Raw genomic sequence first — 144,179 nt, forward strand, 5'->3', positions numbered from 1 at the left:
TCAGTCTAGTGCTCCCGAAGGATGCACACATCAGTCTAGTGCTCCCGAAGGATGCACATATCAGTCTAGTGCTCCCGAAGGATGCACATATCCGTAAGGCACACTACCCCATAGATGAAGCTAACCGTATCCCCTCAGTCCATACTAAACCGTCTACAACAGTCATATCCCAATCATCAATCATTTTACAATTTCCCTAAAGGCTTTACTGGCCAGGTAGTATAGGTGTAAACCATTACACCCTCAGTTGCTATACGCGTCAACTATTCGTATACCATTATGGAAGAGCCCCAAGACTCAAACAGCTAAATAACCAACTGAACTCACTGTCCCTCCCCGTCTAATCCCATGATCAACGTCCATCAATCTAAAATTTCAATCTACAATTAGCGGTTGCAGTTCAGTTACATCAGACAGAAACATAATAACAGTGCTTAACAGTCAACACAAATACACTTATTCAGTATAGTCACTAACGTGTAATCCCCTGTGGATTACTACGTTTCCGGCCTCGACCTGAGGTCCAGTAGTAGGAAAACCCTTACCTGATACTCGGTTATGCCCCTCGATCGAATCCACGCTCAACAGCTCAACCTAAAACGAAAACACGAAGGTTTTAGTTGATGACCCTAGTAGAAGTCGTTTTAGATGGTTCGAAGCACATCCGTTGACTTACCCGAGGAAAGAAGGAAGCTATCTCCAACCAAGCCTGCCGTAGAACCCGAGAGCTTAAACGTCAATTCTTTACTACCTTTAAGGGGTGAGAGATAGGGTCAAAGCTTATTCCAATAATCAACTCGAATCGGATGTGGCAACCTTAGGGAATTCATCAAAACAAATCCTTACCGAAGACTCACCGTGACCCAAAGTGGAGGAAGGAAGGCTTAGGTGGCTCGGCTCGGCTCGGCTTGGCCTCGGCTCACGGCTCGGCTCACTCTCGGCTCGGTTCGGCTTGGCCTCGGCTAAAAGCTCGGCTCAACTCGGCTCGGCTCGGCTTGGCCTCGGCTCAGCTCGGCTCGGCTCGGCTCGGCTTAACTCGGCTTGGTTCTCGGCTCGGCTCGGTTTGGTTCTCGGCTCGGCTCGGCTCGGCTCGGCTTGGTTCTCGGCTCGGCTCGGCTTGCGGTTCAGCTCGCCTGGCTCGTTCGGCTCGGCTCACTCGGCTCGACTCACGCGGCTCACTCGGCTCGGCTCACGCGGCTCACGGCTCGAACTGGGATTGCTGGCGGCTCGCGGCTGGGATAGTTGGCGGCTCGCGGCTGGAATTGGGTCTCGGGTCGGGTACGACACAAAACTACAGGCGTGATGGTTGCGCTTCGCGGATGACTGACGGCGGCACCGCGACGGAAAATAAGGTGCGGCCCGCTCGACTGAGGGTAGAAGCGGCCGGCGGCCACCGGGTACACGAGACGGAGAGAGAGTATTAGAGATGACGGGCTTGCGAACAATCGGATGACCGATTTAAAGGACCTGTCGAAGGCTGGCCGTTCGCGGGCAGAAGACGGAGACGCGCGGACGGTGAAGAACAACCGAGCTGGAGACGAAGGAGCCGACGGTGATGCAGAAATGAAGAAGAAAGAGATGGAGGCGGTGGATGGCGGCGTCGGGTGAAGGAAGGAGGAAGAAGAGAAGATGGATGGGGGGGGGCTGTGCGTTCGCGCGCGCCTCCTTTAGGGTTTTCTTAAAAAAGTTTTTATTATATATATATATATACACACTTTTAATAATTATAAAATAATAATAATAATAATATAAAGTAATAATAATAATATATAAAAATATTAATATTAAATAATAAAATAAATTAACATTAGATAAAGATAATGTTATTGTTTTAAAAAAATTATATTACTATAATATTAAATAATAATAATAATTATAATATTAATATTATAATAAATAAAATAAATATTAATAATAATAATATAATTAATATTATATTATTATTATATCAACTTACACCAACATTTTAGATTTCCGAAAAATTTACATAAACGAGAAAATTTTACCTCGAATTTTCGGGGCGTTACAGTCGGGATAAGTCAATTATCTTTCTAATAATTTCCCTTATGTCGAAGTGACATCAGGATTAGGTACATTTCATGGCGTTGCTTCTACAGCATCGGGAGAAGCCATTTTTCCTAACGTCTGTTATGTGCGTCAAAAAAGATGTATTTTCTTGTAGTGATTATGTTTATGATCACCCAATATTATCAAGCATTAGTGTCAAGTATATGATGTCATGTAACGAGTTTACGAGGATCGAGTACCATGTTTAGGGTGTTATGAGGAAATCGGTATCGAGTATATCGTGCATCGAGTAGTGAGTACATAGTGAGGATTGTGGAGTGTGGAGTGGCTAATTATATATGTTTTTTCATTTTGTTTTAGGTGCAACATGGCTAATCAATTCAAATTTTTTTTTTGTAAAGAATCGGTTTTCTGGCTAAACTATTAATTTGTCTTCCCACATCACATTGGACAATAAGATAGTGAAGGAGAATCTTACACTTACCTAGCTTAATCTCTTCAAAAAGGTGGTATTTGATTGTTTCGTCGATATGTATGTAAAATTCAACTGTCCAATTGTACATTACATCCTACTAAGGAAAGTTAAAAACAATAGAAGAGATGCCATGACTTTCGATTTGAATGGCACGACTGTCACGTGCAACAAGGATGATTTCTTATTGGTGATGAGGTTGTGGTCAGCACCCGCTTTAGAATGGGCTTTAAGGGCTAAATGTGAACTGCAAGACACAATTTTCTTATGTAATACAAAAAGTCTATTACAAAGGGTATTCACATTAATGTCTTTGAAGAGATTTGCATAGTAATGGAGTTTGAAAACGATGTAGACTCTATGAAGATGACAATGGTTTATTCACTGAGTTGGCTATGATCAGTAAGGAAAAAAATCAGAGCGTATGTTGACATGAGGTTGTTCATGGATGTTGAAAACATTGACTTCTTCATGGATACATCACACATTGTATAGGTCTTTGTTAGATTTTTGGATCTACAACTCAAAATTGTTCTTAATAGCCAACAATAGATGGTCTCATCTTTACGTTACTTTTACTAAAGCAAATATGTCCTTTCTAAAAATATGTGTCTAATGGAGATCCAATGGATGGTTGAACAACCAAGTCCCCATGTTTGCAACCACTACTGGAAAATACATTTGCAAGAATAGGTTGAGTTTGACTAGTAGCATTTCCAAGAGTATGGCCTAGATTGTTCTACAAACATGTCACGCCTTGTACCAATTTACTTAACACACCTTGGTTTATACTTAAGCTAATACCAAGCAGCGAAATTAAAATCAATAAACTTCTTTAATTAACACAAACCTAAAAGTTTATATAGTAGTATAGGACAAGATACAAATTCTCAAAACAAGAGTTAAATAAAGAAATGTCAAATGCCTTCCTAGACTTCAACCCTCAACGCGATCACTTAGCTCCTTGACTGATCACTTAGTCCTAGTCGCCTACCCTTTCAAACATGATCCCTTAGCATCCTAAATGATCGCGTACCTTCGATTGCTTTACTTTTTAAATGATTGCTTACCTCTTACAACCTAGGGAGGGAAAACTTTAAAATGTAAGTCAAAGGACATAGAGAGTGATAAGTTTTTAGAATCTTTTAAATATAAAACACTCATATAAATCATTTTCATTTAAACTCAGGCTCAATGTATAAACTTCATAACGCATTTCAAATCTCATAAATATATACACATTAGTTTCACTTATTTCTTTCACCAAGACATGAACCATTCTCGTACATGGACTACTATGATGACCTTTTCATCAACAACATCCTTGAGAATGTCCTAGTTCATTCCTTGTTGCTCAAGCTTCCTGGTGCAATACACATCTTTCATGCATTGTCCCACCTCATTCCACCATGCAGGCCTTCTCTACATGGATGCCTTTACTCATTGTATGCACATAGCAACTAGCTCATTGATAGGAATAAAACTAATGATTTACTCTCAATCAAGCATACAATACAATCAATAAACATGAAACTTTAACTTGAAAACATAACATTAAAGCTTTCTTTCAAATCATTCTTACTATAAACATAAACATACATTATATGACACATGAAACATAAGGCTTAGAAAGCAAAGCTTTTGAAAACTATAATCATTTTAAAAAATCACTCACTATACTAAGTTTCCTTCTTTGATTAGAACTCTTCTTTGGTCTTCTTCTTACTTAACGATCTCTAGCTTTCCTCTTTATAAAATATCAGAATAATCATCCTTTCCTTTTATCTTCTTCCTTATTCATATTAATTCTAAGTTGGATTAGTCATTCTTTAAACTCCTATAAAACATGTCAGTTGAAGAAAAGGAACCCTGGTAAGCAGACATAGTTAACTATCTGATTTGCAAAACATGGCCATAAGACTTCAACAACCAGCAAAGAAAGAGATTATTTCATGAATGCAGATTCTTTAGATGGGATGAGTCGTTCCTATACAAATTGGGGCCAGACAAGATATTAAGAAAATGTGTTCCTGTGTATGAAACAAAAGAGATAATTACCAAGTGTCATAAAACACCCTATAGAGGACAGTTTGACGGACAAAAGACGATTGCAAAGGTATTACAGAGTGGATATTTCTGGCCCACTCTTTTTCAAGATGTAAGGAATTATGTGATCAATTGTGACTTGTGTCAGAGGATGGGAAATATGTCTCATCGTGAAAAAATGCCTCAACAGCCAATCGTGGAGATCGGACACTTTAATGTTTGGAGGGTTGATTTTATGGGACCATTTCCTTAATTTGGTGGCCATATCTACATCTTATTGGCCATTTACTATGTTCCATAGTGGGTTGAAGCCATCTTCTATGTGAAGAACGATGTGATGACAGTAAGCAAATTTTTAAAAAGAACATCTTCTTGCGATTTGGGACACCTATAACCCTTATCTAAGATGAAGGTTCTCACTTTATTAGTCAAATCATTGCCAAGCTAGTCGTGAAGTACAATATCAACCATAAAGTTGCCACTGCATACCATCCTCAAACAAATGGTCAGACGAAGGTCTCCAACAGGGAAATCAAGAAGATTATGAAAAAAATGGTAAATTCATCCCACAAAGATAGGTCGATCACCTAGATTCGACGTTATTGGCTTATCACATCGCATAGAAGACACCAATTGAGATGTCCTCTTACGCATTAGTCTTTGGGAAGGCCTGCCATTTACAACTGGAGTTGGAGCACAAGGCGTTATGGATGTGCAAATAGTTGAACTTCGAAAGTCATGCTGCAAGAGAGGTAAGATTACTTTAGTTGCACGAGCTTTAAGAGTGATGTTCTCAAGCCTATGAGAACACCAAAATTTATAAGAAAAAGATGAAGGCATGACACGATCACCACATCGGTAACGCGAGTTGTACCCTGGACAAAAAGTAATACTCTTTAACTCAGTCTATTTCCAGAAAAACTTTGTTCGCAATGATCTAAACCATTCGTTGTGAAAGAGATATTCCCCCATGGTGTTATGGAGATTGCATTGCTGGATGAGAAAAACGTGGTTAAGGTAAACTGGCAAAGACTCAAGACTTATTATAACGACGAAGATTGCATCAAAGTTTCCATGAATTTAATGTAACAAAGCCTTCATTTGCATTTCCTTTAACGTGTTGATGCGTTTGTACATTCTATCGCGTTAAAAGTTGTAATTCAAACACATTTTTTTTGTGCATCATCTTTATCGCTTTATTCTTCTTTCTTTCTTTTCACTTTATTATTTCTTTTATTTTCTTTATTTATTTATCACTTTCCTTTACCACTTTATTAATGCTTTCTTTATTCCTTTTTAGGTAGAATATAGTTAGAATTTTTGTGTCTGTGAGGAAACAAAGGGAAGTTGTACGCTAGCAAGAAAGTGTGACCTTTTTAAAGGTACGCAACCCACAAGTAGGTGATAAAGACAATTAGTTTTTTGCCCAAAATTTAGTATCGTCTAGGGGTTGTGTATCGCATGGTGGAACTCAAAGCATTGCATTGAATGCAACGGTCATTTTTTCCTTCGAAGGGACGCACCACCCACTCAATACATCAAGCTCAAACTTCTATAAAATAATGCAATGTCCTATTTATGAAACAAAAATGCATAGTCATAAAATCAAATACTTATACAATAAAATACTGTGAATTTAAGCCCTAAAATTTACATATCAATACACTAAAATTTAAGGCTTAAAATGTACATCAAACTTTAAAATATACATCAAGCCATAAAATCAAACAATTGCATTTACACTATATAAATAAAATCATACATTTAACCTAGTCCTGGACGACTTCACTATCTTATTTTTCACAATATTTTACAAAATAACATTATTAAAAATATTATTTATGAATAAACAAAAATGTATGTAAAAAATAGAAAATAATTATACTTTTGAACTCCTAAGCAAGTAATGATCAAATGGTGGGACGGTGATAACCACAAAAAGTAGATGGTGGCTACAGCGACAGAGGAAGAAAGGAGAAACAGCAAAACCAAAGGCAAAATGGTTCTGTCGAAAGAGATGAGAGGGTTTTTTATATGAGGAAGTCGTGTACCTCGTTTCCGACTTCCATTTGAAGTTATGGCCTAGGTACATGACAAGAGATAGATTGAAGTTGTAGACCTGATCCATGACTTTCGTGCATGCCAGACAACATGGCAGCATTGACTGTCAGAGAAGACGGATAGCTCAACGAATTAACCTAGTCATAGATACCCTCCACGACTTTACGTACTACCCTAATTTTTACAATAGTTTCCTCCTACCCTATTTTTTACATTAGTTTTCAAAATAACATTATTATTTTTTTTTGTCATTTATTTTAAAAAAACATTATTCTTGAAACTAGTCTCATAAATTTTCATTTCGTAATTAAATTTAGACTAACTTTTCAAAAAAGTTATAATAAAGTATAGATAAACATGATGCTATCTATGTTTAGTAGTTGTATACGCATCCACGTATTTAATCAAGGTGTTGAAATGCAAACAAAAAGAGACGGAACCTTGCAAATATGCTATTATTTCTTACAAATAATAATAACTAAGAAAACTTTGCAGCATCAATATATATTCGTTCATATAATTTTCAGCACTTAAAGCGTCATGGTTCTTAGCCTTATTGCTAATAGGTTTAGTATTTTGAATGGCCACATCACTAGAAGTTTTCTCATTAGACACATTTTGATCCAATTTAACACAATTTTCCTAATTTGTATTAGAAAACAAATTATCAAGAGCGGCTTCTTTATGATTTAAGATTGAGTTAACTCTTCTTCTTTTCCTTTCTCTTACGTTTCTTAGACAAAAAAATAATCATGTTTTCTCATTCCATCTTGAAAGGCATGTCGAGGATCTCATCATTGGATTTTGAGATGAAATTAAACATTTTTTTATAATTTATATCACCCATCAAATTTGAGAGAAACGTTCCAAAAATTACCTTCACAATAATTTATTTTGTTTTCTTATTTCCTATATTATTTCTAATTTTATTTAACGAAGTTGGCCAAACTTAAATAATCCATAAGTATTATGTTCAAATATACTGTGACTTTGTTTCTTTCTTTTGTGTGTTTGTTTTTAAAATCAAAAGTACAAGTAAATGCGATAGATATAGATTCGTCGAAACATAAATGATAACATTAATATAATAAGGGAAGATACATGTAACGACACTAATAACTCAATATTATAAAATAGAACATAGATGTATCTAAAATTGTATTTTTTGTTATATAAGATTTTTAAATAGTTGAAAGAGGTACAATACACTCAAACCATTTTGTTCCATGGATGTACAAGTTCATCAACATTGGTGAGATTGTTTCTCAAGTAAATTCCATCATCTTTAGCAATCCAGATGCAATTCTTATCAAAACACCTAGAAGTAAGCCAAGGGTGAGTTTTCTCAACCCAAAAAGATTCAAAAGCTACGTAGAAATTTGGCTTCTTTAAATAGCACCAAAACAAGGTTGTTCCAAAAAAGTTGACTTTAAATGTCCATTGAACTTCCTACCCTTTGGTACTCAAAGTGTGGTTTCCCAAATCATCATCCTTGGACTTACAATGCACAAATAGGGTTTGATTTCTAAGCCCATTTACCACATGAATGTGCCATTTTGGGAGTGGCAGTGGAACTGCTGTGGATGGTTGAACCAACACCATAGCCACCAACACAAGTAAGAGAGACATTGCCAGTTGCATATTTTTTTCATACATTATTGTCGTTCCTATTTTCCTTTTCTTTGAGCTAAACTTGTTGAGTGTATTTGTTTGATGTATCTATGATGCACTCCTATGGTTTCTATTTATATAGGAGTTGTTGAAGTGGTGGAGGAATGACCTGATCCATTATGTTTTGATATACTTTTTTTTAGAAAGGAAATATACAATAATAATAATAAATAATATGTATTCGCCCACTATTTGAAGTCTAAATAATTAATGATCTACAATTAACCCATACATTTCTTTTTCTCTTTCACAATACAAGTGAAGGTATTGTTTCAATGATTCTTTTCTTTGAATTTAAACGCTATATAAGAATCACCATCCGTTATTAGTTTCAACTTTGCATTTGAGAGTTTAAACGTTTCATTTTGATAAACATGTCATTCTTTGTATATATTTTTTAATATTAAATTTATTTTCCTCTTCAGGTCTTGGAGTAATTTGCATATTTTTTAGTTATTTCCAAAAAATAAAACAACTTTTACAAGCTATTTTTTTTTAGTCTTTAAGGTTTGATTTTTTAAATTATATATAAAATATAGATAAAAAAAAGAAAGTTGGAGATGAACAATTTGCTCTATTTATTTATTATTATTTTTAGACAAAATGTGAAATGAAAAGAAAAACAAGAACCTTGATTTTGTTGTTTCGAAAATTTCTATAAATTTTTGTTGATAGACTAATTAAATACACCATATTACAAATTAAACATTTTGCTATATTTACGATTTTTTAAAATGTTGTTAAATATACTAATATTTTCAATCTAATTGATATATTTGTAATCGTCTTTGAGAAGGAATGAATTTTGTGGAGGGAGAGATAGCTTTGTCGTAACGTAAGTATTGATTGTGTATATATTTTTTTTTCTATAATTAATGTTTTTCTTAGAATGCAATTAATTAGTTGTTTACGTTAGGTAAGAGGTGAGTTCATTTTATTAAGTACATCGAACTTAATGAAGTTGGGAGGGTAGAAAAGTAATCGAGCATTACAAGTTTGCAATGCTAGTAAAAAAAAAACTATGGGCTTGTTTAGTAGAGAATCAGAAAACAAAAATTTCAAAACAAAGGATTCAATGAAAAGATAGTTATATTTTATGTTTGAATCTTTGTGTTTGGTGGTAGATTCAAAATTTGGGTTCTAATTGAAAAAAAAAACGTTTAAATATGTTCTATTTATAAACCATAAAACTAGTCTTACTTATCCATCAATATTAAGTTGACAATAAGCTATTATTAATTTCTTTAGGAATATAGTTTATAGGGGTGTACATAAGCCGGGTTGAGCCGGATTGGAGGAAAATTATGGACCAATCCAAAGTATCCGGATTGGCAAAAAATGAACCCTATCGATTCAATTCGTAAGGGTCAACCCAACCCAAAAAATTCGGGTTGGGCCGGGTTGGGTTGGCGGGTTGTTTTTTTTTTTTTTCATCTCTCCATAATCTATTTAGACAAATTTTCATATTATTTTTCAATATGCAAGGTGAACAAATTATTATTCAAGGTACAAGGTGACAAAATATATATGTGTGTTATACATTCAAATTTCAAGTATAAAATGTTAATTCAAAATAAGGTTTACTTTTAGGTTTTAGGTGTATATATATATATGTATATATAATCGGGTTGGGCCGGGTCAACCCTACCCCTAACTTGCACAACCCCGACAACCCGGCTCAACCTTTTTTTCTCCAATTTTCTAACTCAACCCAACCCAACATAAAATTTAACCCAACCCAATCCTTACGGTTTGGGTTGGGTAATCCGGGTTGGTCGGGTTACCGGTTTTTTTTGAACACCCCTAATAGTTTATGTTTGAAAATTTGGTTAATTTACAATTTTAGGGCCCGTGTAACAAAATTAAAAAGCCCATGAAGGTGACCATTTTTTTTTAATATTCTAGGTTTGCCCTTTCTTTTCATTGTTTTCCTTCTCTTCCTCTTCTGCGATTCTTTTTCTTTCCATTATCTTTCTTCTCTTCCTCTTTTTTTTTCGAACTGTTATTTGGTTCAAGATCATGTACTAAATATAAAAGATCTATTTTTTTTTGTTTTTTTCAAATTGTTATTTGGTTGTACAATATCGTGCACTAAATAATCATTAAAAAATTGTTTATATTTGGGTAGCCAAATCTAAATGATCGTGCATAAAAAGAATCTTAAAAATATCATTTAAGTCAAATCTAAATGATCGTGTACAAAACAATCTTAAAAAAAATTGTTTAGATTTGGCTACCTAAATCTAAACGATCGTGTACCAAATCCAAATGATCGTATAACCAAATGAAATGATTGTATACAAAGAATCTTTGAAAAAAAATTGTTTATATTTGGCTATCTAAATCTAAACAATCGTGTAACCAAATTAAATGATCGTATACAAAGAACCTAAAGTTTTTTTTAAAAAAAATTTGACTACCCAAATCTAAACAATCAAATCTAAATGATCGTGTAACAAACAATAGTCATTTTGGAATTTATGTCCTAAAACTCGTAGTCATATCTCAAGCATCATATATAGACAAAATGTTATCGAGATATAAGATGCAGAATTCCAAAAAGGGTCTGTTGCCGTACAGATATGAAATTCATTTATCAAAGGAACAATCTTCTAAGACACCTCAAGAGGTTGAGGATATGAGAAATATTCTCTATGCTTCCGTAGTTGGGAGTTTGGTGTATACAATGTCATTTACTAGACCTGACATTTGCTACTCAGTAGCGATGGTTAGTAGGTATCATTCTAATCTCGGACTTCATCACTGCACAACCGTTAGGAATATTCTAAAATATCTTAGAAGAGCAAAATACTACATGCTCATGTATGGTAATAAGGATCTGATTCTTACTGGATATACTGATTCTGATTTACAATCTGATAAAGATGCTAGAAAGCCTACATCAGGATCAGTATTCACTCTAAACGGAGGACCAATAGTGTGAAGAATCCTAAAACAAACTTGCATAACCGACTTCACAATGGAAACTGAATATGTAGCAGCTTGCGGAGCAACAACAGAAGCAATATGACTAAGAAAACTCTAGACAGATTTGGAAATTATTCCAAATATGCATCTGACAATCACTTTATACTGTGACAACAATGGTGTAGTTGCTAATTCACGAGAACCTAGAAGCCATAGACGGGGAAAGCATATCGAACCCAAGTACCATCTTATTAAGGAAATTGTACATCATGGTAATGTTGTAGTGACCCATAAATCTTCTGAGCAAAACATTGTTGATCCTTTTACAAAAGCCCTCACGGCTAAAATGTTTGAGGGTCACCTACAGAGTTTAGGTCTACGATGTTTGTACACTAGGACAGTAAAAGACCTATTGGGCATATGTCCTAGTTTTTTATATATTCATATGTTTATTGTACTTGAATGTATTATTCTCTCTCATGGTTAAATTCAACATTTTTATCCCACTAGGAGTTTGTTGGAATTTATGTCCTAAAACTCGTAGTTTGTAATCATATTCTATTCAATAAAGTTTTTGAGAAATTGAATACTATAATCTTAAATCCAATAAACTAAAGTCTCGAGGCTATTTTTTTTTAGTAAACTTGAATTTTATGTAGAGATATAAACGTGGATCAAATTCGAGTATATAGCCTAAATAATTTATAGTATATGAATAAAGGTTGGGTGCCTTATTTAGAGAAACTATGGATGTGGCCCATTTTATAGTTAGTACAAACGAATTGATCCTGAATCGTTCATGTTAAGACATGAAAGTGAGGGCATCGTCCTATGTAAAGTGTTTACATAAGACTAAACCAAGAAATAGTCACTTTTACATTATAATGTTATTTACTGTTTAAAACTAACTATCTCGATTATTGATTACCTAGGTAACTTAATCTTAATCTTGAGCTAACTATGAACTCCTGTCCATATAAGATTATCCTTATATCTGCATATGTGTGGGTAGCTTATTAGCATTGACTAAATAAACCTTCCATTTTAGGGGTAAGATCGGGTGGATAATTGGGGACATAGGGTGTAAGACGAAATTCACACCTACCTATTTTAAGGTTAGTAGATAGGTTATTAACTTAAGGACTGAATTCAAGTCTTGAACAAGAGGTCCTACCCTCTCATTGGCTCGAGAGGAATTTGGTTTGTAGGTTAGACCTTAAACCAATTGTTCAATAATAGATTAGTGGGACTTAAGGAGCAAGATGTAGTCTTAGTGGTAAAAATGGTATTTTGACCCTGTTGAGCTTACGAACAACATGAGAAGAATTAACTTATTGATCATGGTTATATCAAATGGACACAAATATATCAATAGTGAGGGGAGTGCAACTACAAGACTTTAGTGGAATGACTAGTAAGTTAACAAATGTTTATTAGCTCAATCTAAAAGAGTTTAGCCAGTTAATCTCAGATCATTGGAGTCCATGACCTATAGGTCCATTAGGTTCCCCTGCTAGCTCATTATGGAAAACTTACAACAATATGATGGAATGAGTCGAATTGTTCGAATTAGGCGAGGAGAGAGACAGACAAGTATATGTGATATAGTCGTTGGATTTCAGATTAGAGGTAGAGCTTTATGTTTAAAAGAGATTTAAATATTAAAAATATGAATGCGGATTCATACTCGGAAGCTCGAAAATGATGGAAATAGTTAAAGTTGTAAAAAGTCAAAATGTTGACTTTTTTACTTTGAAAAGTCAAACTTTGACCGGAAATATATTCAAATATGATTTGAATCTTGAGAAAATGAATGTTGATTTATGCTTGGGAGGTTGAAATTAGCCAAGAAGGACAAAATTGTAAAAGGTCAAAATGTTGACTTTTATTTGTTTTGAAAACTCAAAGTTTGACTTTGACCAAATGATAATTTTACCCTTTGACCAAAGTTGGTGGAAAACATTTTGTTGGATAATCCCACTAACTATAGTGGACTAGGTGCTAGCACACTATGAAGACATTTAGCCCGCTAATGGTTAGTGGGTTATGTGTTGTTGGCCCATGAGTTTGCACGCACATGTGACCTTGCATGTGGATTTTATATAAATTGGACTCTTGGGGCCTTATGGAAAGGGTTGACATTTTTTAAAACAAAATTGGAGTGCTGGATTTTTCCATTTGATTTTCTAAAATCAAAACTAAAATCCAACCCCTTTCCATATAATTTCCATCTTCTTTTACTCTCTCAGTTTTCTTCATCCAACAGATCTCACAACCCGGTTTTGAGACCAAAGGATAGTAGGCCAACCCTAATGGTGGTTCAAACATCAATAAGAGCTACGAACGTAAGGTTTCTTAAAAAACCCTAATTTCAAACTTATTTCGGTTTAGGGTTTCTTGTTAATCAATTGCAATTAGGGTAGAATCCCGATCTTTCTTCCGCCATGCATGTTTAATCTCTATTAAGCCAAATCTAAATGATCGTGTACCAAATATATTACGCACGTTGTTAATAGCGTTGTTGACAGTATATTTTTGGTATTTTTCATTGTGGGTCTATAGTCTTTTTTTCGTTTTCGAAATTGTTCTATACAGTGTAAATATTGTTACGCTTTGTTATATTTTTTAAAAGATCCCTTTATATATTTAACGTCCCCAATATTAGGATGATTTTGGAGTTAATTATCTTAGTTTTTTTAATTAGATTTAATTTATTGGGCATTATTTTTGAATTCATTTAATGAGAATTATTTGATTTTGTGGGAATTGAAATTAATTAAGTATTTGTTTAATGAATATTTAATTAATTTAGAGATTTTTGCGTATGGTGTTGTTGAGATTGAATTAAATTAAATAATTATGGATGCTATTTAATTAATTTGTAGAGTGAAAATTTTGTTGGAGATTTGATAATTATTTGTATATGTGGAAATATATATATATATATATATATATATATATATATATATATAATTATTATGGGAAAGGAAAAGATAATTAGATTTGTTGAAATATAATTATTTAAGTAAAAGATAATTTGTATTTTAGAGAAAAGATATTTATTTAAGGAGAAAAAGAAAAATAATTAGATTTTGGAAAAATATTATTTTTTATAAAAGGATAATTATTTTGGGAAAATAATAAAGATTAATTATTGTAGAATATAAATAATTATTTTGGAGAAAGATAAATATTGATTCTGGAGATAAGTTGTTATGATTGGATAAATAAGGAATAAGAATGAATTGGATTTATTTAAAAGGAAAATTGATAATTATATATTGGAATATAATTATTAGGAAAAGGAATGTAACATCCCAAATTTTTCGGAGTTTTTATTAATTATGTTAAATTATTTGGGTTTTATAATAAAGATTGGAGCTAAAATTTAATTGTTGGAGTTTATGAGTGATTTATTAGAGAAGATTTGATTGATTAAAATAATTGAGGATTTAATTTGAGATCATGGAAGGAAAAGTTGGTTTTGGTGGAATTGGATTTAATTGAGTATATTTGTATGGATATATATATTTAATTAATAATTTGAATTTTGGTTGAATATAATATTAATTATCTGGTTTTACATAAATATTAGTATGGAAAAGTAAAGTTAATTATAGACGGAATATAACTATAATTGTTTGGAAAAGATGATAGCCCATGAGGAGAGATATGGTTGATTTGATTGGACAAGAAAAGAAGATATATTTATTTAGAAGAGAGAATAATGATTTAAATAAATATATATGTTTGCTATATATTTTGGTGAGAGAATAAAAATAATAATAAATAAGAATTATTATTATTATTAATAGTTATAAATGCATAAGATTTTGTATATTTAAGTAATTTATTGAAGAAAGATAACATGAATAAAAATATATGTATATTTTGGTATGATATATATCCTAAAAGAAAAAGGAAATAATAATAATAAATATTATTGTTATTATTTGGATTTATAAATAGCATTAGAATGCTTAAATTAAAAAGAAAAGGAAAAAGAAAAAGGTTTTTCATCTTCTTCACTGAGATAACCTTTTGTCGCCGTCGCCTTACCAGTTTTAGTCATAATTGGTCCCTTTCGCAAAGCTTGAAGATTTAAGTGATAAATTTTCTTATCAAGGTGGTTATGTTTGGTAAGTTAAGGTAGTTAGATTAGTAATTTGTTGGCAAAAATTATTAATTTAATTTTGGATCTAATTTAGGTTTGTTTAAAAGTTCAATTGACTAATTTTTTTTTAGATTTAATCTTGGATTTTTCCCAATCAAGGTTGAATTGATTTTAACCTTAAATTTTGGATGAGTTAAATTGGAAAATTTTAGATACTAGTCATTGGTAAATTTCATTAATTAAGTTATTGATTTTCTCTTATTGTTTAGGATCTGCTTTAATTGGAAAATTACTGTCAACAAAGAAATATTTTTAGCTAATCTCCAGGTAAGAGATTCTACTGGACATTCGAACAAAATTTAATAGACTGCATGTATTTACGATTATGCATTGATGGTAATTAAGATGTATAATGCGATGCTATAGATGATGATTTATATTATGTTGATGATGATGACTGATATTATAATTGATGATGATGACTGATATCATGATTGACGATGATGACTGGTATGTTTATGATGGTTATGATATATGATATATTAATCACATGAATAAGAACATTATGATTCATATTTATGTCATGTTATGATGTTTATGATGATGTTACATGCTTTGGATTGTGGTGTGTCTGTCAACTTTGTTTGTTGAGCTTTTTACCCCAACTGTATTGTGATCTTATCTATGGGGTCACTCGTACAACTAGGGGTGTTCCTACGGGATCACTCGCACGATTTAGGGGTGTACCTACGGATCACATGCACGGTTAGGGGACAATTATATTGTGTAAATGGGGTCACTCGCACAACTAGGGGTGTTCCGACATGACCACTCACACGATTAAGGGTGTACCTACATATTACATATATGTTTATGGAGTGTGTACCTGCGATCACTCGCATGACTAAGGGTTTTTCAAGGAGATCATTCACACAATTTAGGGGTGTTCGTACGGTCTCACTCACTCAGGTGTGCTCCATTGGACACACGACATTATGATTATGTTTCTAACAGAAAGTTAATAGATCACCTAGTGGGACTAGTAGTGGGTCCCTTACTGAATATATTTATATACTCACTCTTTCCTATGTTTAATATTTCAGACTAAGGTAGAGAACTTGAGAAGCTGGCGAGCGACATAAAGTGATCCGTGACATGCCATATGGGGATACGTTAGCTTCCGCGTTTATTTATATATTTTTCAGTATTTTAAATTTTAACCATTTTTCTTAAGATTTTGTCCTATTCATTTGTTTTTAGTTCTTTCAAATTGTCAGAACCCTTTGAGTGATAGGGGAAAACGAACGATCAGAAAATTGGGGTTTTGCTTGTGAAGGGGTAAGGAAACAAATTCTCCTGGCTTCGATGACAGTTGAATCGATGAAAATGAAGATAAGGAAAACCAGATGTGAAGAAATGAGACAGAGAAGAAACCAGTTCTTGACATTTCGTTTGATCAAAGAAGAAAAGAAACAGAAGAGACCAGATAGAAGAAATGAGACAAAAGAAATGAAAGAAACATAAAAGAAACTATATCTCACCCTTTTTATTTCGATCAAAGAAGAAAATGAGAAGAGTGAAAATATAAAGAGATAAGGGAGAGGAACAAAAATAGACAAATCGACCAAAATTATGAGAAGAGAGAAAATCAAGGGTTTGGAAATAGGACAAAAGAACATTAGGTGGGCTTCAAAACAATGTAATTAAGGTTATTTGTTAAGGTAATTATAATTTGTGACAATTTTAGGAATAATAATTAAGTATATAGATAACATCTTTAAAAAAATTGCAAATATAGCAAAATCTATTGATGATAGACTTCTAATACTAATAGACTCTTGTGGTTTATTATGCGGTAGACCAATATTTGCAACACACGGTCAACCACTGATAGCTTCTATCATTGATAGGTTTTGACAAATTTTGTTATATTTTTAAATTTTTTACAATATTATTATATACTTAATTATTTTGAATCTAATTGTTATATTTGCAATTATCCCTAACTACTAACCAAAATTGAAAACTACAACTAGAAGTAGGTCGAGAACCCCAAACTTGGATTGAAATATATAGTCCAAACCAAGGCCCAAACAGGCCTTTAATGTTATCATTTTCTATCTGGGATCTGGAAGTCTTTATTTCTTTTTTTTTTTTTTTTTGAACAAAGTGTATATAAAAACTTTAAAAAATGAAATTAAATCTAAATGAATTAGAATATAAATTTAGGGACAAAAAAAAATAAAAAAGCATAAATCAACCATCCAATGATGAACAAAATTGGACATACAAGATTGCAAAAAAAAAAAAAAAAAAAAAAAGACTAAAACAATCGCCTATTTTTCTCTCGATTTTGTTCAACCCAATTATCATTATCCTAGCCGAGACTACATATAAAAACTAAAAAAGTATAAGTGACCCAAATGTGCTTGAAACAAACCTAAATTATGGGTTATTTACCTTAGATTTAGAACAATTCTAATATTATTTTATTAATTAGATTTCGATGTCGTTTATTAGTGATTTCCAAGTCTTTTTTTTTTTTAGGTCAAGATTAATGTCAAAATGAACTAAAAAGGACCTAAATATGTTCAAGGAAGTCAAGACCGAGCCAAACATCAAAAAGTGGAAAAAAAGAGAAGAAATTAGATAACAGTTTATTAAAAAGTAGGGTAGTGTCAAAACGCTGCACGATGTCATTTCTTGAAATGAGCGTTTGTGATTTGAAAACCCTAGGATTTAATAATTAGGAACCCAATTGGTAAATACCTAATATCAAATTCTAAAACCTTCAAATAAATTTGACAACAACCTAAGGAAAGATATTAGATTTAGATTACACTTTGATCAAATACCAAGAGATAAGGAGAGCTAGTTCCTCACTCGAAGTTCGAAAACTTCACAAGCAAGGTGATTAAACTTACCTAAATATTCTTGGTATATATGCAACCCTAAATCATGAGATATAGAAAGGTGGCGACGAGACTTTGTCATCTACCAGAAAATTTCTATTAATAGAAAAGCCCTAAAATTGCAATTGTCAAAAACTAACATGAAGGCAAGGATTGAATAGTCTCCCGATAAAAATTTCTAATGTATTGTGAAAATACTAAATTAATCCGACTTAAATGTTATTAAAACTGATAGAATTGGAAAATATTAAAATTAGCTCACAATTATTAAATAAAATCTAATTAATAATTCGATGTTTGGTCGATTCATATTATCTTCACCTTTTTTTGAATGATTCATCTTCAAATCCAAATCAAAGCCTTGTAAAGCTATCTCGAAGTCGTGAGATGTCAAATATTAATTGGTTCCAACCTCTAGCATCAAATGACTCCAATTATAAATCTTCTGATAAATTGTTGCTGCTCGAATCTCCTCAATTTAGTGCACCTTCCTCTTGAATGTGAGAATTCAAAGCTAAATGTAGTTTATTGGCTCTGGAACATGTGATTAGTCCAAGAGGTAACACAAGGGCGTCTTAATTCATATCAGCTTCTCCATCTTTTGAAGGATTCCTCATCGAATCAAGTTTGCTATCTACATCAAAATGAGTTAAGTAAAAGCATTAAAAGTAGAATTCACACCATATTTACCTTTAAAAACAATCTATTAGGCGTTGCCATTGACTTTTTTAATCACTTGAAAATGACCATTGCCTTTTGGATTTAACTTCGAATCTCGTTGACGTGGAAATCGTTCTTTTCAAAGGTGGATCGGCCAAACCAAATCTCCTTCCTTAAATATCATGTGGGCTTTCGATGTTGGTTCACATTCTCCGCTACCGCCTTTTTCTTCTCAATTATTCTTTAACCTTCTTATGGAACAATTGATTAGTGGTGACCTCGTCAGCTTGAAAATCCATCACCCCATTATAAGGCAAAGGCAAAAAGACAATTGGTGCTAAATGGTTAAAACCATACACAATCTCAAAGGTGAACGGTTAGTGACCCTATGAATAGCCCTGTTGTATGAAAACTCAATAAATGGTAGAAAATCCTCCCAAGTTTTGGTATTTTTATCTATTAGAGCCCTATGTATAGTCACCATCATTCTATTGACCACCTTAGTTTTTCCATCAGTTTGAGGATGATACGTAGTGGATTAGACTAACATAGTACCAAATTTTCCCCAAAGTACTTTTCAAAAACGAATTAAGAATTTCACATCTCTATCACTAACAATGCTTCTAAAAATACCATGCAATTTAACTACCCTCCTTAAAAAATAAGTCGGCTACATGCTTAACATTATTAGTTTTATTACATACAATAAAGTGAGTACTCATTTTTCTAAACCTGTCAACTTCCATAAAAATGCTATCCTTTTCCCTCTTAGATCGAGGTTATCCCAACATAAAATCAATAGAAATATCTAACTAAGATCAACTAGAAGTTGTTAAAAGCAAATACCGTCCATGTGGTTTAGACTTGGACTTAGATGCCCTACATGCAATACATTTCTCACATACCTTATGCACATCATGTTTCATTATAGGCCAGTAAAAATGTTCACTCAACATGTTATATGATTTAGTGATCCAAAAAATGTCAGATTAAGCCTCCCCCATATGCCTCTTCAACTAACAACTCCCAAATATAATCAGTGGGAATGCAAAGCTTATTGTTCCTAATCAGAAGCCCATAAAACAACATATAATTAGGCACAACATATTTTTGCTTGAGATTTTCAACAATAGTTGCAAATTAAGTGTCTTGTGAATACAATTCTTTAATATGTTCAAAACTAAGCATCCGAATGTCAAGGGTGTTTAGCAAGATAGACATACCTCTAGACAGCGCATCTGCAACTACTTTTCTTTACCTTTCTTATATCGTATAACACAAGAAAAAAGTTTCAATGAACTCTAACCATTTTACATGTCTCCAATTCAACTTTTATTGGCTCTTTAGGTGTTGTAAGCTCTAGTGGTCAGTATAGATAACAAACTCCTTTGGCCATAAGTAATGTTGCCAAGTTTGTAGTGTTGTCACAAAGGCTTGGCTCCTTGCCATATCTAGGATAGTTTAAGGCAGCTTCATTTAGCATCTCACTAAAGTACATCAACAATCTTTGATCTTGCATTAAAATTACTCCAATCCTATTCCACTAGGATCACACTCAATTTCAAATATTATCTCAAAATTAAGTAAGGTAAGTAAAGGCTTATTACGTAGCTTATCTTTCAAATCATTGAAAGCACATTCTAGGATTTGTCCCCTCTCAAACTTTACGTTCTTCTTAATAAGCTCATTAAGTGGTGTAGCTATGGAACTAAAATCTCTAATGGATCTCCTATAAAAGCCTGTTAAGCTATGAAAACTTCTATTCTCACTAGAATTTTTAGGTGTAGGCCACTTTCTAATTTCTTTAACCTTTTTAGAATCAACTTCCACTCCATGTTTAGAAACTACAAAACCTAGAAAGTTACATTTTCCATGCAAAAAACAATCCTTTTTTAGATTAACATAAAGCTTTTTCCTTCTAACTGCCTCTAGAACACACTTAACATGCATAACATAATTCTCTTGTGTCTTAAAATATATTAGGATGTTATCATAATAAACCACAACAAACTCTTAAAAATTCACATAGTACATGGTTCATACGCCTCATAAAAGTACTAGATGCATTAGTTAAGCCAAAAGGCATAACCAACCATTTGTACAAATTATTCTTAATTTTGAAAGTTGTTTTCTATTCATCCAGATTTTAAGTCAATTTTATAAACAGGCTACAACCATACAATTCATCTAGCATGTCATTCAACTTAAGAATATGATGTCTATACTTAATTGTAATTTTATTAATAGCTTTACAATCTACAAATATTTCTTTCTTAGGTACAAGTAAGACAAGAACGCTACATGGACTTAAACACTTTCATGTACATACCCATGAGCAAACAACTCTTCAACTTGCTTTCAAATCTCTTTCGCCTATTATGGATTGGTTTGGTATGCTAGTTGATTTTGAATCTAAGCAGCTGGAATAAAGTCAATCTATGCTTGATGCCCCTCAAATGGTGGTAACTCCTTAGCTAACTCCTCAGGAAAAACATCTTTAAATTCCTGCAAGAGAGACACAAACATACTAGGCAAAGAGGATTCAAGGTCATCAGTTAGCAAACAAGTTTCTTTAAATGTAACAATGAGTATAATTCTTTTTTAAAATATAACCCTTCCAACCTCACAAGACTTAAAACTCCAACTTGCTAATTTTCTCTCGTTTTTCTTTCTAAATAGTGAGTTATGATCTTTCTTTTTCTCTCAATCCCTTATTTTCTCTAGAGCTCTCTTTTTCTTTTCTCAGTCCCTCATTTTCTATCAAATTCTCTATTTATTTTTCTTTTTCTTTTCCTTTTTTTTAACCTATTATCTTTTTTTTTTTCCAATTTTTTTCATAAATAAGGACTTCTTTAAAGGAAGAAATGGGTAGAAGTACATTTTCCTACCATTGTGTGTGAAAGTGTAATGGTTAAGAAAACCATGAATCATAGATAACCTTCCTATCAAATTGCCAAGGCTTTCCAAGGAGCATGTCACCTGCAATGCATGTATACCACATCACACAATACTTCATCCTTCATCCTTAAGCAGGTGAAGGTTCCTTTTGCCATAGGGAGATAGAACCTTCACCTGCTTAAACACCTTGAGTTCTCCACAATCATTAAGCCATTGTAGTTTGTAAGAACGTGGATGAGATGTAGTATCCAAGTCTAGTCGTGAGTTTAAACTATAGCTCACCACATTTTTGTAACCTCTACTATCAATCACAACACTACACAGTACTATTTGTACAAGGCAACATGTATAAAAAATATTCTCCCTTTTGATTCTCCAAATCATCATGTACTTAAGGCTCTTCTAATGACTATAGACAACCATGAAGTATCTTATACTTTTTCCTCTCCCTCTTCGTCACTCATTAAACTTTCTATCTTTTCATTATCTCCACTCACATTAGTGACTATCTCTCCTCCTTTAATGATCATTGTTCTTTTGTTAGAATATTCTAATACTTATGTGCCCTAATTCTTGACATTTTCAACACTTAAGGTATCTATTTCTACCTGTTGGTGCCTCCAATTTTGGTTTTGTTTTCTATGAGGACTCTGCTTTATCTTTAGGTTTATCACTTTCTATCTTGGCTTTAATTTTAGAATCTATAGATTTTTTACCATGTTTCCAAGAAGTTGAATGAGAAAAATTTTAGAAGTGCACCTTAATTTACGCCTTTGAAGTTGCTTTTCAACATTTTCTGCAAGATGCACTAATTTCTCCATATCCTTACACTCTTGCATTTTAACATGTTCAACCACATCAATATTTAAACCATAAAGGAATCTTGCAATAGTGTTCTCTTCATCCTAATTCATATCCTTTCTTTCCAACAACATCTCCATCTCTTTGAAATAATCATCCACACTCTTACTCCCTTGGCGTAACACCAGAAGTCGTTGTGCATAATCTCTCAAATAATATTTTGGCATAAACCAACTCTTCATGAACTTTCTTAATTGCAACCATGTCTCCACTAGACCCTCTGGTTGCCTCCTCCTCTTAGAACAACACCTTATACCACCATGTTTGTGCATACCCTTTAAAATGTGTAATATATATAGTTACTTCTTCTCCTCAAAGAGATCATTATCACAAAAGATATGCTCTGCCTCATGTTCCCATTCGAAATAGTCTTCAGGATTAGACGTACTATGAAATTTTAGAAATTCAACTTTTTTTTTTCAAACACTTGATCTCTACTGTTGTTTTCTCTTCTACCTTGTAGTCTCCTATTCTGAAAACCTCCCGTTCCTCTCGAACCATGTTGCTCACCTCTCCTAGATTCATCTATAATACGGTCAAAGTTAGATCTATTTTGATTTGACTCTTCTTCTTGCTTAGGTTCCCTCACAACTCGTCTCCTTACTTCAGGCCTTTCCTTAGCTTGTAACCTTTGTTCTAGTCTATCTATCCTTGCATTATTTATAATCTCCAAGCATTGCATGATTTCCTTAGAGGACTTCTGTAAACCCTAGTCCTCCAAGCATTCATCCTACAAGCTTTTTTTTTTTTTTTTTTTTGATTTCAAGTTGCACAAGAGGAGTTCAAAGCTTGAGATTTATTAGGTTCGAAAGCTAATCCAATTTTTAACAAAATTTATAAAGCATGCTTGACCTAAATCTGAAGATAAGTTGGTGAAAATTGAAGAAAAAGACAAGCAACAAGATTTGTAAGGCAATCTGGAAGGACTCTGTTTTTCTTAGTAGTCCAAAGTGAATGGAATTAGGAGCTCGATTGGAACAAGTTAGAAAGCTTATTCAATTGCCTACACTTCCTATAAAGAACTAAAAATATTTGAGAATTGGTGAAGTTTAAGAACAAAGCTAAAGGGTTTCTACAATATTGTGATTTGAACTTAGCTTCTGTTTCGGTGGAAATTTGGGAAAATCTTTTGAGAATTAGGTCTTCACATCTTCAAGTAAGTTCTGAAGGACTAGAAAATGAAAAGTTTTATATAAAACTCACCTAATTTGGTTAAGAAATAAGTGAGTTATGAGATGCTGAAGTTAATTAGATCTATAAATCTAGAATTTTAGGCTTAAATGGTGAAAGTAATTTGAACATGTTCTTAAAGTTGGAATTTATGTATGATATCTTTTGTGTGTCATAGTATGTACATCATAGAATGACTATGAAACATAGAATTTTAACACCCAGTTATGATTTGTTTTAGTAGGCCAAGAAGAAATAGACTAAGTATACAGACCAAGGATCTAGCTAAGAAGGTGATGATCGACAAAAAATGAGTTTCAAAAATAGTTTTCTAAACCTGTTTTTAGTTTAAATACTTGCGATATTTGAATCTAAAGATATGAACGAAACATAATTTCTATTAATAGTTTCTAAGCACGAATTGAAAGTTTAGATAATTCAACGAGATTTATAAACTAGCATGTGAATGTCGAATTCCTAAAATGTATTTAAAACAATTGATTTAAGCAAAGTGTGATTTGTAGCTAGCATTCAATTGAAGATTTCTAGTTTTTATGAACAAGCTGAGCGTGCTTAATATTTAGGCAAGAAAGAAATAAGGAAGTATGTTTGAATGTTTTCATGTGATTTACTAGAACAAGCTGAGTGACTAGCAAACAATGCATTATCAATTGTGAATTTTGTTCTTTTAGGCAAAATAATATTTACTTTTTCAAACCCTTCAATTAGGTTTGCAGAACCTGATATTGTAATTGACTTTTGTTTCTAACATTGTCAGTTTAGAAAAATAATTTTTACTTGTCAGTATTGTATGCGTAGCTGTACTGTCGACCAAACATATAACTTCGTTGCTCACTTTTAAGTTATTCAGTAGAAGAAAATTATCCATGCTTCTTCATTGAACAAAATAATTATGATAAGAAAAAAATTAAAATATATATAATAAATGAGAGAAAAAAATCATTAATTATTATACTAATTTATCAAATATGCTAATTTTCTCTTAACTTTACCAAATCTAAATTTGTCATAATGAATGGGCCAATTAATATATTATCAATTTGATATCCGAAATATGCTTCCACATTTTTCTCTTTTTCTTATGGAGTTGTTCTTTTATGATAATCATTTCATTTGATTCTTTTGAGATTTGGATGATTATAATGACCAACAATGAAAAATAATTATTTCTTATTTTATTGTGGTTATAACCTTGATTACAACCGTCAAATTCAAAACATTCACTTCAGAGAATGAGATTGTTTTAGTTTGTCAAGATTGATTATTTTCATCCACCACTACTAAAATTTACAACATTCACTTCAAGGAATAGTTGGTTCTATAGTCAACTGATATTTATGATTTTTCAATCAATAACTCGCTATCTCATTTAACCAGAGAAAAAATTAAGATAAGGACCTAACATTCTTCAAAATATTTCTCTCGACATTGCTACTGTAGGAGCACATTCAAAATATATGGGATAATTGATTTTGATGATCATATTCTTGATCAAATGTCAGTGTATCAAACATTCTTGATAAATAATTATTACTATTAATAGAAATTTAATATATATCAAACATGTAAAATAAAGTTTATTTTATTAATTATAACAAGTAGGGAAAAACCGACAATACCGTTAGGACCTACCTTCAACAGAGGAGACGGCTGAAGCTTGTGCTAATCATAACGTGTTGTTAAAACAAGGCACAATCGAAATACGAAAATCGAGAAAAAATAATATTAAAATAATAAAATATAATATATAAATAAATAAATAAGAAGAATAAAGATAATAAAAAAATCTCAAATTTCTCTACTTTCTCTAAGTAATTTGGAAAATCCTCCAATGTATAGTATTTATTTTCAAATCCACCAAAGACCACTTTTTATAGGCAATTTGGTAGGTAGGATGTGGCATTACTTGGTCACTAGGGGTACATGGTTACTACGTGACCTTATTTGGACACTTATGTTTGGGGTGGGGTTTTAGGGGGAAAAGGATTAGGAAATTGGGTCAAACCGTGTTTGGCCCAAGGATTATGATAAAGGGGGATTAGGGTTATCCTAATTCCTAAATAATCATATCTTATCCTATTTTTACTTTCTTACAACCCTATATTACCCTACCCAAATAATCCAATCAAAAATTTATTATTGTTTTTTAAATTACTACAATCATAACTCTTCTCCCAAACACATATTATCATAACACTACTATCATAATTCCTCCTCCAAACGCATACTATCATAATACTACCTTTCATATTTTTTCTCCCAAACACATATTACCATAACACTACCAACAATAATCTTTTTCTCAAACACATATTATCATAACACTAGGATTATTATAATCATTTTCCTCCATAACTCTTTCCTTCCTCCAAAATAATAAGACATATGACATGGACATCTACACCCTTATATTACTTATTTATAATACCTTATTTTGTATATTATTTACCACCGTGACTATTTTGATTGTATATTATTTCATTACCAAAAATAAGTCTCAACCTTTTTAAATAGCTTACCTTATTTTGTGATGTTATATCCCGAATAAAATGCAGTACTTATTATCAATCAATCGTTTCAAGACTAACGATTCATGACTTAGTATATATAAGGATCGGAATTAAATAGTAATTAAAGCATTAATTAACTTATTAATTTATAACTCACCAAAATTTTACTTAAACGGACAGCATTTATACCCATGAATTTTCAAACGGACAGCATTTATATTGCCACATCATTCAAAGAATTTTTATAAATGGTCTTTGCACATTACATCCTTGTTTATAACCCTAAACCAAAGTGCTTTTCCAAGTGCAATATCTCAAGTAAATTGGAGACTATGAGATCTATGAAAAACCACTTTTTGGTATTTTGTTTCTTGTTTGTGTTGTCATTGGCTATAGTTAAGCCAACCAAGGCTATCGGGTTGGAGAGATGGCACATCCATATTGTCAATGGCCTAAGCAATGACCAAAACTTGTTTGTTCATTGTCAATCCAAAGATGATGATTTAGGGAAAAGATATCTTAGCGTTGGAACGGAATTCAATTGGACTTTTAAGATAAACTTTTGGGATACAACGTTGTTTTGGTGTTACTTGCAGAAGCCAAATGCAGAGTCTGTGTCATTTGAGGCATTTTGGGTTGAGAGAAAATCAATTTGGCTGTTTTATAGATGTTTTAAGTCTAATTGTATCTGGACAGCTAAAGATGATGGAATCTATTTAAAAGACAACCCAGCTAATAGAGATGCTTTGGTTCATAACTGGGGATAATTATCTGTCAAAACGTAAAACTCAGTTTATTTGGATTAATACAAATTTCCTCTTCGACATTCTATTCGTATTTTTTTCTTATTTTTCTTCTTTTTCTTTGTTCAATGAGACATATTCATGTGTGTTAATCTTGGTTTGCGAGGAAATTTTTTTTATAAATGTAATTTTAACTGTGTTATGATGGAAATTTTTGTTTTTTTTTTTAATATGGAGTTATGTTCCTTTTATTAGTTTTGTTTTGATAGTTTGGTTTAGGCTTTAATGTCTTATTTTGTTTTTTTTTTAATAAATTGCATTATTTTTTTTTTATATACCAAATATAAAAAGTATATCATTTAATTTGTTCTATTTTTTAATATAATTTTCGTATGATTGGGATGACATATAAGTTATGTTCAATTTTGTATATCAAATATATAATGTAGATATTCATAGTTCTCAAATTTCAATTGATTGATATACCTGATTTAGAGAGAGAAAACATATGTCTACACTATTGTTGGTATATATCAAATTAGTATACCATTCCAAATGATATTTTAAATGTAACATTAGTAATGTGGGCATGTGTATTTTAGTATCAATTCAAAATGCATTTCAAGTATATTGTTAGTGTGTGCATCAATAGTATATATTATCATTCAGTCGAAATGTAAACTACCAAGTATTATATATTGGTATATTATATTAGTATAGTTTTTCAAGTAATAACATTTGGTGTATCGTGAGCATGCATGTTTAATATACTTCTTAAATTCATTTTTTCACGTAAATCAATAGTAGATCAAAATTCATTCAAAATTAAATTTTGAAGTGTAGGCTATCTTTGCTTTATAAACAAATACTTTCAAAATATAGTTATCAATTAACCATACAGATTGAAGAATTATAAGTAGGTGACAATATACTAGAAAAATAATAAAGATTCAAGTTAAGTTCACATAAATAACAACAAATACATTTAGCACTTGTTTAAAGATAAACTTGATATATCGATTTTATAACTAATTAATTGATATACCAAATATATAAAAGTATATTAGTTGACATATATACCAAATATGGCGTAGGCTAACAAATAAACTACGAAACAGGTCAAGAAGAATCAGAAGGCTACTCCTGAGCATCAGCAATCAACGAATGTAAGGCATGTAGCAAAGAATCAATTGCAGCACGACGACTTGTCAGACCAGAGACCAACTCTTACAAATCTTCAATGGAAATAACATTCAAAGACTATGGTTTCATCAGACAACACTTGAACCAAACGAGTAACTCATCCAACGAAATACTCATATTAGTAGCAAATGACTGAGGGCCAAACCAAGGAGGTCGAAAACTTGCAGAAAGATCGAGTACCAGATAGTTGAGAGACAATACTTTGGGAGCATGACCAGCAATATCAGCTTCTGTGAGGATAAAAGAATGCTAGGACAACAAAAAACTACATAGAAGCCGAGGAAAACATATAGGAATGTTGATACCAAATGTATCAACATGTCGCAATACATGCCGAAGCACAAAATCACCAACATTAACCTTGGAACCAGTGTCAATTAAAAATATTAAATTTACCAGCGTGGTAGAAATAATAAAGACATCAGAAGAAGGATACCAATTTGCAATTTCGATTTTATGCAAAATGGCATATTTAATACAACTTGATGGTAGGTAGTTGCCCATCAGCAGGCCAAGAATGGATAGTACCCCTAAATAGCTTCATAGCTAACTGCTAAAGAGAAGGAAGAACCATCAAAATATTAGAAGGCAAAGACACTTTTAAGAAGGAATTGAGAAGAGTCGGGAGATGTTGAAACACACGCAAAGATTCATCCTGCTTATTGGGCAAGGTACCGTGAAGCTTCCAAGGTCTGTCATATTCTCAGCTATCCACTTCTTGAAGATGTCGTTTGTTACCTGCGTTAGAGCCACTGTTTCAAAATCATTTAACCTTCTTTTCTTTGCCAAAATATCCTTCAAGAATTTTATGTAAAAAGGCATTTGCTCTAATGCATCAACATATGGGATGTCGATGTGAATCTGCTTCAAGACATCTAAAAATTTGTGAAACTGTTGTTCATCGCGTTTCTTATAGAGACGACTAGGAAATGGAAAATGCGGTAAAGTATTTTAGCTTGTGGCCTGGTTAGACACTTCGCCATGTTGTTCATCTCGCCTAGTATTCTCCTTTTCCTTGTTTTGTACGTCATTATCCTGCAAGGAAAAAAGCATTGTTAGTTAAAGAGAAATTTAAGGGATTAGAGTTGTTATTTAAGCAGGCAATCTTGGCAGTGGAAGTAGAAGTGAAGTTTCTACATTTGGATTTAGAATCACAGATGGTCATATTCCTTCTACTTCTAAGTGTCATAGTTTGACATTTGTTCTTTTTCAAATCCTGCTGCCTGGCTTGACGTTTCAGCATTACTTAGGAGGGATCCCTTTGGTCTTCTAAAGATGCCGCTAGCTAACTACCTTAGTTGTATAGATTCTTGATAGAGGTGGCTTGACTTTGCAGAAGGGCATCATTCCTCTGCATGTACTCGCACAAAAGAGATTCCATTGATGAAGAGGGGGCTTGAGTAGTGGTGGTGGCTAGTTGATGTTGGAGTGTCGAATGGTGTGGTCTGTCGTAATCTCTTTGGCGATGGCCAAGTCCCTCACCACAATAGTTCCTTGACCACCTTATTGTCCTTGATTGCCCTGATTCGATCCTCCCCAACTGAAGTTAGGATGGTTTCTCCAACTCACACTATAGATGTTGGAGTATGAGTCATTCTTAACATATGCAACCGTGTCACACCCCGCCGCCCCATGAGACCTAAATTGTCATGCGAGAGACAGTATGACTTTGAGTATCTTGATGCGTAAAACACCAAAACACTCAATCTCGACGTCCTTAAGCTTTGCTTAATCACCCATGACTTTCCTTTGTCTTAACTTATAACTTTACAAGTACTTTTTAGGCGATATAAACACTTAACACAGAGAAGTAAACCAAACTAAAACTTTATTAAACTTTGGCTAAGCGTTTTACAATAATCTTACAACATTAAAAATACACAACTCTTAAAACTTAAAGAGGTAAAACGCCTTGATCGTCTTCTCACCTAGCAAGCCCTTCCCTTTTCTTTACATAGCCTTGACGTCTGGTTCCTTGGAAGTAAACTTTAAAACATAAGTCTAAAAGACTTAACGATGTTTTGAGAAATCCTTTTCACAAAATACCTTTTGTAAACCTTATTTCGCCAAATTTTACATAAAACATCTTTCACATATAAACTTGTCATTTCGTATAAGTGCTTCATCTCGCATAATATATCAAATACATAAACACACATTAGTCATAAGAATTCCTTTTGCCAATAATCCCTAAATCATTCTCCATGCTAAGTTTCATTACTTCGTGTTTAAACTATTGTAACCAGTATCCAAAAATATTCTGATTTGATATTGTTATTCAGGCCACTAAATATAATGCAATCCTTTTCTACATTGGCCAGCTTCACTCCACCATGCAGTCTTTTTCTACGTGGTTGTCTTTACTCCTGATGTGCACATAACAGTTAGCAGATTGATAGGAAAATAGACTAATGGTTTGAACACCATTTCATAATCATTGAAATACATAAAACATGCTTGAAACCGTAGCATAAATCTTTCATATAATTCTTTTTAGAAATTTTCATATTGAAATCATCAAAGATTTTATAAACAAAGCTTGAAATCATATAAATACTTTGAAGAAAACACTCAAACACTTGAGAAATAAACTTCAAAGGCTTCTCTTCTTCTTCTTCTCGCGTAGACAAATTGGCAACACCTAAAACTTAAACCTTTCTTTTCAAATTCTCAGAATAATAATCCCTAACACTCTAAGCCCATCCTCTGTTTATACTACTTCATAAATAAGTTTAGTCACCCTTAAGCTCTCGATAAACCGCCCCCTCCCTCTTCTTAGTGGTACATTTCTGATCTTAAGATTTAACTTAATCATGCTTAAATTAAACCTTACACATGGCCTATTAAGTAAATTTAGGAAATTTCTAAGAAGTTTCCTTGTTCCTTCTCACCAAGTCCCATTTAGTGAAAAACTCTAATCACCTAACCTTTCAAAAGTCTTCTCGCATAACCTTTCTCGCAGAGTAACCAACCTCTTCTTGGGTAGACCACCAAAAATGCCTATTTCAGGATACCTAGTCAAATTTTTACTACTTATCTTAACTACGGGTCTTACATACTGTCTCTATGTTGAGTGGACATGCATTAGTATTATAAGGACCTCTGCATCCCATACAACGCATCTTAGTCATCTGTTGTACCACTTGAACTAAGCTGCCCAAGGCATTTACTTGTGATAACGCCATGGATTAGAGCAACTTGTTCATTTCGATGACTTGTCCTTGTAGTGCCACCATAGTATTTCTATCCATTCCCTCGTTAGCCTATTTTCTTTTTCCTCTGTTTCCTCTATTTTCTTGTAACGAACCAAAGTCATCATCTCTTCATTCTTGGTTATTGTTGGCTATAGCATTCAGCGTTGTTTTTGATCTGGTTGTAGGACCTTTTTAGCATTTTCCTCCTATAAACACAGCGTCAGCAATCTGTTGTGTATAGAATTGCTCCATCGGCATGCATTTCAATATGTTATGATGGAGATATGCTTTCACCAATTTCTTGAATTTACGCCACGTGTTGTTCAAATTATCTCTATCTCTTTGTTGCAAGAGCATTAAGTCCTGCCTTCTTCTAGCATTCTCAAAGGACAAGAAGAATTTCTTCATAAATGTTTCTATCAAATCTTTCCATGTGGTTACCTCTCCTTGTTCCAGGAAGTTTTCTCATTGATTGGCCTCATCATGCAATGGAAAGGGGAAAAGAGAAAATCACAACTCATCCCGCAAAATTCTAGGCGTATGGAATGAGGTGCAGATAAAGTAAAAATTGTGGATGTGATCGTGTAGGTTTTGTTTGGATGGCCACCATACTGCCCTTCATTCTAAATCATTTGAAGCATGATTAACTTGATTTCAAATCTTGCATTCTCACCGAGTGTAGGGTAAGCAATACCAGGGTTGAAATCATAGAGATTAGGTGAAGTATATGATAGTATGGGTCTATCTAAATCATGAGATAGGTAGGTCGGGTTTTGTTCCTTAGCATTCTGATTGGCAAGGATTTCTTTGTTGTTTTGATTCTCCATTGGATCTGCTCTTTGTCTTCACTGCCTTTGTCTTCTATTTCTATGAAAAGTCCATTCAATTTCATGGTCGAGTATGAATTCAGGTTGTTCACCCCCACTCATAAACTTGTTCACACACTTTTCGACTAAAGTGTGCAATTTAGTTGAAAAAGAATTTTTGCATAAGAGTAGCATACAACTTCAAATTCAAAAAGGAAAATACATCAATTCTCTAGCAACAACATCAAAAACTTTCTTGTTTCTGTGTGTGGGTACGATTTGTGCACGTATATGAAATAGCTCATAGATATGTCATATTGAGACTCCAATTGAGCGACTGGTAGGCAACTAAATAGAGTTATGCGATAAAAGGTGCAATCCTACTGGTGCGTTGTAAAACTTCTAATGATACGCATGTTGTGCAAGATTTCCTCTCTTTCACACAAGAGCAAATGAAGAGAGGTTTCCTAGTAAGTCTCAGGTCGAATATAGAGAATTAATGTTCCTAAAGAACTTAACAAGCAACTAAACTCATGTGGTGTACCCTATACAGTATGGGAATATGAACAGTATAAGCAATCCTAATTACTTAAGCTAAGATGCCTTTGGCGATGCAAGGTGAGCATGGCGATCTGATAAAGTGGAAAATGAACTCAGTTATAGGAATGGAAGGAAGGAAGGAATGTCTAATTAACTAATCGCAATGGATAGTGCTTTAATAGTTCAAGGTGATACAAGCATGTATTAATTTCAGAATTAAAACGAGCTACCTCTTAGTGTCTTCGCCATGCTTACTCACTTCTTGGGATTCAAATACTTGAAGTTAAGCTATGATTTTCACTGAATCAGCTTGTTTACGTTATAAGTAATTTTTCCTTAATTAAGACAAGCAACATTTTGATGCTTTCACCATACATGTTAACATCTCTGTAACTTATGCAAAGGATGAACTCAACAATGAGATTGTATTGACACAATCTCCTTGCTACTTGCTTAGTTTAACTAGGTGCTTTCACTTGTCAGATAAGTGCAATCAATATCATTGTCTCTTCCTCGAATATACATTGCTTTGACATTCGTGTTTAACTAAGCAAAACTTATAAAGCATACACCATGCTTCTCTAGTATTAAAGACACATTCCATTACTCAAAAACTTAACCAGACATGTTAATCATGGATAATTGAAGAGAGATGGGAGAATGGAAGAAGAAATGCATTACTAGTATAAATAAAACTTTAGGCCTTTTGATCATAGGGTACATTTTTTATGTAGCAATACAATATAAAGAGAAAGTGAGATACAAAGAAATGCCTCAAGCCTTAAAGTGTGATATCTCGTACACTTTGGCTCTGATTTTTGCCTGTCCTTGAGGTGAAATGGACGATGAAGAACTCTCTCTCAGCTTTTTGTTTTAAGCTCTCACTTAAAACTCGAGAAGAAGAAAGGATGGACAATATGAATTTGCTCTTCCGCTAAAATTGCACCATTAGTTCTAACGTGACAAAACAGCACATGCTTCATTAATGCCTCTGAAAAGATGTATCAGCATTGCATAGACATCCTTTCGTCTTTTTTTTTTAATAATACACGCCAACCCAATTTGTCTGCTAGTGCGTCAAATCGCCTAGCTTAATTGCTTGTTGCCGCATTGGTTGCGCGTGTCTCCTCGTGTAACATTCTTATTGTCGAGCTCTACTTTTAGCTTGTATCCTACAGTAAAACATTAAAAGTGCGATAAAACATGGATGAGGTTCTTTTCCAAGACGCGATATACAAGTTAATCAAATTATATACTTTTTCCCTTGTTTTCTTTTGTTCTTATGCGGTAAGACTTCATTATTTTACATAAAAGGCTATAATAACTTATATTTTTACAAGTTATCAATACAGAATAATCAATAAATAACAGAAAGTAGAACCACCAAACACAACAATAATATATCTAAAAGAGTAAAACAGTATAATTTACCTTTAGTTGTTACTTTAGTTAACAACAAACAAAATAGCTAATCGAACAAAAAGATAAAATAACACTGTAAGTTTGATAACCCAGTTCAGTGAAAACCTACCTACTTCCTAAAAGCTTTTATAGCTCAGATATGAAGATTTTATTAAAATTCAAATAAATAATAATGAAAAAAATTCAACAATCTAGAAGACACTCCCTCTAGATTTAGTACTTTTTTAGTTTTTCTTATAAACTAAAAAGAATCAGGCTCCTTCTAAATTGTGATTTGAAAGTAATGAAGATACTTAGGCTCCCCTGAAAAGTAATTGAACCTATCTCAATTTACTAAGTCTTATTTAAATCTCTTATCATGAATACACCTTGTGTTGTCTTTTAAGATATTAAACAATCTTCATAAAATATCCAAGAAGGTAACAACTTACTTTTGCAAAGATTCTTCAAAAAATAGTAGCTTGAAAGCCTCTTGAATGAATACCTAGAAAAGCAATGATCCCCCTTTCTATAACAAGTAAGAACTTTGAAACAGACAAGGAAAATGATCTTTTAAAGATATTACGGTTAAAAGATTATGTCAGTAGCAAACTTTGTTGATGAAGGATAAAGTATCTTCTAAAAATAACCTTTAGTGAGAGAAAGAGACATCAACTAAAGGATTAATAATATCCCTAAGATCAAGGAATATATTTTTTCCCTTTTTTTTAAAGAAAAAGGAACTAAATAAATATTTGTAAAAAAGGGTACCAATATCAAAACGACAAATATTTTTGTAAATAAAGAAATGTATAAAAATTATTTAAATTAATAATTAAGTTGCAATATATTTTTCCATTCACTAAAATTTATTTGATTTCTTTCTTGATTATTCCTCAAGTCTAATGATTTATAAGTTCAAACAAGAAAATCTCCCCACCACTATCACCACACACTATTTAAACTTTAGATTCTGTGGAAAGATAGGGATCCCTTTGGGATTCAAAATGGATTTTCTTCCAAGTATATAAAGTATTATCTATATACCATAGGACCTCAATTGATAACGAGTGTTTACACTGTGGGCATTCTATGAAAGTTGAGTCTGACATTTTATTTGCATGCTCTTTAAGATATATTATTAGCATCATTCCTATTTCTAACTTTTTATGCACTCTTATCATGTTCATTTTATTTTATGATAGAATGCAAATATTTTCTTGTGTTTTTCTTTTCCTTTCTTTTTCTTTTTCTTCTTTTCTTTTCTCTTTTCCACATAACTGATGGGTAGTGTTATTTCCTTGTTCATTGTAGAGACAAAATGTTCATCTTTAGCCAGAAGTAAAGTATGTAACCAAGAAAATTTAGTTAACAATGTCATCACAAATTCTAAAACTGAAACTCAAAGTAATTTGAGCCTACTCGACAATAAAGTCAAGAAACCTTCGATTACACCGTCACTGAAGACATCTCAGGTAGTAACAATTCTTTGTTATTTTTTTTACTCAATTTTACTCATGTGTCTTATTTCTTTTATATAAAACAATGTCAGATATGTATCAATCCTCAAGGAGAATGGGCTTGAGATTTTACAACCAACTCTCAATCCTATTAAGTCCAAGGTGGACCTAACAAAGGAGGAGACCTTTGAACGGAGAAAGTATTAACAAAAATTGCTTAATATTTTATATTTTTTTTCTCAACTTACTTTCACAAAAAGTTACAATATCACTAAATATAGTCTCACAAGTAAATTCCTTCAATAAACGACTAATAAAAGCAAAATTAAAGAGATTACATTAATTAAGATAGAATTTTAAAAGTTGCAGTAATTCTTGACCTTTCGTTACTCAAACTACCATAACCTTTTCTAGATAACTTCAAATGTCTTGAAACTTAAACCATTAGAAACTACACATCTGGGGCATTAAAATCCATAGGCCATACATTTAATTTGAATGTTATTTTACCTCTCAAATACCTGCTGAAAAACTTTCCAAAAAATTGATATTTTTTAGTTTAATGCTCAACAAATTCCTCCCTTAAACTCAAACCTTTCGAGTCCTTCATTTCGATCATCTTCTTTAGATTTTCAAACAGATATGTTGGTAGAGGTTTTGCTAAAATGTCAGCTATTTGGTCATGACTTAAGACATGAATCATTTTCACTTTTTCATTCTTCACATGTTCTCTAATGAAATGAAACCGAGCATTGATATGCTTACTTCTTTCATGATGGATAGAATTCTTTGCCAACTCAATGACTGATTTATTGTCGACTCGTATTTCAGTTGCCTCATGATGTTCTAGTCTTAACTCATGCATTAACTTTCTTAGCCAAAATGTGTGACACACATGCCAAGATGTTGCCACATATCCTGCTTGACATGTTGACAAAGTTACGATTGGTTGTTTTTTTAGAGCCATGTGAATGTTGTATTCCTCATGTAGAACACGTATCTTCCTGTACTTTTACTATCATCTATATCGCCGCACTAATCACTGTTAAAGTAACTTGTATTTACTTGATTTTGTGTAGAGAAGCCCGAGTGATTTTGTCCCTTGAATGTATCAAAAAATTCTTTTAATGGCTTAGAGGTGCGAGTGTCTTAGATCCTCCATGTATCGACTCACTACAGCGACACTATATGCAATATTTGGTCTTGTGCATGTGAGATATTGCAGACTCCCTACCAGACTACGGTATCCATGTCCATTTACTTGATCTCCTCCCTCAAATCTAGAAAATTTCGTGTCAAGCTCCATTGGTGTTGTTACAGGCTTGCATTTTTTCATCTTATTTTTCTTTAAAAATTTTCTGGCATAAGCTTCCTGTGAAACAAAATTTCAAAAATTTCCTTGTCTAATTTCAAGACCAAGAAAGTATTTCATCAATCCTAAGTCTATCATTTCGAACTCCCACGTCATAGCATCTTTAAAATCCATAACTAAGTTCTTATTGCTCCCCATGAAAATAAGATCATTAACATAAAGAGATAAGCAGATTACCTTCCTTCTTTCTTCACGTAGAATGCACACTCATAAGGACACTAAATGAATTTGTTCCTTTTGAAGTAAGTATCAATTTGAGTGTTCCATATTCGAGGTACTTGCTTTAACCTATAGAGCACCTTCTTCAATCTTAACACCTTACTTTCCTTTCCAGGTTTCATATACCCAGGGGATTGCTCCACACGTAGACTTCTTATTCAAAAACTCCATTTAAAAATGTTGATTTTTCATCCATTTGATAAATAGCTCATTTGAATTGCGCCACTAGAGATAAGAGAAGTTTAATTGTTTCCATTCTTGCAACTAGAGCAAAAACTTAATCATAATCAATTTATGCCTTTTGTTTGTAACCTTTTGCGACTAGACAGCCTTTGTACTTTTTAATCTTCCCTTTGGCATTCATCTTCTTCTTGTCAACTCATTTCACACTAATGAGTCTACATTTATCAGGTAGTTTAACCAGATCCCATGTTCTGTTTCTTTCAATTGCTTTTATTTCTTCATCCATTGCGGCTTTCCACTTCTTATCTCTCATGACTTCTTCAAAAGTAATGTTCTCCGAGTCTACTAATAAACGAACTAGGTGCACTTCATCGAGAGAATCATATAGATCTTGTAGACTCTGCATCCTAGGTTGAACTCGGTCTTTCTTCTTTGTCATATATTTGAGAAGTCACCGGAGTGACTATTGGTGCAATCCACAATGATTTTTCTTATAGTGTCTCCTTTTGGTTCTTCCAGTCCCACATGCTCTCTTCATCCACCAAAACATCGTATCTTACAATTACTTTCTTTTCAATTGGATTGAATAACTTGTAAGTCTTTGTCTTCTCGTCATACCCAATGAACAAATACTTTTTACACTTATCATCGAGTTTGGTTCTTCTTTGGTCTAGTACATGTGCATATGCCACAGTACCAAACACTTTAAGGTGTGGTACGATAGGTTAATGACCACTCCAAGCCTCTTGAGATGTTTGATATACCAATTTTGTATGAGGGCATCGGTTTTACACATATACAGCGCATTGTACTACTTCCACCGAAAATTCCTTTGGCATGTCTTTACTCTTCAACATTGATCCAACCATATCAAGGATTGTTCAAATTTTTCTTTCTGCAACGTCATTCTGCTAAGGTGAATATGGTGCAATAAAAAATCTTTATATACCTTGTTTCTCAAAATAATTTTTGAAAGCGATTGACATGTATTCTCCACCTTTATTTGATCGTAAGGCCTTGATGTAAACATTGGTTGTCTTTTCTACCATCACCTTGAATTTCTTGAATACTTCAAATGCTTTTGACTTTTCTTTTAGAAAATAAATCCAAGTCTTTCTCGTATAGTCATTAATAAAAGTAATAAAATATCTTTTCTCACTGAAAGACATTGGCGTGACAGGACCACATATGTCTGTGTGTATCAACTCGAGAGGTCTCTTTGCACAATATTCAACCTTCTTTTGGAACGTTGTCCTTACTTGCTTTCCAAGTACACAATCTTCACAAAACCTCTTGGTGTAGACCATTTTTGGTAGTCCATGGACCATGTCCTTCTTTGCTAACTCTTTTAACTCGTCGTAGTGTAAGTGTCCAAACCGTAAGATAAAAGTGCTTTGTCCTCCACGTGGACTTGTAAACACTTTTCTTTTATATTCTTTAAGTTGAGTTTGAACATCTGATTTTTCGCCATCTCAATATGTGTGAGTAATCGATCATTTGTGTCATTCAAATATAGCATTCGATCTTTCATGATGACCGAATATCCTTTCAGCTCCAATAACTGCTCCATGCTTAGAATATTATTCTTCAAATCAGGTATAAAGTAGACAGCCTCCATAGTAACTTCTTTCCATCTTTTTGAAAAAGCGTATTTTTCCTCAACCTTTAACTTGAACCTTTGATGCATCTCCAAAAGACACATGTCCATTTTCTATCTCCTGCATATCAACAAAAAAATCTTCACACCCATACATATGATTGCTTACACCGGTGTCAAGATACCACACCATGTTGCTATCTGGAGTGGTACCTTCATGGGCTATCATGAGAATGCCGTCATTTTGGGTCTTTTCTTCTATGACTAAATTTGTATTTTCTTCCACCTTCTTCTCGGCATGCAATCCTTTGTGTAGTGTTCATATTTTCCACAATTGTAACACTCGACAATTGGACAATTTGAGCGACCTCCTCTTCCACGATCTCGACCTCGTCTACACCAATTTTGTTGGCTCCTTTGTTCTTTCTCTTCATTATTATTTCCACGACCACGACCATTGCGATGACTGAAACTACGACCCTCGACCACGTCTTTTTCCTCGATTGTGTTGTGCATACATTGTCTTGTCTTCTTTAATGGTTGTCTTTGTTTGTAAGGCCTCCTCTAGGACCTCTTGTTTTTTTTCTTTCTTTGTTCATGTGCTTCAAGGGAACTTACAAGTTCATCAATAGTCATTTCTTCTAAATTCTTTAACTTCTCGATTGCACATACGACATTTTTAAAGTCATTTGTCAATGATCGAAGGATTTTCTCTACAATCCTTACATCTTTGAAGGTTTTTCCATTGCGTTTAAGTTGGTTCACCACCGTTTGAACCTGGGTGATGTAGTCAGATACTCCTTCTGACTCCTTTATTTTCATAGTTTCCAATTCGTCTCGAAGAGTTTGGAGTCATACTTTTTTAACTCGATCAGCACCCTTGAAAGCCTTCTCCAATGTGTCCCATGCTTCCTTCCATGTTTTTGCACCTGCAATTTTCTCGAACCTTGACTCATCTGCAGCTCAGAACATGAGATAGATAGTGGTTTTATCTTTCATTTGCGTTTCTTTTATGGCCTTCAATTGATTTGCTGTTAGAATTGCAGTTGGAGCTTCCTCTTCAAGACCTTCTTAGACTATTTCCCACGCGTCTTAAGCGCTAAGGAGGGCACGCATTTGAATACTCCAGTTGTCATATTTTGTCTTGGTGAGTCGTGGTAATGGCATCTGTCCCAACATTATGCTCCCAATATTCGACATGGCTCTGATACCAATTTGACAAAGGAGGAGACCTTTGAAAGGAGAAAGTATTAACAAAAATTTCTTAATCTTCTATATTTTTTTTCTCAACTTACTTTCACAAAAGGATATAATATCACTATATATAGTCTCACAAGGTGTCTCTCTAAATTCCTTCAATAAATGACTAATAAAAGAATAAATATACTATCTTACTTGACACATAAAAAATAAAACACTTAGAAAGCATAAGTATGATATCTTACTTGATATGTAAAAAGCATAAGTATGATATCTTAGTTAACACGAAAATGGCGTCAAGAAATATAATACTTGATGTTTTTATAGTGTTAAGTAATGTGGCTATACTTGATAGTCGATTACTTGACGCTTTTTAAAATGTCAATTATAGGTTTACTTGACACTGTATCAATGTCAAGTAATCCAATTTTTGTAGTAGTGATGGTATTTATCCTCGAGATCAATAGATGATAATCTTTTTTGTATTTCATGGTATTTTTAAAAAATACCATAATACTCTATCATTAATATCAATGTTGAACCCTCCGAAATGTATCGACATATATTGATGAAAATTTATTTCATTCCCTGCTAATAAATTAAATTTATCTATCATATTTGTAAGACATTACCATCAATATAAATATTTTATTATTCTAATATATTTATATATGAAAATATTTGGTAAAATATTTTTTTGTCCTTAAGTTATTGAAAATAGGTGTATTTGGTCCCCTAATGTTTGAAATTAGTCATTTTAGTTCTTAAGTTTTAAAGAATAGGTTTAAAAGTTTCCTTAACTGATAATTTATGATATGCTAAGACTTTGGAAAAAATCATATATATACTAAGTTAATTTTATATTTAAATTAAATAAATCTATTAGTTGAGTAACTTTTAAATCTATTTTTCAAAACTTAATTTGACGCCAGGTTCAGAATCAAATGCCTGTGGGTTTATTCGATGGAGTTCTGATCCCTCGAAATTACAAATGTCAGTGTTTGGAGTGTAAGATTTGGAAATCTAGATTTCTGATGTATGTGTTTGGGATGCTAGTTTTGAAATCTTGGGTTTAGCCAATCTATTTATTTATTTATTTATTTGGTGAATTGTACATTCTAAATTTATCATGTATCAAAATTTTAATCGATTTTTTTCATATTTTTTTGCCTCTAATTCAATTTCTTGACTTTATTGATTTTCATGACAATAATGTAAAAACGAAAACTTTTAACATTCCATAACAATAACATGAATTATCTAATTATGAATGTTGCAAATCATTCACAAAATATAACAAGTTATATACCAAAAGTTCTAGTTAAGCAACATTAAAGAGAGTCTAATAAGTTCCAAAATTAAGCATAACCAAAAGGGTCATGCAAAAACGAAAGTCAAGTAGAGTTACATTTACTCATAGTTATGGTTGTCTTCCTACGATACACATGCAATGTATTTTAAACCACTTCTATCAAAATAGTTCAAATAAAAATGAGTAAAAAAAAACACTTTTTTCTTAAGTCAATCTAAGTAAGTCCTAAGTCTTCTAGTTAAATTGAACAACGAAAAAAAAAATGAAAATGATAAACTAAAAATAAACTATGGTATATTTGATATATATTTACAATTTCCACTATATTATCAATACATTAATATTTGATTTATACTTGAAATCACAATAGATAGGTCATCAATTTTTCAGGTTTGCAGCGGTTGTCAGAGTTGGTGGCCAGAAGTTTGTCCGCGGAGTTGTGAGAAATGACACCTAGTTGCTGGCCAATAATGGTCACTGCAGGTGGTGTGCAGGTGGTGTATGGAGTTGGCCGACAAATTTTCTATATTGAATTAAAAAAAAGTAACCCATGGGCTTGAATAGTGTTTACTTTTCAAATCCATAGGAAAGAGTATAGAAAGCCTTGATGAAAACGGTCGTTGATCAATGATAAAGACGATCAATGGTCACCAATGTTTAAGATGATTGGTCGGTTGCTGACCATCATGAAATTCAGTTGCCAAGTGTCATGACTATTGGTCATTGATCATGACTACGATCGTTTGTTAATAGGCACGATATTGATAATTAACGATAACGATTGATCTTCCTCGATCAAGATGTTCACCTGACGACAATAACGTCCAAAGTTGTAGATCACCAATGATCAAGATGACTAGTCACCAACGATCAAGACAATCAATAATTGACAATCAAGGGAATCTGAAGCCAATGGTTAAGGCGATTCGTCGTCACTATTGATTGATCATGACCAGTCATCATGGTTGATCGTGAAATTGGCTAACGTTTGTTGCCAACGGTCATCAATGATCATAGATAAGAGGTGTGAAATTTTTTCTAAAACATGACATTCAATAATAAATAAATAAACATATTTCAAACTCATGGATTTGGTTTCTTAATCTCAAGAATTTTATCCCAAATTTCTTAATCTCTAAGACTTTTATTCCAAATTTTATCAAATGTCAAAATCCCTAATTCTAGACTGATGGCACGAACACCTCCTTAGTGACTAAAAATGACTAATTTGATATTAAAGACCAAACACACTCGTTCTTCAAAATTCAGAAATCAAAAAGGTATTTTGTTTCATAAGTAGTTTTAAAGTGATTGGTTGGGATCCACCTTTTTAGACCATGAGAGTGAAAAGAACAATTTATTTCGTTCTGGATAGGTACGAGAATCATGAGCTCCTTGGAAAGTAAAATTTACAACCTCAAAAAAAAAATTAAAATTAAAATTAAAAGATCAAAAAATGGATGACTCAATTCTTTTTTTTTTTCTTTTTTTTTTTCTCCTTTTTAAGTATAATTGAAATGGTTGATCAAGCTTTCAACCTCTAAAGAGGAATGTCATATCAATAACCAATCACATTTTGGTTTGAATAGACCAAATTTTCATTGTTGCAAGTACTCATTTCCAACGTTAAATCTACTTTATTGTCTTAATATTCCTTTTATATTGTTTTTATGCACAATTTTCGTGATATATCAATGATACGACACGACGTTGATACACTTATTTATAAAAAACAATGATTGTTAAAACATTGATCAATGATAGAATCTAAAATTTTACCATATTTTTTACATATTTGCCTTCCTATTTCTATCTTTTATATTTATTTCTTTTCTTAAAGATTAATTTTTAAGTTAAATCTACTCTTTCAGTTATTTTTAATATTTTACTACTACAACATTTATGCAACATTTACGTGTTTGAATTGAATTTGAATAAACATGAATATAAGGGTGGAGCGAAAATAATATTGTATATCAAATGTAAACAACATTTGAAAGATACAAACAATAATTGAACTATTGTTATTAATTTTGCATCTGTATTTGATGGTATAATTTTTAAAATTTAATACATAACTATAAGAAAAAAAAATAAAGAACCGAGAAACAAAAATAGTTATCAAACAATTAAATAGTTATAAAAAAAATATTTTCGTTTCGATTAAACAAGAAACTGAAATATTTATCAAACACATTTTAGCTTTTAGTTTTTAGAAAGGCACAAAACAAATATATTATCAAGCAGGCCTAACGTTTCTTAATTCATTAACACAACTAAACACATACATTTTATTCTCAAGTAAAGCAGCACTCCAGAGAGGAGAGTAAGGAATTTGTTAGTCACATATAGTACAAGAAAATCTGGTGCATAAATTCTTAATTGATAAAAAGGTTACAATAAGTTCGAATGCCATCCATCAGTCGAATAAGAGACTTCTATGCCAATTATATGAAAACCCCTAAAAGCCCTGAAACGATGAACTCGTCAAATTTGACATTCCCGCTATGCTAGTGGTGTCTGTCATCTGTTCTTAATGCCAACCAACACAAGCATACCATTTTTCTAAATATGTAACCGACAAAAACCATTCGTCTATTTATAAAGAATGAACCAGTAGCCCACAACTTGAGAACGCAACACGGTTGTGAATCTTATGTTTTCATAGTCAGATCAGTTGCTAAGTTTATGGAAATTCCAGTAGGTGATGATGATGCAGGTCTGTAACAATGCTCAACTCTCCATTTTCGCATGTTCACGGAGTCATTGGATTCTGATCTTTTGCCTTCGCCAATTTTGCTTGTATAAGTTTGTCTAAGATGGGAGGCTCCAAAGGAATGGAGTCGAGACAACGCTCCGATGCAGCGACTATCACCTGCACAAGAATACATTTGTAGGTCCAGTTGTTTTGTTGTGGCCACATTTAAAATGCACTGAAGCTCAAAAGTGATCGAAAATAGTAACCAAGTGCAAATGGAAGAAGTTAACTATGGAAATAAAATTTCAAGAATAGAATGTCTAGAAATAAGAGTTACTTCATCAAGCAGAAAGTCGATAGCTGCTTCATCATCTGCGATTTCCTTTAGAGGAGTCCTCAGGAACTGCATATCTAATTGAATTTGTTGGAACCCACTTCGGTTAAAAGTCTGGAGTCGGACAAATTCTTGCAAAGTTTTGAGGGAAAGTTTCACTATAGTTGTTACAACCGATCCCTGCAATTACATGAACACTCAATAAGATGTCCGACTTTGGATTCAGGTATTGCTAGAAAAGATTTAACATGGTACCTGAGTAAACTCTACTCTAGTAAAAATCTCTATCTTTTGCTTAAATAACTTTGCTAGATGGGTTTCCAACAGCTGGCTTCGAGCCCTTTGCGTATTTGACCTATTCAACTTCTCCTCTCGAAGTGGATTGCTTCGTGATGACGTCGTGCTTCCATTGCTGTCAGTCCGACGATGCTTACGAGTCCCTTCTGGCAAAATCTGTTTAACTTCACTTCCAACGGCCTCCAACTGATCCAAAAGAGGCCAGGTTAAGGATCACAAAAAAATTTCCCTAACAAACAAATTGATCAAGTCTGTAGGCTTTCAAAGCCATACCAATAACGTGAAATTATAGCATTAACAATTGCCATGGATAAACAATAGCACTAACCTCTTGAAGGAATAAATCAACAAACATGTGAACCTCTCTAGGTTCCTTGTGCTGTGGAGAAGATAATTAAGGAGAAAAGAGAAATGAATAATAAAAATGACAATGACAATGACAATGATAATGATGATGATGATAATAATAATAATAATAATAATATAATAATAATGATAATACTATAGTACCAAGTGTAAAATATATTCTTGTCCCATGGATGTAATTACTAAAACTTACCTTAACCCAATTTGGCGTTCTAAACCTCTTAGTCAAAAGAACTGATATCCTCTGACTTCGCATGTTTATATACTGAGATGACAAAAATAAGTAATTGTGATCCATCAAGTAAACGCATTTAATAGAATGTGGCAGTTACAACAGTTATACTGAATTGCAGCTAAACATATTTCAATAAAATTATTTTAGACAACTATATATGTTCCATAAATGGAATGTTTGTGGGAAGTTTTAATAAATGGATGGCTCATTTGAGAGGGTGCAAATGAAATTGGACCGAATTTTTAGTATAATTTTTTTACCTTCGTGAAATCATAGAAACGAAACATTGCGCATGCAGGTTTGGGGTCTTGCTCTCACTCCTTAAAGTTTAGGTTTTTCCACTCACTCTCAATTTTCTTTTGCTCCCACCCTGAGCTCTTTTCATGCAAGAGTGGCTAGAACATTAAGAGTGAGAAGTGAAAGTGAAAGAGTAAGGATGGAAAACGAAGATGAACAGTAGCGAGAGTTGATGGTTAGAGTCAAGAGTCCAGCAAGCATGCACAACAAGGTCATTTCAATAATTTCCACTGATACCAACTCAAGAAAATGGTCAAAGTGCACATTTCATTCTAGGCTCAAAATTTTGCTCAACTGCACAACTGACCTAAGTTTGTAGATTAAGCCAAAAAGATCCTGTGCTCCTACTATCAGAGAAAACATTGATACTGACTAAATAAACAAAGTACAAATATTGCTATTAAGATATTCTATGTCTGTTCAAAGAAAAACAATTAGCAGCATGCTTAAAGAAGATGAAAATGGAAATATTAACCATCACGAGATTTTGCAGTGACTAAGATTCAAAGAGAACAAAAAAAGAAAATGAAAGAATAACCGAGACATTATTCAATAGGAAGTTCCAAATTATTTTTTAATACTACTGTTACTATAATAATCATCATTATATAAACAACGCAATGCAAGCTTAAAATATTTCTAACACCATAATAGGAATGACAGAAATTTGAGCCATACAAGGTGTAGAAACTTTTCACCAGCAGCTCGAAACATTCGGCAAATTTCTGCAGGTACAAAGGCAGGACCATATTCATAACCCCTAATACCACCACCAGAAAAAGAAGCTGCTATTTCCTGAAATGAAGACGAAATAAACATAAAAACATCGATGTGAATCCACGAATGCACAGGTACAAAAACACCTAAATGAGATGCATAAAGGCTCGTTTTTTAGTGACGCTTAAAGACCCTATATCCTTATTGAGAAAAGGATTATAATCATATCCAAATTGCTGAGTGAATTAAAAAAAAAAAAAATCAATGATGCCTTGCCTCAGTGATTCTAGGTATGGCAGTTTGTTCAATAAAAACTGAAATTTGTGCAAGCACCAAGACAAGCCCAGCATTAACTTTTTCAGCTTGGGTTGCCTCAGTCAAAGCTTGACTTTGAGTATAAGAATTATTTTTTCCTGAAAGCAACATGAATCGGTCAACAAGTGCCCTGAAGAAGTCCTGAAATCCTTCTTGAACCCAATCAACAATTGAATCCCTCTGGTTAATGATTAGCCCCGACTGGTCTTCAAGAAGCTGGCGGAAGTCCTGCAAAAGAATAATAATAAATAATAAATCAACCAAATAAATAGAGAAACCACGACCTGGGGAGATATAAATCAAGATGGAAAAATGAACTTCACAATTTTGCTTAGCTTAAAACGTTTCAAATTACGGACAAGAGGAGTTCCCCCAAGGAAAAAATAAATAATAATACAAGTAATTGAATAATAGTTCAGAACTGTTGATGCTATTACTATATCAATAAAAAGATACAAAACTAAATTCAATAAACTCTAAGGCCTTTACATTTAATAGGATGTCGAATGTTTTTCACATAATGCAAACAAAATTCATACTAGTACTTCAAAAACGATGAGTAAGATCATACATAATTTCTTCAAGAAAAGAGAATAAAAGTATCCCAGCTTTCACACGATGCCAACAAAATAGTGGAAAAAAAAAAATGCTCTCTCCTCTCTCCTCTCCTCCCATCCCCTCTCCACTCTGACTTTCCATAACTGTCCCCCCACCATGGCAACCGTCAGATTTCCCCCACCGCTGGGCTTCCCCACCCATTCCATCCACATAGACCGAAAGATTTTCACTCTTAAATGTGATAAATCAACAAACAACCAATCTATCATGATCACTGAGCAGGGAAAATCATCAATACAGACTGCATTTATCTTTCAACTCCCTGTTCCGAGATCCCTGCAACCACAAATTTTTTAAAAAATTGGTGGATGACAATGCCACTCTTTGGCTGGAAAAGCTACACAATAAAAATGGCTATTTCAATGAATTAACCCATCTCTATCACACTGGCCGACGGACCAAGCTGTTAATACCATCTGACGACCAAAAACAGGGCTGGCTCTCCGTTTCGTCACTCTTATCCGATTACAAGATTGCCCCCACCACCTACAAACCAGACCTTCCAGCTACAAAACTATCCTTCAATCCATAAATCCTTCCTCAAAACGCCCTCCATCATCCTCCTGCCTACAGAGACACCAATCCACTTTTCCTGGCCCGACACATATAGATTGGAACTCCATGGTGGTGGTTCAACGCCATAGTCTGGAACTTTCTTGGGCAACTATTTGCTCCGACCTGCAAACTACTTTGGCAATCCGTTGCACGATCAACCCCTTCCTTGACAAAAAAGCCCTCCCTCGTGTGTATGACCCTCTGGTTGCAAAGAAGCTGCAAACACACACACTGTGCTATACAAATTAGGTCAGCATCAAATCAAATTTATGGATGCCTCACAAATATCATCCTTTCAGCCTTCCTCTACTGCATCCTTTGGCGGCTGGATCGATATTATTAACGTTCCTCCACCAATGTGGAAAGATGAGATCTTTCATTATATTGGAGACCGGTGCAGTGGTTTCATTAGCATCTCTGATTAGACCAACCGTGGAATAGTCCTAACGGCTGCTCGTATGAAGATAAAACCAAACACCCATTGTTTCATTTAAAATAAATTAGTTTTGCTGTCGGAATTATGTGGTATGGAGCGGACCGTTGATATTAAGGGTGTGTCCAATGGGAAAATAAGCAGATATTAGAGTTGCAGTGCCCTCTCTTCGGCTTTCCCTAGTTTATTTCACCTGGCTCACTTCCCCGATATTAGAGTTGCTGATGCATGGATTGAGGAAGTGGAGGGCTGGGATTTGCGCCTGCATCATAATCTTAATGACCTAGAAGTTCTTGAATGGGCTGCTTTGTCTCAGCTTTTATTTCGTAATACTGATGATTCTTGAATTTGGACTATTGATTCCTCTTCTTCATTCTCTGTTAAATCTCATGGATGACTTGGTGGGCTATGATAACAAGAAGAATGTGGATATTTAATCTACTACTTGGATGGATATTTTTCCAGAGAAAATTAAAATTCTCTTGTGGAAACTCAGGCTTAGTGCCATTAATACTGCTGATCGCCTTCAACGTTATATGCCCTACGTGGCCCTCGCTCCCTCTGTGTCATATGTTTCATTCTCATTCAAAATCTGCTGCTCATCTTTTCTTCATTGCAGTTTTGCAGAACATTTTTGGTATTTTATCCTTCAGGCTTTTGGCTGGTGAATTGTTTCTCTCACAACATGTTTGATAACCTGTCTTCTCCATTGGTTGGTCGTCCTTTCCATATACATAAGGAAACATTGTGGATGGCTATCACTCAGCCCTTTATTTGGATTCTTTTGGGCGAACACAATAAGCACCTCTTTCAGGACACTAGCTCGAAACTCCAATTTTGAGCTTTTCATGGACGTGGTTATTTCTACTGCTTTTTTTTTTTTATTATTATTGTAAATATAAGCACTCTTTTAAACTTTCAAGTCTTTCTTATCTTGTCGTTCATTGGCATTCTTTCCTATAATCACCTTTGGGTGTGTGGAGCTCGTTATTTCATTCTATCAATGAAATGTTTCGTTTTACAGAAAAAAAGAAAAAACAGAACTAATATTAGTCTTCAAAAGTAACAAATATGATCATTGGTAGTTTCTACAAGAGAATCCATGTTCAAAGATCATCAGGGACTCTTCAACTAAAGAGAATCAGAATTCAAACAATTTTCATATATTACTAGTAAAATATCCATGCTGCCCTGAAGCACTGCCTTCTTGCTGGCCTCCAGCTCAAGCTGCAAGGAGTACTCTTGAACGCCCTCTTTTTTCCTAGTATGAACCTGTGTGAGTGCATCTGTCAATTCAAATAGAATTTAACTCAACTTTTAGAGCTCAAAGAACACAGTTACGCTGCTTGAAAACATTTTGAAGATTGTATGTCATTAGCCTGTGCATGTTCTCAAGTAAATCAAACAACCAACAATCTTCAACCGTTTGCACAACAATGTCCATACTTGTACAAATTGCAAACACAAGACCTTTAATTCCCACTTTTATGTTCTTTTCTTTTCATATTTTGCTTAGTGGTTGTGAGGGAGATGATAGTGAGAGTAGAAAACCTGAGATGTCTTGCAGGAGACGGGAGAATGTGAATGTGACATACTGTTTGACAGCAACCTGGGCAGCCTGAAATATTACAAATGAAGAGTCAAAAGTTCAATGTTAAACAGCCTTTTTCGTCCCTTATCCATACATCTATCCTTGTGAAAAAAATAATGCAAACATATTTGATAGGGAAAGGCTAAGAAAATAAGAGAAGGGAGGGGGGCAGAGTCCGGAGCAAATTCATTGCAAAAGCAAGCATTATAAAAATAAGACCTTCAAGGAATAATCAAGCAGACCAGCATCATTCAATACTTCTCCAAGTAAAAGCACATCTGTCCATATAGTTCCTGCAATTGAAAACAATTTCAGAATCTCCAGTAAGAAACTTTCAACAAAAATTTCATACAGTTTCTTGTCCAAACATGTGTGATTCCAGCTGTTCAAATACAACCAGTGTCTGAAGTCAGTAGCTCTTCTGCAAGTGCAACACAAAGATGCAGCAGAAGAAATCTTTTCTTCTGAAGGCAATCCGATTATATAATGCAAATTCTCTAGATGAGAGGATTGCCACGCAAAATGGCTAGATATTTTGAAAACCAAATGAAACTAGACTAGTGACCTAGGATATTTTAATGAAGATCAACAACAGTAAAAATAAAAAATAAGAAAATATGAAGCCAGCACCTAATGGAGAAAAAGGATTATGAATTCCAATCCATATACATGAACGCAATTTGTCAAAACTTGGGTGACAGGAAAGAAAAATAAATCAATAAATATATATAGATGGATAAGTTAGAAACCAACAATTTCAAAAGATATAGGCGCAAACTCATACAACTTACCAAAAACAAGGAGAAGATCTGCAGCACAAATCTGTTTCTTGATAAATTGTTCAGTGGAATCAAAATGCCTGTAGAAGAAAAAAGATGAAAATTCCGCCATGACCAAAATGATCCATGAAGCCAAACGCCTGCTAGGTATCAACCAATAAAAATAGAACTTAAGAACAAACAACATGAACAATCAAGTACTTGGTAACCAAATCCTGAGCAAGTTTTATTAGTTGCCTATCTGAATCTGCAAATATTACACGATAAGCTCGGACTGCCTCTGTAAACTCTCGAACAGATGCCTAACGAAGAAAAAGTAAGAGAAATTCATTATTAGTATTACAGTTGACAACCTCCGAAAGCGATTGCCCTCTTTTCAAGCTTTAGAAAGAAAGATTCCAATGCGTAAAACCCAAGTTGTTACTTGCCATATATTTAAATTTAAAATAATGATAATAATAATTTATATATTTATTTATTATGATGAAGAAACATTCAATGATAATTTTAAAAAACGAAAGCAAAACAAAGAACAAGATATTCTCCATGACCATCAACGGACCGAGTAAATCTATTTATTGAATTAAATAGAGGATAAATTTCTTTATTTTGTTTACTGAAGCTTTATTCAACGGTTCTTCAATTCAGCCTGTCAAATGATGACTCCAAAAAAATTGAAAAATACTACTTACCTGCCACAACCAGAAGTTAGCTTACCTCGTGTGAAGCACCATAAACTAACTCGGAAGTATTTCCATCTTTTGAAGAGGCATTTACTAATGCACTAGTCAAATTTTCAGCATTAAGCTGAAGATCCAATGTCGATTGTTCCAGCTTTTCTAGCAACTTTACCTTTAAGCTGTCCACCTATCAATAAATTGGCAAACTTTCATCTTGTTGCATATTTAGAAAAATGTTGATTGCACTTGAGCTATCAGAAGTAATAATTTTTCTACATCTTATACATGCTTCACTCGCCAAAAGTGCTACAGAATGCCCATTGCCCAAAATAGGTGTTAAAGACCAAGATATAAGATTTTGATATTTCAACATACATCCTTGCAAAAATTTCCATTCACTAATTGTTGTATGTTGTGTACTGTTTTGTTCTATTATCAGGGTAACAATTTTGCAATTAAGAGAAGTACAAACCGGGAAATCTAGTTGCTTAAGAAGGACTGCAGCCTCCGCTCTTGTCTGTATGGATTCAGAGTCTGAGAATAGCTTTTCCTGAAAACACATTAGAGCATAATGTACACTATTATGACAGGTAAATTACACTTCCAGAACAATCGGGAAAATAAAAATATCACTATAATTTTATGGGAAACAATAGAAGGATGGAATTAATAATAAAATTGTAACAAAAGAATAACCACGGGGCAGGGATGAGAAGGCCCTCTCCCAAAGAGGAAACTAGTGGAGCAGAACCTTCCAATTTTGAATGACTAATGCTAGGCTATAGTTAAAAAGGAGTTTCTTGTGTGTAAGGCACCATTAAAATGATGTAAGCTGTACATAATTACAGAAACTATCAAAAGAATTGGCCTTGTTATATTTGCCCGGCCAATCCAAAAGAATAGGAAGGAGTCCAGGAATACAAATAACTACAAAAGGGGCTTCAATCCAAAAAATCAAACCGAGGTTATAGTACCAAAATAATATATTTCTTGTATTTTTCACAAAAAGAGAAGGTTTTTCTTAAATAGAAGAACAACCAATACAATAAAATATAATACAAAAAGGAAATAATCAACACTTCCCCTCAAGCTGGTTTGAAGATATCAGTCATTGCTGGCTTGTCAATCAATTTGTTGAAATGCCACTTTAGAAGGCCTTTAGTTAACACATTTGCAATTTGTTCCATTGTCGGAAGAGGGTATGCATATTACTCCAAAATCGATCTTTTCCTTTATAGAATGTTTATCAACTTCCATATTTTTCATTTTGTCGTGAAGGACTGGATTGTGAGAAGTTGCTACCTTGTTATCACATTAAATGCATGGACATTATCTGAGTGAATCTCAATTCTTCCAACAATCTTCTTATCCATATACCCTCACAAATACCTTGGGTTAAAGCTCTAAATTCTGTTTTTGCACTACTTCTTGCAACCACATTCTGGTTTTTACTTCGCCAAATTACAAGATTTCCTCCAACAAAGGAGCAGTATCAAGAAGTGGATCTTCTGTCTTACGTGCTACCTCCCGATCAGCATGAGTATAAACTTCAACATTGAGATGGTCGTGTCTTTGAAACAATATGTCTTTTCAAGGAGTACCTTTCAAATATCTTAAGATTCTATAAACTGCATCAAAGGAAATTGACCCAGAAGCATGCATGAACTGACTTACCATACTAACTGAAAAGTGATGTCACAACGTGTGTCAGAAAGATATGTCTCCCCACCAGTCTCTGGTACTTTTTTCTGTCCTATATCTCATTCTTGGTTGCAGCTTCCAATTTTTGATTCTGCCCAATGGGAGTTTCTACTATCTGGCAACCAAGTAAACCTATCTCTTTTCGTAGATCAAGAATATACTTCCTTTGGTTGACAATAATTTGTTGGGATACTTCCTAACAAGAATCAATATATTTCATATATTGAGAATTAATGAAGAAATACAATGGTACTTGGGACCTCTCACTTAACTACCCCACCCCCTCCCCACCCCCCCCCCCCCCCCCACCAAGAATCTTACTGACCGCCTTTAGTTTTGGAAAACTCTTGGCTCCAATAAGTTCTATCGACTTCAACCATATCCCAAAATCATCTTCCTTCAGCCCAAAAAGCAGCCCAATGTTCTTGAATTTTCCTTTTCCAAACACTTTGTCATAGTTAACCCTTTGCATATCACCAACACCAAGTGTTTCAATTTCTTCTTCTCTAGTGCACTAGGCCACTAATCAAATCGTTGTTGCCAAATTCCAGTTATCTTGGGCCACACCTTTACCCTCTTAAAAACAGCGATGAGCTTCCAACAGAGTTCAAACCATAATAAAGCCCAAAATCATACTGCTGCCAGTTTCAATCCTGGGACCCACCTCCAGGCACATTTTTCTTCCCCCCATTTTTGCTACTCACCACCCACTTCACCTACAGAATGAAACAAAAGATTTTAAGGTTTGTTTCTTTCTCCCTTGACCATCTTTCCTATCAATTTATGCCACATCATTGGCACCATTTCCTGACATTTCACGTGGACAGCAACTTCTTCTCCCACCTCTTCACACAGTTTACCCCTATTGCAGACCACCTTCTCTGGTCACTGTAGGTAGGCTTCTCCGGCCATTATCAATGCTACCGACCACCGTAACTCGGCCTTGACTGCCATAATCAACACTTCCACTCTTGTTAATTTCCCCTTAACTCCTTCAAGCGCATTTAGCAGCAATGTGATCTGCCGAACTCTTCGCCATCCCAACCGTTGAACGGTCGGGGTCTTCTTTCTCCATTGCAACTGACCCCTTTCTGCTTCTTTGAGCAACAACTTTTTCTTCACTCGAGTCATTATTTCAGACCTCACAAGCAATCACCACTGACTTCCCTGTTCTTCTCCGTCAGTCTTCGCCAACCTCTTCACCTTCTTTGTACAGCCATTGCAACCACATTTTCCATGAGATTTTATCTTCGACCATGCTAGTTTTCGCAATTTTCGCTTCATCTTGTTTTGACACGTCTCCGCTAGTATTAGGTATTTCTTCATAACTTTCTTCCTCCACCTGAGCATAGTTTCCTTTTTCATCATCTGAACATGCTCGTTTCTTTGTCCCTCCGACTTAAATAAGATCTCAATCTCTCTTCGTCTACCTCTGCTCTTCTTTGCCGATAATTTTCTCTTTCATCGATTCTTCTTCGGCTTCTCCTTGCTTTCTTTTGTTTTGTTCTAAACCATCTTCGAAAGCTTCCTTCAACCGTGTCCAACAATATCCGTCTTTGTTTTCCACTACTTCTTTGACCAATACTGAAGTTTCTCCCAATTCTTCATCATTCTTCTTTCCTCACTCAACTCATCCCCTAACAACGATCCAAAGGCGTGATGATCAATCAGTAACTTCCTAATTCCATTTGTTCTGAAGTGTTGTTCCTCCATTTGAATGCTTAATCGCTCAAGACTCCTAGCCAAGGATCTCAACTTCTCCTCAATCGCCAGCAATTTTTGCACATTTGTACGAATTCCACCACGTTCCATCCCTTTTTGCACCATTTTTCCAATTCTCACCCAGGTTGTTGCTCTGTTACTAATTTGTTAGAATACTTCCTAACAAGAATCAATATATTTCATATATTGAGAATTAATGAAGAACTACAATATTATCCAAGTTTATGGTACTTGGGGCCCCTCTCTCGAGAATACTACTTAACAACCCCCTTCTTCACTCACCAACATCTTATTTATAACCACTATACTTAGTAACTACAAAATATCTAATTACCCTTATACCCCTAACCCTATATTAATCTTGGTATCCAACAGAATGCCACTTTTGGACCTAGCAAACTCCATGCCTAGGAAGTACTTTAAAGTTCTTATATCTTTGATTTGGAAAATATCTAGTAATTTTTTCTTCTCGAAAGTCAGTCCTGTCTCATAATTGCCCGTAAGAATGATATCTTAACCTCCAGTTGATAAAGAGGCAAATCAAAGTTATCCGCAACAAACAGCAAAATTCTAACATAGTTGATTTTAGCAATTGGAGCAACTGTTTCTTGATAATCAACTCAATAGGTCTAAGTAAATCCCTTAACAACCAATTTGGCCTTGTACCTTTCAACACTACCATCAGTTTTGCCTTTGACCGTGAACACCCACTAGCATCCAACTATTTTCTTTTCTTTTGATAGTTCAACTATGTCCCATATGCAATTTTGTTTCAGCACATTCATCTCTTTCATCACTGCTAATTTCCAATTCAAATCATTCAGGGCCTCATGTATATTCCTTGGAACAAATAGGTTGGCTATTTTGGATGTAATGGCTTTATGACTGCCAGACAATTTATCATAAGATAGTTTGCAATGGAATATTTGACACATAAGGGTACCTTTCTTACGGGCAATTGGAATATCAAGATTAGAGACATCGGGCAAGGAATTATGTGAAGAAGAATGGGAAGAATTAGAAGAGGTAAAAGGATAATGTATGTTACCTGGATCTTCATAATCGTTTATCGGGGTATTAGATTGGTTTTGTGATAGATCAATCGTTTGTTCTCGATTCCTTTGAGTCAAGTCTCTTCTAGTATGAACCCATAGTTCAGGTTCTTCACTTGTCAACACAACAGTTAGTACAATAAGTGTCACAAAAGACAACACAATAGTTAGTATCCTTAGAGATTTTACTAATTGAAGACAACATGATAGTTGCAAGCTAACTTTCGAACATGGACAGCATGCAACGTATGTTTTGTAGTAAGAGGAATAGTTTCTTTTTCTACGATAGGGGTGAAACTACCATCGGCGATGAGAATTTTTCATTGCAATATATAGCGGAGTAGGATGCAAATAAGAAAGAGGAACCGGTCCGATAATCCATGGAGATAAGTTTATGCAAGAGAGGACTTGAGGAAACTTATCCGATTGCACTAAGGAAACACCAGGATTACCAAATGAAGTAGTCTTTAGCAGTTTTAGGATTTGATCAATCTGCTCCTTGCTGAACAGGTTTGAATCACCAACGTTTGCATTCGAGGTGTGTATGAGGGAATTTCTCTCCCCTTGCTTAGAACTTTTCCAATTCGCAGGTTTTCCACAAAGCTTCCAACAAGTTTCACGTGTATGTTGTGGTTTATTGCAATGATCACACCAAACTCGAGGCTTTTCATGAGTCTTGTTGGAGTGATCAAAGGCCTTCATGGCTGTTTTCTCGGTCACCAACACAAAACTTTCTACTGAGTCAATAGGTTTTTTTCCAATCATAACATTCCTGCAGCTTTCTTCCTTGCGAACATCATAAAACACATCGTTAATAGATGGAAGAGACACATAGTTAACCGATGGAAGAGAGATTTTGACAAGTATTCGATCTCTAACCTCATCAGATCCAACATTGAGGCCAACAAGAAACTTGTAAATACAACCGTCTTCTACAGTCTTCCTATAATGCTTTGATCATCTATAGACTTCCACTCATATGAATTAAATAGATCCAGGTATTGCCAAATCCTTTTTAGGGAGAGAGTATTGTGTCGCCGAGTTACCGCCTAATCTGAGATTCAACTCAAATAACTATGATTGATTGCCCAAATCAAAGTACATCTTTGTCATACTATCCCACAATTCTTTGGCCGCAAATCAGCATATGTAATTACAGCTGATGTCTCCAACCATGGTGTTTATAAGCCAAAGTCATAACCATGGAGTTTTCAGCATCCCATGTAGCAAACAAAGGATCATCTGGTTTTGGGATAGTTCTCTCATGTAATTTAACCAATTTTCCTTTGTCCAAAAATATACAACCTTACACTTTGTGACCAACGAAGAAAGTTGTCTTTATTAAGTCGAATGGTGGCTATTTGGATAGTGGGGCTTTTGGAATGGATACAATTGTCGACTTTAACCATAGATGACTTAGTATTTGACATGGTATAAACAACAAAGTTCAAAAAACGGACAAAACGAATATGGAAAAGAAAAACGAACCAAACTCATCACCGGCAGATGGCGGTGGAAGTGGCAAAATCAGCGGCCGACGTCTCAAACAAGGGCGACCGGCGAAGAAAAAAGAGAAATCACAAAAAATCCACCAACTTACAGCAAAAAACGCAAGAAAAGCCGACCGTAGTGAATGTGCATGTGACAGCGGCAGCGATCAGTCAAAGTAGAGCAACTAGCAACAACGACCCTCAAGGCAGCGTATGTATGTCGTAGTGGCGGCGGCAACAGGGGTTGTAAGAGATCGAAAGTTTTTTAGGCTTTTCAAAAAGTTAGGGTTTTTAGGGTTTTCAAAAACCTTCGATATCATGCCAAAATAATATGATTCATGTATCTTTCACAAAGAGAAAAGGGTTTTCTAAAATAGAAGAGCAACCCATTACAAAGAAGGAAAAAGTAAGTTCGGCAAATATAATACAACCAGTACAATAAAATATAATACAAAAAGAAAATTGTTAGTGATATATAATTAAAATTTGCCTTCAACCACCAACTTAAGCTTTTGGGTAAATTGGCAGTTTAATAGAAATAATCAACAGTTACAAATAAGTATTCTCGGCACCCTAGAGGAAAGGCCTCCAATCCAACTTTTTTTAATATAAGAACAACTTTCATTGAAAATACATGAAAGAATACACAAGCATATGAAAAACCAAGCTCATAAAAACAGGGGACCCGCTCGAAAGGATTCCAACTATACAAATTATGTCTAAAGGGTAACTACAAAAGATCTTCGAAATCGAAGCCCAATTAGAAACATGAAAGTGAACAACAGACCAGATTTTTCCACTTTTCCTCTCAACCTCCTTAACACCCTCCAATTCCTCTCATCCCACAAGCACCCACAAGGTGGCACAAACACTAGAGCACCAAAGAAAACAACCTCTCTCCCAAACGGCGGACTGAGAAGGAACTCCTCAATCATGTCTCTAACATCTCTATGACGAAAACACGAAATATCGAACATCTAGAAAAAATATCCCAAACAAAGCTCGCCAACTCAAAATGCCAAAGAATATGATCCAGATCTTCCTCAGCCTTCTAACAGTATACAGTAGAAAGGCCGACGACGACATATTCCCCAAAAGCCTGTTCAACATACTAATACGATCGTGAAGAACCTACCAAGTTAAAAATCTCACCTTTCTAAGGACAATTGACTCACTCGAAGGGGAAGGGTTAACCAAACTAAAAGAAAGACTTAAACGGCTCCAAACACTCACATCTCTCCTCCCAAGACAAAAGGGATGGCTTTTAAGAGAAAGAAAAGCCAGCACATCCATTGTTTCCCAATTGGAAAAAGCACGATGGAACCCAAAGGAAAGCGTACAAGAGCTGGGTCCACACTAGAAAATCCGGCCCAAAATGATTTTTCCAAAGAAGACAAATGATACAATCAGGAAAATAATCCACTGTGGGTCTCTCTCCCACCCAATGATCTACCCAAAAATCTCTCTTCCACCCCCCACCATCCACTAAACCCAAGGAACAAAATCAAGGAGCTCTGCAATATATGTCTTTCCAAAGACTTCAGGAAGTGCCTTTAACCCCTCTAGTCATCCAATCAAAAGGATGGAGGTCATGTTTACTCACAATAATCCTTCACCCAAGAGAATTGGGCACAATGAAGAAGTATCACTGCCATCTGGCTAAGAGGGCTTTGTTATGAGTCCGTAGGTACCCAACGAAATGAGACCTAATAAATAATTACAAAAGGAACTCATCACTTATGCTAAAAAAGAACCACTAAAATTGACAAGGAACTAAACAAGGGATAAAATTGTATTTTAAATGGACTGGGCCTTTGTTCTTGTTTGTTGTTCCCATGATGGATTGGATTGATGGTTGACAGGGAAAGGCAGAGTTTTTTTTTTTTTCTTTTAAGTGCCTCTCTTTCACTAGGAGAAAATTATGAAAAACAAGGAAATATTAAATTTGGAAGATAAGACCACTACTTGCTTTCTTTGGAATACTAAACCTCCCGATTAGATTAATCATAAGGGTTCGTATTTGTAGGACATTCCAGATTTTTTTTTTTTCCTTTTTTGGATGACAAACAATTTCACAATGAAATTTCCAAAAAGGGGAATGAGAAGACACATGTCAATCAACAAAAAGGTTGTGTACAAACAATACAAGGAGACTGAACCAAAGACAAAATCAGCACCACGATTAGACCAAAGCACATCAACCAGAAGATGCCAAAGAGCACATCAAAGAGGATCAAGATCAAACACCATAAAACCCAGTAAACCTGCAGCCACACGATAAAACAGGGAAGAAGAAGATAGATGTCATGCTGATAGGGCTTGGTCAGACATCATGGACAATGCAACAAGGAATGCAGCAGCCTGGTGCTCTTTAATGATTATTCTATTCAAGATTTATGTTTATACTAGGCTGTCTTCCTCCAAGTTTATGATTAATCTGCTGCTGATCCTCCTGCACCTTCCACATACCCAAGATTTGTCGGTTTGCTGTTTTTGGAAAATCAGTCTTTTCTGTTTTTGGTTCATTGCTTGTACTGTTTTTTCAAAGCTTATGTGCTAGGCCTTGGTAGTTCATAGATAAAAAGAGAGTAGCTCTTAGTAGTTCATCAATGTTTAAAATCATCCATGTAGCAAAATGTCAAAGCTTATGTGCTAGGCCTTATAGCATTTCTAAGGCCTTAGTTATGCATGTTTTAACATAGTTCAAGAAAATTTGGTTAGTTAATTAGGTGGTCCAAAGTAATTAACCAAGCAATGGAATCTTTAATCTTAATGCTTGTACTTCTAAGTTCTATGCGATCGCTTGAGACCCAAAAGAATTTAGTGGACTTAGGGTTTAAGTAATATATAAGACGCCTAGTTAGCTTGTTCTCTATTAGTTGTCCGCCCTTGTAGAAGCTAGTTGGAGCGCTCTATGTAAGTCATTGTTAACACATGAATTCAAGACAAGCTTAATCTACTACATGGGAATCCCTTCCATAGCTAGACATTCCAATTTATCTTTACACTCCGCATTTTCATTTTGTCTTTATTTTACTCAATTTAGTTCATATCCACGTCAAAACCCTCGTCCATGTTCTAATTAGACAATTGACTCGATTAAGCATCATCAGTAATGTTTACTGTGGTTCAACCCCAAACTTACCACTATTACTACGTCTTTCTAGTAGTAGTAGTTGGATTTGAGTTCATAAATTTCTTTAGACTGTCGGAGTGAGGTTAACAATGCCCTGCTTTTGGTTTAGTCAACAGAAAAAACATAGCACCAGAAAAAACATAACACCCTGAGAAACCACTTAAAGGGAATGCTATCTAACCACCGAACCAAAAAACCAAACCACCAGGGTGTTAAAGAGCCTGAGAAACCACAAAAGAAAGGAAGAAAAAACCAAAAATAACGCACTGAAAACCACAGTAAGGACTTACAAGCACTTTAAGTGGACATCACCAAACCACTGCAGGAGCTCAGAAGACCAAAGAACAAGACAAAATAATCATGCATTTTAATATACCTGCAAATTTTTTAAAACTACTGCTATCGCTTCTTCTGATGCTCGCTTGCAATCTTGGAATGAGGAGTCTCCATATGCCTAACAAACAAATAAGGAAGATAATTTTAGACTTACACCGATATGATTGTAGAATTATTCCACATTCAAAAAATGGAATCCTGTTTTAAGATCTATACACCCATTTCTTTGGGGTGGGGAAATGCCCAAAGGCACCTTAAATATTGGCATGGCTCCAGTGTAAAATCTGACTGCATCAGCATAGGCTTCTGTTTTGATGCACTTTCCAAGTCTAGCGGGTAGATCATAAATGAACTGTTCATGAATCATTACCAGAGAAAAAGATGATAATAAGATCCCATGTATAGCATATACAATCTTCACATAAAACTATAAGAAAATAAATATTAAAAAGAATCCTGATTCCTGAAACATAGAAGAAGATACATAACCACATTTTATATAAATAGTAACTTACATCTAAAGTAACTTGATTTCTAAAACCAAAACAATACCATCACAATAAACTATAAAGTAAACAGGTTTTGCAATCCCCATTTCTATATTTGCTTAGCTTCATAGAAAGCCAAGAAGAGGCCCCAGCATTAGATGTCATCAATACCTTTTAAATTGCAACATGCTAAGTTATGCTCTAGCATGTCAGTGACAAAATAGGAGGAAAAAAAAGAGTTAAGGATTGACGCATGAGAAAAGACCCAAGGCACTAGAATCCACCACCATATGCCCTATACTTTTAATACCTGAACTTTACGAAGAAGGTTTCGTGTTCGATGCAATTTCTCAATGTGCTCTCTTTTTTCAAAAAGAGAAGTATTAACTCCATCACTTCTAGATTGTACTGACAGTATCTGCAAGAATTTGTACATAAATGATATTCCAGATATACTGCTAAATAAAATTGCATATTCTGTGTGCACCCATTTAAAAAAATATCCCATACTTTTTCAAGGAGTTGTTCCATGTTTGTCTCCATCCCCACGATATTATTGTTCATCCTAGGAAAACAAAAATTTATATGCGTATTAAGTAAAGAATTTGAATATGCTTCACTAAATATGAAAAATAACAGATATTGCAAGGGAAAAACTAAGTAAAAATAAAAGAAAGTAGGATAAAATAAATGGAGAGGCATCTAGGTTAATTATAGACTGACAGATTGCTAATCGAGAGGAAGAAAGTTTGTCATCCAGAAATGGACATCATACCAAGGGCATGTGTGGAAGGACTTTCTAAAAGCTATAAAAAATACTTATAAATTAAATATATATATATTGAAGGTCATTTCAAATACAACCAGAAAATGAGCATAAGACAAGAGGAGAATATGATCCGAGACTAGGGATCTAGTTTCACTAGTTCCATTTAAGTCAAATTGATTAAAGATCTTCAGATCTAAATCATTTTATTTCAATGGAGAAAGAAACAAGTAGCTAATTAGTCAGTTTCAAGAAAGAAGTGCAACTATTTTATATGGAAAAACGATTTTAATGAAGAAAGAAAGAAGAATCTTATTGGTAAGTTTCAATAAAGAAATCCAATTGAAAATGAAGAAAGGTAAGTTATAAGTGCAAAAGGGTGTTTATTTTTGCACCAAAAGAAGGCAATAGAAAGAACGTCATCCATAAAATGCTCAAAATAAGAGAATGCACCCATGAAAATGCGGCCATTTCATTTTCCCTAAAGATGCTAGAAAATGCAGCCATTTCGTTCTCCCTAAAGATGCTAGAAAAACACACGAACAAGAGCCAACCAAAGAGTCTTCCTCAAACCACCGAAGGAGTGTCCCACAGAAGCAGAAGCAAGAAGGTCATAGTTCTCAGGAAGTGACACAAACCAACAAAAAGCTTCCAAAAGAGTGAACCAAAACCAAGGTGCAAAAGGACATAGCATAAAAAGAAGACTAGGAGATTCACCATTTTACCTAAAACAACACACCAAGGAGACAAATGCATGTATGTTCATTGCAATCACGCGGTTGTGTTGACTGCAACCAAACAAAGCTCCCAAAGAAAGATTTTATGTTTCTTTGGATAATGATCTTTCCAAATCACCGTAGAACGGTTCTTGAAGAGAGAATTCTCAAGCCCCACCAAATCATTTATAAGCGATTTAACAGTGTAATGCATTCATCTTTATGAGGCTAAGACAAGATGATCGTCTCTCCCCTTTTCTTTTCCTTCTAGTAAGTGAAGTATTAAGCAGTTTCAATTCGAAGCTACATGCGAAGAAGATGTTTGAAGGCTTTACAATAGGCAAAGAAAAGGTTCATGTTCCTTTACTTCAGTTTGCTGATGATACTCTTTTATTCTGTAAATTTGATGATTTAATGATGGAAAGTCTGTGAAAGACCTTGGCTTTAGTTTAATGGTGTTCAGGACAAAAGGTTAACCAGGAGAAATCATCTGTTTGTGGGATCAATATTGTGGAAAACAGGACTGCTGCAATTGCCTCAAGGTTAAGATGCAAAATAGAGAAACTTCCAATTATGTACCTCAGATTACCATTAGGTGGTTACCCAAAGAGAACCTCTTTTTGGCAGCCCATCATCGACAAAATTCAAGGAAGATTGAGCAGATGGAGAAGGTATAACCTATCTCTAGGAGGAAGAATCACTCTTTGTAAATCAGTACTCTCTAATCTCCAAACATATTATATGTTCACTTTCCTCATGCACGCCTCTATATCCAACTTGCTAAAAAAATATGAGGAAGCTTTTCTGGGAAGGTAACAATGTGTTAAGATACCAATAGTATCTTATATTTCTATTAAGTTTCTCAACGATTACAAGGAAAATAAACGTTCAAACAAACACTAACAAGATCCACAAGGATCAGTACAACAAAACCAAACAGAGAAATATCCAGAAAACGTAAAACGAAACTCAAGAACAACCCTATAGCAAAATAACAAGAACGATAGAACCTGGTAATCTGTCTTCCTTCCCACGCAAGGAGGAATTCAGCCCTTCCTCTTCACCACAAATTCTTCGGTACCCTCCCTGCTCTTCTTCCCACCTTTTATCCTCCACTACTAAATAACTGTGGACCCCACCAGGCTGGTCCCCAACTTCCCTGCTATCCTCCCCACTCCCACGTGTAACTTCCTCATTTGCTTCAGTCTTTTTCTTATTTCTTTTATTATATGTGAATAAAAGTGGAGGTCTAGCACAATGCAGGGAAGCTGAATCACTTGGTCAAATGGAACAAAATCACTAAGACACAAAGGGGTGAAGGACTCAGTTTAAGCAAATTGAAAATCAGAAATCTGGCACTTTTATCAAAATGAGGCTGGCGTTATATGATAGATTAGAATTTTTCATGGTGTAAAGTAATAAAGAGCATACATGAGAGCAATTCTTTCCATTGGCATACAAGTGGAAAGGAGTATTTGAGCCTATCAAGCCCGCGGATCAGCATATCTAGACAGTGGCACAAAGTTGAAGCATTGGCTGTGTCTAAAGTAGGTAATGGCAACAGAGTTTTCTTCTGGACAGATCCGTGGCTCAATGTAATTCCATTAAACAGCAAGTATCCAAGCCTATTCCGTATTGCCCTTAATCCAAAAGGGTCAATTGCCGATCATTGGGACAGCCAAACCAATTCCTGGTCGCTATATTTCAGAAGATTATTGAAAAATGAGGAAGTCCCCAATTTCCAAACCACGTTGAGTTCATTAGAAGGAATCTTGATAAATACCTCCCGGGACAGAAGAGTTAGGTCCTCAGGCGGTTCTTTCACCATTAAATCATTGGTCAATCACCTATCCACGGCTTCACCCATTGACAATACACTGCTAAGGAGTCTTTGGAAAACTAAAGTCGAAAGAGAGTCAATATTTCTGTGTGGATCATGCTGCATGGAAGTTTGAATTGTGCTTCAATACTGCAGAAAAAGCTCCCCTCCCATTGTCTTTCACTCCATATGTGCCCTCTCTGTCTTAATCACCAGGAAAACCTTCAGCACCTCTCTTTTTACTGCCCTTAAGCTGCAAAATGCTGGAACCGGTTGCTGCAAATATTCAATCATTGTTGGGCTTTTGATGACAATATCAGGAGCTATGTGCTGCAAATTTTGACAGGCCCAGCCACAAAGAAAAATACCCTACTTTTATGGCATAATGCGGTCAAGGCCTTACTAGTAAGTTATGGTCGAAAGAAATCAGCATGTATTCCATGAAAAGGCCTCAAGTTTGAATGATCATTTTGAGTTTACTCGATTAAATGCATCGTCATGGTGCTCCTTATCCAAGGGTTTCCAGGATTACTCCTTACAAGAGATTCAATTGAACTGGCAGACTTTCATTTTCTAAGTGGCATAGTCTGTATTATGTTTTCTACTTTCAGCTGAACTTTCAAGTGTTGTATTTTTCTATCTTCTCAGCTTGATATGGGCTTGAGTTTTTTATGTAACTTGCTCGGCTTGAGTTTTTTTGATGTAACTTGCCCAGTAAGTGATAGTTTAAGGGCGCTTGTGAGTGTCAACCTAGTTGAGATGTCCCAATTCGCCTACTGACCCTAAGATTTTTTTTTTCTTTTTGCTTTTTGTATATTCCTCGTGTACTTCTAGCTTTATCTCTTTATTATTTTACCTATCTAATAAAGAGATCAGTATCCTTTTCAAAAAAAAAACAGTGTAATGCATTGAAGAATCAGGAGGCCAAGACCAAGAATCAAAGGTGTTCAGCAAACAAACCAACGATAACAAATGAGAGAAGTTAGCTCATTCAATTATTTCCAAATCATTTCAGTTAGAACGAAGCCTCAGATCCCGAAGCATTTGTGTCAGCAGCCCACAGAATCAACCATAGTAGCGTTAGGAAACAGAGTAAGACAATACATTCTGGGGAACACCATCGAAATAGACCAGAAGGAAGTAGAGGTGTTCTAAAAAACCGATGGCCTGAAAAACCTGATCAACCCAACCCAACCTGTACAGTTTGGGTTGGGCTATTAAAGGGTTATTTGGTAGAGGATTCAGATTTTGTTGATGTTTTCAGATTCACTAATTTTAGCATATGTGTTTGGCAAACAATCAGGATTCTTTTCTGAACAAATTAATTGTTTTAGAATCTTTGACGGGAGGTTACTCCCTGACTGTCAATGCATCACTTTGTGCAAGAAAGTTCGCTTAATCACAAACATGTATGGCCCCAATGACTATAGTGAGAGAATTTTTATGGCAAGAATTACTCTCATATTGCTCACAAGCCGTGTTGGTGGGGATTCGAACATCACAAGATGGGCTGAAGAGAGGTTCCCTATTGGAAGTAGCCCAGAGGGTTCCAGGTTGATTCCGTTCTATAATGATAGAAAAGCTTTAATACCATATGTGGGCACACTGGCCAGTAACAAAGGCAAAAAATTTGTTCGAGTTGTGATATCAAATAGAAAGATTAAAATGAGAAATAGCTATGGGCAAGTTTGGAAATAAATTTGGAAAATAGATTTCTTTCAGCGACACGAAGGAGAAAAAAGACAGTAGAATGTCTTCGGCAATTTAAGATTTGAAGAAAAGGGTTTTTGCAAACTTTTGTTTCCTTTCCCAGCATTTCATTTGATTGAATTTTGTCTGTTGCTGTTTTGAACGTTTTTCTGCCTTATTTGAAGTTAAGCTCTTGGGCCTCATTTTGTTTATCCGTATTTTTGTTTTCTAGATTCTTTCCTTAGAGATTCTAAGTCTTCGTATAATCTTCTTGTACTTTGAGCATTAGTCTCATTTCATTGTATTAATGAAGAGGCTCGTTTCCATTTAAAAAAAAACTAGAATCCCAATTTTTGAATCTGCCACTGAACATATATCTGAAAACATAAAATACAACTATGTTTTCATTGAATCCCTCGTTTTCAAATTTATGTTTTCAAATTCTCTACCAAACAGGCCCTAATTCATTTGGGTCGGGTAGGGTTGGGTTAAAAAAATTGAAGATCTTAGGGGTTGGGTTGGTTCGTGAATTCACCAAAAACAACCTGAACAAACTCAAACATTTTTTTTAAAATTGAAACGGGCCTCTTTACTAGTGATAATAAATGAGACTAATGCTCAAAGTACAAGCGAATTATACTAGGGCCAAAAAGGAGTAAAATGACTAAATTACCAATAAAAACAACAGAACAAACAAGACCAAAATCCTTTAGATCTCAATCCAAAAGGGAACAAACAAGACCAAAATCCTTTAGATCTCAATCCAAAAGGGAGAGAAAAAACTACAAAGCAAAAGTAGTGGTTTTTCAATAAGAAACCCAGATTCAGCCGCAGATTTCCAAGCTAATAGCTTCAGAAAGAAGGGAGAGAAGGTGGCAAGAAAAGGCAAAAAGCACTCTTGAGCCTGAGAAGACTTGCTAACAACTTTCAACCCAGCAAAACAACAAAATAACTTCAACATACAGGAACCACGCTTCAACATGTCTCCTAAAGATCCGTTAAAACTTGAAAGAAAGTCTAGACTTGTATTAAGGTAACCAAACTATTGAAGTATCCAACAAAAACCTTGTGATCCACTAAACAAAATTCGGAGGTAATTGACTGATGAAGTAGAAAACAAATCTACTTTCAAGAACTCATACCAAAATTATTCCACATTCTTCAAGGAAATACTCCAAATGCTCTGGAACTTCACAATGCTGAGCTTGAGAGGGAATTATAGGGACCACTTTTTCAAACTTTACAACTTCCTTAATCTGGAACAAGGCATTTAAATCAGAATCTAAAGACCCTTTAGTGATTGATCCTCCTTCTCAGCTGTCTTCAACAAGAGGTCAACTTCCTCACTGCTTACACTAGAGGGAGATCCAAAAACTGAAGCACGCTTCTTTTCAGACAAAGGGGACGGAGTTTGACTAGGAGAGCCTCTCAAAAATTTAACCTTTGAGTTAGGTAAAGAAAGATCATAGTAGTTAAAATGAGGATGGCTTCTTTCTAGACGAAAAAGACGGAGTTTGACAAGAAGAGCCTCGCAAAAATTTAACCTTTGAGTTTGGTAAAGAAAGATCAGAGTAGTTGAAATGAGGATGGCTAGAACTCAGAAGGTCCCATTTGGGAGAGATGGGGCTTGAAAAAGGCCACACTTTGCCTCTAACAAATCCATATACTGGTCTAACGAAAACCTTGCTTTTAAAGCTTTTTGCTTTGAGGCCTCCTTCAATCTCTTTCTTCTAACAAAGTGCTTTGGGAACATCTTGAAAAGGAGTGGGAGTTCCTTTGGTTTTGAATGGCTTTTTAACTTATCTCTTAACCCAAATCTGGTCGAGGAAGAAATGGAATAAGAAGAATGCAAAGAGGAGGAAGATTTGGAATTTGGGACTCTTCCGGAAGAAGTTTTAGAGGGCACTGAACCGACATTAGAGAAGGGAGCCAAAGGTTCTAGAGGAGCAAAGGTAGGAGACTTGCCATTGGAGGAAGTTGGATCAACAAGCGAGGGGCCACAATCCGACTGGATAGACTCACAGTTGTATCGAAATAAATGGGCTGAGAAGGTTTTAAGATCATGATTGCATCAGAAAAGAATCGAGGATTTTCATGAGGCAATTACTGAGGCTAAGCCGAAATTTTCTCTTTCCTCCCTAAAAACTCTCCTTCAACTTCTGCTCCCTTATTCCATCCACATTTGGAAGTCTTTTTCTCTCTCCTCCTTAATTGTGACTCTTCGATTTTCATGCTAGTGTTCACACTAATTTCGAAGGAAGTCGGTTTAGGTATCACCATCGAATGAATGGAGGACTTCTCCAGCACCATTTTTTGGCAAACACCTTGTTCAACCACTTCAAAAGGATTTCTTATGAAAGAAAGGGGCTTTTTGTATTGATTTTAGAAATTCCACGCCCTCCGACAACTACTCCTTCATCTTTCCTAACCTGGTTTAATCTGTGCATGTCGAATGAGTTTGAGTAGTCCTTAAGTGATAAACAGCCCTTGGTATATCGAAGGAGGGTCTATCAATTCAATATCTCCAAAGTTTAAGAAAAAATTTCTTCTATTGAAATCAGTTATTTCTAATGTAGCGGGCATGAAACCACATAGGTTTCGTTTTACTTGAATCTTTGATTTAGAGACATTTAGGAAGTTGAGTGTTTCAGTTGAGATATTCTTCACACACGAATTGCTCCCCAATAGCTTCAAACGCCTTTTTGCTTCAATACTCTAAAGGGAGGTTTTTAATTTTAATCCCTCCTCCATATCCTTCAACAACCGAAGTCGACTATGTTTACTTCGACTCCATTTTTCAAACTTTAAATGAAAAGGGCCCCAAAATTTCCATGACTCTTCCTTGCCAACAAACTCTTCTAAAGATCCTACAACCAATTTAGTCAAAGCATTCTCTGCAACTTTTTTTAGAAGACGATCCTCTAAACTTATTCTAATCTTTTTCCAATCATCAAATGCAAATAATCTTGAAATGATCCATAGATTACCAAAATCATCTTTGATAACCTCTGATATTTTATCGCCCAGTGTTGAATTGCACTTTGTTCTGATGAAACTGAAATAGGGAAGGGGTGCTCTATTCTGACAACTTCTGAGCAAGGAACCAGTATTACATTTAAACTTTACCATATTAGCATAACTTTCCCTATGTGACTTGGAGAGGAGCTGTGTGGAATTCTAAAGATAATGCCTAAAGTAATTAGTCTCTTGGAAATTGTTTCGGGACCAGTTCGAATAATGGTGCTTCATCAAAAAAATTTCATACATTTTAAAGAAGGATTTCCAGCCCTATCGTGAGACGCCCAAACAAATATGAATGAAGGATTGTTCATAGTTCTTCCAAGCTACACACCACATTACCCACCATGTATTTGATATAAATTTTAAGAGCCTTGTGCTTCCATTCTCATCATAACCTTTTCAAAGAAGGAAAACATTCTTTGGGCCAGGCAAGAAATTTGAAATCTCCTTCAAGAACCATCTTAGATGAGAGTCTGATAAAGAAAGAATCTTCCATGCTTCCACGTCTGCAATAAGAAAAAAAACTTTGTCCAACCAGATAAAATAAGAGTCACCAACTTCGCAACTTTCAACTTCCATGATCTTAAAAACCAAGAAGTGAGGTAACAGCAGGCTGAACGAAGAAAGGAGAAATGTAGAAGAAAGGAGGCCAAAGCAATTTTTTCAAGCAAAAGGCTGAACAGAGAAAGGATGAAGAAACGGATGCTGAAGCTACTGGACGGAGGAAGACAGAAGGCTGGAGAGAGAAAGGAAGAGAGAGGACTTACGTTTCTTTTCACAATTGGTTCTAACCAACTTGAACTTATTATGAACTTTAAAAAGTATGTTTTCTCTACATATGATACTACTATATATACATATAGTTATCTTAATTTTTTAAGTTTTTTGGATAATTTATTCTCTAACAACCCCTAAAACTAGTTTTTTAGACTTTGGAAAAGAAACTTTTATAACGTAAATTGAGATTGAGTTGTTAATATTTATTCAATATATGAAAATAATTAAATAAAACTTTTACAAGCTAACATTTTGCTTAATATTAGGACAATTTAAATAAGTGACCCGACTAACCCGAACCAGCCCGACTCAAATGATTCACGGTTGGGTTGGGTTGGGTTGGGTTCATTATTCGTTAGGGGTTATTTGGGTTTGAAAAAATGTACAACCCAAACAATTGGGTTGAGTTGAAAAAGTGTTTGAACCCAATCCAACCCACAAACACCTCTACAAGGAAGCCAAGAATTAATCTAGAAAAAGGTAGAAGACCCACCAACTTTGTACACGGCTAACGATAAAGGTAATAGGAATTTTTTTTTTTTTTTCTGAAAAGGAAACGAGTCTCTTCAATTAATATAATGAAATGAGAAAAATGCTCAAAGTCCCAAGAGAATTATACAAAGAGCTTGAATCCCTAAGGGACAAAGAATCCGGAATCCAAATCATGGACTAACAAAACAAGGACCAAGGGTTTAACAAACTACAAACAAGGCAGAAGAACAATCAAAACAGCAACTGAAAAACAGTCAATTCAAATGAAATGTGGCAAAAAGCAACAAAAGTGCTTCCAAAAACCATAACCATGAAAGAAGTAATCTTTACAGAGCTTGAAGAAGGTGCATCTCAAGAGGACAAAAATGAAAGAGCTGAGCTATCTCGAAACCAACCAAAGAACAGATCCTTTAAAAGATCATTAACTACACAAGTTGACAAGATGGTACCTTGACTTCTAAAACACAACCAAAGAACCAATCTTGAGGAGAATATATCTAAGCCAATTGAAAGGGCAAGCCATTTGACATAACATCTTCTAATGACAAAACTTCCAGGAATAGTTTACCAAAGTCTCGCTCAAGGATGACTAGCGGAATGGCTTCTTCTTGTTAAAAACCCGTAAAGCACGCCCTCTTCTAGCTTTTCATTGCTTACACTAATAGTAACTCACACCCATCATGGTCTTTTATAACTCTCATTCCAAAATTATCTTGCTTCCAAATAAAACTCACCCATCTTGGTTTTCTATAACTCTCATTCCAAAATTATCTTCCTTCCAAATAAAAAGCTTCTCCAAACACTTTCTAATCTTATTGTTAAAGCTGAAAATTGTCATCATATCAGGAGAACTTAAGATCATTTTTTTGGATACTTAAATTAACATTAGATCCATATTATGTGACTATAAGAATCTTTTGAGAGCCAATCTCTTTGATGGTACTTCAAAACTCTTGTGCTTCACAACGCGATTTTCATTCAAATAATCTACACTCTAGCAAAGGATGCTGCTGTATATTAGCCCAAAATTAGATTGCAATCGGCTACCAATCACTTCATATGGGCTGGAACTTCACAGAGTTGAACATGAGATAAATGATCCAAAGCTTGTTGTTCAACTGCCAGTTCTTCTTCACACTGAAACAAAGCGTTCAAATCAACTTCTATTGGTTCCTTTGATCTCTGCTTTTCTATTTCATCTGATTTATCAAACTGGTCAAATTTCTCACTCTGCTTACACTAAATGGGGAGACAAAATCAGCTTCTCTTTTTCTCTAAGATGGATCAATTGGAGTGTGAATTCGAATTCCTCTTTGAAGATTCACCTTTGCGTTTGGGAAATAATAAAACAGAGTACTTAAATTATGGAACAGAGTAATTAACAGTTTGACAAATAAAATGGTCGGAAGACTTGTAATAAGAAACAATTTCATGGAGAAAAGATTTATAGGAGAATGAACTCTGACACCAATTGGTGCATTCAAGAGAGGCTCTCCAATTGAAGATTAAATAAGCTAGGCTACAATGAAAAAAAAAGATGTGATTTACACCTAAAGAAAGCAGTAGATAACTGCCTATCCCAAAAAGAAGCAAAGGAGGAGGAAGCATCTTGGAAAAGATGACCATTTTTTTCACTCAAGCAGCAACAAAAGTGCATGAATAGGGCTGGCCAACCATAGAACCTTCTTTGGTACCACAAAAGGATGCCCCACCAAAACTGAGTTGGAATGTCCAAACTATTGTTACGAAAAGTGATGAACAGGCCAAGAGCCTCCAAGATAGTTTGCCAAAATCAAGAAGCAAAAGAATAGTGCAACAAATAATCCTCTGAATATTCAGCACTGGACTCACACATGAATCATGATGCACCAAGAGGAAGAAAGATGAATATAAGCCATATCCCATTGTAACTAATCAACCATATCAATAGCTCAAAGACTTGGCTCCCAAAGAAAACTTCTAATTTTCTTAGGTTAATGATCCTTCCAAATCACAAGATAAAGTACCTATAAGAGAGGATCAACAAATCCCACCAAGTCTTCCATAAGCCTGATTTTGTTCATATACTAACAACATAAGCTAGAGAAATCCCTTGAGGTGTTCCTTCTCCAAGCCTTTTGAAAGCTTGGTACTTAAACTGTGGAACAGACTTGGAGAAGGAACACCATGAGGGATTACGGTTTAACCTATCTTGGGGAATGATAAAACAAAGTACTTAGGGTGTAACCTATCTTGGGTGTTTGGTGTTGACCTTCAAGGAAACATCCAACAACTTTTAGTTGGCATTTTAAAAAATCCCTCGTTCACTTTGGGTACATGCGGTAAAGCCACTTTTTGGCGGAATTACAGTTTGAGAGAAATCGAAGGGTGTTCCGTGATAAATTCTTTGTTTGTTTGGATTGCTTTGAAGTTGCCCATAAGAATGCCTCCTCATGGTGTTCCTTCTCCAAGCCTTTTTAGGGCTACAGCATTCAAGAAATCTACTCAAATTGGAGAGTCTTTATCTTCCCAGCTTAATGTTTTTGCTTTGAGTTAAATCTCTTTTTGCACTTTTGTCTTAGGCCTTATGTAAGCTCTTTGTTGAATCCTTTGTAAGGCTAGTGATTTGTAGTCTATTTGTCCTATTTGTAATGGCAGAATTTATAAGACTTGGCTGATTTTTCATGTTATGTTTCGAAGGATATGATGAGGACGTTAAAGCAGGTGTCAACCTACTTGAGGTGTCCAGGTGTGCCTGTTGATCCTAACTATGCTATATGCTTTACGCTCTTTGTATAATCCTCATGTACTTAGAGCATTAGTCTCTTTCATTTTACATTTATAGGAATAAAGAGACTTATTTCCTTTTCAAAAGAAAAAACATAAGCTAGAAAAATGGTTGCATCGACAAACTTGTAAACAGCATCACAAATCACACAAGGAAATCAGCTTGGTAACTGTCTGGAAAGAAGAAAAAAACAATTAACCTTTTAATTGTATCAGTCGCACTGATGAATTTATTGTAATTTTCATAAACCAGCATTTGGAGATCCGTGTCAAGATTCTTAATCTCGGCAGCCATTTCAACATGTCTTTGAAGGAGCCCCTCCAAATTCGACTTCTGTACCTACATAGCATGCCACACTAAACAATGATTAGAAAATCTATTTTTGTATTGGACTTTCTTATATAAAATTCGAGAACATATTCATATTGTATGTAACTATGTACATTTATTTTGATTATTCTTAAGCTTGGAAGTGCGATCATAATAGACTTTTGTCACAATCATTACATCACATCTTTCCTTCCTTCCTTCCTTCCCTTTGCTCCCTTCGTTTATCTGAACAGTGGGTTGTTTTCAATATTTTCAAGAAAAATATTCACCAGTTTCTTTCGTTTTTTTTTTTTTTTTTTTTTTGAAAAGGAAATGGTCTTATGTATTAATAAATAATAAGGAAAAAACTCATAGTACAATAGGGTTATACAATGAGCAAAAGCAAGAACCAAAAAGGATCAGGAAGTGCACCAGGGCATCTCAACTAGGTTGACACCCCCTTAGCACCCTCATCACTTCCACCAAAATAAAGTACCAAAACAAATATAAAAACAGTCCAAGTGGGTATACACAAAGCCATTACAAACCAAAAAGAGACAATCGGAAAAATCTACCAAAGCAAATAAATCTAAATATACTAGAAACAAAAGATTGGCTAAAAGGAGCTGCCAAAAGGGGAATCAGCTGAAGGCGCCGCCCAAAACTGGATTGCCAATCAATGAGGAGTGATGAATGTCTGCCAGTTTAGTAAGATGTTTTGCATTGAGAAGGCATTGAAATGATTCACCAGTTTCGTTCGCATAAGAATAAAATATTTTGTGGCCTATTGTAGTGAAAACTACTGTAACAGACATAAGGTTTGAAAGGATTCAGAGGAACTTTCAAAATATTTTGTTTTCGTGGAATGATTGTTTTAGCTCTGCACATCAAAGCTTCTTATTGGTGCTACCAATCCAAGCACTTTGTTGATTATTCTATTCAGGATCTTTATCTCAATTGGAATACTTTTATCTTTTTATTGTAACTCAGTATTGTTTGTCTGCTTATTTTGCTATTTCTCCTTTCACAGATTATTGTAACTTTGAGCTTGGACTGATGGACCCTAAACCATGTGGGTGTAATGTTTTCACAAGATGATTTTCCTTGAAATTCAGGAATCCTGGATGGTGTGTTCTATGCCAGTAATCTTCATTAGTGGGGGTAAGTATACTCTCTCTCTCCTGAAAGGTGCTTTCTCTGGCGTTCTCTCCTATTTCGGTCAACCCCCGACATCACCTTTAGTCTTCTCCGGTGTTTTTTTCGGCTTATTTCTAACCCAATGGAAATAGCAAGTTGTAAAATACTTTAATCGCACTTTTGCGTTGGGCTGGATAACGTCTGCTTTTGCGTGGAGGGTGATAATGTCCGCTTTTGCATTGAGGGTGTGGAAGCTCAGCGATCTCTAGTCATCTCAGAAGCCCATCTGAATTGATTCCTTTATTAAAATAAATGAGACAAAAGCTTATAGTACAAAGTCCACCGAGACTTGTTAGCTTTCTATATTTTTGCTTATAGAAAGGCTCGAACAATTGCGGACCATTTTTCCTTGTTGCTGAAAGCAGGTATGATTACATGGGGCCCTTCACCATTCAGATTTTGCAATAGTTGGCTGTCATTTCCAAGTGCAATAGAACTATTGAAGAAGCTGGGAACACTGCAAACATAAATGGATGGGCTGGTTTTGTTCTTGATGAAAAGCTCAGAAGAGTAAAAACTACTTTAAAGGCCTGGAATGTCAACCTCCAAGAGACACTCAAAAGAAAGGAAGAGGACTTGCGGAAAGAAATCGAAAAATGTGATCTTATAGCAGAAATTTCTAGGTTGAATTCCACTGAATTAGCTATCCGTTCCTCGCTGAAAGCTGAATTAATGAGTTTATATAGAATGGGGTAAAGGAATCACATTCAAAAAAGCAAGCTACATTGGCTAAAAAAAGCAAGCAAGAATTTTGTAGTGAATTTCCTTGAGTGGGAATTTGGGAGAGTCTAGCCCTCTTGAAGGCTAGGGTTACTTGTTATTGTGATATTGTAGCTTAAATTTTAATATATTTTCCATATTTGATTGTTCTTGAGTTGTGTGTTCTTGAGTACCTCTTGTTAGGTCGGGATCCTTACAAATTGGTATCAGCGCACATTAGTCCTGGGAATATCATGATGGATTTGGGTACAAGAGGTGGAATGGTTGAGAGGATGTTGGTGATACTAGAATCAATGAAAAGACAATTGAGGATTATCAGCAAGGATGTGCAGACAGGGAGAGGGAGAGGGAAGAAAAACAAGGAATATTGGTCATGGGAGTTGAATCTGAAGCTCTCAGGGAGATTACAAGTGAAAACTCATTAGGAGAAGAATCTTCCCAAATGTTAAAAGAAATCGATGAAGGGAAGATCCTTGTTCAAGTAAGTTTAGTTGCGAGGGAACATACACAGAAGATTGAAAGGATGAAACCAAAAGAAAAAAGAAAGAAGAAGGAAGAGGCTGAGGGGCTCCATGAAAGAGAAGAAAAGGAGAGCAAGAAAGAGGATGCAAAGAGGGAGAGATCAAAGAAGAGAAACTTGAATGTGCGAAGGGCAAGATGGCCGGTGACAAGAACTTGGAAGAAGAGGAAACGTAGTGCAAAGAAGGTAGAAGCATCGGAGAGGAAACAAAAGGAATGGACAAAAAAAAGAGGCAAGCAAATAAATAATCATTGGAAGGAGTGTTATTCGAAGAACAAATGGCGGAAAAATCGAACATCACAGATGATAGAAGTCGATCAAGGACAAAGGCAAGGGTGGCCTGGAATGATCGAAGACGATTGCGAACGAAGGATTGGAGAAGATGAATGCGAACAAGCTGTTGGATCTGAAAGCCAAGAAGACGATGGTCAACACCAATGGCAAAGCAGAAGGTGTTCGAAGGTGAGTGTGAGCTGGTGGTTAATGCCGAAAGCAATCGTGAAGTTTTGACTTGCTTCTTGTGTATCTTATGACTAATTATCATCTCCTACATGATCATTGTTAAATCTTTGGACTCTGTCTTGATACCTAAGACTGTTCATGAAGCTTTGTCTCATTTTGGGTGGCGCAATGCGATAATTGAAGAGATCAATGCCATAGATGATAATGGTACATGGGATTTAGTATCTTTTCCTACCAGAAAGAAGACTATTGGGTGCAAATGAGTGTTTGTAATTAAAGTTAATCCCAATGGATCAATAGCTTGTTTAAAAGTACGCCTTGTAGCCTTGTAGCTAAAGGTTATGCTCAGACGTATGGAGTTGACTATTTTGATACATTCTCTCCTGTTGCTAAAGGTTATTCATTTCTATGTCAGCATCACAAGATTAACCTTTACATCAGCTTTACATTAAAATGTCTTTCTCTACGTTAATCTTCGAGAGGAAGTTTATATGGAGCAACCACCATGGTTTGTTGCTCAGAAGGAGACTGATAAACATGTCGCCTTCGCAAATCCTTGTATAGTTTGAAATAGAATCCACAAGCATGGTGACTTGAGCAGTTTGAAATGAAGAAAAGAAAATCAAATCACTCAGTTTTCTACCAAAGACCTATGAGTGGAATTATTCTACTTGTTGTATATGTTGATGATATTGTTATAACCGGCAATGATACATCGGGTATATTGTCTCTCAAATCTTTCCTCCAAAGTCAATTTCATACTAAAGATTCAGGACTGCTGAAGTATTTTTTGGGCATTGAAGTAATGAGAAACAAGAAGGGTATTTTATGTCACAGAGAAAATATGGGCTTGATTTGCTATCTGAGCAAGGAACTAGGCAATTTGGTTTCGTGGAAGAGTAAGAAGCAAAACGTAGTTTCATGATCAAGTGTCGAGTTCGAATACAGAGCAATGGCACAATAAATATGTGAAATAATGTGGTTACATCAACTCTTGATTGAGTTGGGTTTTAATAGTACAATTTCGACTAAGTTGTAGTGTGACAATCAAGCTGCTCTTCATGTTGAATCTAATCCAATATTTCATGAGCGTACTGAACACATTGAAATTGATTGTCATTTTGTTCGGAAAAAAATACAACAACGTCTAGTGTCTATTGGATATGTGACGACTGGAGAACAATTAGGAGATATCTTTACAGAATCTTTTGAATGATGTTCGAATAGAAAGATTTTTCATAATTATTCTCTTGACATAATTTTGTATAGTTGGGCCCCCTTCCGATAGTGGGGTCCCTGTTTTTTGTGAGCATGGTATTTTGTGTCCCTATATACTCTTTCATTTTTTTCCAATAAAATCTGTTTATTTCATCAAATGTATATATATAAATATATACGCTCCACCTTGAGGGGGAGTGTTACAGTATGCAAAAGCTTATTAGTCTTTTGTCCTTTATTAGAATTTACTAGTCTTTAGTTAGGGTTTCCATGTACGCCTATATATATTGAACTCTATTGTATAGAATGGAGTAAAAGAGTTCTCTCATATTTTGCTTTAATTTTCACTATGTTTACAAATTTCCATCAATATTGACTATTCTCGGAATATCTATCGATATATTCGTAAATTTAAGTTGCTAATTGTTGGTGATATATAATTAAATTTGCCTTCAACCACAAGCTTAAGCTTTTGGGTGAATTGGCAGTTTAATACTAATATTTCATCAATAATGATATTTTCATCCTTGTATGCACCTACTGTATATGTTAATGGATAAGTTCTTTTTAAGCTCCATCACATGGGAACTTTGGTTCCCTATTGTACATTTTCACCTTATGAATGGAAATTACTCTTGCTAGTAATAAAAAGTATTTTACTAGTAGTAAAAAGTATTTTATTTGCAACCGTAAGAAACTTCTATGCCCTAACCCTTCCTCCAAAAAATGTAAAAAGAAACATATATATCTATATACTTAACATAATAGATATTTAAAAAAAAAAGATCTAAAATTCTGTGGAGTAGTGGGGTGAAAGTTGTGCTGGCTGATTTATGGTTTAAAAGAAACCAAATAGTCTTCCATGATAAGGGAAGACTTGGTTTACTAGATTTGAATCTGATAGAACGCATCCCTTTGGTCATCTCTCTCCAAGGGTTTTGCTGATTATTCGAGTCAAGATAATAGTTTAAACTAGAGTGCTCTCATCTCCATGAATTAAATTGTTGACAGCAACAGTGGAAAAGATGGCTCTCTACCTCTACTACACTTTATACTCTTGTTTATTATTTTACAATGTTCTTGGCAAAGATTGTAATTGTTTAAATCTCAATTATGTAATTTGTTAGTTTCCTTTTGGAGGTGATGATGGTGCTAAGGCGGTGTCAACCTAGTTGAGATACTCGGGTGCACCTTCTAATCCTAGCATTATGCTTGTTGTTTCCATTGTACTTTGAGCATTAACCTCATATCATTATCTTAACGAAAAGGCTTGTTTCTTGTTCAAAAAAAAAATTTAAAAATAATAATAATATCTTAAATCACTAATTTAACCTAAAAGCTAGTGGGTAAAGGAAAACTTATTTATATCTCATTAGCACTCCCCCTCACTTGTGGGTTTGAAATATGTGAAAGACCCAACAAATGGAAATCAATTTTAACAGGGGAGGAAACAACAATTCAGGGACTTGAACATAGGACATTCGTAGACCACCTACTCTCAGATACTATATTAAATCACCAATTTAACCCAAAAGCTTAAGCTAATGGGTAAGAGCAATTTAATTATAATAAATAAAGAAATAAAAAGAAAGAGAGATTGGGCTTAAGGCGTACCAGAATGTTCATATACTGATCAGGATTAAATGAGGTGGTGTTAATCGCTTCTAAAGGAGAAGCATATCTATTAGATGAACCCGTGGGTGAGCTAGACATTGAAGCATCGGGGGAGTAGAAGCTAGATAGCAGATCCCTCATCCTTTTAGCTTTTTCGTCCATTGGAACATCATCGATCTCCATTTCTGCTCCTGCTTCCTCCTTGTAAGCTCTTCTGACTGACGTTTATTATTCTGGATAGAAAGATCCTGACTATGACAGTTATCTTTGATTTTTACTTTAACCTTATCCTACTTTCTATTGCATCCACAAAATAACATTGTAAGCTTGTTATTCGGCTTCATGACATAGTTATCTGGAAGCACATATCAAGTATTCATCTTCTGCCCTCTGGAAACGCAAGCAGTAGTGATTGTTACATACTGTCAATAGAATAAAAGGCATTTGATACGCTTAATAACTAAATATAATGACTCATACCTTCTTTAATTTGCCAGATGTAATATGACTAAAAAAATTAATGATGCATTATTAAAAAAAGGATCAAAATATTAAATATAACAAACACCTGTAGCATTCATGAAAAATACAAAATGAACCCTTACACATAGTCAACAAATGAAAGACAATTTCATTTGATACTAAAACAAACATCTTGCGCTCCAGATACATTATACATACATCTTGATTAACCCTTTAGATTAATTGGTTCTTCAATAAAGTATTGTCCGGATGAAAGCAGCTCAAAATGCGTTTCTTGATAAAGCATTAGTGCATGGTTTAAAGATTTTTTTTTTTTTTTTTTTTTTTTTTTGGAGAAATTACATGGCTCAAAGATTAGATTCAAAGATATTTTATATCTCTTAAAAATAATACTACTTTTACCCTAAATCTTTTATTATGTTTAACAACTTATCATTTACAAGCATTTTTAAAATCCATAACTTTTTTTTACAGGAAACAAAGAGATAAATTCAAACAAAACTTAAATGCTACATCAAAAGTAATAGACCTAGCTCTCCCAGTAAAAAAAAAAACCTGATCACCTGATGTAGCCTAAGAGATAGAAGGCTGCGAAACAAGAGGACTACCATGAACGGGACACTTACTTCAAAGAAAGAGTGAAAGATATATCTTTCCAAGTCTCAGTGATCCACAGACAATGATCAAGAACAACAGTGAAGATCTTGTTGTTGATGGTAAAGGAAGGAGGGGAGAAATCCATCAAGAGAGAAAAGAGTAGAGTAGTAGACACAACTTAATTTTAACATTGATCTTTCCATTTTGCCAATGTAAACAAGATGTTTAATACAAAGTCACTACGAAATTGATGGGATTAATGGGATTAATCAGTTACAATGAAATAGATGGTTAATAAGTTGGTATAAAAGACCAGCATAACTCCAGCAATTGTCATGTACTCCTCCCTTAAGGTCAGAGGTTCAAATTCTTTTTTGTTCTCAAAGGAAAAAAAAGGTCCATTGCTGTTTTTTCCTCTTAAGCTAAACCTATTATCCAAATTGGCAACCACAAAAAGGCACTTACCAAGTAGAGTGAGCAAAACAACAATTAAAGAACAGATGTTTCCTAGCCACACAAAGGACAAATAGACAGAGGTAAGTAATACGTCTGAAGCTGGTAAGAGAATTTGCAAGAAAAACCTAAATACCAACGGTTAGAAACAGGGAAATGAAGCAACTATTTTCAAACCAAAGTGCCAAAAGGCCTGCAACAATATAGGAAGCTCCAAAAAGCAGACAACTTAGATGATAATATTACGTTTACGCATTTCTAACTTTTATTTGCCAAGGGTGTATCATAGAAGGATGAGGAGGTAGAAAGTGACCCATTAAGTGCTTAAGTTTGAATTCCTTCTGCCAGAAAACTTGTATCCACAATTTGCCAGAAGCCCATTTGTCAAATTGGTAAATTTCAAGGAAGCTTTAGAATCAATCGGAAAACACTCAAACTCTAGAAATAAAGTCATTTTAAATACGAGAGAGAAAAAGAAATCGAAATATAGAGGGAATAAAGTCATCGAAGTTGAAGAGGAGCAATTAAGGAGGAAAGAGAAAGATCGGTTGAGCCTCTTTTATTGCTCATGGAAAGTCCAAGGGCCAATCATGATTCAAACAAGTCTTTATTTCCTTCTCAGGCCATTTGTTCGATCAAGCTGTGAAGACTTTTCAACTAGAGAAAGGTTCTTTTGTCGTTCCAAATCCCTCTATCAGCAGGTCACTTTCCCTTACCTCTTCAAACTCTTTAGCTCCCGTTGTCAATACAGTTTCATTGCCACCTGAAATTCCCTTTGGTAAAGTTCCAAGGTTCAACCCATCAGCTGATTCGTTTTCTTCTTCATAGTGAAGCCTTTTCTTCTTTGGCCAGATCAGGGAAAAGAGCAAAGGCTAGAAGGCATTCAAAACCAAAGCCTTTCCTGAACCTCCTTAAAACATTCCCAAAACACTTTGTTTTTTATTTTCAAAGGAAACAAGTCTCTTTTATTAATATTAATAATGAGACAAAAGCTCGAAGTATAAGAGGATTATACAATGAGCATAAGAACCTAAGGATCAATAGAGCACTCGGACATCTCAACTAAGTTGACACCCCATAGCGTCCGCATCATATTCGTACAAACTATTAAGAACATCCATTCCCAAAACACTTTGTTAGAAGAAAGAGGTTGAAGAAGGTCTCTAAAGAGAGATTTACAAAGGCAAAGTTGATTTCAAATCAAAATCCTGATCTCTCAGAGACAAACTGTGCCCATCTTCAAGCCCCTTCTATTTCAAACACATCAGTTCTTCATAGCACAATCCATCCACAATTTGAATACTCTGCTTTTTTTTTACCTAATTGAAAGGTAAAGTTCTTGAGAGGTTCTCCTCGCCAAACTCTGGTCCCCTCATCAAAAAAGAGGCTTGTTTCAGATTTTGACTCTCCATATAGTGTGAGGCTGAGCAGTGAGGAAGATGAGCATTTGATAAGATTAGACGAGAAGAAGGATCAATTGTTGAAAGACCCTTTAGAAACTAATCTAAATTCTTTGTTTTAGACCGAGGAAGATTTAATTTCAGAGAAACGACCTTTGGAATTCCCTCACAAGCTCATCAATGTGGTAGAAGATCAATTGAAGTCCTTTGTTGAGGAATGTGGGATAGTTTTGGCTTGAGGACTGAAAGTAGACATGTTTTCTAGTTCTTCAGACATTTAATCTTAAAATTTGTATGGGAATCGAGTGATTCTCATGGCATATTGGAAAGATTGTTGAAGCATAATAATGGTTTTTGTAAAGTGAGAGATTTCATGTTTGGCCTTTTTCCTAAGTATTTCTTTCTTTCTTCCTTTCAAATTTTGTTCAACGAATTGGAGCTTTGATGGGCTTTTTCAATAGTACACGCGCAATTTTTATTTCTGAGATGAAAGATTTCAGCAAGTCTTCCAAGGAACACGATTGTATTTGTAAATCAAGCTTGAAGCAGCACAGCAAGTTACCTTTTCTTGATGTTTTCCTTTCCATTCATTTTTTAAGCAATTTGTGATCAAGATTTCAGCTGATTTGGTACTCCTCCTTGAAAGATTTTTCATTTTTCTTTGTATTTAGTTCTTGTTTTGCTCAGGTTCTAGAGGGTCTTGTCCAGCTCATTGTAATTTAATTATATGTTCTCTCTTGTCTTTGTTAATAGTGTATATGTTATTTTAGTCCTTTTTGCTCTCAGTATATTTCTATTGTACTTTGAGCATTAGTTTCTTTTATTAATATTAATAAAGAGGCTCATTTTTTTGTTTCAAAAAAAGAGTGCATCTTTCATCAAGGTAATACACAGGATAGAAACACAAAAAGCCAAATATCTTAACAGGTAAAAGCTAACTAATTCAAACAAAAATCTTGAATAGAGTATGCGCTAAACTCCTTGTTTAAAGTGCACCAAGCGGCTACATTTCTTTTTGCAATGTCCATTTGATCTAACCAAACTATGAACTTATCATGGAATCCCCATTGATTTCGTTCAAACCATATTTCTACAACTAGTGATTTGGACAAGTTACTCCAAAGTAGTTGTGGCCCCTTTTCATGAGAGGCTTCAAAATAATTTGTCTTACATTAGAGTTGAAATCAAACGCCCAGCTTACTTCCAATAAAGAGAGAAGACTGCCCCAACACTTAGCTAAATATGGACAGGAGAAGAACATATGTTGCAAATCCTCGTCTCCATGCAAGCAAAGAAGGCATACAAATGGCAGAAGCCTACAGTTTGGGAGCTTCCTTTGCATGACACCAAAGAGCAGTTTAGTAACTCAAAAAACATAATCCAAACTAAAATGTTGACTCTTCTAGAGTTGTTGAATCTCCACAAGGCTTTGTAGGTCTCTCTAGTCATCAGAGTAGATGCTAAAAAGTGTTTCACAAGGGATTTGACTGAAAACTTACCAGATGGTTGGCCCACCGAGAAATGTTAAAAGTCCCCACGAAAAAAATGCACCAAAGTTCAAAAGGATAAGTTGAATTCTAGCAAAAAAAATCTTCTCCCTTTAAAATCAATAGCTCCATATACAATTAGACACCCAACAAAAGAACTTACATTGATTCATAATTTTGACCGATAAGTGTAACCAACATCTAAGAATTCCAAGGGAATCACCAAAATTTCAACCCACATGATAAGAATGCCTTCCGATTTTCCAAAAGCCTCCACAAAAATCCAACCAACCTCCTTTGAACTCCATAGGGGCTAAATGAAAAGAAAATTAAGTTCATAACTCAAGGCAACAGGCAGCTATGCCAAGCAGGGATGAAATTTCTAGTAATTGAAAACCACAAGCAGCCACTATAGATGAGAGTTTCGAGGAAATTTGAGAATAAGTAAGAATCACTCACATGCAATGAAATACAGTGCTTCTTTTGTCGAAATAAAGCATTGCAAGCTTCTCAATTATTCCTCAGGAAATGGCTCCACGACAACTGAACCCATAAAAGGATGACCAACTTCCTCACTACTCATACTAACAGTTGAATCATCATCAAAATACGATAAGCAAGACTTCAACAAAGGTGACTCTTCAAGTCAAGTATTGTAAAGGAAGAATGAATGGCAAGTGATCAAGAATGATGCTTCTGCTCCACAGCACTAGGGGTTATAAAACAAATATAAATTTTCTCTAAAGAATTGGCGGATTAGCCGCTTGGTTAACCACCAAACCATCTGACGTTTTTTACCGAGAATAATGGAAAGAAAGATGCGAGGATAAAAGAACTCAAACCACAGGCCTCATAGTCACTAACACATCTGTGTGCTATTTGAGCTATTTTTGGTGAAATGTTGAAAGTTGAACCAATTGAAAAGCCAGTAAACATTTGCGGCCACTGCCTTTATTCTAAGTATAAGGATCCATGAAAACCTTGTAAGCCATTGTATATGAAATCATTGGGTAAAACCCGTTTATGTCAAAACCAGTATTGTCTAAGAAGATTACCATTCATCATCTATCCGTTTCTTATTCACATCTCCCTTTGACTGATCCAATTAGATAATAATGAATAGCTAAAACTTAGTAGCTAAAATAGAGCTAAATGAGCCTAATACCAAGATAAGCATACAATTTAGCTGATTCATCTCTCCCTTCCCTGATCCAATTAGATAATGATGAATAGCTTAAATGTATACCTTTTATTTTCGATTCAAATCCACAAGTTCGTAACGTTTTTCCTTAGTTACAATTTGAATTCTACAATAAAACTCATGTATTTTAAAATAAAGAACTGAAGTATTCAAAAAAGTTTTATGGGATCCAAGATTCTACGGAAGTTGAGGTTTAAATAGGCAGTACCTAAACAGATTCAGCACTTTGCCAGTGACCAACATTAAAAAAAAATCTCAAACATATATTTCTGTATGCAACCCCTGATCTTGGAAGAATTCTAAACCAACGTGTTTCGATCCGAGAAAAAATGGTGGGCAATTTGTAATCAGTGCACAAAAATTTTCATTTCACGATTTTCAAATCCAAAAAAAAAATTAAACATATCCAACAGAAATTATGCTCTTTTTTAATTTATGCGTACGACAGTTGAACAATGGTTGTAGAAGAAATCAACAATTCACCGTCGGTGAAGAGAATATAACCCAATGAAACAAAATAAAGAGCAAATAAAACCTTGGAGATCTGAAAAATGGGCGGCGTCAGGATTGCGATCTCACCAACGGCGCAGGTTGGCGGCTTAACCACTGTATTTCTGAGGGGGGAAAAGAGATAAGAACTCTGACTTCGGATGTGAGATAGTCTGAGAGGGAGAGATAGGTGGAGATTTCGCCAGAATGTAGCTTGCGGTGACAGCTACGGCGAGGCGGGGTGCTGTGGTGGCCGGCTGAACGTAGCGATAGTGTAAGAGGGAGAGATAGGTGGCGATTTCGCCGGAAAATAGCTTGCGGTGGCAGCCACGGCGGGGCGGGGCGGGGTGCGTTGGTGGCCAGTAATGTGAGGGAGGGGGTGGCCGGAAGTGAAATTGAATTTAGAAGAAAATTCGTGGGGAATTGCCAAAAGTAGACAATTTCAACGAGGGGTTTAGGATAATTATAAAAAAAAAAATAGTCTCAGGGATAAATAATTTTGTGAAATGTAAAAATTGACCACTTCCCTTACGGCATGTTTATGCCTCGTATTTGCAAAAGGAACAGAGTATAGAGTGGGTTAAATTGACCTCCTCCCTTGGTGCATGTTTAGCCCACTCATCGTTTTAGGGTCCAGGTTATGAAAACTGGTTTTCATAATCTCTCTTTTTCCTCCTAACTGCTCTCTAATTCTTCTCACTCCTCCTCTCAACAATTCTTGTAATCTTTCTAACTTCCCCTTTCAATTCTTTGTGTACTCCCCCTTTCAATTCTTTGTGATTTTCAACGTAATCCTTTTGTTTCTCCCCGTAATCCTTCTCTTTCTCCATGTAATCCTTCTCTTTCTCCGCATAATCCTTCTTACTTTTCCCTCCTTCTCGTGTCTTTCTCTTTTCTCATCCCTTTATTCTCATCCCTCTTTAAATCTCATATCTACGTGAATGGTTTTCATTGAAGATTGAGTTTCCAGACCTTGCCTCTGAGAAACTCTATCATTGTTCGTCATTGGTTTCGTTGACGACTTCGTTTCAACAGGTTGCCTCTAAAATCCTTCTCTTTCTCCCTCTTTGGTTTTGTTGAATGGTTGGGCTTCCACCCCTTGCCTCTAAAACCCGTCCTTGCATGCTTGAAGAGACTTCTAGGTGAACATGCAAGGATATCTTCTACTTGTATCCCGAAATGCCTGTGAATAGAGAGATGCTACTTCTATTGTGGGATCCGGAGAATTGTAGGGGCATCGACGCCTGAGTAGGGTTGTTGCATGTTCTTCTTAGGTTTGTATCCCAAACATCCCCTTAAAGTCGATAATGAGGTCCTCTTCTGAATTTTCTTATTCATTTTTATGTGTAAAATAATACTTATATGAATCTGTTCTTGGGAACTTTTCTGATCTATGTTTTTTTTTTTTTTTTGAAAAAAATGAAGATTTAAGGGGTTGTTAGGAAGAGAAGACAAAATGGAGGTATTAAATCTCACAAGGAGAACAAGGAGATTCTTGGCGTTATACTTTTTTTTAAAAGGTAATTTATAATACAACAACAAGGAGAACCTCACAACCTAAGTCTAAGGAACTAGAGCAACAAACGCTCAATAACACAGAAAGAACAACAAAAGCACCAAAAGAGGCAACACACACAAAAAAATAAAAAAAACCCATAAAACGGGAAAAAGAAACAACACAAAGAACAAAACCCCACAACCCAAGGACAAGCGGGCAGAAACCAAAAAGATAAAAATCTAAATAAAATCCTGAACATCTTCACCCCACGACACAACACGAGCACGAACATATTTCTGAAGACGACAGCTACCTTCATGCTAGAAAAAATAGATCATAGCACACCAGAGGACATGTCATAGCTTCCTCCTCACACCTTTTTCAATACCCTAACGACAAACCCAAGACAACTCAACATCTCAAAATGGCATTGAGCCTTTAATTACCAAAATAAATTATAAAAAGTTACCATATTTAGTATTTCTCTATCTAATTTAGGTAGTCTAACTAGGGGTGAAAAAAACCGACCCGACCCGATTCGGTTCGGTTTGGGTTGGACCGGTTAGTAACAACAATGTTACTGAACCGAACCGACCCGATTTAATTCGGTTCGGGTCGGGTCGGGTTTAAAATACCCGATTAGGTTAAAATACAGGCGTTTTAATTCATTTCCTCTCCTCTTCGATTCTTCTTCAGTCTTCAGCATTTCGTCTGGCGTCTTCCTCCAAAGTTCAAAAACCATTTTGTTCCATCGTTTGGCGTCCGCATCTACCTCTTCGTCTGCATCAGCGTCGGCATCTATCTCTTCGTGTTCATCGGCGTCGGCATCTCTTTGTCTTCATCACTTCGCCACTCCATCGTCATCGTCTGTAAGTTCCACACTGACCCATATATTGCTTTATCTTTCTGTCTGTCCCTTTCTCCTTATTATCATCTCTTTAATTTTTAAATTACAGCTTGTATCATTTTGGGTTTTTTTCTGTTTATTTGGGGTTATTGTCATCTGGGTTCTTGTTTATGATGGATTATTAGGATGACTTCTTTGTTTTTGCTGATGCAGTCATCGGTATGGGAACATTTTATAAAAGTAGAAGGATGTGATCCTAAATATCCTAGGGCTGCTTGTAAACATTGTGGGGCTTCATATGCTTGTGATTCCAAAAGAAATGGTACCACTAATTTAAAAAGACATTTAGAGAAATGTAAGATGTATGTAAATCCATTGGAAGATAATGTTGAAGGAGAGGGAGATTCTGAAAGTAATTTGATGACTGCATCATTCACTCAAGAAAATTGTAGAAAAATGCTTGCTAGGATGGTTATCTTGGATGAATTGCCATTTAAGTTCGTAGAAAGTGAAGGGTTTCACCAATTTTGTCGGGCATTAAATCCAAAGTTTGTGATTCCATCAAGAGTAACCGTTGCAAAAGATTGTTTTCAAATGTATATGAAGGAGAAAAAAAGTTAAAAAATGCATTAACTCGAAGTGGCCAAAGAGTTTGTTTAACAACGGATACGTGGACTTCTGTGCAAAATATTAATTATATGGTTATAACGGCTCATTTCATTGATGATGATTGGAACTTGCACAAAAGAATTTTGAACTTTTGTCAAGTAGCTAATCATAAAGGAGATACCATAGGTAGAGCCATTGAAAAGTGCTTAGAAGGTTGGGGTATTGATAGGCTCTTTACTGTAACGGTTGATAATGCGAGTTCAAATGATGTAGCCATTGCCTACTTGGTTAAAAAGTTTAAAGGCAGAAATGGGTTGGTGTTGGATGGTGAATTTATTCACATTAGATGTTGTGCTCATATTCTTAATTTAATTGTTAGTGATGCCTTAAAAGATTTGCATGTGTCTATCATTCGAATCAGAAATGCTGTGAAGTATGTTAGGTCATCTCCTGCTAGATTGCAAATATTTAAAGATTTTGCTAAAGAAGATAAGATGTCAACAAAAAATTGTCTTACAATGGATGTTCCGACACGATGGAATTCTACTTTTACTATGTTGGATGGAGCAATTAAGTGTCAAAAGACTTTTGAAAGATTGGAGGAGCATGATCCTAGTTATTTGCCAAAGGATGATATTCCTACTACTGAAGATTGGGATAATGCAAAAGTGTTTGTAAAGTTCCTAAAGACTTTTTCAGAGGTAACAATGAAGTTTTCTGCATCTATGTCTGTGACTTCAAATATATTTTTTCATGAACTTTGTTTGATCCAAGAAATAATTCGTGAATACTCATCGTATGAGAATGCATTATTGAGTTAAATGACATTAAGCATGCAGACAAAATTCAACAAGTATTGGGGTATAACTACAAGTGAGCAGACCAATTTATTATTGTATGTTTCTGTAGTTCTTGACCCTAGGTACAAGCTAGCTTATGTGAATTATTGTTTTAATGAATTTTTGGAGGAAGATTGTGCAAAAATATGGACAAATAAGGTTGAAGAAGCATTTCGTCGATTGTGTGATGATTATTATATGAGAATGTCAAAAGAAAAATATTCACAAACACAATCATGTACACCTATCGAAGGATTTGGCTTTCAAAGTCAAAGTGAAATACCTTCTATCTCATCTAGTGGATCTTACAAGGCACGTGCTACTGTTCATGATAGATTTAAACAAAGTAACAAAACATGTCTAGATGATGCTAAAACAGAGGTGACTCGTTATCTGGATGAGGCTCGTATAGATTGTATGGGCGATGAATATTTAGATTTGCTAACTTGGTGGAAGGTGAATTCCTCTCGATTTAAGATCATTAGCCAAGTAGCTAGGGACATCTACAGTATTCCTATATCAACTGTGCCTTCTGAGTCTGCCTTTAGCACTGGAGGACGGGTGTTAGATTCTTTTCGAAGTTCTTTAACTCCTCAAACTGCAGAGGCACTCATTTGTGCTCAGAATTGGATTCAGTCTAAACCTTTGGATGACATGACTGAAGAAATTGACGGGGCTGAAGAAATTGATGAAGGTAATATTCTTTTTGAAGTACGCATTTAAAATTTTCAATTATCCCATATAAGCTAACTGTTTGTCATTTTGATCTAGAATTCATAAACATAGGAAAGGAGATGGAAGCTGCATTTGAGAATTTGAATAATGACTCTATGGTTTAAATCCCTACTCTCAAATCTTTATTTACATTTTTTTAAAATTATTAACTTATTAAATATCGAATCTTGTTTTTTTAGAGTCTTGAAGCTCAATGATGGAAGCACTTTGGGTTATACGAACAAGGTGGTCTCATGAAGATGTTCATTAATTCATACCTTCCCAATTGTAAACTTTGTTCATTTTAAGATAATAGTTGGATCTTTGTGATTGATTCTAATGTTGCAGGATTATTTTGAACCCTCAAGTCAAATGAGATTTAATGAACTTCTGTTTGCACTTTGCAGTATTATTTTCATTTATCTATTTAGTGCCTTAAAGCTAGTGACATGCTAAACATTAAACTATTGTAGTTTAGTATGTAATCATATATGTAAACTCTTTTCAATTCATTTCCAGCATATCTATTTAGTGCCTTAAAGCTATTGCAGGATCTCTTTCTCTCTCAAGAATTAGACTTTAGAGTTGAGATTTTAAGGTTTCAGAAACAATTTGGTTACTTGCTTGCCCCTAAACATGGATAGATAAGTAAATAACGTCATTTCCTTCTTAAAATTGAAATGAAAATGTTGAGTGCTTTTACCAAATGAAGATTATTATCCAATGTGAATTTTTTAATTACTGCAGAGGAGATAAGTGCTAAGAAGGAAGGAAGGAAGGAAGAAAAAAAAAAAAAGACCCGACCCGACCCATTCGGCCCAACCGGAATGTGGGTCGGGTCGGGTCGGGTCAGGTTTCAGAATCAACCGTACATTTCGGGTCGGGTCGGTTTTGAAGAAAACCCGACCCGACCCGACCCAATTACACCCCTAAGTCTAACTAATTGATTTAGTTACTTTAACCAAACTACCCATAAAACTTTAAAAGTAGCTAAATAACATTTTTTTCTTACAAAAGTTAGTTAATCACAAAATTAAAAATTAGCCAAATTAAGGCAAAAATTTAATCTAACAATTGAATTAATTTTAAATAAGGCCAGGAAAAATTAGGTGGCTACAACCACTGACTAAGATAACGAAGCAGTAGATAAAGTTAGACCCAACATAAACAAACTTGCCCCAAAGACGGACAGAAGACAAATTCGACCCTAAGGCTTACAAATTGATGGCAAAAGCAGGTTATGACTTCACAACTCACACTGATAACTTATAGAAATAGAAGTTATTGTAGCTTTTAGGTAGAATAATGGAGCTATAACGCCCCAAAAAAATTAAGATAATTTTGGAGTTAATTATCTTATTTTTATTTATTTATGTTAAATTTATTTTGCGTTATTTTGAAAAAACTGATTGAGAATTATTTGGTTTTGTGGAAATTGGAATTAGTAAAATATTACCGGATGAATATTTAATTAATTAAAAGATTTGGATTTTGGTGTTATTGAGGATTAAATTAAGTTGTATGTTATTGGTTTTATGTAGAATTGGGGATTTTTATGAAATTGTGATTAATTATATATATAAATATATAATTAATTTATGAAAGGTATATTGGAATTTATGTCCTAAAACTCATAGTTTGTAGCTTAAATTATATTCTATTCAATAAACTGGTTATTGAAATCTTATTAGTGAAAATTGAATATTATAATCTTAAATCCAATAAACTAAGGTCCTTATGCTATCTAGTGTAGAGTTGAACTTTATGCAGAAACATAAATATAAATCAAGTTTGAGTATATCGTCCAAACAGTCTATAGTATATGAATAAGGTTAGACGCTTTAGTACAAACGATGTGATCCTGAATCGTTTATATAGAGACATGGAAGTGAGGGCATCCTATGTAAAGAGTTTACATGTCATGCCCTACCTCAAATGTTCACCTTGTGATTAAATGGAGGGCGTGCCACATACATAGACATTCATCGCGTCCTTCTCCCAAGGTAATGCGTTAAACACCTAGTAAGCGAACAACTCTTTTCTCTTGTCTCTTAGTGAAACTCTTCCATTTGAGCCTTAAGACTTTCACTTCTTTTACAACGGAAACAACTTAAGAAAACAACACACATATGCAACACAACAAAAAATTTGAACAAATTACATATACAAATTACACTTTACTTCGACAAACTAAACCGTATGGTTCAAATTACACTTTAATTCGACAAACTAAACTGTATGGTTTTCTCGCGTCCTTCCTCTTCCACCAAGGTGCAGCCTTTCGTGCCGTGGTGGAAAAGACTTGGCGAAACTCTCTTGGCACTGATACTCAGCCTCTACTTTAGTTACTACCATTTTCTGTTCTTTGTATCTTCAATTGCCTCCCTGACGTAAACACTTCGAGGTCTCTTTCTCTTCCTTACCTCATTTTCCCTTAATTTGGGGCTAGATGACAATTGTCAGGCTTCCTTCCTTAGCTATCCAGGATTCGCATGCCTCTCTTCCTTGTATTGTTGAGGTTTGAGCATTAAGGAGTGACAACCTTACCAATTGATTCTTAAACGTATTACGAGATGCCATGGCTAGCACGCCACACAAGACTACAGAAACACTCTTCCTTCCCTCCTTAACTTGGCTCCGCAGTCTTAGAATTAACTTTTGCATGGCCTCAATGCCTAACAACCTGGGGATGGAAAACATTTAAAACGTAAGTCAAATGAACTTAGTGAGTGAGAGTGTTAAGAAAATGTTTTAGGAAAATCACAAGGAATCCACAATTAAATAAGCAGTAAGTCATAACTTATGAAGTTCGTTATAGCGAACAGTTAGCACATATCGCATAACCACTACAATTCAATAACCATACAATGAGTTACCAACAGTACAACAATCAAAATCGCAAGGTCATTTTGAGACCTGAGGATCTTCCTTTGCTGACCTGGGATTTGCTCTCGCCAGTATCACGTGAGTTACTTGGGATATCTAACAGGGTCTTGCCATATTCACATTCTTAGACCTAGGAGTTACACTCCACCAGCGTCTCATCAGCATCTTTCTCACAGCGAGTGCTACAACGTTATACGCTAGAATCATTTCATAACAAGACCGTTCTGAGACTTAGGAATTTTCCCACACTGACTTGGGATTCGCTCTCGCCAATATCACACAAATTACCCAGGATATCCAATAGCATCTCACCACATCTTTCTCACAACTTGCGCCAACTTGAGAATTCTCCCCTCACTAACCTGGGAGCTCTTGTAGTATCATGGAGTTACTTGGGATATCCAAGAATGTCTCGCCACATCTTTCTCACAACTCACTCTGAGTTGGGAATTATTCCCTTACTAACTTAGGATTCACTCACGGTAGTATCACACGAGTTACTTGGGATCCGTCCAGCCTCCTGCGATAGATCAAGACACAACATACAACACAGTATCACTGGTTACTCATAACATAGATCAACACAATCAATAATGCATTTTGTAATCATCAATACATAGAGAAAGAATACTCAACATGCATCATGTATAAACACTACTTCTCAGAACAAAGGTCAACTAGTGGTTTAGAAATCATATTCGAAACAACTTACCACTACTTAGAAAACACATTTTTCCATCTTTTATAGAATACTCAGGTTTATGGAAACTGTCACACCCCGGTCTAAGTTTTCCCCTCTAACCTAGAACGTGGTGTGAATCTACTCCTTAAACTCATTCCTTTCATTTATAGGATTTGTAAAATCTTTTTCAAGAAAATTCTATAAAAATTTCGGTAGAACCTCTCCTAAAATATGGATTAACCAAACCTGTAAAAGGGAAGATTTTTTTTTTCTTTTGCACTTCTATATAATTTTATATAACTTCAAAACTCCACAACACAAAACAAGTGTGTCTCACCTCATACTTATCCAGACAGTTTCAAGGTTTCAGTAAAGTTCAGAATTTGACTAAAATTACATACAAAATGATTTCGTTCTAAAGAGGGATCTCCTATACAAGTTCTTGGCCTCACTCTCGCTACATCTAATCACTCCATGATGCATTACAAAAAAAAATAACTACAAACATACAAAAGAATAATGGACATCTACGACTGATAACGAGAGATCAATCAACGCTTGGCCTTTGTTCACTACCTGGGGGGGGGGGGGAAAGAAAAACATTTAACTGTAAGTCGAATACTTAGTGAGTGGCAAGTTTCTTAAATATAAAGCTCATAAAACATGCTTAAAGAGAAAAATTATAAATATGCATTAGAAGTATAATATTTGTGAAAAGCGTCATTAACTCATACCCATTAGTCCATCAACAAACCTGTAATTCATATAACCATGGCAAGGCATCTAAGGATATGGCCAAAAATAGCTCGCACATGATAAAGCATCATGCGACCAAAACTAGCTCACGCATCCGTAGTACCCACCATGATATCAACCGTCAACCAATCGAACCAACCATGATAGCATACTAAGTATACAACCCAGGAATAGCTCACACGTGCTCCATATCCACAAGGAAACACACGGCCAAACGAAGCTCACGCACACTTAGCAACTACCATAGTAACTACATATCGCTCCTATGTGCACATAGAGCCACCCAACCATGGGGTAAGCTAGGCCCAAAGCCATATCACAATCCTCCATCCATGTCCTCACCTAGGCTCAGGTTCTCAGATCTCCGGTCACGGCCTCTTTCAGCCCTAGAATCCTCTGACAACCGTAGCTGACGCTACGGAAACACATTCACGTAGCCTTTAGGGTAATCACCAACATTTACCATAAGCATCGGTTTAGTATAATTCAAAACAAAGTATAAACTAAAAACTTGAAACATGATTTTATAAAAATCAAGGCATACACATTCTCAAAATCATAATGAGTAAACATATCGTTTAAGTATTAATGGAAACAAGGACTTTAAACCCGTTTTTATCAACTTTGAATTATGAATATTTTTGAAATCTCAATGTATAAACTCATTGTTTAAACAATAACGAAAACGTGGTCATGGTTTAGATCATGGCAGTTTCCAAGCAATGTCAAGAGATAACGTATATATGTATAAAGAAAGCTAAAAAAAATAAACCACTCATAGTTAGTAACTCGATCCCCCGGGGTTATACGCTTTCTCCACTTCAATTTGGCCTGAAACAACGATTAGGGTCTATTAATTATCTTCAAAAGGGAGACGACACAACAATCTTCAACATACTTTATAAGGCCAAAATCAAACTTGTTTTAGTTCCTAAGGTTCTTAAATTCTCAAAATTTTCCAGATTCGCAACATGAACTTCAAATGATCATAACTCTTTCAATACTTAACCGAAATGAGTGTTCTTTATGTCAAAATCTTTATTTTGATGTCCTCTATAATTTATATGAAGGAAGGAAAATACGATTCCCAATGGATTGCTACAGAATTGGCCCAAAACAGAGAGTGTTCAAAAACAGAGTCTTCTACTATCCTCTAACTTGTTTATGAAATTAAGCTTACTTCCAATCATATTTAGCTTACAATTTCTTCATAAAAGTTGTAGTACATTGAATAAGCTTTCCAACCATATCCAATAGAGATCCTAACTCTATTTCTACACTTCTAACTAGTCAACACAACATCGTCTTCGCAGATTCATGCACGAAACCTGAAATCTGTCTTCTCTTTCTATTTTCAACCTTTAACCTTCAATTCTAGGAAAAATCCAATAAAATTATTCCAAAACTTCCCAAAGACTTAACAAAGCACCCATAACTTCAACGGAGAGCACTTTAACTACCCTCAAATTTCAAATTAAGCATCTGACATCACATCTACTCAAGAACTTAGCAAAGTAATCTAATTTCAAAGAAATCGCTCCAATAGCATTCAACTATCGAATCCTAGCATCCATAAACCATGGTTTGTTTAATATTGGCACCAATAATTAAAGGATTCGAAAGACCCATTTAATAAAGCTTAGAATCTTACACAAGTTGTGCCAAGAACGCCCAATTTGAGTTTTTGAATGACTGTACAGTGGTAAAAATTCCTCTAACAATCAAATCCAATTCCAAAATCAAACTACCCACGAAAACTATGGCTTTGAACACCTGCGTCTGGCCGGAAATGAGCGGTGAGTTAAACCACATAAGGAGTGGCCGTCGTCCGATTAGATGGACGGCCGACGGTGGCAGATCTAGCATTGGCAAGCCAAGGCGCTCCAATCACGCGAGGGAGAGATGCAAGGCGGTGGCTGGGTTCCGTCGACGTGCAACCGTCGTCCGTCGAGTCACACGTCATGAGGGATGTTGATGGAGGCGTCGGCTAGAGGAGAAATGGTGAGCAAAAGAAGAATTGGGAGAGGAAGAGAGATGGTCGATCAAGAAGGGTGAGGAAGGAGAAGAAGAAGAAGAAGTTAATTTTATTTTTATCGCCACATCTTTCTCACAACTCACTCTGAGTTGGGAATTATTCCCTTACTAACTTAGGATTCACTCACGGTAGTATCACACGAGTTACTTGGGATCCGTCCAGCCTTCTGCGATAGATCAAGCCACAACATACAACACAGTATCACTGGTTACTCATAACATAGATCAACACAATCAATAATGCATTTTGTAATCATCAACACAGAGAAAGAATACTCAACATGCATCATGTATAAACACTACTTCTCAGAACAAAGGTCAACTAGTGGTTTAGAAATCATATTCGAAACAACTTACCACTACTTAGAAAACACATTTTTCCATCTTTTATAGAATACTCAGGTTTATGGAAACATTTACTCTCTTCACCTTACTTTTAGAAATTGTTCACAAAAATGGATCTTAATAGTCACAAAAGTAAGATTAATAAAACATACTTGATCATTTAAAAAAGGATAATAAAATACGTTCATTTCTTTCAAACAATGCTCATAAAACAAAACACTATAATGTTATTCATAATACGTATGTAAATCATTTTTCACACTTACAAGCTATTGCTTGAGTAACTGGAAACTGTGCTTAAATACAAATTTTAAAAACAATGTGTCACTCACACAAAATACTTAGCCTTGGCTTCTCCCTTTCTGGTTTCCAGCTTTCTCTTTTTATCCGACGACTAGAGGATCCGTCCATCTAGCATTCGAAACTTTCTCATTTTTTCCTTATCGGGACAATCTACACTTTTTTTTTGGAAAAAATGCCATTTTTTTGGCTTTCCGACCCTATTTATAAAGATCTCACATCCAAGGGTCACTTTTATGCCTTACACGTGTCGTCTTAGCACGCACCGTGTTATGCTACCAATCCAAGCTTGACGCGTTGCTTATCCATTAGCGGTAATTTGACTTTTCCTTGAGACACACGCATTATCTCATTGGGAAGCCAAACTATTAATTGTCCCACTATTCCTATTCTTTTTTCGAAGAAGCTACCGTCGTCTCTTTTCCACAGCGAGTTTCATGTCGCTTGACAAGACATTTACGTCCTCGTCTCAATCTTTTGGGTATCGATACTTCTCGCAATATCCTACTAGTGCCTCACTCAACGCATTACCTTTCTCGCCGTATATTCCTATCGTGTTACTCACCTTCATGCGATAAAGTCCTTTAGCTAATGCTTTTCTCTTTGCGTCGCCTGCTTTCTTTCGCATCATTTCTTACGGGATGTCTCAAGCCTTACCCAATAACTTTCCAACAAAGCTTTCCCTAACAGGACGTCTTTTTTAAATAAGGGCCTTACATTACATAAAACTAGAACTATTAAATAGTCACTTTAAGTTATAACACCGTTGATTGTATAAAATTGTCTATTTCGATTATTGATAACCTATGTAACTTAACCTTAATCTTGAGCTAACTATGAACATTTATTCAAATAAAATGATCATTAGATTTGCATAGGTGAAGGCAGCTCAACAACGTTGGCTCAATAAGCATCTGGTTAAGATTGAGTGGATGACTATGGACATAAGGTGCAAGATGGAATTTACTCCTATCTGCTTTAAGGTTAGTAGATAGGTTATTCCCTTAAGGACCGAATCCAAATCTTGTACAAGGGACCCCACCGGGATTCAATTTATATCGAACCTAAAACTAATTGTTTAATAGTGGATCGGTGGGACTTAAGGAGCAAGATGTAATCTCTGGAGTAAAATGGTATTTTGACCTAACCAAGGTTACAAACAACCTGTGAAGGACTAACTTACTGATCATGGTTATATCAGATGGACACAAATATATGTATAGTGAAGGGTGTACAACTACGAGGCTTTAGTGGAATGACCTGTTAGTTAACGAATGTTGATTGGCTTCAATTAGGTAAAGAGAGAGAAACTGACGAGTATATGTGATATAGCCTTCAGCTATCAGTTTAAGATAGAGCTTTATGTTTAAATGTGATTTGAATTTCGAAAAATTGTAAAAATAGTATTCAAAAGCTCAAAATCGATGAAAGGATCAAAATTGTAAAAAGTCAAAATGTTGACTTTTGACTTTGAAAAGTCAAACTTTGATCGTATTTATATTTAAATGTGATTTGAATTTCTAAAAATGAATGCGGATTCATGCTCGGAAGGTCAAAATTTGTCAAGATGGACATAATGGTAAAAAGTCAAAATGTTAACTGTTGACTTGAAAAAGTCAAAGTTTAACTTTTAAATGGTCAAATGACTATATTGCCATTGGACTAAAGTTAGTGGAAAAATCCAATATTTTGTTGGATAATCCCACTAACACTTAGTGGCATAAGTGGCTACATGAGATGTAGTATCTAGCCCACTAAGTTCCACTAATAGTTAGTAGAATGTTAGGCGTTAAGATTTTATAAACTCATTACATGTTTTTTTTCATGTAAATAAGTTATAAAAAAGCTTCATTTCAAAGGGGAAAATACTTTTGGTATTTTTGATATTTTTTTACTTTAAAAAATTATACCAAATTATTTTCTCTCTCAAATTCTAAACTTAAAAAAAAAAAAAAAACATTCCTCCAAATTCCATCTATCTCCCTCTTAATTCCTTCACAAATTGGGTCCCACAACTCGGTTCTAAGTCTGAAGAATAACGGGTCAACTCTAGTGGTCGTCTTGGGTTCGTGATTGTGAGGAGATTATGAGGATTAGGAAATCTTCAAAGGTACATTTCTTATTTATCCTAATTTCATTTAATTAGGATATTGTATGCATGTTATTGTTTAGATATAATTAGAGTAAACTTGATCCGTATTTCCGCTACACATTAGAAGTTGGATATTTAATTTAGGAAAAATATAATGATAAAGTAATTGTTGAAGGATAATCATTTGGAGAAAAAAATAATTATTTAATTGGGGAAAGAGAAAAGTTCAGTATTTTGAGAGAATTAAATGAAGAGAGAGGTTGGTTTGATTGGGTTTAATGGAGAAATGAGAAGGAAAAGGAAAGAATAATGAGTTTTATTATTACTTTGTTGGTTATTTAAGATTAGGGTTTCTTTAGGAGTGGTGAAAATTAAAAAAAGAAAAAAAAAAAAAGAAAATTCATATCTTCTTCTTCAACCTAGTCATCGACGCCCTCAATATGCGTCTCCAACCGTCATGACTCCTTTAATCGACTATAAGCTCCTCTGAGCGACAACGATCGTCCGACAAAGTCGACGAGCCCTCAGTTGAGCCCCATGCGTCGAGTATTTATAAGGTCGAACTAAATTTGTGTCGTTTGTCCTTCGGCCACGAAGTAATTCGCGCCATTGTTAATCCTTCAACCATGAAGCAGTCGAGTCGCTGTCTCCTTACCGCGTTGGATGCCACCCACATCCTCTGAGTCGTCGCCTCTCTCACCAGAGTTTGGTTGTTGAGTTTTAGATGGGTGTTTTGAATGGGTTTTGATGTGGGTATTTTTGTACATCCATTAAAATGGTGTAAAAGATAAATATTTTGGAAATAAAGTTTACGTTTGAGTTAACTTTGGGTTTTTGCCTAACCTTGGAGGTGAATTTGGAACATTTTGATTTAAATTGGGTTTTTTCCTCAAATTAGATTGTAAAGAGGGTTTTTTATCTGCATTTTGGGTAAGTTTGGAAAGCTAAGCTAAATAATTGTATGAATATGGGTTGACAAAATTATTAATTTAATTTTGTTTATGTTTAGGTTGGGTTTGAACTAATTTGCATCTAAGAAATTTTAGCTAATCTTGAGGTAAGAGATTCTATTACTGAACCTTCGAACTAAATTTAAAAGATTGAATGTATATAACAATTATGCATTGATGGTAGCTAAAATGCATAGTTGATTTATGGATTCCATGCTTTAAGGAATGTTATGTCTTATTGACTGTTATGATTGATGATTCAGATCATGTTTATGTTGTGTGTTACTTGCTTTTGGACTATAGTGTGTTTGTTAACTTTAGTTCTTAGGCTTTATACCCCACATGTATTGTGTTCCTCCCTATGGGATCACTCAAACGACTAGGAGTGTTCCTACGAGACCACTCATACGATTAGGGGTGTACCTACGGATCACATGCATTGTTTGGGGTCAGTTATACTATGTTCATACGGGATCACTCGCATGACTAGGGGTGTTCTGATGGGATCACTCACACGATTAGGGGTGTACCTACGAATCATATACATGATTAGAAGTGTGTACCTATGGATCACATGCACGACTAGGGGTGTTACTACGAGATGACTCGCATGATTAGGGGTGTTCGTAGGTCTCACTCACCCAGGTGTGCTCCATTGGACACATAATATATTATTACATTCCTAATGGAAAGTTGACATATCACATAGGGGGACCAGTAGTAGGTCCCTTACTGGGTATATTTTTATATATTTACTATTTTTCTACGTTTAATATTTCACGCAAAAGGTAAAAGATTTGAAAAGTTGGCGATCGGCAGGAAGGGCCCGTGAAATGCCATATGAGGACCTCATTTTACTTCTACCTTTTCTTTACCGGTTTTTAGCATTTTGATTGTCAGACATTTTATTTAAATTTTTATCTTATTTATTTATCCTTATTTTCTTTAAAATTGTTAGAACCCCCGAGTCATGTTTTCATACTATTTTTACCGTGTTTGTCAATTTTATGTTTTTTGAACATTTATTTGATATTAATTTTATAAGAATTTTAGTTTTTCTCTTCTAAAGAAAGTGTTTTTTGTTATTTGTCTTTTGAGTAATGACCTTAGTTTAGTTTAAGAGTTTGGGTCATTACAAAAACCTTAACGCATGAAAAAGGAAGAAAACATGTAGTGAAATAGATAAAATATCTTGGTTGCACGTTAGGAAATACAAAAGAGCTTTATGCCTGTTGATCGCATTTTTCATGTGTTTATGCAAGTTTTTTAGGCGAACAAAGAAGAGTAGTCAGCGACAAAACATTAAGCGAGGAGACAACTCGACCAAAAAGAGTTGATGCAAATGTCAAAAAAGGATGAAAAGGACGTCTGTGACACAAAGCATCTTTATTTAAAGGATTATGAAGTCAGACGATGTTACGTCTTGTCAATCCCCACCTATAAATATAGGCTACGTCTTCAAGAAGAGGTGTGTGAAAATCCAACGGAGAGCAAGCTCTTTCAACCTTCATTCTCTTCCTTTGTTTTAGGTGAGAGCTTAGAACAGAGATAGAGAATTCAACTTTCACTTCCCCTCAGTGTAAAAGGCACAAATCAAAGCCAATGAGTATGAGAAATTATACTCAGCGGTCACCTCATTTCCTTGTAATCTAAACTCCATGGTCGACAGGTCTAAACATTAGTTATAAATGCAATACATTTCTACTTTTGCTCACTTATTTTCTTATCTCACCATTTCATTTACGTTTACATAATTGTGGGTAAATATTGTAAGGAGTAGTTAATGCTAGGGAATCTGAATGTCTGCTTTATTTGTCTTGTTTAGTTAAATGCAGACATTAATGGTGGTGAAAGGGTTGTAGCGATGCAATCTTATCGTCGAGCTTATCCTTAGTACACATATCATAAATGCGAGTGTGTGCGGCGAAGGCACCGAAAGGTTGCTCACCTTAATATAGGAGAGGTTGATTTTAGAACGCATGATTGACCTATTAGGATCGCTAATTCGTGTGTTCGACCATGACTTATCCAGAAAACCTCTATCTCCGCTTTCACTTGGACAAGAGAGAGGAAAACTTGTACTCAAAACGATAAATCAATGAAGTTAACAATGCGTAGGTAGGATTGTGTTCCTTTTATTGCATGATCCTAGCTTAGTACCCAACTCCAGTTACATACTTAGAGCGTAACATAACATGTTCATGAATTGATATTGTAGTTACACAACAAACCATATGTCGAGTTCAAAAGCTTAAAAGTTTATGAACAACCTAGCTCTCCTTAACCCAAAAGAAGCTTTTACGAGAAGGACGTGCTATACCCGTATCAAGAAAAGTACTTGGATACAAGTCACTAGAGCTTATGCATATAACTAGAAAGGGGAATGAAAGAGTGGTTGACAACAGTCATATAACTATAGAGAAGTTGGATAATATGAAAGAAAAAGGAAGCGATAGTCAGAGAACCTCGACGTTCAATCGAATTAGACCACCCATTTTCATGTGCCCTAGTATTTGAAAGACAAAGCATGACGGAGGCAGAAAGAGAAAGTCACCGGTCAATGCTTAGCCTTAGCTAATGTTTAGCATTTTGAAGGCTAACTACGCTGTGTAAAAAAGAAAAAAAACACATGTTAGGTCTCGGGGACTACAAAACCATCAACCTTTGAAAGGCTAGATATGACTAATAAGAAAAATGTACAAGTGCCCCGTGCACCAATTTTCAATCGTCTTAGGTATAGATGACCACATATCAACACTAATTCTAGCATAGGTATAAATAAGAAGGAATCAAAATCTCCCGTGTCTGTTTGATGTTGCATTAAGCATAAAAGCATCAAGAATTGCCCCAGTAAGAAGTTTCCTTGAGGCAAAGGGAGAGGGAGAAACTCAAAGTTCCTTCCCGAATGAAAAGAAAAATCTTTGTTACTCTCAATACAAGCCAAGACTCATTGAAGGTGAAAAGACATGATGTTATACTATGTAATCTTGAAAAGGAAGGCTTAGAATTGGGAGAAGGTGAAACTTCATGCCATTATATCACCATCATTGAAGAATGAAAGATTGAAACTCCTAAAGAAGACACGGAAGATGGCCAACAAAGTTTAGAATATAGTGGTCTTTCTATCGTAGATGAACTAATGAATCTTGGCCAATCCATCCTTACCTTAATCGAATGCCTTGGCTTAGTTGAGCCTTTTCTTTTGCCTGAGAAAGATGAGACAAAGGGCGTACAAGGTCTTCTTCTTGTAGAGTGAAGCAAAGGAGTGTGAAAGAAACCGAGAAAAGCCTTTTCATTAATTGCCTTGGGACTACTTTTCAAGAACTAATCCTGCAACTAGAACAGGTCACATCTTCTCACTCTCTTATAAAGAACTCATATACCAAAGAAAGCCTACATCTACCAACTCCCCTGCCCCTAAGACTAAGGCTTCTTCCCTTGCTTAGGGTACTTCTTCCTCTAACCCTTGCTGTCGAAATAGAACTTCTCAGGATATCCACTTTCTAAATGGGTGCGCTTGACTTTGTATTCTTGATTTTTGATATTGAATAACTGATCCCGTTTAATAAGAAAAAGTGGAGAGTCTGCTTTGTCTTCTCGGAGGCTTCCGATGAAAACAATTTATCTTAAAGTTTCTGGATGTAGAATAATGATTCGAGCATAATTTGAGTGGAATTCATGATCCAACCGACTTTTAGGAATATGTAGGATGAAAGTAGCGGAGGCCTCTAAAATTAAGGCCCTTTTTATGTTTCGCAAATTCTTTGAGCCTTCTGTTTCTTTTCCATTCCCTAGTGGATAGTCGGATTGACGGTTTTCTTTTGATTTTCATGCTTCTTATATCCTCTTATTCCTTTTTCAAATTTCAAACTACAGGTGAATATGGAACAAGTTCTTATGAATTTCTGAATCCTTCGAACGGAGGACCCATCAAAAGATTAATATGGTAGAATAAACAAGTCCTTCGCAAGAGGCTTAAAGAATTTAAGAAGGAAGGACTTCTATGAAATCAGTGGAATTTTAAGTGGAACAAAGGTGTAAAAGGAGTCAGAAATTCATATGAACCTTCAAGATGCGAAGTAGCTCGACAGGAGAGATGCAAAGAATTTGCGAGAAGTTGAGAAGAAACCTTAATTCTCAAATTCTTGGCGCATTTGTTTATGACCAGTTTTCATTTGGGTTCAAAATGGACTACCGGTAGGGTCAAATCTTCGAATGCTTTGGGTTCAAGCAAGAAAAGTGTGAGCTAGGAGACGCTCACTGACTTCTTTCGGCACAAGTAGTTGTGCTTTCCTATCGTGATTCCAAGGCTAAAAGAATGACCTTTCACTCTATTTATAGGTCAAAATAAGTGAAGACACATGTTAATACCATTTTGTCTTTCTCATAACGTTATGAGTGATTCGATATCAGAGATGAGGCATGAAACCAGAGAAAAACTTCAAGCACCAGATTCGGCACGAGAAGAAATGACTCAAGATTGTAGTCGAATCTAGTTTCCAAACCTGGCTGGGAGGACTCGACCGACTGGTGGGCTTTCTTCCCCTTTTTCTATTCTCTTTCACATAATGACCTTGTAAGTCAAAGCTTGTTTTCTTACCTCGTGTGAATAAGAAACCACTCAAACGAGTATTTACATAAATCATTAAGTCAATAAATAGAGAAAGGCTATCAGAATCGAGCCGATGATCGTCGCATTACAAATGCGCAAGACTCAGACCTCTGAGTTAAACGAACATTGGGACAAAAAGAAGATATTTTGAAAGAACCTCCTTAGTGACAGACTCCATGGTTCACCTTGTTTTGCCGCTCTGTGGGATGCCTTCTTTCTGAGTTCTCATCCTTATTTGAGCGAGTTTTCGCCCCATTGTATGATTTTCATCAATATTCCAATACTATGGTGAGATGGCACCCTCGATTGGGGCATGAAAAACTAGTTTTATTCTGAAAGTAGATTGATGACTTTTCCTGCTCAAATTAAAAAACTAATGATTCTTTATAAAAGGTGTACTTTAAGAATAAGGAGCAATCAATATTCTTTGATCCTCTCCTTTTTAGTTGAGCTACTTCGTACCTTTCAGTCGAGTTATTTCATAACCTTCAGACTGGTTTCCATCAACTTATCGATATGAAGAAGTGGTGGGACAAGGTCGATGTAATTGAGGGAGACTCTCTCTCTTTCGGTATCTTTATATTCTAAGCTGAGTGAACGAGAGCAAGAAAAGAATACATGAACAAGCGGGTCAGGCCCATATGCAGCAGAGTTGGTTTATGTACGAGGGTAGAACTAAACCAATTAAGGAATAAAGGGAAGAAAGTGCAAATTAGAGTGGTCCAATGTCCTTCTATGAAATTAGTGGAATGAACAAGTCAAACTAAACTACGAAAGACGAGTAGTCTTGTGGGAATATAAAAGATGTAATTAGCTTTTCAACTCCTATGGAGCCTTGTTCATTGATCTCTTATCTTTTGTCTCATCCGTCCTTTGGACTTACGACTTTCTCTTTGTTTCTTTTTTGAACTCAAACCTACTCAGAAGTCTTTAAGGAAGAGAACTCGTCCTCGCTCTTTGTCTTTCCTATAACCTCTTATTCTACTATTTTGAACATTTGAAAATCCTCCATAGTTTTCTAGACTAAGAAAAAATGGGGAGGCTCACAGAATGATCGAAGAAGTGGGAGACTTTTGAGTAGTTTCAATAAAGGGTAAAGGAAGAAAAGGAGGACAAAACCTTTGTTCATTGAGGCCTCCTACGTCCTCTAGAAGTTCTATTCGAAACCTTGGTCTAATAGTCTCGTTAACGCTTTCTAATCTACTTTCTCTCCAAGTAAATTCTCTAGATCTTCTCTGCTTTAATTCTAATAAGCTATCTTCGCCTCCAGCATCGGGGAAGTTTTTTACCAAGATTAACGGTTCACTTCTAGACACTCTCTTTTCATAGAAAAAGGATATGGTTTCACCCTGGTCCACAAGCTCTCGATCTTTATCTATAAGGTGTTAAGTAAACTGATTTAAATTAGCCCAAGCCAAGGGGAAGGTTAGATGATGGAAATCCGACTGAGATTAAACTAACTGCTGCCATTAAGATAGAAGAAAGTTTTTGACTTAGCTCTACTTTTGTTGAAGGCACAAGCGCTCCTATTTCATCATTTCTCAAATTCTTTGAACCTTCGTTAAGATCAATGAGGTTTGAAGGATCAAAGAATTTTAGAAGTATGATCAAAGTGACTGAATAGGTTCATATTCCATTTCATGATTCCATCGGAGGCTAAATTCATATTCGTTCGAGATTTCCACTAAAAAATTCTTTGGTCTCAACTATTGTTTTTTAGCCGAAGGACTTGTTAATGGAATTGATTGTAGTAGGCAAAAGACTTGTTCATTCTACCATATTAATCTTTTGTTACCGCATCTTAAGTCCTTTTCACATTACCACTCTTGGTCCCTAATTTATATGTACCTTCACCATCTTCTACAGGTATTAATCTGCCTTCTCGTCTCGACCGCCCTAATCTACAAGTGTATTAGTTGAGGACCTCAGCTTCCATTATTCCACAGCTTGAGTAGGTGAAGTTAAAATGAGAGGTTGAATCAGACCCCCCGACTCTATCCTTAGAGCTTGTTGGACTGATTTATGGCCTAGAAGGCTTTGAGTATTTTTTTTAGCCTTGTTCATTGAGGCGGTTTTCATTGATTCATTGAAAGGGATCAAAAGAGGAATTCAATGCCATAATATCTTTGAACATAGCCATAAGTTTGAGTTCCATCTTTGACTTAGTGGATCAAAGGAACTCATATTCATTTAGCCTCATTCAAAGTTTTTTTAGTGGAATTCACGAGTTTTTTAGTGGAATTCATGAGTTTTTTAGTGGAATAAGACTTTCACAAATTATTTGCTCTTAACGTCATAAGAAGCCTACGGTTGGGTTCAGATGTATTTTGCTTTATTGAGCGATTTAGCCCTCTATCTGAATTTATCGAACCTCTACTGAGCAGTCTGGTCTTCTTCTTCCTTATTACCTTTTAGTCAGATTGGTCCTATGTAGCTTAATAGAGTTTGTCCTCCTCCTAGGGCTCTACTCCTTCTACGTCTAATTGAAATTTTTGAAACTGACTGAACTCATCGGTAGGCTTTCTTTCCTTTTAGTAGTATTAGAGAGAGTATTTCTGCGTGACTGCTCTTGGGATGAGTCAAGCTAATACCTCTCCTCCATCTCGCCCGAACTAACTGGACAAAAAGGCATCTGATCTAGAATGGGAAAAGGGATGAGATCACCTGGAATTAGTACACCCACTCCACGATCTTTCATTCTTTCTCGCTCTGTGTGTCTTCGGGTCAAGATGAATTAAGAACAAATAGTTTCCAAGATGACTAATTTCGCCCTTGAGTATCATAGACGCGATCAAGGATCGCACCAAGGAATCTGTACACCCATCTTCTTTATATTCTATCATTTCTTTTCGTTCTAAACCATAATCTCATTTCAAGAAAAGCAAAAACCCGAAGTTCAAGCTTAAGTACTAACCATAGGCTTTCTTCTAAATAGTAGGTTAACGAGTTTAGTGGAATAAAGAAGAAAGATTGAGTGGTAGGCATTCTCTTTCTGACTTGGCTGATAGGCTTGAATCTTTTTAGTAGGTTTCTAGTGATAATATAAGGATAGAAGTGTGAAGGAGAGCAAATTGACTATTAAGCTACTTCGAACAGGAGTGCAGAGTGCAAATGAATCAAGATTGTCAAAAGGATAGGTTCAATTTATTCACGTGGAATAAGGACTTACGACTTCTCAGGAGATAAAGAAAAGGATCCAGCCAAAGATGCAAGGGAAAGCTCTCATCCACTCTATGAAAGAAAGCCTATCAACTAAGTCAGAAAGAGAAAGCCTAACGTACAATGAGTTCCAGTTAGACTTTCGTATTCTCATCCATAAGAAAAGGTTTACGAGCTAGAGTGGAAGGTTTGAATATGCTTTACCAAGTGAAAGGAAAGGGTTACTCTCAGCCCTATTTCTTTTTATGGTGGTTATCTCTCGACCAATCTGGATGTCTAGCAAGCCGCTCCACCTAGAAGCTTTCTAAAAGGCTTCCTTTTGGATCGACTGTCTCATTCATCTTCTTTAAAAGAAGCTGCTCAACTAAAACTACTTGAGAGTGAACTTCCAGTTATTCAAGAAATGTATGACAAGGATTGGGATCTCTTGCTCTCACCTTTTTCACTTTTACCTAATGGAAATTCCCCCTATTTAATCGGTAGAATAGGAAAGAATGAGCCCGGTCGATCTAAACAGACTCTTGCTTCTAAAACCTACTACGCCGCAAATAAGTCAGAAAGAAGGAAGGCGAAATCCCAGAGTTCTTTCTACAAAAGAGAGATAAGATAGACGTGAAATTGAGGTTCATTCTCTTTCTACTTTTTATCATCAACTGAAAATCTTCGTGCTGACTCTGACTGGTATTCTGAAGATAGTACTGAAAGAAGAGAAACCTCAACTTAGTTGCGGGGAAGTAAAAAAAATAATAGTCTGAACCTTCTTTCCCAGAGTACGCTGATTCAACGGGGCCCTTAATCGGATAGCTAACTTCAATAACTTCACATTCTCTCTCTTTCCTATCTCCTTCTATAACTCAGTAGAGTTAATTATGCCTAGCCTTTCTAGTCACTTGGTGCCTCTCCTTCCTGCGAAAGAAAGAAATAAGAAGATACGAAAAACCTAGGCTCAAACAATTTGAATCCTACCTTTTTTATAATAATCTTTAAAAGAATATAAAGAGAAAGATCACTACTGAATTATGATTTTGAATATCAACTTATCTCTTTCTCTTTCAATTCAATCAACATTAAGCCTTCTCTCCTTTCAATCGAACCCTTGTTCATTGTTTTCATGAAAGATCTTCGTTTCGTGCCTCTCCGCTTTGTGGGCTTCGTAAATGACCGACTACACCTCTCTACAAGACAATCAAGAAGCTTCTCTCTCTCTCTTACTGGATATATAAAAAAAAAACCTAAACCCTAATACCTTTCCAGTGAGAGTCGAGTGCTTCTTCTACAACTACCCCTCTAACTCAAGAGTCATGATATGAAGACTTGGGAGATAGTAATCTTTGAAAGACTCTTTCTAAAAGATAAAAAGGGAAGAGAGTCCCACTTTATGGTCAAGTTACTTTTTGACTTGGAGAGTCCCATGTGTGATATACTCACAAGATCGAGACCCATTCAAGAGAGGAAATGCTTAGGCCAAGTCAGAATTTTCCTTATATCTTTTATGTGCTTAGTTTATTTCCTACTCTTAGAGTAGAGAAATAGCAGCGACTCTATCGAGCCTTTCTTCTTTTTCGGAAACTTCTCATGAGATTAGGTCATTCTAAGGCATACGCTTCCATCCTAGGCTTTCCTTCCTTAAGACAAAAATTTGTCATTAATAAGGAATCCATGAGTCCGGAGGACTATCCTCTTGGCTTGTTTTCTCTAATATAATTTTCTAAGACAAATGCATTTCGCTTCAAGCCTTTGTTAATTGATTTCACTCCTTCACACTCCTACGCTAGGCTTTCTTCTTTATCGTAGGTGAAGGCCTTCTCGCCCTTAGCCTTATTTAAGAGCTACTACTTTTGACAGGAATCCTCTTGATCTGACCTATGTACTCCGAAGGACGTGCACTGGACTTGTTTATCCATATGTAGGTGAAGGACTTGTTTATTCTTCTATATTCATTTCCTTAGACTAATTTATCCATATTACGATGGTTCGCTTTTTCAATAACTAAACAGAGGTTCCCAGAGAGGAGTGAAAGTGGCTCGACTGTAAGGAGAGGTTCCTCGAGAGGAGCGAAATCGACTCAACTATAAAGAGAGGAGCAAAAGTGGCTCGCCAATAAGGAGAGGAGCAAAAGCGGCTTGATTGTAAAGAGGGGAGTTGGATACAGAGTTTGAGAGACATTACCCTCAACCATGAACATGTTTGAAATAAAGACTACGATCAAGACCGAGTTTGCCTTCAGAGTTAGAGGATAGAAGCTTTACCGAAGGAATCTACTCTTTCTTTATCCGCATTATTCAAAGAAGAAAGAGTAGGTTCAAAGAAGATTTCAAAGCCTAGGGGCGTCTATACCGATTGTCAGCAGTGGATTAGACTAGACATCATATCCCCAATTTCAATCCCTATTGTAATTCATATCTTTTCGAATCTAGTAAACAATATTAGATTGAGATAGTAGCGTGGCTTTCTCTATACATCGAAATTAGTTTCTAAAATCGGGCATAGAGCTCTCCACTAATGGACTGCAAATGATGCCGGTAAGCGCGAGATAGAAAGCAATGGAGAACTTTCTGAAGAAGGACTTTCCATGAACTATCCCGCGACTTTCGTTATTCGTTATAGTTACTTAACTAAGAAATCCGGCTTGAAAGTTAGACTAAGGAAATATCTTCTTGTGGGAGAGTCTAAGTAAGCTAAGGGCTAGGATTGCAACCGACCGTTCGACTCTTTTGCTTAGTTTGGTTAAGGTAGCCTTAAGATGTTGAATGGTCCTAGGATTGTCCGAGGAACCCCACCAGAGTCAGCCTCATACCTTAAATGAGAAAGAAGAATATGCATTGACCGAGTGAAGCACATTTCTCTAAGAAAATCAAAGAAGACGAGTCAAGAGGATGGAGTGGAGCGCAAAGAAGACGACATTTCTCAGCTCTTGCTTGGGCTAAAAATAGGTTGCTTTGTCGGCGAATAGATTAAAGCTTCTCTTTATTTCTAGTTGCATAAAAATAGAATATGATCTTCCAACAAGGCTAAGTATTGACTATAAGGGTTCTGACTTGCCATAGGTTCCTTGCCTTCCTACCACACTTACCTAGGCTTGACCTTTCTTCCTTGCCTCCGGCCATAGGTTCCTTTTCTTTTAGTAGGTTATTTAGAGCATATTATTCCCTTTTCAAGTTTGCGCTATTGAAATTAGGAAGTTGTAACGTCAAAAACACCATTTGGAAGGATGCTACGTAGTAAGATTTCTTTTCTTTTTTCTCTCTCTCCTTCCTAACCACTCAGTGGCCCTTTATCTCAACTGATATAACTCCTAGGCTTTTCTCTTAAAATGCCATCTCTTCTCTCCTCTAAGTCTCACCTCGTAGATTCTTGCTTCTGTCTAAACTGAAAGAGAAAGAGATCCAACTTGCCCAACTACTGTCTAGGTTGGATAAGGGTTGAGCTGCGACTTCCAAGAATAGCTTCTTTTTAGCCCTTATTGACACTCACGAGCTTTTCCTCCTTATCTTGTATTATTTATTGCATTAGGGGAATTAATTATGAGTACATAGTTCATAGGGATTCTTTAGTTCTTTTCGAATTCATGATATAACGAAGGTCTTCTGATCTTTCTCATGATCTTCATTCAGTTTGTACTAAAAGAGATGAAATTGCAAGCGAGACTTATCCATTTGGGTAAACCATTCTAATGTTAGCACCAATACTTCTTATTCCTTTCTAGTAATGCTTCGTGGAGCATTTCTTATGACTCCAAAAGAAACCCACCTCTCCACGGTTCTTCTTCATCACTTTCTTCCTTTTTTGTCGTTGAACCCATTCTTTTAGGAATACACCTAAACATGGAGTGAGACTGATCAAAATCTATTCCTCAATACCATACTGGGGCAATGAAAAGAATACCCCTTTCAACTCCATATCGACCAGGTAAGGTAAATGGAAATTCAGGTAAAGTAGGTTGTAAATCAAGTTAGTCGTTCTCCCCTCTCCAGAATTCAAACTACGAGTTTTTTGTTGGTTGGTTCTTTGCCCCTTGAAGACCGCCTCGTCTTCTCGAAAAGCATGGGCTAAAGCACTCGAAAAATGAATAATTACCCACCATGTAGTTTTCACCTATGCTGGAAGGAAGTTTAAACCGCGGAGTGGGATCAACCATTTTTTAAAAGAAAGAAAAGAATCAATGAACATGGCTCAAAGAATATTATTTCAGAGAAGATGAGAGATTGAGAGTGAAAAGCGTCTTGCTCACCACATGCTGACTTATATTCTTTTCGTGAGAGATGATAGGAAATTGAATATATTCTATATATAAGATAATAGCTTTCCTTAGCAGAGTGGAAAGGTCAAAGAATTTGAAGGGGCAAGGGCCTTTACGTAGGAAAGTAGGATGGAATAGAAGATATTCCTTTTATCTGATATCATCAATCCCTAATTCACTGGTGGGTCAAATCTCCATGAGATTATGATCAGGTGCTCATAGTTTGGAAGGCTGATCATTGGGAGTAAAGGAAGAGGCCCCTTGTCCCATTTCTTCCAAGTGAGTCAACATCATACCTTCGAAAGAAAAGCAGTGGCCAAGTTTGGTCAGATCTAAACTCATAATCCACTCAATCTAATTCATTTCATTCTTTTTTCCATATGTGTAGTTAGAATGATTAGGATCAAAGCTTCCATTTTGATATCATAGCCCACATAGTGGTTATTAGCAGCTTGACTTTGTAGGAAAGGAAGAAGTAGGAATTGACATCAGTCTACCCCGTAATTAGGCTTTTTCTGTCTAACTCCATAATGACTGAAGGAGTTCACCGATCGAAAGAAGTTTTGAAGCCTCTTGTTCTTTGAAGAAGCCCACATAGCGGTAGTAGGTGAAGAGCATAAGTCAGATTTCTCTATCCATTGGGTTATGAGCTAAGAAGAAGAGGAAGACAGAATAGGAGAGGACTACTGAACTCGGAATCAAGGCTAGGCGTAATTGAGGAATCCATAAAAAAGTTCTAACAGTTTCGATCAGAGATCGTGTAATGGGTCTGGCTGTTTGGGATTAGAGTGAATAGAAGAGAGAGGATATATTATTTAAGGGTGCACGATATGAGATCTTTCCTTTCCATCTTCTACCGGATAGAATGGGATTGACTGAAGAGGCCGAGCAGCCAGTAAAGGGAAATTTCGTCTTTACTCCTCGGACTGAAGTAAGAAAGGGAGAATGATTTCAGGTTTTTTGATCTCTTTATTCTTGATCTTTCATATATTTACCGCTCCGTGGGCCTTAGAATCTTTCTTTTCATAAGGCCAATCTGCCATCGTAGGACTGATACCTTTTCATAAGAGAAGATCGTTGGTATAAAAAGTCTCAAATTCAGGATCCTGCATGGATTTCAATCGAAAGGAAGTCAGACGTTCAAAGCTAGACCAATCCAAGAGCACTTATAAGGTACAAATAAGATCAAGAAATGTAAGCAGACAACTCAGAAACCTGACCATTAAGTTTGGGTTAAAAGGACGGAATCTATTTGCACCATCCTCATCCCCATCTTCAACCCACCGGTATTTTCTAGGCTAGCATTCATAGGGCCTAACTGAGCAATGCCCAATACACCTGCAGCTCCTATCTTATTTAATGGGTTCAATGTCCAATTATCCAATGGTTTTAGAGGATGAGTTGGAAAGACCAAAATTGAAAGAGCAAAGAACTTGCGGTGGGTAAGAAAAGTCCACAGACCACTGAGACCAAGGAGTCAAATCTCGGGACCCAATAAAGTTTGAGGAGTCAGCTTATTAGATCCTTCCAAAACTTGCAGTGGATATACCATGAAGTTAGAATGAGTGTACCCATAAACCAAGACAAATAGGCTTTCACAAGGACACAGGACCAAGTGGTCCCTTTGTATCATCAAGAATATAGAATCAAGAATTTCAATCCTTGGTAAAGGCTTCATACCTCCTATTTAACTCAAATTTGGAAGACCTCATGGCATTTTTTGGGTAGTCTATCATTTATGTATTCTTTTTTCTTTGGAGAGGTCTTGGCCTCCTCTGAATCTGAAAGTGACCTCTCGTTCTCGTGTTCATTCTTCCTCACATTTAAAAAATGGAATATCTATCCATATGCTTTGGTACATCGTGATCTGATATATATAGAATCTCTTTTTTCTATATAGATAGAAATAGATCTGATCCTTTGGAATGGAATCAAAATATTTAGAAAGGGATGAGAATTATGGATCTTCAAGGTCTACAAAGAAAAGTCGGAAAGAGTGAAGAAAAGAATGAAGAAAAGGAAAAAGAATTTCATTAGTTATATAGATTTCAAAAATCTAATCAATTCAGAAAGAAATATTCCCGAACTATAAGGGTTCTAACTTGCACTCCTTTGAAAGATAAGGTGCAAAGAATCAATATGCTTTTATCCTTCCTAACTTCACTCAAGTGGCTTTCGCCCCTCCTTACAGTCTCAAATTCTTCTCAATATTCTTTGATCCTCTCCTTCTTAGTTGAGCTGCTTCACACCTTTCAGAACCATTGAATTTCTAATTTTAAAGACTATTAAAAACTTGACTCGGGGGTCGAGCTCTTTTTCTCGACTAATATAACTAGGTAAAGCTCGTTCGCACCACTACGTTGGGCTCTATTGAGACGATATTTGATTCTCAAAGTCCAGGAGTTCGACTTAGAAGAGAAGGATGAAGAGAGGTCAAAGAATCCAGTCATATCAAGTCTCCTCGCTTCTTCTTATTCTTCTTGATCTGTTGAGATCAATCTATATTGGTTTGACCTTTCTTATGAATGGAATACGAACTCTCGATTTAAGATCTGATCAGTGTATGGAAAGAAGACTAAATACAATGTCGACTACTTCAAGGGGTATGGGATTTGACAATAAATGACATAGCTCAAACCATTGAAAAAGTTGGTTAGTCCCCATTTTCATTGCTTGGGGGGGGGGGGGGGGGGCAAGGCGCCTATTCCAGGAAGTGACTGAGTATTGACTCATACGAACTGCTACTTATTCCATTCTACCATCAAGCCTATTTCAAGGATTCTTTTTCTTGAAGCAGAATGAAAAAGAGTAATTTAGTTGACTTTCTTTATTGAAAGGGATTTGACCATCTTCTAAATTCCACTCCAAATTTCACATACTCATGTTCCTACTTTGTTTAAGTGAGAGCTTTTTACGATCCTGGTGCGATATCCTAGAGATTCATGCCTTTTAGTCAAGTGAGAGAGCACGAGGAGTTGTTCCCCATAACTCTTGATTTAGAAATTACTTTGTCCTATTCCTTATTAACTTCCTATTCTGAGTTACACTCCTGTCTCAACCCTTGTTCATTGATTTAGTCTCGCTCTCCTTTCATTCGAGTCTCCCCATTTTTCTTAAAAACTATGGAAGGTTTGGAAAAAGAATAAAAGGATATAAAAAGTTATAGAAAATAAATAAACAGGGGTTCCTAACCTCTGATTTATAGGGAAGGAAAAGTGAATGAAAGTCCTACAGAGTGGAGCCTTCTACGTCCTCTAAAAGAAAGTTCAGTCAGAAAAAAGAGAACTCCAAAAGATAGGCTTTCTGCTTGATAGTAGAATAATCGGATATTGGAAGGAAAGCCTAACTATTAAGTCAGAAAGATTTAGTGGAAGAAATCAAAAAATAAGGATTGGAGAGAAAAGCCTAGGAATCAACTTAAAAAGGTTAATATGTCCTTATCAATGAGACTAAATGATGAACAAGGCTCCGTAGGAGTTGAGAAGGAGTTAAGATTTTGATGAGAAAGAAATCAAGATTTATTGGAATAAATCAACAAGTTTGAGCAGCCTACTAAACCTCAAATAAATACGAAAGCCTAGGAAAGGAAAGCCTACCAAGATAAAAATACCTTGCGAACCTTCTACTGTAAGAAGGGACAATGAATTCAATCCCCTTTCGTCCAACTTGTCGAGCTTCTGTGTCTACTCGCTTTTGATTAGTTATCATCAGGGTCTTTTCCCCCATGATTATTGCAGACTTTGTATAGGCTTTCTTCCATTTAGTTAGTAGGGTAGGGGAAGGAAGAAAACAGGCCAAATCAATAGATTTGGTCATTGAAATCCAAAGTTCAAAGCCTTTTTTCTTGAGATGCAAAAGCAGAAATTGCTGATCAAACGAAAGCCACAAGAACTGAAACCTAGACTACTGCCCAGCCTTTGCCTAGGCCTCTGGTAAATTGCTGCTGTTTTGACTACTTTCGTCCTATATATTAGTATTAGATGACCTCTAAAAATTCTTGTTTTTGAGTGGTCTAAAGGACTGGTTACAAATTCTTTGTTCCTAGCATTTCTCCGGAGGAGTCAGAAATCCATATTAACCTATCATCTGGACCTTTCTTTTGGATGGGTCAAGATAAGCGAAAGCGACTTGACTTACAAGAGAGGAAAAACAAGGGTTAGGACCAAAGAATTTATGAAGAATTTTTCAGATTTAACAGCTTAACTCCAAACATTCCTAACTTTCTCAATACTTCACCAAAATTAATGTACTTTATATCAAACTCTTCTTTTTTAACTCCTCTACAACTTACTTGAAGGAGGGAAAATGAGATTCCCAACAGATTGTTCCAAAAATGGCCAGAAACAAATAGAGTAAAAAATCGAGTCTTCTACTATCCCCTTAGTTGTTCCTAAAATTAAGCTTACTTCCAATCATTTGTAGCTCACAATTTCATCATAAAAATTGTAGGAAATTTCATAAGCTTTTAAAACCATACCTAATAGAGCTTCTAACTACCTCTCTACGATCTGAACAACTTGAAAAACTAGAGCAATTATCACCCAAAATTTATGACCTGAATGCCTCTTCAAAAAACACCAATCAAAAATCAGAATCTGCTAATGCTTCCTTCACAAAACTTGTTAGAAATTGAATGAACTTTTCAAATAATAATAATAATAATAATAAAAAAACCTCACCTTTTAATTCTTTGTGAGGAGTTCAAATCGACTCAAAAACTAGAAGATGGCTCTATGAATTCAATCTGTCCAGAATTTGAATTGAGCTTAATGTTCCCCTTTGGGAGAAGAGAGCTTTCGTTTGGCGATGGAGAAGATGAATAAGAAAAAAAATTGCCAAATGATATTTTTTCACTTTCCTTCTTTCTTTTATTTATTCTCTTCTTAAAAGCAATATATATATATATATATATATATATATATATATATATATATATATATAATTTCACTTTTGTTTTCTTTTTCCTTTGCTTTCTTTTCATTTTTTTAATTCCAAATTGATTAACACAGCTTGAACAAAAAGCTTTGCCATTTTCTTATTCAACAACTCAAAACCAACTTCTTACATTGTATGACAATAGCAAAGAATCCAAAGAAGTCATTCAGAACGGTATTAGCTAAAATTCATAAAATGGCAGTAAAGGCTCAAAGCTCATTGAATAAAGAATGAAAAATCTGTCATTTTTTCACTTTTATCGTGAAAGAAGATCAGTCTAAAAACTAATATTTTGCAACAAAAAAGAGTAGTAAATTGAAAACGTAAACTTGATAGGATGAGTTGGATCTCTAATTATTTGCTTTACACATGAATTCTGTCCTTATCAATGAGGATACAAAGGTTAGGACTCTGAAAGCGAAGGACTCATGAATTCCTTCCTTATCAATGAGACCATCTGAACCTTGTAGGCTTTTTTTTATTGACGTTAGGAGTCTTATTCCACTAAAAGACAAAGAATTTGAGACTGAAAGGAGAGGGGCGAAGCAAAACTCATTCTTAAAAGGAGTGCAAGTCAAAATGCTTATAGATAGACATGTCCTCTTGACTCAGAAATCCATATCATATTAACCTCCAGACTCGTTCGATCTTTCTTTCTTCTTTGATGTGCTTTCTCTCCTTTCAATCGAGACCTCTTTTTCTTTTTATTCTTCATTCATATGAACCTCTTCTTTACTTTTCCTACCTCAACGGATCGATCATTCCTCTATTTTCTTTTTATCTTCCCCGGTGGGCTTCTCTCTAGGTGAGACTTAGATTACTAATTCTCTATCTGAGACTAGATCGCATATGGTCTGACTCTTTTTATCACAAGATCGAAGATGATGGAGCATTCTCTTGACTGTTTCAAATCTTCCTTTTCTCTCCTCCGTGGACTATGTTATGGGAAAAGTTAGTTCGAGACTTTTTGGTTGAGATATGAAAACCTATCCTACTCGTACAACTTCATTCAAATACAATATCTAGTACACTTTCCATCACCTTTCATCACCTTTATATTGGTCGGCCTAGGCCAGTGAAAAGCCTATGGTATGAGAGAAAATGCTTTAGGAACGGGAGGACTCGTGGGTATACGACTTCAATGACTTCCAAAATTCAAAAATCACTGTATTTTTTACAATAGTTTGCCTAGCTACAGTATATTTGCTATTTCTTCTCAGCATAATATATTTTTGTCAATAATTTAAAAAAAACACTATATTTCTAAAATTAACCGTAGATATTGAAATTAAGAAAAAAATAAAAAAATCTCTAACAGCCTCCTCTCTCTCTCTCTCTCTCTCGGAAGGCGTTTATGTTTTCGTTGTCACAAACACTCTCTCCTTCAGTAAGAAACCCTATTTCTCTCCCACTAACGCCGGCGCCGACTCTGACTTTTAGCTCTTTCATCAGATATGGTCAATCATCTTCCTTTCATTCATTTTTCCATTCTATTCTTCTTTCTATCCTTCTTCTACAGATTCGGATTACCTGTTCATTTTGTTATATTATCATGTCTTGTTTTATCTTATGCTCTCTGGATTTCTTTGTCTATGCTTGTGTTTTCCCGTCTTGGTAATCCATATACATAAATTTTTTGTCTGAAGTTAATGCCTATGGTTATGACAGGCAAGAGGGCTGAAGAAGCATTTGAAGAGGCTCAATGCTCCAAAGCATTGGATGCTTGACAAACTTGGTGGTGCATTTGTGAGTCAAATTTGTTGTTTTATTATTATTTTTTATTTTCTTTTTCTTTCCGGGTTTAGGCATTACAACATTTAGTTTTACTCTCTAATCTGTTTGTAGGCCCCCAAACCTTCGTCTGGTCCTCATAAGTCAAGGGAGTGCCTCCCCTTGATCCTTATATTGAGGAACCGGCTGAAATATGCTCTCACATACCGTGAGGTAATTGCAATTTTAATGCAACGACATGTTTTGGTCGATGGGAAGGTCCGGACTGATAAGACTTTTCCTGCTGGTTTCATGGGTATGCTTGTCTTAAACTTTGTAACCTTATTAGTGTTTTATTTCAAATCATCCAATATATACTGACCCTTTTACATTAGTGCCTTTATAGAAGTTGTTACAGATTGCTTGCTAAATTGATCTTTTTATTCTCGGAATTGGCTGTTGATTTTATGAACTGAATTGGGGAAATAATGGAGTGATAACTCATCCATCCATATGGATTGTCTTCTTTTGGTTCTATTGCTTTCCATGCTCTCATATTAGGCTATTCCTAATGGTTGGTGGAGTTTGTTTTATAAGTTGTATATTATTTATTTTTGGTCGCTTGACTGTTAGTTCTCTATCGTCATTTTGGTTTAGCATTTTTTAACTATTCTTCTCAGTGGAGGATGCTATTTTTCAAACTGTTCTTTTTCTTCTAAAAGTGTTGTCTGTGAATGGGAATGGGCCAAATAGTTAGGAATGCAACTATAACTTTACCTGCCAAATTACCAAGTGCGAACAAAATGATATTGATGATATGTTCAAATGGTTTGATCATTGACTCATAAACATGTCCTGCTTGTAACTGCTTTGTATGTACGTTGCTTCATGTTTGTTCTGTTTGTTGCCTTTGTGTATAATTTTAAGCACATCACTAATTTTTGTCTGTTTCCCTCTTTAGACATTCTGTCAATTCCCAAGACAAATGAGAATTTCCGGCTTCTTTATGACACAAAAGGTCGATTCCGTCTACACTCAGTTAGGGATGAAGAGGCTAAGGTTAGCCACTGTTCTTCTGATATTGACCTTTGACCTGCTGTTTATTACAATCTTGTTGTATAAAGTGTACTAGATTCAAAGAAAATTATATGCAATTAAAAAGGAGGTTTTGGCATCGATGGTTCATAAATTATAGGGGAGAGGTTTAGCATTTGTTTGGTTGGATTATTGTATTCTATATTCATTCTGCATTTGTTAGTTTGATTTTTTGAAGTTAGATGCTCTTTTCAGATTCTTATCATGCGATGGTTATGTAGGGAAATAAAAGACTTTGAACTAGAGGTGATAGACGGTTTGGTTTTGTCGGTTTTGAAGCCAACCAATAACCAAACCTAACAGATCGATTTTACACATAAGGTATCCAGACCAGTGTCCAATAAAAGACAAAATCAGTGGATTGGTTTTATTTGGATTGATTTATTATTGGTTTGGTTCTTTGTTTTTGACATTTTCATTTCTTCTTCCAAATTTTATTCTTTCCACTTTGTTTTGAATTTCATTTTTGCTAGATTTAAATTAAAATTTGGACTATTTCTTTCTTTATAAATTGCAATTTGACATTTTTGTTTTCTTATTTTTTGACTATTCTCTAAATAAAAAGCATGCATGGTACGTAATAATTAGTCTTTTTTTCTAAAGAACAAATATTCATGCACCATAATAATTATAATACAAAAAGATACTGAAGAATGTATTTTTAGTAATATATCTACCATATGGTTCAGTTTGGTTTTCATTGGTTTTTCCCACAAAATTCCGAACCAAACCAGTATGTTTTGGTTTTTTAACAATACAAACCAAGAAGTCCAATTTGATACTAAAAACTAAACCAAACAAACCATTAGATTGGTTTAGATTGGTTTGGTTTTTCTATTTTTTGGTTTTTCTATTTTTTGGTTTTTTTGTATGATTCCTTTCTGAAGTAACAGGCTGGAGATGCTGGACACTGTTTGTTGTCCATGATATAATTGGACGGTTCAAAGGTTGACTTTCATATTATTTTTTTGCAGTATAAGCTGTGCAAAGTTCGCTCAGTGCAGTTTGGGCAAAAGGGCATCCCTTATCTGAACACTTTTGATGGACGCACAATTCGTTATCCTGACCCTCTGATTAAGGCGAACGACACTATCAAGCTAGACCTTGAGTCTAACAAGATTGCTGATTTCATTAAGTTTGATGTAGGAAATGTTGTGATGGTGACTGGTGGAAGAAACAGAGGCAGGGTTGGAGTTATAAAGAACAGGGAGAAGCATAAGGGAAGCTTTGAAACAATCCACATTCAGGATGCAACTGGACATGAATTTGCAACTCGGCTGGGCAATGTGTTCACTATTGGTAAGGGGACTAAGCCATGGGTGTCCCTACCTAAGGGCAAGGGTATTAAATTATCCATCATCGAAGAAGCCAGAAAGAGGCTGGCAAGCCAAGCCGCAGTTACTGCTTAAGACTTGGTGTATTGTAACTGTAGTCATCGATGAAAGGTCGGATTTTGCTTGAATTGTTTTGTTTTTTGCTTAAGTAGATCTAAAAAAGGCTGGTACTTGGTTATTTCTACTGCAATTGTGTGAAGCTACTGCTATGGTTTTGTCATTCCAAGTCTCTTTTCTTCATGAGGGTTACTTGTTTTTCTGGTAAATGGAAAAATCCTGACTTGTATTCGTTTTGTTAACAATAGATTACAATAATGCCTTATGCATTAAATATTTGAGTTTTAAAATAGGGAATTTCCGGGATTAGCTTGAGATATGTAAGGATAGGAATCAACAATTTGTTGAAAATTGCCTTTCCTGAAGTCGAATTGCGTTATTAATAATTGCTCTCTAATCCCTTTCTACGTGTGAGAGTGATTAAAAGCAAATTTTTATTCAATTTATTCTCGTAAAGAATTGTAATCATGTTCCATTTATATAGAAATGTTATTTTGAAAATTTTGAAGGGTACAAATGACGGAAGTTTTTACATGATAACCAAACAAACAAACGAAAAAGATAATTTCACAACTAATACTTCTGTCGAATTTTGGAATAAAATTACAAATAGGACAAAATGCATTTTTGGTTTCTATATTTAGTTTTTGAAGTTTTAGAACTAAGTAATGGAAAAATGATGATTTGGTATGTTTTATTAATTTAATATCATTATTTCTACTGAGGTGGCTTTCCTAAAAAATTTCACAAACTAACCCAAAACCATTTTTATGATTAAACTTATCCATGAGGGACCTTTTTGTCATATAAAATATTATTTTTATCCTCTCTCTTCAAATCCTTAACAAACCATTCAGTTATTTTCTCTCTCCTATAAACTTGTCTTTTGGTAGAGCAAGATCCATAAAAAACGAAGAGATGTAAATTTTTCTTCCTCACATTCGTGATAATAGGAGATGGAAGATGGTTTAATAAAACCTGGAATAATAAAAGTTGGGATATCCTTTAATAAAATTTGACGGACCGCTTAATAAAAAATTGAGAGATTGTTTAATAAAATTGAGATATGGTTTTATAAAAATTGGGAGATCGGCTGTGAGATCGTTTAATAAAAATTGGAATATCGCTTAACAAAATTAGGGGATCTAAGAATTAAAAGATCGTTTAATAAAAGAGATTGTTTAATAAAAGTTAAAAGCAAAAGTTGGGAGGTTATTTGATATAAAAGTTGGAAGATTGTTTAATAAAAATTGGGATATCGTTTTATAAATCTATAATAAATAAATCTTTCTCAAATAAATTTTTATTTAATAAAATATTCGTTAAATAAATTATTATTTAATAATTCTTTGTTAAAGTATCTCCAACTTTTATTGATCGATCTCCAAACTTTTATTAAGCAATCTTCCAACTAATTTTATTAAGCGGTCGCTCAAATTTTATTAAACAATATCCAAATTTTATTAAATGATCTCCCAACCTTTATTAAACACCGAAAAGAAGGGTTGGATCCCGTTATTTGGTTCCTCGAAATAATGTGTCACTCCTCTCCTAAACCACCTACTCTTAGCTCGAAAGACGACATGAAGTCAATAGACACCGTCCTCCTCTAATGATACTTGCTGATGTTGCTTAAAGCTTAACCTGATAAACATACCACTCTCATATAAGAGAGACACACATAATATGCAAACACAACACTTCGAAAACTTGATGCTACTTAAAATAATTATACAATGTAGCCCAAACTAAAAACTCATCAAGATTTGTAGAACCTGCTAAAGACATTTACAATCGAAGTATGAGAATTTACAAGACTACACTCACTACCCGCACTTTACTTAGTGCTTACAAAATCCAAACTTATATGGCTATACAGCGACGATGTACACTCCACCCACATACTGAAAATAAATCGGGAGCTTCTAGTAGACTATGATAGTATATCAAACACCGAGAACTTGATTTATACCTGGAAAGTGGAAAAACATTTTGAAAGAGTGATTTATAAAGCCGATGAGTAACTGGTTTATAAAATTAAATATTCTTATAAATTAGCATGTGATAAACTTTCCAAACATATTGATAAAACTATAAGGCAAGGCTAACTTATAATTTTAATGTAAACAACTTTCTCAAATACTAAGCAAGTATGTTTATAAATCACTAACGATACGTTTCATGTTTATAAAACTGTTTAGCTCACATGTGTATAGCTCGCTCAGTACAACCAACGTTTCTAGCTTTACGATGGAGTGGGGTCCGCTCAGCACTCCCATTTGTCGTCGTGGGATATGTCTAGCACTCGTGATAATATCTGGAGTACACTCAATGTCAATAACGGAATATAACTTGTGTGCACAAGGTATCCTCTAGCCTCAAGCTCAGTATCTCAGTGATGTAGTTATTGGAAACTCAGTAATTAAATGTAAACATTTCAAGCATGTCTGCTTATACCTTTCTTGCTTAAAACATGAACATATTTAGCTTGTTCATGAAAACTGTAAATCTTAGCTAAATACTTATTAAATACAAATCATGTTTTGTTTAAATCAGTACTATCTCAAATACCTTTTAGAAGTTCAACAGTCATAAATCTCATCAAGAAATCTAAACTTGAAACTCATACTTGAAAACTATTCCTCTAAACTTGAAACTCATACTTGAAAACTATTCACAGGAATCATGTTCATTATAGGTTTAGAAATATTTTTTTCATAATTCGTTTTGTCACTCACAGTAGCTATATCTTTGGTCTGTAGTCTTAGACTATTTCTTCTTAACCGGCCAAACAAACCATAACCGTTATCAGAACCCTAGGTTTTCTAATCCTACGACGTACATATATTCCAACTTAAGGAGTAAAACCAAACTCTTCCCATTTAAATCCTAAAGTTTCCAAATTTGAAGTCCAACTTCAGATACTCATATCTCACTCATTTCTTAACCAAAATGATTTCAGAATGTCTTCGTCATATTTGACTTAAAGGATCTACATAAAAGTCGTAGATAATTGAATAAGTGTTCCAGACATAGAGCTTCTAATTCCTCTTTTTACACTTTGGGCTACTCGAATGACTAGAGATATCACATATTCGTACACAAATACATTTAAGCTGTCTTCTCCTTCAATTTTCATCAGCTTAACATCAGTTTTAGCTCAAGCATGCTCGATAAATTTTATTATAATTTGAGTTAGCTTTCAAACCTAATAGATCTCAACTTCTGTCTCCTTTTACGTGGTCACCAAAACATTAGACGTGGGCTGTCTATTTCAAATCTGTTAAGGATGTGGTTCAAACTTGAAATTCCCCTATCCTCTTCACCCTCAATCTCCAGAAAACTCTTCTTCCTTTCTCTTAAGCTTAGTCTCCAACTCGAAAATCTATGAGAAAAGATGAGGAAATGATCTCGGCGGTGCTTCAAAACCCTCTTAAGTAAATTCACCGACTAACAACCCATTAACTTTTATATATATATTAATTCTCTTTTTCTTTTTCACTTCTTTTAATTTCTTTTCCTTTCCTCTTTTCTTTTGTTTTTCTATAATTTACTTCAAATACTAATTCCTATATAAGCTTTACTTTTGCCATTTTCCTACGATAGAGCATAACAACCTTTACTTTTATTGTTTGAAATGAACAAAGAGAATAGGAAAATCTTCGATTTACCATAAGAGAGGAGAATGATTCTTTCCTTATAACCTATTAGAAGGAAAGAGCAGTCGAAGGACTGCATAACTTATATCCACCCCCAACGACAAGGTGAACATGAAAAACAAAAAAAGAAAAAAATAAATAAATAAATAAAAAGAAAAAGAATCTTGTTATATCTAGGGAAACTCTCGTAACTATGATTATGCTGGCCCTTGGTCTTTAAAGCACTACAATATATCATCGACTTAAGAGTTAGGATACATTTAAATAATGAGAAGGATCATGAGGCACAATGCCAAGAAGAGGAGCTTTCAACACTCTTTAAAATTAAAGGAGAGAAAAAGACTCGAAGAATGGGAGAAGGAGCACTTTGACTACTCGTTGGGGTCTCACAACAACACTATTAGCTGTCTTCTTACTTTAGGTTTAGGTTCGGTTCTGACATTTAATTAGGCTATGCAATCTCTCATCTCTCATCTTTTATAAAATAACATTTCAGATAGCAAAAGGGTTAAATAAGTTTATAGAAAAGCTTTTGCCTTTTGAGTTAGTTTGTGAAACTTTTTGGCTTTCCCCTTCTTTTCCAATATTCTTCAAACCTATTTGCTTTCATTGTGGTCCCTTATTACCAGGAAAATTTCACAAACGGACCCAAAAAGAAAAAACTTTTAGTGTTATATTTTGAAAAAGACCCTTATATTTTAGTCATTTTTTGAATTACTATGAATATATACTCATTAACCAAAAATTTACGAAATTGATTTTAATAGATAATTACTAACAATATTAACCATCCAAACATTTACAATAATTCATATTTTATTACTTGTTTCCACTTGCAATGCCCTGAAAATTTATTGTTCATTCTAACGGAAATCGTAAAAATGGACAAAATATTTACATAGAAAATCAAGTGGAAATATATATATATATATATATATATATTTTTTAATTTCGAAAAACCCATTATTCTAATAGAAAAATTTAAAAATATATTTAATTTAGTGTAAAAAAAAGAAATAAATTAATTAACTTACTTTTACTTAAAAATTGGTGTATAATAATTTTCCTAAAATTAGTAGAAGCGTGAGTCAAAAACAAACAAGAAATCCTAACAAATTTCCTAATCCTATTGGAATTCGACGTTTATCCAAATATTCCCTTCCGTTTCTCTATAAATTATTGATTCTCACAGTTCAGATTTCATCATTCACTCCCCAATCTTCTTTTTCAAAAAGCACATTTCACATTTCTTCTAATTCTTCTCTATAGCAATGGAAATCGATTTGACTCCTCAATTGCCCAAGAAGATCTATGGCGGTGATGGAGGTTCCTATTATTCCTGGTCTCCCAAGGAACTTCCCATGCTCCGTGAAGGAAACATCGGCGCCTCCAAGCTCGCCCTCGAGAAAAATGGTTTCGCTCTCCCTCGTTACTCTGATTCCGCCAAGGTCGCTTATGTTCTTCAAGGTACTTTTTCAATCTTCTTGATCGTGTATCAACTGCTGTTGTTGTTTAAGTTTCTTTTGATCTTAAGATGCATATTTCATCTATTTGGATCTATTTTTCTATTTTTTTTGTTGGTCAAAGTTTGATTTCAGTAAAAGGATCTAATCGATGTGCTGAAATTTTCAGGTAGTGGAGTAGCCGGAATCATTCTACCGGAATCGGAGGAGAAGGTGATTGCAATCAAGAAAGGAGATGCGATTGCGCTTCCGTTCGGTGTGGTGACTTGGTGGTTCAACAAAGAAGCTACTGATCTGGTGGTTCTGTTCTTAGGCGACACATCGAAGGCTCACAAATCAGGTGAGTTCACTGATTTCTTCTTAACCGGTGCCAATGGAATTTTCACTGGCTTCTCCACGGAGTTTGTCGGACGAGCTTGGGATATGGATGAGGCATCGGTGAAATCTCTAGTGAAAAACCAAACGGGAACGGGAATTGTGAAACTAAAGGAAGGAACTAAGATGCCAGAGCCGAAGAAGGAGCACCGAAATGGAATGGCATTGAACTGTGAGGAAGCACCATTGGATGTTGACGTGAAGAACGGAGGACGAGTTGTGGTTCTGAACACGAAGAACCTCCCGTTGGTAGGAGAGGTGGGATTGGGAGCCGATCTGGTTCGTTTGGACGGAAGTGCAATGTGCTCGCCTGGATTCTCTTGCGATTCGGCATTGCAGGTGACATACATCGTGAAAGGAAGTGGAAGAGCGGAGGTTGTAGGAGTGGACGGGAAGAAGGTTCTGGAGACAAGAGTGAAAGCTGGGAATCTGTTCATAGTACCAAGATTCTTCGTGGTATCGAAGATCGGAGATCCTGAAGGAATGGAGTGGTTCTCCATTATTAGCACTCCGAATCCGGTTTTCACTCACCTGGCAGGTAGCATAGGCGTCTGGAAAGCTCTGTCGCCGGAAGTTATTCAGGCAGCGTTCAATGTGGAGGCGGATTTGGTGAAGAATTTCTCTTCCAAGAGGTCTTCGGATGCGATCTTCTTCCCTCCTTCAAATTAGAAGATTTCGTTTTCATCTTCTTCTAATAAATCTTTTTTTTTTTTTTTTTCTTAATCTTTTCCCTCTGATTAGGTTAGATTTACCGAAGATTTTGCTCTGTTTTTCTGGCTTTGTTGTAAGCTTCGGAGGTTGAATCACATTCAATAATATGATTTCCTTTTCCATTCGAATTTGTTGGGATGTTTTTCTTTTTTCTTTTGTAATTTTATAAGTAATAATAATCAAAACTCACTTTAAAATAATTATGGACCAACTATGAATTATTTTTAATAAAATTATTACCTTTGGTTGTTTTTTTTTTTGGCTTTTCTGAGGTTAAAATTCCGATCATTGTTAACACCAAGGTTTTATCAAGTTTTCTAACAATTTCCCCACTCGCTTTTATCAACTTAATTTTAATTATACAAAATCTAAAAATGATTTCATATCAATTTAAGACTAACCTGCTAAAACTTGATTAATCACTCACTACCCTATCAAAATTCAAAATTGATTTACAAATGACTTTAAAAAGCATCATTACTAACAACACTCACTCAATTATTTGAGTTGGACTCGAACAATTTCCCACAAAAATTAGTGAAAATTACATCCATTTTTTGGGTGAGCACCTTCCAAGTTAATCGCTCCACTTATTTAGGTGGTATACTTTCCCAACATTCATTCAAACAAAAGTTTGAATCAATAATTCTACTAGATCTTTCCTATTGATATCACAAAATTACTAAAATTTTAACCAAACGTAAAATTTCTCACACTCAACATAATTACGCTCCCTTTGAAATTTAATCTATTTAGGTTTTCAATTATTTTTATTTTTATTTTTATATTTTAAAATTTAAAAATATTGTTTAGTATATGATAAAATTGGTTTGTTGAAATTAATTTGTAAAAATATTAAGAAAAATGATTTATTTATTTATTTTTTAAAATTGATACTTTGTATATATACTTCTTTTAAAATTAGAAAATATACCTAATCAAGTGAAAAATAGATAAATATATAAGATAAATAAAATAAAGTATAAAACTGAAAACTAAATATCAACTAAAAATTTTGCTTCTTGAAAGTGAATTTGGGAAAAAAAAGGGTGACAAATTTGGATTAGGGTTGGAATCATATGAAAAATTAAGTAATTATCTGGTTCTATTACAGGTTATCTTTTCTGTGATGAAAATAATATATATTTTTATGTATAATAACAGAGAGACAAATTAATATAGCCTTTTGGGATTCCAATCAGATTGGGATTTTGATTCTTTACATCAATATGCTTATTTGAATTCGATTCCCCAGAAAAACAAAACCTAATTATGCCTGTGCATCCAATTCTTTTAATTTAAGTTAGGTCTAAAATCTACAATTTAAAACATTTACTTCTTTTACAAATTTATCAGTGCTATATATATTTTATTAAGAAATTTTAAAAAATAGAAACAAAATATCTACACAAAATAATAAAAAAAAAAACTTAAAGTATAATAAATTTTGTGTTTTGATACATCTTTTTTATTATATATATATATATAGTGTAATGACCCAACTCCTTATACTGAGCCGAAATCATTACTAAATGTAAATAACATGATTTAAGTCATAAAGTTTAGTGAAAACAAATAAAACCTCAGAATTTTGTTTATAAAATCAAATCAGGGTAACGTGCAAAATATAAATAAAAATTTAAAATCCTACTCGGGCCTATCTACTTTTAAAGAAATGAAATAGTAAATAAGGAAGAAAAATAAAACTCAAGTACTAAATGTCTAAAACGGGGTGTAAGCGGAAGACATGTAAAGAGTGAGTATAAAATACTCAGTAAAGGACCTACTACTAGTCCCACTAGGTGCCTGTTAGCTTCCTATTAGAGTGCTGAAAATGGTACCCAATCTCTGGCACGTTCCCGAACACGTGCAACATGCGCTCCCGTAGGAACGAAAATCTGGTCTTCGGTGTCCCGGGGAGCACCTAGGACATACTGGTCTGTAGTGAACCCGGGAGAGCACTAAGACAATCGGGCTGCGAGGATCCCTTCGAATCACTCGAATCATATCTATATCCATGCTAGACTGGCGTCCGGTCGGACTGCGCAGTCCTAAATAGGTGGTGATCCCGAAGGACACCCATGCAGGTACGACTCTAATAGGCTAAGCTAACAGGTATCCTAACCATAACATACATATACATAACATCATCATGTAATCATATCAGTCTAATCATCATCTCACATCTCATCACAATATCCAACATACAGTTACAACAAGTCAGTCATCACATTACCATGCCATCATATAACCACATCATCAATCACAGCATGCTCTCATTAATTACATGTGTTATACAGTCTAGTCCTTAACATGCATAACTGGAGGTGTATGCGGTCTCATGGTTCTAATCACAGAACTAGTAGTAGAAATCTCTTACCTGGAGATTTGCTCGACGAGTCCTAACAGCCAGACAATGTGCTTTCCAAGCAGCGTGGTCCTAAATGTTCAATACGTCAACTTTCATGATTAACTCGCCAAATGACCCAAGACCCAAAAATGTAGTTGAGACAACTTACCCTAGGTTGAGGTTGCAACGCTTGTGCCCTTGCTGAAGAAGTCCAACGCTCCAAGTCAATTGGTCCAAGGTGTTCCTTAAAAGAAATAATTTAATTTAGTCCAATTTAAATTATTTAGGTTGAAATTCAAGTCTCGGCTGGGTATGCGAAGAAACCCATTTGACTTACCAAAAACTTATCACTGACACTTGGGGAAATGACCAAAAATTAGGTGGCTCAAAAGGCTTGGCGGCTCGGCTGGAAAAGTAGGGATCGCTCGGATTGGGCGCAGGCACCGCTCGGCTCGTGCGCAGGCCCGACTTGGCTCAAGTGCAGGTGCTGCGCGCGTGCGGCTCGACTTGCGGTAGAAGGGAGGCGCGACTCGGCTTGTGGTAGAAGGGAGGCGGGGCTCAGCTTGCGGGTGCACGCGGGCGCGGCTTAACGGCGCGGAGCGGCTGCAGGGGTCGGGTTCTGGGTCGAAGGCGCGCGTCTCTTGTTCGGGTCGAAAACGTGGATTGGCTGCGGCAGAAGGCGCGGCTCGGGTCGTGAAGGGGTGATGCGGGTCGAGTCTCCGGCTCGGGCGACGGAGTGCAGGCGGAGGAGACGCGACGCTCGACAGGAGTTCGTTTGAGCGCGGGGCAGAGATGCGACGGGTCGTGCGACGGGGCGCGGTGCACGGCTTCCGGACTCGGGCGGCTGACGACGCGGGTCGGCTGATCTGCAGGGACGTCCGACGCGGTTTTCTGGCTGAAGGCGGCGCTCAGCGACGGCGGACGGCGGCGGCAGCACTTGCTAGGGTTTTTTTTTCTTCCAAAATTTCTTTAGGTTGCTCTCTCTTTTCTTTTCCAAAAAGTTCTACTTTTGGTACACGGGTCCCAAGGCTCATTTAAGGAGAAGATAAATTCCCTCTTTCTTTTCCCTTCAATTAATTCAAAACCAACAAACTTTCTCTCTCTCCAATTAAAACTCCCAATATCTTAATTTTCAAAAATCATCCAATCACAACATCCCCTTTAAAAAAAATATATCTAATCTTTTCCAACTAAAATATCACATTAGCTTAACTCAATTATTTTATCCTCAACAAACAACCTTACCAATTTAATTATCCAAATCAAAATAATTATGCCTCTAAACCTTGATTAATCACAAATCAAAATGATAAATTTCCTCAAATAAATTCGAAATTTCCATAACCACACTTAAAAATAATAATAAATAAAAATCAATTTTGTTGGGACGTTACATATAAGATGTTAAATTATATTTTGAAATATAGACAAATAATAGTGGTTTTAATCATTTCAATACGTTGAGCTTTTATATTTTATTAAAATAATTATAAATAAAGGTTTATGCAATCATAGGAAAATGTTAAATGCTCTCGACTTTCAATTTTTTTTTTCGTTTTAATGGCCAAAATGTAAACATACTCGAAAGAGAATCTGAAAGAAAAAGACCAAGAACTACTACTTTCCGTTGTGCTTTCATTGATTCTTTATATATGCCAATCTTATCATGTGATACTTTACAAAGGGAAAAAAAGAATATTAGAAATAAAAATACTAACTCAAACTTTTTAAGAAATTCCTTATATTTTAGATTCTTATTTTTCAAATCACCCAACCAAACTCATCTCCATTCTCTCATCCAAACTCTAACCTCACAACATATGCAACCCAAAGAAATACACCCCTATTCACATGGTTATGGCATAGTGTCACAGATATTACATTCCACGCTGCCCCAACAGGGATTCGCAGTTGAGCGAGAAGCTTTCTGGTTGAAGGTCTTACCTTTTGAGCTAAAGGAGCTAAAAGAAGCTAAACGGGAGAAAATATATTTTATAACTGATGTGAACAAGTTAATAACATGAGATAATAGTAATAACAATCAAATAAAAAGCATACAAAAATTTTAAATTTTAAATTTTAAAGGGAGAAGGAAAAATTCCCAAGTTGTGCATTTGAGAGATGGGGAAGGGCCACGGGTCATGAGGTCTAATAATTTCATGCATGCAATAAGGTTATTTATGTTAAGCACCGCATTTACTGCCCAAAATCAAAGGACAAAACTTCCTCCGATACATCCAAAATCTCTTCAACTTCGACTTCTTTGGCTTCATATTCCTCTTCTTCATCACTGGCTTCGCCATCCCGCAGCTTCTGCCGTAACAACTTCTCTTCTTCGTGCAATCTCTTCCATTCATTTACCCACTTGTCCCACTCATCCTTCAACATTCTTCGTCTCTCACGCTCCTGCTCACTCAATAGCATGGATACGTCCTGATCTTCAGCCTCGTACTTCTTGCTGTACTTCTTCAAATTCTTTGCTATCTCTTCCTCTTTTTCTGGACTCAAGAAGGATGGTGGCCTCGGCCGCCATGCAAACTGTTGCAAGCCATTAGAAAATCAGGGCGTTCAAAGATAACTCAAAGGACTTTGTCATGTTCAAGAAACTAATCTAATTTTTGCAAGCATACACATTCATGAATGACCATCAAAGTACCTTCTCTACAGCAAGATTACAAATATACAGCCCAAATAAATAATAAATCTTCCAACTGAGTTTACCATAAAGGGTGGTTACTAGCTTAATATTTGTCGATCATTTTCAATAATTGAGAACACACATGAATTGCACATTATAAATATATAAGTTACCTGAAAGAAATGATCCTTCAAGATTCGATAGAGGAGTTTTCCATTAAAGGACCAAATGTTGAAACCATTTTCCATCTCATGGACTGAAGTTACAGCAGTTGCAACGTACCTGTACCGATGTAAACAAGACCAACTCAGCTGCTGTAACCACAAGGCAAAACACTCCGATGCAATCTAAGAAAAATGTGCAGATAAGGATGACGCCTAAATTACCTTCCAGTAGGATCCCATTCAATATCAGTAGCCATGAAATGCTCTGCTGTAGCCATTGTCTCCAGCTCATCGACATTGTAGAATTCCAACTGTCCATTGAAACCTTTCAGACCAGCAAGAATAATGAACCGTCCTGCAGGTGACCAGAAAAGAGCATTGGCCTGCTTTCCTTTGAGAGTTGTAAGTTTCGACACTCGGCCACTGTTGTTTGTGCTTCGCATAGAGTAAAAGCTAATATCTGGCCTTGGGTTGTCACCATGAATAACTGCAAATCTGTGCCCCTTTGGCTCCCAAGCAAAGGCAATGATCTTGTCATTCTTATTCTCAAGCTCCAACACTTCAATGGGAATATCCCGCTCTTTTATACGGAAAAGCTCAAACCCTGTGTATGTGCTTTTCTTTGTCTTTGTATATCTATCAACCTTGACGGCAAGATAATCCCCATTGCTTTGCCAGTACATTTTGCAATCGCTAACACTGAAAAGATTTTTCTGTCTCAACTCCTCCTTGCTAGGGATTTGGACAAGACTCACCTAGGAAACGAAAGAAGCTAATTGAAAAAATTTTAAATTCGAAGGTAAAAGAATAGTGACACAAGCAGCAGAGTACTCACCCTAGCAGGTTGGTTCCCACCACCTAGCTCAGGAACAAATAGTGCAATAATGGGATCTGTAGGGGACCAGCAAAAATCCATAACATTTTCAACCTTCAAAGACTTTTTGTCAATAAGGGAGAACGTCTCTGTTTCATAGACTGAAATCACATTCTTTCCAATCCTGGCAAAGTATTTATCATCTTTACCACCACCCCACCTGCCAAAACAACAATTACATTCATATCATCAGCAAGAAGAAAACATTCTGACCAACTTGACAAGCCGGAAAAGAACCAAGACAGAATAGCATATCCATGACAGACATAAACACCTGAAAACAGGCCAAGATACCCCAGCAACACCACCAGTTCCTCCAATGGCAAAATCATCAGGACTTCCCTTGAAATCTCTCATCACTTTTCCAGTTCTCACATCAAAAATATTGATCACAATCCTCTGAAAGAACATGGAATCAGCAATGAGCGAAAGTGTTAACCATTTTGTCAATTCAAATAAAAACTAAGAATAAGAAGGGAAAGAAAACTTACATTAGCATCACGTGGATTGCTGGGTTCATGGCTGCTGTAAGTTACTAGATATTTCTCACCTGGAGAGAAATCAATTAACTTAACCTGCATTTAATATATCAAAATTATAAGGCCTAAGGGGTGTCGGCAAGCACTGGCAGAAGGTTTGGAGTGATAAACAATAACAAACCTGTTGATGGGCAAAGCGCATCAAACGGTTAAAGGTACCTGCTCCACCCCAAACTGCAGCACCCTGTCGGTGAATTGTTGCTAGGTAGGTTCCCAATGAGGACCACTGCACAAAACTCTCGGTCCAGAACTGTAGCAGAAAAATACTTGATGAAGCTGGGGTTAAGAACCCAAGAGCAAAGATCCCCAAGAGCTATTAATATTGTATATATATATACCAACAACAACCAAACAGTCTAACAAGGACAGAGTTATGAAAACACGGTTAACACTCAATACAGGCTCCAGGAAACTTACTGTACGCTTGTAGACAGGCTCAGGCTTCAAATGCCTAGCATCATTCCAGAATACCTCAGTGTCAGAACCAGCACGAATAACAAACTGATCCCGTGCTTTTTCATCAGTTAGCCACTGTTGAAGATTTTCCTGAAATGTTCAGAAGTAAATAGTATCATGCTTCCACAATAGCACCATTTGATACATAACCTCCCATAGTTCTTTTCTCCCAAATAAATTCTAGCGTTCAGTTAACCAAATTTCCCAAATAGCCTTCACATTATCCATAAACACCTCACAGAAAAACATATCACATGAAGCAGAGAAGATGCAAAACAAAGTAAAATTGCAGATAGTTTACCCCAGGAGTATACGGGCTAACTTCAGGAGGGGCCCACTCATCTGGGACTTTCATAAACCTGTCGAAGTCCTCAAACATGTTCACGGTGAAAATATGTGCTCTATCCAGCTTGTACCCATCAGTCTTCTCTTTGGCAAGCTCAGCCTCCTACAATATAACTGAAATTAAATAAGATACTCAATTCATACATCATAACTACAGTATTACACACAAGACGAATGAGATTGTACACAGTACACACATACAACAAAAAGCCTGGAAGCACGGCAGTGTGTAAAAACAACTATAGTAACAAAACATGTAGGAACAGAATGCCATGAAGGTAAACATATTCTTGGATGAAAATGAAATGCATGTCTAGTGATAATCCAGAATATCAAAATCAAACTATCGTACATAGTGCACGCTTTCTGAACGCTAGAAAGTTCATATTTCAATAACACTCTAACAAGGTATATTTACCACATACCACTAATGCTATGCAAAAATAGTACTCGTATCCAAAGACAACGAGAGATTAGGAATTTAGGAAATGGTCATAACAAGTTAAGTCGAATGAGCACATTCATTCATGGACATCAAACTTCCTCTATAGTATAGAAATATTCCACCTTTAAATGGGAGATAGGTTGATGGTAAAAGGGAGGTGTAGTGCACCATAACAATTGATGGACTGACAAAGATAGGAGCCTTTCATGGTATCTTAAACAAGATTTATACTATAAACATTATTTCTTCATAATATTATTGAACATATATTTCGATATGATAAATATATGAGGTTTCAAAGAAAATTTAGAAGAAACAACACGGGAGTGCGTGAGATAATAAGAAAGTACCTGTGGAGTGCCGTACTCAATAAAGCAGTAACCTAAAGTTTTCTGCGTAGTATGGTCAACAGGCATCCATAGACCATCATCCTTAATTACTCCAATTTGTCCAAAAATTTTACGAACAACACCTTCTAGCTTCTCAAACTTCTCCGGAGGAACAACCGGAAGATTGTCAACAACTATAATGTTTCCGAACCCAGAATCAAACTCTAGACTCTCCTCTTGCAGAACCTCTTCATCATCACTATACATAATTGCAGAAAAATTAAGGAATATGAGCCACGGAATGGAAAAACCAGAAAAGAAACTAAAAACCCATCATGCTTGTAATCAAATAAAAGCAGTTTAAAGCCCTGGAGAGCGCAGAAAATGAGAATTAAGATACAAAATCTAAGCTTTAACCTAATGATTCCGAAATCCTCGCCAGGAGGGAGACGAATAGCGTCAAAATCAACTTGGGAGAGATCTATCCCAAGCCGACCAGCCGTTTCCTCGATCTCCTTCATCAGTACCACGTCTGCCATGACGAACTAACTAGCTCTGTCAGCGCAAGATTCGAGTGAATACGAGATCTTCCACTGCGAGAATTTAAATTCACGTACCCTAAGATATCTTCGTAACAAAGAAACAAAATTTATGAAAATATATTGAAAAGGAGAGGGAAAAGGACTGACAATTATGAAAAGAGTAGAGAGATGCCAGTGTTAAAGAGCAAAGCAAATCGGCGACGGCCAGATGCAGAATGCTGCACCGAGAGGGCCGACTGAGGGTTCAACAGCTGAGAATCGGGGTGCGGTGGCAATCTACGAGACGGTGTCGAGGAGAAACGGCGAGCGGCGGGGTCGAAGTGAGTAGGCTGGTTAGCGGGAGGGGGAGAGGTGGCTGATGGGGAAATAGGGTTTAGGAAAAGAGAGAGATAAGAAAGAATGACTAAAGAAAATTAGAAAGAAAAGGGCGAGAAAAGAAAACTGAAAAAAGAAAAAAAAAAAAAAAGTTCAATTTCTATAGCATAGTTTTTTGTTTTTATTTATTTTTTTTTTACAGATATGTTTGGATTATCTATAAAAAAAATATTTTTCAAAAATACATTTCGTGTTTTACAAATATGTTTGAATTATCTATAAAAAAATATTTTTCAAAAATACATTTCAAAATGCTTTCTTGAAAATAAGTTTAAAATTTAAATAGTTACATGTTTGGTTACATCTTTTTTGAGTGTTTATTAATTCTGTTTGGTTTGTCACGTACAGAAAAATGTTTATACTTAAGTCAAATTACCAGAAAAAACTACTAAACATTATGATCTAATTTAATAAAAAAAAATACGTATATTTTGAATTTTAGAAAGAAATATATTTTGAAATTAATTGTACGATAACTTGAAACTATCGATTGTTTTAGAAATTTGAAATTATTAAAGTTAAGACTACGTATTTTTTTTTACAGTTCACGGGCCAAATCATGTAATCCCAGGGCTAATCTCTGTGATGACTGGTTGAGATCAAGGGAAGGAAAGCTTAAGAAGATGGATTCTAAGGTATATCTCAGATCATTTTCGATCAAGTTGAAGGATAGGGTGGTTGTTGAGATGGAACTCGAGCTAACTCGGGAAAGTTCTCAAGCGAGACTAGGAACAAATAAGGATATTTAAGAATTCTCGGACAATCTTGGGCTCGAGTCCGACTGAGATTGCCCTATCAAAAATGGGGGAGAAAGATGGGAGGAGGGGTAGTATAAAGGGTATTTTCGTAATTTCATATAAAGTGAAAAAACTTATAAATTCTCGGTCAATTACTTGATAATTCATTTTCTAAAAAGTTGGTTTTGACTAATTTCTCTAAAATGAATTATTTTGTAAACTAATTTTTTTAAAAATACATTATGTGAAATTGCCAAACACCACAATTTTTTCCAAAATAACATTTTTTACAAATTTAAACACTTCAAAATGTGAACCAAACACACCCCGTAAGTATCTCAATTAAATTTTTGAAAAGGGTTAAAAATAAGGGTTTTTTTTAAAAAATACAACAAATCGACAAAATATTTACATTGTACAAAACAATTTTAAAAACGAAAAAAACCTATAAGCCCACAATGTAAAATACCAAAATTACCACAGTCATCACGCGATAAATCGGCTACATGGGAGCGATATATTTAAACCCCCCACCCCCTTTATACACGATCTCAGGCATACCATGCCCCGAGATGCCCTAGGATGAAAGAATTCTTCCTTTAGTTATTTGATCTCAGACATTTAGTGGCATCAAAATGCCCTGGGATGAAAGAATTTTACCTTTATTTTATTTTATCTTGGGCATACATTATCCTGAGATGTCCTAGGATGAAAGACTACTTATGCCTTTAGTTATTCAATCTCAGGTATACAATGTACCGAGATGAAAGATAGAAGTGTAGATCTATACAATCCTATACTTCATTATAAACGACGACTTTCAAATTTCAACGATCATATACATCATGATACACGATCTGGGCCTTAGTTGCATCGAGATGCCCCTGGATGAAAGAATTCTTCCTTTAGTTATTGAATCTCGGGCCTTAGTGGTACCGAGATGGTCTGGGATGCAAGAAATCTACTTTTATTTTATTAATCTCGGGCATATATTGTCCTGAGATTCTTCGGGATGAAAGACTTCTGCCATTAGTTATTCGTTCTCAGCCCTTAATTGCACCAAGATGGTCCGAGATTAATAAATCGTAAAGACATAAATCGCAAGGACATATATGAAATTTATGAAAAAATAATCACGTGTCAGGACTTTTCCTTATTTTATTATACCGACCATAAATATTTTTAGGTTTTGTTCCAATATGTAAATTAACAATAAAAATAATAAAATTGACAAAAAATTCTCTAGTCAACAAAGCATGTAATATATTTAACACACGATCTTGGTACAAGATCGTTTAGATTTGACTATTCTTTGTACACAATCGTTTGGATTTAAATTTGTGTAGCCAAATCTAAAAGAATTTTTTTTCAAGATTCCTTGGTACACAATCGTTTAGATTTGGCTACATGATCATTTAGATTTGGCTACATAATCGTTTAGATTTAGCTACATAATCGTTTAGATTTGGCTACGATTTTTTAAAGATTCTTTGGCATACGATCGTTTAGATTTGACTACCCAAATCTGGCAAATTTAAATGATCGTGTACCAATATCCAACAATTTTTTTTCAAGATCCAACAATTTTTTTCAAGATCTTTTATATTTGTTAGATTTGCTTGTAGCCAAATCTAAATGTGTTCTAATAGCTCAACGATTTTTGTTCAACCCAGATCTTTTACATTTGATACACCATATTGAACAACCAAATAACAGTTTAAAAAAAATAAAAGAAAAATTATAGAAGAAGAAAAAGAAAAAAAGACGATGGAAAGAAAGAACAAACCTAGAATATTTAAAAAAATGGCTGCCTTCATAGGGTTTTTGATTTTGTTACACGGGTCGTAAATATTTTGGTGTTTTGTTATATTTATGAAAATTTTTCATATATAGATAAAATAAAATAAAATAAAACAAAGAAATTATAAAAAAAAAACTCAAAATTTCAAATTTCTCCAATTTTCATGGATTTCTCTCCAATACGAGTCTATCTTACGAATCCACCAAATGCCATTATTTTATTTATAGGTAATTTGGCAAGCATGAGGTGAATTACATGGTCAATAAGAGTGAGTATTTTCAAGACATATGTGAACGGTGTTGGATGATTAAGAGGGTGACACATGATAGACGTTGAGCTTAATAATGTACATCTATATTAATATTTATAGTACTCTCCTTAGATGCCCATTAGTCATATGAAATATGCCTCGTTAAAACCTTACTGGTAAAAAACTCAATTGAGAAAAAATTATAGTGAAGGGAAAAAAGTACACATTTCATATAATTTATACACTTACAAAAAATACAATTTACTTCCCCTCATGTAAGCATCACTTGAGATCTTTGAGTCGCCGCATTCCAATGTTGTGCATCAATTTTTTAAAGGTTGCGGTAGGTAATGATTTTGTAAATAAGTTTGCCAAGTTATCCTTTGAACAAATTTGTTGTACTGTGATATTGTCGTTTTCTTCAAGAGCATGAATGTAAAAAAGCTTCAGCGAAATATGCTTTGTTCTATCGCCTTTAATATAACCTCCTTTGATTTGAGTTATATATGTCGTGTTGTCTTTGTATAATGTTGTTGGAAGAAGTTTACTAGAAGACAAACCATGTGATTCTCGAATGTATTGAGTCATCAATTTTAACCATATACATTCTCGGCTAGCCTCATGAATTGCAAGAACTTCGACATGATTTGAGGAGGTGGCTATTATGGTCTGTTTCACTGATCATCAAGATATAGTAGCTCCTCCCCATGTGAATAGATAACTTGTTTGAGATCTAGTTTTGTGTGAATCAAATAAATATATACTGCAAAACCAACTAAGGTAAATTTTGATTTATTTGAATAAAATAATTTCTTATCAATTATTCCTTGAACATAACAAAGTATATATCTAATTTCATTCCAATGTCTTTTTGTTGCTGAGGAACTATATCTAGATAAAAAATTTACTAAAAAATGCAATATTTGGTCTTGTATTATTAGCAAGATACATAAGTACTAAGATATGGTACTTTTGAACCAAAGAGTTCTTCATTATCATCTAGAGATCAAAATATATCTTTCTTCATATATAGTGAATGAACTTGCATGAGAATGTTCAATGGATCTTCTTTATCCATATAAAATATTTTCAAAAATTTTCTTGTATAAGTTGATCGATGAACAAATATCTCATCTAATACTCAATTTGAAAATCGAGGCAACATTTTGTGTTTCTGAGGTCTTTCTTCTCAAATTCTTTCTTAAGATATTCTATTGCATTTGAAAGTTCTTTAGGAGTTCCAATTATGTTTAAATCATCAACATATACAATTATAATAGCAAATCCTAACTATGATTTCTTTATAAAAACACATGGACATATTAGATTATTTTGATATCCTTCTTTCAACAAATATTCACTCCGGCACTTATACCATTTGTCCTAATTGTTTCAATCCACATAATGGTCTTTGTAACTTTATTGAATATAGTTCCTGAGAACTTGATTTATATGTTTCAAGTATCTTAAATCCTTATGGGGCTTTCATATAAATATCATTATCAAGAGATGCATATAAATATGCTATGACTACATCCATGAGATGAATGTCCATATTTTCATACACAACCAGACCACTTAAAAATCTTAATGTGATTGCATCCACCATTAAAGAATATGTCTCCTCATAATTAATAACTGGTTTTTGGGAAAAACCATATGCAACTAATCTTTCTTTATATCTTGTGATTATCATTATCTTCATTTCTTTTTCTCACAAATACCCATTTATATTCCACAGGTTTGACACGTTCTGGTGTTTGGACTACTGCTCTAAAAACTTGTCGTTTTAAAAGTGAATTTAATTATGACTCAATCGCTTTTTTCTACCAGTCTTAATATGATAACCATTGCAACGTATATTTTTAAAACTCAATAGATTTCTCTTTGATTAACTAGAGAACAATGCATTATCAATTGTGAACTTTGTCCTCTAGAAAAAATAATATTTGTTTTTCCAAACTCTTCATTTAGGTTTGCAGAATATGATATTGTATTGTCTTTTACTTCCAACATTGTCAATTTGGAAAAATATTTTACTTGTCAATATTGTGTGCATAGTGATGGAAAGCGGTAGACATGCACAACGAAATTAGGAATCAATTTTACCTTAATTGCATCTAAACTATTTAGAAATTAACATACTACATTACCCTAATTAAATGGATTAGGGTTAATTGAAAACATACCTTCGAAGCTTCCCGATCCTCGCAATCTTCTTACGAACACAAATCTGAGACCACCACTAGTGTTGACTCACTATTCTCCAGACTTAGAATCTGGTTGTAGGACCTAATATTTGATGGAAATTGAGAGAGAAAGATGGAAATTAGAGGTGAAACTTAGGGTTGAGATATGAGAGAGTAAAAGAATTTTTTTTTGTAAGTCAAAATTACAAAAAATTACCAAAAGTCTTTGCTTATTGCTTGTTATTGTAAATGCAACGTTTCTTTGTGGATATGTATCATATTAAGCTCTAAATGAGCGACTTAGTAGGCAATTAGACTAGGATAAAACAATAAAATGTGCAATTCCTATTTATGCATTGCTAATTTCTCATGATATACATGTAATACAAGTTTTCCTCTCTATCGCCCAAGTGTAAGTGAAGAGAGGTTTCCTGGTAAAACCAAGGTCGAACTCAAGGAATTAATGTTCGATTGAACCTATCGCACAACTAAACCTATGGGGTGTAATCTACACAGTGTAGATATGACAATGTATTTTTATCCTAATTACACTAAGCTACAATTAGTGGTGCAAGATGGTTGTGGCGATGGAGTGCAATGAAATATGAACTCATGTAGCAGGTATGAAATTAAAGAATATTTAATTTACTAATCACAAGGCATTGTGCATTGATATTTTGAGGCGATACAAAACATCTATTAACTTTAGAATTAAGGTGAGCGTCCTCTTAGTGCCTTCTTCATACTTGCTCGCCTCTCGGGATCCAAATACATAAAGTTAAGCTATGGTTTGTATCTAATCAATTTATACGCATTGTAAGTAATTTATTCTAATTTAAGGCGAGCATCCTTTCGGTGCTTTTGCCGCACAAGTTAACATTTCTATAACTTACGCAAAGGATGAGTTTGGCGATGAAATTGTATCACTACAACCTTTTTGCCATTCGCTTAGGTAAATATGGGTTCTCACTTGTCAGGTGATTACTCTCAATGTCATTGGCTTTTCTCTTGAATAAACAATGATTGATGGTCACGTTTAGCTAAGTAGAACTTACAAGACATACATCCATATTTTCTATTATCAATAACGCATCACATTGCTCTCTCTTTTTTGTTCTAAGCTCTCAGATAAAACTCAAAAGACAAAAAGAATGAAATGAGAAGTAAGCTTGTTCTCCAGTCCAATTTCACACACTTTGCTTTAAAGTCAATGCCTCTATTTATAGGCAGGGAGTGATGTTGACAAGACATTCCACACCTCATTAATGCTTATGATAAAGTTGTATTAGAGTCGCGTAAACGTCCTTTTATCCTTTTTCTGACATTTGCACCAACCAAATTTGTCTGCTAGTGCTTTAGATCGCTTAGCTTATTGTGATCGTCGCTTGGTTGGTGATAACTTGTAGAAATAAAAGTTATTGTAACCTCTTTTATAGAATAACGAGGTTAAAATGTAAAAGAAGTACATCAAAACGCCATGATTATGTTGAAAAAGCATAAGTATTTAAAAATGCACTTTACATAAGCATCCACGTTCAATGTCTTAACACAGGATAAAAGTAAAAGAAGAGATTAGTGAATCGCAGAGGATATCGCGCAAGAGCTATGCGAGAAGAGCCCGTCTAGTGGAAACAATTGCTAGGCGAGAAGCTTCATCAGTTCATGAGGACGATTCACTAGAAGACAAGAATGATAGTTGAGGATGATGTGACTTGACAATGACGGCTTTCGATGCTGACATGATTAGAAGAATAGAAGTTTTCCGTCAAAAGTTGCCTATATAAAGACTCTGAGAGGAGCTAGCCTTGATCATAAACTAGTTATGAGAACCATATCGCATCAAGGCTTTCATGGTCTAATCGTCCAGTCATGCATAGACATTCCTTCACCCTTTCTCATACAAGTTAGTTTGCATCTCTATATCGCATTCATCTAGTTCCCCTTACAGAATCTCTAGAGTACATAAGTAGTTTTAGTTCAATTCACATTCATTTATTCATTATTCTTTTATATCGCCTAATTCATTAGTAAATCCTAGAACTAATCTTTGATATCAGTTCCCTATGTTCAACATGGGCAAACAATAGAAAAACTTGTACACGACAAGGACTTAGCTTTAATATGTTGAATAGAAACATTGGGAGCATTTCACATGCAACAATCATGTCTGAACGCAAAATGAAGAGATTCACAAGAAGCATTTTATATTGAAATGATCTTGAATCAATGACACATTATGAACCACAGAAGTCCCATCACAATCAACAAGTTCTGTCAAGTTTTTGGTGTCGTTGCTAGGGAACTGATTTTTCAAACTTAGGAATAGGATTTTACTTTGATTTTAGGCAAAACGCTTAACTTTGGTGAATCAGGTGTTCAGCCGCAGAACGCGTGAAGAGGTTTAAGGTAATAGAGTAATTTGTGCTTGCTTGAACTAGCTTCAAGGTTAAGTGTATTTTTTCGGATAGTGAGCAATTCAACAGAATAAATTAAATCCAATTTGGCTACTCTACTGAGATTCTCAAATGCCTAAGATTTTAAATGCATAATCTATTGAAATTTAAGAACCCAAAGGAGGAGTCAAAGAAAGTGTCCACGCAGAGAGTTTAATGAGATCTATATCT

The 144,179-nt window shown here is 35.2% G+C and overlaps 6 protein-coding genes and 1 long non-coding RNA gene across 10 annotated transcripts; 4 read left to right on the forward strand and 3 right to left on the reverse strand.

Moving 5' to 3' along the window:
• Positions 1-43,931: 43,931 nt before the first annotated feature.
• LOC103500085 (vacuolar protein sorting-associated protein 51 homolog) lies at positions 43,932-86,213 on the reverse strand. Of its 3 annotated transcripts, none has more exons than XM_008463283.3 (21): positions 85,666-86,205; positions 79,510-79,899; positions 73,669-73,808; positions 61,933-61,987; positions 61,733-61,840; positions 61,188-61,286; positions 60,975-61,052; positions 51,970-52,047; positions 51,535-51,684; positions 51,019-51,119; positions 50,830-50,897; positions 50,258-50,331; positions 49,999-50,065; positions 49,618-49,733; positions 46,803-47,069; positions 46,488-46,604; positions 45,471-45,542; positions 45,240-45,290; positions 44,870-45,097; positions 44,618-44,794; positions 43,932-44,457 (listed from the first exon to the last, which is right to left on the reverse strand). In XM_008463283.3, exons 2-21 carry the CDS (start codon positions 79,690-79,692, stop codon positions 44,338-44,340), a joined length of 2,349 nt encoding a protein of 782 aa, XP_008461505.1. In that variant the 5' UTR covers positions 79,693-79,899; positions 85,666-86,205; the 3' UTR covers positions 43,932-44,337. The 3 variants fall into 3 exon arrangements, with proteins under 3 accessions (XP_008461505.1, XP_008461504.1, XP_050942020.1); XM_008463282.3 differs by having other exon boundaries at positions 79,510-79,931; XM_051086063.1 differs by lacking the exon at positions 45,240-45,290 and having other exon boundaries at positions 85,666-86,213.
• Positions 86,214-88,183: 1,970 nt separating this feature from the next.
• Positions 88,184-90,416, forward strand: LOC127149849 (zinc finger BED domain-containing protein RICESLEEPER 2-like). Its single transcript, XM_051086075.1, has 3 exons — positions 88,184-90,106; positions 90,184-90,245; positions 90,327-90,416. Exons 1-3 carry the CDS (start codon positions 89,395-89,397, stop codon positions 90,342-90,344), a joined length of 792 nt encoding a protein of 263 aa, XP_050942032.1. The 5' UTR covers positions 88,184-89,394; the 3' UTR covers positions 90,345-90,416.
• On the forward strand, positions 88,325-89,394 carry LOC127150029 (zinc finger BED domain-containing protein RICESLEEPER 2-like). The gene is made up of 2 exons (XM_051086736.1): positions 88,325-88,560; positions 88,713-89,394. Exons 1-2 carry the CDS (start codon positions 88,325-88,327, stop codon positions 89,392-89,394), a joined length of 918 nt encoding a protein of 305 aa, XP_050942693.1.
• A 27,877-nt stretch (positions 90,417-118,293) lies between the features above and the next one.
• On the forward strand, positions 118,294-121,476 carry LOC103500084 (40S ribosomal protein S4-3-like). The gene is made up of 5 exons (XM_008463281.3): positions 118,294-118,574; positions 118,786-118,863; positions 118,963-119,143; positions 119,789-119,886; positions 120,897-121,476. The coding sequence occupies exons 1-5, from the start codon at positions 118,572-118,574 to the stop codon at positions 121,329-121,331; spliced, it is 795 nt and encodes a 264-aa protein (XP_008461503.1). The 5' UTR covers positions 118,294-118,571; the 3' UTR covers positions 121,332-121,476.
• Positions 121,477-123,135: 1,659 nt separating this feature from the next.
• Positions 123,136-130,888, reverse strand: LOC127149851 (uncharacterized). Its single transcript, XR_007821640.1, has 4 exons — positions 130,209-130,888; positions 130,041-130,115; positions 129,902-129,961; positions 123,136-123,285 (listed from the first exon to the last, which is right to left on the reverse strand). It is a non-coding gene; the product is annotated as an uncharacterized LOC127149851 (long non-coding RNA).
• LOC103500083 (glutelin type-D 1-like) lies at positions 126,087-127,649 on the forward strand. The gene is made up of 2 exons (XM_008463280.3): positions 126,087-126,439; positions 126,605-127,649. Exons 1-2 carry the CDS (start codon positions 126,244-126,246, stop codon positions 127,477-127,479), a joined length of 1,071 nt encoding a protein of 356 aa, XP_008461502.1. The 5' UTR covers positions 126,087-126,243; the 3' UTR covers positions 127,480-127,649.
• Positions 130,889-131,849: 961 nt separating the features above from the next.
• Positions 131,850-136,669, reverse strand: LOC103500082 (eukaryotic translation initiation factor 3 subunit B-like). Of its 2 annotated transcripts, XM_008463278.3 has the most exons (12): positions 136,351-136,669; positions 136,079-136,254; positions 135,683-135,920; positions 134,844-134,990; positions 134,504-134,632; positions 134,208-134,336; positions 134,039-134,122; positions 133,822-133,946; positions 133,509-133,707; positions 132,896-133,428; positions 132,683-132,791; positions 131,850-132,409 (listed from the first exon to the last, which is right to left on the reverse strand). In XM_008463278.3, the coding sequence occupies exons 2-12, from the start codon at positions 136,198-136,200 to the stop codon at positions 132,068-132,070; spliced, it is 2,157 nt and encodes a 718-aa protein (XP_008461500.1). In that variant the 5' UTR covers positions 136,201-136,254; positions 136,351-136,669; the 3' UTR covers positions 131,850-132,067. The 2 variants fall into 2 exon arrangements, with proteins under 2 accessions (XP_008461500.1, XP_050942047.1); XM_051086090.1 differs by lacking the exons at positions 136,079-136,254; positions 136,351-136,669 and having other exon boundaries at positions 134,844-135,001; positions 135,683-135,819.
• Positions 136,670-144,179: the final 7,510 nt, after the last annotated feature.

This window comes from Cucumis melo, chromosome 1, assembly GCF_025177605.1.
Source record: "Cucumis melo cultivar AY chromosome 1, USDA_Cmelo_AY_1.0, whole genome shotgun sequence".
Lineage (NCBI taxonomy): Eukaryota > Viridiplantae > Streptophyta > Magnoliopsida > Cucurbitales > Cucurbitaceae > Cucumis > Cucumis melo.

What these genes read in the sequence shown, in the direction of transcription:
- LOC103500085 (XM_008463283.3), bottom strand. Translation starts at nt 79,692, where the DNA reads ATGGAGATCGATGATGTTCCAATGGACGAAAAAGCTAAAAGGATGAGG. An exon ending in ATCAGTATATGAACATTCTG is followed by an intron (nt 73,809 to 79,509) that starts GTACGCCTTAAG and finishes CATGCTATGTAG; the next exon opens with GTACAGAAGTCGAATTTGGA. An exon ending in TAGTTTTAAAAAATTTGCAG is followed by an intron (nt 52,048 to 60,974) that starts GTATATTAAAAT and finishes ATGTGTTTTCAG; the next exon opens with GAAAAGCTATTCTCAGACTC.
- LOC127150029 (XM_051086736.1), top strand. Translation starts at nt 88,325, where the DNA reads ATGTATGTAAATCCATTGGAAGATAATGTTGAAGGAGAGGGAGATTCT. An exon ending in GCAAAAGATTGTTTTCAAAT is followed by an intron (nt 88,561 to 88,712) that starts GTATATGAAGGA and finishes CTTGCACAAAAG; the next exon opens with AATTTTGAACTTTTGTCAAG.
- LOC127149849 (XM_051086075.1), top strand. Translation starts at nt 89,395, where the DNA reads ATGACATTAAGCATGCAGACAAAATTCAACAAGTATTGGGGTATAACT. An exon ending in GGCTGAAGAAATTGATGAAG is followed by an intron (nt 90,107 to 90,183) that starts GTAATATTCTTT and finishes ATTTTGATCTAG; the next exon opens with AATTCATAAACATAGGAAAG.
- LOC103500084 (XM_008463281.3), top strand. An exon ending in ACAAACTTGGTGGTGCATTT is followed by an intron (nt 118,864 to 118,962) that starts GTGAGTCAAATT and finishes ATCTGTTTGTAG; the next exon opens with GCCCCCAAACCTTCGTCTGG. An exon ending in TTAGGGATGAAGAGGCTAAG is followed by an intron (nt 119,887 to 120,896) that starts GTTAGCCACTGT and finishes ATTTTTTTGCAG; the next exon opens with TATAAGCTGTGCAAAGTTCG.
- LOC103500083 (XM_008463280.3), top strand. Translation starts at nt 126,244, where the DNA reads ATGGAAATCGATTTGACTCCTCAATTGCCCAAGAAGATCTATGGCGGT. An exon ending in GGTCGCTTATGTTCTTCAAG is followed by an intron (nt 126,440 to 126,604) that starts GTACTTTTTCAA and finishes TGAAATTTTCAG; the next exon opens with GTAGTGGAGTAGCCGGAATC.
- LOC103500082 (XM_008463278.3), bottom strand. Translation starts at nt 136,200, where the DNA reads ATGGCAGACGTGGTACTGATGAAGGAGATCGAGGAAACGGCTGGTCGG. An exon ending in TTGAGTACGGCACTCCACAG is followed by an intron (nt 134,991 to 135,682) that starts GTACTTTCTTAT and finishes GTTATATTGTAG; the next exon opens with GAGGCTGAGCTTGCCAAAGA. An exon ending in TGCGCTTTGCCCATCAACAG is followed by an intron (nt 134,123 to 134,207) that starts GTTTGTTATTGT and finishes TATTAAATGCAG; the next exon opens with GTTAAGTTAATTGATTTCTC.